General features: G+C 39.6%; 6 protein-coding genes and 6 long non-coding RNA genes across 26 annotated transcripts; 8 read left to right on the top strand and 4 right to left on the bottom strand.

Moving 5' to 3' along the window:
* Window positions 1-7,921: 7,921 nt before the first annotated feature.
* Window positions 7,922-8,186, bottom strand: LOC141754429 (uncharacterized). Its single transcript, XR_012590643.1, has 2 exons — window positions 8,124-8,186; window positions 7,922-8,050 (listed from the first exon to the last, which is right to left on the bottom strand). It is a non-coding gene; the product is annotated as an uncharacterized LOC141754429 (long non-coding RNA).
* A 9,309-nt stretch (window positions 8,187-17,495) lies between these two features.
* Window positions 17,496-19,647, top strand: LOC141754417 (proteasome subunit beta type-8-like). 2 transcript variants are annotated; one of them, XR_012590632.1, is made up of 3 exons: window positions 17,552-17,568; window positions 17,643-17,847; window positions 19,394-19,646. XR_012590632.1 is itself a non-coding variant. In XM_074613474.1 (2 exons), exons 1-2 carry the CDS (start codon window positions 17,589-17,591, stop codon window positions 19,480-19,482), a joined length of 348 nt encoding a protein of 115 aa, XP_074469575.1. In that variant the 5' UTR covers window positions 17,496-17,588; the 3' UTR covers window positions 19,483-19,647. The 2 variants fall into 2 exon arrangements, 1 of the variants encoding a protein (XP_074469575.1); XM_074613474.1 differs by having other exon boundaries at window positions 17,496-17,847; window positions 19,394-19,647.
* A 2,633-nt stretch (window positions 19,648-22,280) lies between these two features.
* LOC141754416 (proteasome subunit beta type-8-like) lies at window positions 22,281-24,603 on the top strand. The gene is made up of 2 exons (XM_074613473.1): window positions 22,281-22,578; window positions 24,085-24,603. Exons 1-2 carry the CDS (start codon window positions 22,320-22,322, stop codon window positions 24,171-24,173), a joined length of 348 nt encoding a protein of 115 aa, XP_074469574.1. The 5' UTR covers window positions 22,281-22,319; the 3' UTR covers window positions 24,174-24,603.
* A 1,302-nt stretch (window positions 24,604-25,905) lies between these two features.
* LOC141754428 (uncharacterized) lies at window positions 25,906-60,979 on the top strand. Its single transcript, XR_012590642.1, has 2 exons — window positions 25,906-26,492; window positions 60,704-60,979. It is a non-coding gene; the product is annotated as an uncharacterized LOC141754428 (long non-coding RNA).
* On the top strand, window positions 26,821-27,623 carry LOC141754422 (uncharacterized). Its single transcript, XR_012590636.1, has 2 exons — window positions 26,821-27,227; window positions 27,270-27,623. It is a non-coding gene; the product is annotated as an uncharacterized LOC141754422 (long non-coding RNA).
* LOC141754403 (class I histocompatibility antigen, F10 alpha chain-like) lies at window positions 27,184-67,949 on the bottom strand. 7 transcript variants are annotated; one of them, XR_012590625.1, is made up of 8 exons: window positions 67,812-67,939; window positions 32,009-32,275; window positions 30,115-30,393; window positions 29,251-29,541; window positions 28,947-29,054; window positions 28,571-28,588; window positions 28,296-28,434; window positions 27,184-28,097 (listed from the first exon to the last, which is right to left on the bottom strand). XR_012590625.1 is itself a non-coding variant. In XM_074613453.1 (8 exons), the coding sequence occupies exons 1-7, from the start codon at window positions 67,858-67,860 to the stop codon at window positions 28,388-28,390; spliced, it is 1,059 nt and encodes a 352-aa protein (XP_074469554.1). In that variant the 5' UTR covers window positions 67,861-67,938; the 3' UTR covers window positions 27,184-27,848; window positions 28,362-28,387. The 7 variants fall into 7 exon arrangements, 6 of the variants coding, with proteins under 6 accessions (XP_074469554.1, XP_074469557.1, XP_074469553.1 ...); XM_074613453.1 differs by having other exon boundaries at window positions 27,184-27,848; window positions 28,362-28,434; window positions 67,812-67,938; XM_074613456.1 differs by having other exon boundaries at window positions 27,184-27,848; window positions 28,362-28,434; window positions 28,947-29,048; window positions 67,812-67,938.
* Window positions 37,051-37,334, bottom strand: LOC141754427 (uncharacterized). The gene is made up of 2 exons (XR_012590641.1): window positions 37,253-37,334; window positions 37,051-37,179 (listed from the first exon to the last, which is right to left on the bottom strand). It is a non-coding gene; the product is annotated as an uncharacterized LOC141754427 (long non-coding RNA).
* A 4,309-nt stretch (window positions 67,950-72,258) lies between the features above and the next one.
* LOC141754402 (class I histocompatibility antigen, F10 alpha chain-like) lies at window positions 72,259-117,551 on the bottom strand. 7 transcript variants are annotated; one of them, XM_074613448.1, is made up of 9 exons: window positions 96,878-97,027; window positions 93,399-93,665; window positions 91,470-91,748; window positions 90,599-90,895; window positions 90,295-90,396; window positions 89,919-89,936; window positions 89,710-89,782; window positions 88,354-89,198; window positions 72,259-72,833 (listed from the first exon to the last, which is right to left on the bottom strand). In XM_074613448.1, the coding sequence occupies exons 1-7, from the start codon at window positions 96,924-96,926 to the stop codon at window positions 89,736-89,738; spliced, it is 1,059 nt and encodes a 352-aa protein (XP_074469549.1). In that variant the 5' UTR covers window positions 96,927-97,027; the 3' UTR covers window positions 72,259-72,833; window positions 88,354-89,198; window positions 89,710-89,735. The 7 variants fall into 7 exon arrangements, with proteins under 7 accessions (XP_074469549.1, XP_074469546.1, XP_074469543.1 ...); XM_074613445.1 differs by having other exon boundaries at window positions 90,295-90,402; window positions 96,878-97,023; XM_074613442.1 differs by lacking the exons at window positions 72,259-72,833; window positions 90,599-90,895; window positions 91,470-91,748; window positions 93,399-93,665; window positions 96,878-97,027 and adding exons at window positions 86,999-88,068; window positions 106,504-106,806; window positions 107,271-107,549; window positions 115,588-115,854; window positions 117,412-117,551 and having other exon boundaries at window positions 88,255-89,445; window positions 89,644-89,782; window positions 90,295-90,402.
* On the top strand, window positions 72,873-75,052 carry LOC141754420 (uncharacterized). The gene is made up of 2 exons (XR_012590634.1): window positions 72,873-73,114; window positions 74,537-75,052. It is a non-coding gene; the product is annotated as an uncharacterized LOC141754420 (long non-coding RNA).
* On the top strand, window positions 101,583-101,843 carry LOC141754423 (uncharacterized). The gene is made up of 2 exons (XR_012590637.1): window positions 101,583-101,706; window positions 101,779-101,843. It is a non-coding gene; the product is annotated as an uncharacterized LOC141754423 (long non-coding RNA).
* A 4,525-nt stretch (window positions 117,552-122,076) lies between the features above and the next one.
* Window positions 122,077-128,698, top strand: tapbp.1 (TAP binding protein (tapasin), tandem duplicate 1). Its single transcript, XM_074614460.1, has 8 exons — window positions 122,077-122,666; window positions 124,043-124,231; window positions 125,530-125,778; window positions 125,957-126,316; window positions 126,707-127,030; window positions 127,351-127,452; window positions 127,737-127,765; window positions 127,932-128,698. The coding sequence occupies exons 1-8, from the start codon at window positions 122,606-122,608 to the stop codon at window positions 127,941-127,943; spliced, it is 1,326 nt and encodes a 441-aa protein (XP_074470561.1). The 5' UTR covers window positions 122,077-122,605; the 3' UTR covers window positions 127,944-128,698.
* Window positions 128,699-129,636: 938 nt separating this feature from the next.
* Window positions 129,637-142,236, top strand: daxx (death-domain associated protein). 2 transcript variants are annotated; one of them, XM_074612843.1, is made up of 11 exons: window positions 129,637-130,013; window positions 131,958-132,215; window positions 132,814-133,272; window positions 133,724-133,855; window positions 133,983-134,099; window positions 134,396-134,627; window positions 135,408-135,577; window positions 136,121-136,274; window positions 136,560-137,124; window positions 137,896-138,031; window positions 139,418-142,236. In XM_074612843.1, the coding sequence occupies exons 2-11, from the start codon at window positions 131,976-131,978 to the stop codon at window positions 139,475-139,477; spliced, it is 2,265 nt and encodes a 754-aa protein (XP_074468944.1). In that variant the 5' UTR covers window positions 129,637-130,013; window positions 131,958-131,975; the 3' UTR covers window positions 139,478-142,236. The 2 variants fall into 2 exon arrangements, with proteins under 2 accessions (XP_074468944.1, XP_074468945.1); XM_074612844.1 differs by having other exon boundaries at window positions 129,705-129,789.
* The last annotated feature ends 348 nt before the right edge of the window (window positions 142,237-142,584 follow it).

Here is a 142,584-nt window from a genome sequence, read left to right as displayed (position 1 = left end):
TTAATGATGTGATTTAAAAATATATATTAAAAACCAAAGGCTGCACAAAATGTTGTTGTCACAGCTATTTTAATGACATAAAGTATGTATTTGGGGTATTTATTACTGTAGGTACAGTATAACCTACAGCACATTGCATCTAGTTAGAAAGATACTGAGGAGCCACAGAATTTCCTGACTGTTGTAATGTCATCAGTTGCCGGGCAGATTTCAGTGCAACAGGTTTTAACAGGGGAAAACCAGTGCAGCGTGCAGCCGGAAGAATAGCTGAGTGGAGTGGATCTGCCAAGTCTATCAATAAAAGAATATATACCGTATATATACAGTATATATACTGTATATATACAGTATATACTGTATTTATATATATACATACAAATAACATGTTAAGACCTTTCTTATTAGAGAAAGCAGAAAACCACACAAGAGAGAGAGAGAATGTAAAAGGTGGTCAAACTAAATCATCTCATTTGTTTTCTTGTCATGTGAAAAGTAAAATTCTCCCTTCAGTTAAAAAGTTTCAGTTCTGCCTTCAGTTAATGTTAAAAAGCTCGGACCAAGCCAGAACTCTTGGTGTAGTCATGGACTCTGACCTGAGTTTTAACAGCCACATTAAGACAATTACAAAGACAGCCTTCTACCACCTGAAGAATAGAGCAAGAATTAGAGGACTGATGTCTCAGCAGGATTTAGAAAAACTAGTCCATGCATTTATCTTCAGTCGACTTGACGACTGTAACGGCGTCTTTACTGGTCTTCCTAAAATATCCATCAGACAGCTGCAGCTGATTCAGAACGCTGCTGCTAGAGTCCTCACTAAGACCAAGACAGTGGATCACATCAGTCCAGTTCTGAGGTCTCTACACCGGCTCCCTGTCTCTCAGAGAACTGATCTCAAAATACTGCTGCTGGTTTACAAAGCACTAAATGGTTCAGGGCCTAAATACAAGTCTGATCTTCTGCTGTGTTCTGAACCATCCAGACCTCTCAGGTCATCTGGATCAGGTCTGCTTAGTGTCCCCAGAGTCACAACTAAACATGCAGAAGCAGCGTTCAGTTTTTATGCACCAAACATCTGGAACAAGCTCCCAGAAACCTGCAGGACCGCTTCAACTCTGAGTTCTTTTAAATCAATAATGATCTTATACTGAACTAGAGCTTTTACTCTTGTGTGTTATTCTCTATTCTCGCTTTTATTTTTAGCTTGTTTTTATTTTCTAATCTTTAACGTTTTTATAACTGTTTTAATTATGTCTTAATGTTCTTTTGCACTTTGTCACGATGTTCTTGAATGTTTGTGTAAAGCACTTTGAGTTGCCCTGTTGCTGAAATGTGCTCTACAGATAAAGCTGCCTTGCCTTCAGTTATCTGTGAAGAATCCCAGGTTTGCCCAAATAATTAGTCTCTTCCTGCTCTTTAGTTTAACATCTACAGGTCAGAGACACGTTCATTTAGTCTCTGTGACTATATAGTGAATACTCAGGCAATATTCAGACGGTTGTAGTCAGCCACTGGAATCACACAAAGACACACACATTTGTAATTTTGGCCAATTTATTGAAAAGCAAAACAGTACAAAAGGAGTAAAACAGCAGAGCAACTTCATTCACGTTCATCTAGTTCACCCAGGGGTCAGCAACCTTTACTATCAAAGGAAACACAGACTGTTAAGTCTAATGCAGTGAGGACACAAGTCCAAAAGAGACGCAGGACATTTGGCTGGAAGCTCCTGCTGGAATATATTCAGCAGATGCAGTGAGCTTCTTCTGAAAATGTCTTTCAATATTACTGTTTTATTGTTGAATCTGTCCGCGCACTATTAAATTACTCAGAGACTTTTCTTCTTTGGGATTTGGAATCGACAGCGAGCCTATTGAGCTATTAAGGTTCAGCAAAATTAGAGGATAAGGCGCCGGGCCAAAGACATACATACATAGGCTATGACGCACGTTTTAGTTGATTGAAGTGATGACATTTTGTATCCAGTGTATAGGCTACATCATTTTTTTTATACAATTAGAGAATGTAAGACACACTTTAGGTCTACAACAATGACGTTAAAAAATAACTGTTATTCATTTCCATATATATTTTGTTGTCAAAGCCACTGGAGAGGGGCTAAAGAGCCGCAGGTTGCTGACCGCTGACTTAACCCAACACAAGACGTGATTTTGAGCATCGCTGTTTATATTTACAGGAACATTTCTATCAGTGTTCTGAGAAGCTTCAAACATCCCACAACCCTTTAAGAAGCTCAGCTAACATTACAATATATTAATGTGTCAAAACAGATCAACAGATGTTATGAAACAACAACACACTCCGGATTAATTAAGAAAAACCTCAAATACATGGATTATTATTTGCTTTGGAAAAACAAGATCTTCAAAATGTATCAGTTTTTAAAGGGACTGTTTGTAACTTCTTACACGTATAAATCTTTGAGGGTCGGTGTCCCATGTGCGCTCGCGTGTGTCTACGCTGTTCAGACTCAGACTCCAACACAAACTACACAGAGTTGTATCTAGTGAAGCTCGTCTGTTAAACAGTGTTGGCCGCGGTCGGAGACCGTAGCTTTTGTCTCTTAAACTAGTTGTCTGGTAAAATAATGTAAATTAAAATGATCATTTCCCTGCAGACTATACAGATTAATGACCCAAACTGTGCTCTCCAGGGTCCTGGGCTGTACTATGTGGATAACAACGGGACGCGTCTGTCTGGCCGTATGTTCTCTACCGGCTGTGGCAACAGTTACGCCTACGGCGTGGTGGACAGCGGTTACCGGGAGGACATGACGGTGGAGGAGGCGTACGAACTGGGCCGTTGGGGCATCGCTCACGCTACGCACAGGGACGCCTACTCTGGAGGGTCAGTCAACAGTGAGTATACTCTGAGAATGCTCCTCGGATTTGTTTTTTGATTTAGCATTTAAGCATATCTTTTGTCTCTGTTTGGCCGCACCATCGGTATGGTTACAGTGGGTCAGTCCGTCCTCTTTGGTCCGGACTGACATCTTAACAACTATTGGATGGATCGCCATGAAATGTTGTACAGACATTCATGGTCCTCATCGGATGAATCCTCGAGCCCCACTGTGAGGTTCACATTTTGGTTTTCAGTTAAATATCTCAACAACTTTTAGGATGGACTACGATGACATTTGGTTCAGACATTCATGTACCGGTGATCCTCTGACTTTTCATCTGTCACCATCATCAAACCTTCAAGACTAATGACATTCCCATCATCCTCAACTGCTCTTTCACTAGCAAGGACCACACCACCAACAAGACAAGCTTAACGATTTATTAAAGAAAGACATGACTGATGTGTAAGACTTAAACTGCCTGTAGCTCATCCGCTTTGCCGAATGCGCTGTGGGGAAGCTTCGACAGGGAATCAGCCGTAGCACCCGGACACGATGAAGCATAGACTGAATGTTGTACAGTCATGAAATGTATAACGCTGGAGTATTAGGGCCACATTGAGGGAAAAAATAAATCTGAGATTTCGAGAATAAAGTCATAATATTACGAGAATAAAGTCAGAAGTTTAAGAGAATAAAGGCGTAGTATTATGAGACTAACGTCATAATATTATAAAGTCGTAGTTTTACGTGTTATTTTAGAGGGGAAATAGAGCAGCGTGAAAATGAGGAACGTGGAGCATCTTGTGAAGTTCTACTTTAGTTTAGGTTTCACAAATAACCAAATACTTCATCTTTTGGCACATCAGCAGCACATTATCATCAGGATCAGGACCTGGAAAAGATTGAGCAAGAAACTGTCCTCCAGCACGAACATGCTGGAGGAAACTGACTCTTTTGAGGAAGAGGAAATGACTTTTTTCTCTTAAAATTATGACTTTATTCTCATTAAATTACAGCTTTGTTTTTCGTAATATTATGACTTTATTCCCTCAATGTGGCCCTAATACTCCGTCGTACTGGGAGCACTTGAAAAGGGTAAATTGTCATTTTTGTCTTTATGTATTTATGTGTACATTTGTGTGAATATGTGTACTCATCTGTGTGTGTGTGTGTGTGTGTGTGTGTGTGTGTGTGTGTGTGTCTAGTGTACCACATGAAGGAGGACGGCTGGATAAAGGTGTGTAAGGATGACGTATCAGAGTTGATCCACCGCTACAGGAAGGGAATGTTCTGAGTTTGACCCCTGAACCCAGATCAACCTCAGCACTCGACCCAATAAAGCGCTTGTTTCCAAGATGATGCAACGTTTTTTCAATACATTTATTTTAAAGATATATTGAAATAGTTGATTTTAGAAATGAATGACCCCACTTTGTCTCCCAGCAGAGTGTGTGATCCATTTCTGATTTTGGATCAATGAAACATCAGAACATGAAATGCTAAAGAACCGTTTCTTTCCGGGACAGACGAACCTAAACTTTGCAGAATCAAACTGTTATTAGATGTTAACATCTTTGTCTGGTTATTGTTCTTTAATATGATGTAATGCAGGTAACTGTGTATGTTGATTCTTACATGGTTCCGTGTATTGTTTTGTGGTTTTGTTAAAATAATCTCAGCAACACAACACACAGCTCCAAATAAAGACGTTTGTTCAGCCCACTGCTCTGTCCTGTAATGATTAACCTGAACTGATGCATCATGTTGCTGTATGATATAAAGTGGACAGGATTCATGATGATGATGCAGCATGCTGTATGATATATGTAGTAAAATATGTTGACATGATGTGGGTGATGGTGTTAAATATAAATAATATTCCTTGTTTACTGTCAACCACATAGTTATTCTATATGATCGTGTCATCACATTTTCAACGTGAGGTAAATCTATGTATTTTTTTATATATCTTATTTTTCTATTTATGGGAGAAACATTCTCGATGCATCGTCTGATCGTTACAGACTTTGTTTTTATCATCGCTGGGCGTCTGGTGAAATGTGACCGCAAACATACAGGAAGTGCCAAACCTCATTTCCATGACTAAACCTGTTGGGGGAGATTTCTAAAGCTGTCGTATTTCTGATAACTGATGTTACAGTATCCTACTAACAAATCCATATTAATACTGAACTGTGTTATATCACTTCAGTATATTTAAGTATGGTTTATTATATAATTTATAGTTTACAGTATAATACAGGTAGGTAATGCAACACGAAAAAATATACATTTTGACAAAATAGCTCATCTGTTTCCGTGCAGAACTCAGACACACAAACAGGTTTTACCCGTGGAGGTATATAAGTATAAGTACTTCATCTGTTTGTGAACAGAGGGCTAGCAGTTAATGATATGACTTAAAAAAATATATATTAAAAACCAAAGGCTGCACAAAATGTTGTTGTCACAGCTATTTTAATGACATAAAGTATGTATTTGGGGTATTTCTTACTGTAGGTACAGTATAACCTACAGCACATTGCATCTAGTTAGAAAGATACTGGGGAGCCACAGTATTTCCTGACTGTTGTAATGTCATCAGTTGCCGGGCAGATTTCAGTGCAACAGGTTTTAACAGGGGAAAACCAGTGCAGCGTGCAGCCGGAAGAATAGCTGAGTGGAGTGGATCTGCCAAGTCTATCAATAAAAGAATATATACCGTATATATACAGTATACATACAAATAACATGTTAAGACCTTTCTTATTAGAGAAAGCAGAAAACCACACAAGAGAGAGAGAGAGAATGTAAAAGGTGGTCAAACTAAATCATCTCATTTGTTTTCTTGTCATGTGAAAAGTAAAATCCTCCTTCCTCTTCCTGCTCTTTAGTTTAACATCTACAGGTCAGAGACACGTTCATTTAGTCTCTGTGACTATATAGTGAATACTATTCAGATAGTTGTAGCTACAATCAGCCACTGGAATCACACAAAGACACACACATTTGGAATATTGGCCAATTTATTGAAAAGCAAAACAGTACAAAAGGAGTAAAACAGCAGAGCAACTTCATTCACGTTCATCTAGTTCACCCAGGGGTCAGCAACCTTTACTATCAAAGGAAACACAGACTGTTAAGTCTAATGCAGTGAGGACACAAGTCCAAAAGAGACGCAGGACATTTGGCTGGAAGCTCCTGCTGGAATATATTCAGCAGATGCAGTGAGCTTCTTCTGAAAATGTCTTTCAATATTACTGTTTTATTGTTGAATCTGTCCGAGCACTTTATAAAAGGTTACAGGATTTAGGTTTAATAAGAAAACTCTGATCTTTTGTTCTCACTTCTTCAGCTGAGTCAATTTTAATCAGGATTATTACAGTATTGATATATATATAATTATTACACAGACAAATCAATATGTGTCACAACTTTTATCCAGACAATGTTGTATTTATATTGTTTGTGATATAAACTCTAGTTGACAAAAACTCTTCCTGCTCACTGCTGATCAATACCTGAGTTTATCACTGCTGATCAATACCTGAGTTTATCACTGCTGATCAATACCTGAGTTTATCACTGCTGATCAATACCTGAGTTTATCACTGCTGATCAATACCTGAGTTTATCACTGAGTTTATCTTTACAGAGAAGTCAGCAGTGTGACAGCGCCCCCTGTGGACGGTTCATGTATCTGCCTTTGAACTCCTCATGAGAAACCACCTGATGATGTTACCTGACTTTCTGTTGGTGTCAAAACATCATGAAGATCCATCACTCTGATCACATGTACTCATCAAATTAATAACAATAATAATAATAACAATAATAATAATAATAATAATAACATTAATAATAATTATAATTATAATTATAATAATGATAATAAATAAATATTCATGTATGTATTCATCAAATTAATAATAATACATAATAATAATAATAATAATAATAATAATAATAATAATAATAATAATAATACAAAAATAACAATAAATAGATAAATAAATAGATACAAAAATAAATAAATAAATCAAATCCATCTAGAATGTCTTTAGTATTAATGAACAGCCTCACTGCTCCCTGAAACTTAAAAACACCTTTAACAAAACTGAATTGAGGTAAAAATCCTTTTATGTTGTGAAATTGTTCTGAATCAACCTCCAACAAACAATAAATAAACAGATAAATATGAACTGTTTTTCAGAAACACGTTATTCATGAATAAAACTCTAATCTGTACAAGTTGTAGTAAAAATGGTTGATGTTGCTCTCTATACAGTAATGGCCTCAATAATCCACCACACTCACTGATTGTAATGATAGAACATCTCAAAGTTAAACTGACTAATAAATAGGAGCCATGAATTCAAATAAACACTTTTTTACAACTCCAGATAAAACAATTATTCTCATCTTTATTATTTTATTCACACACAATGTCTGACTGGTGTCATTTTCACCACATAAAAGCAGCTTGTTGTCAATAAGAACAGCTGCACAGATTGGAGATCATCTCTACACCATTACAGAGTTTACAAGTGCTGTACATGACATGACAGCACACAGAGACACAGCAGCATCCCAGGGCGTAGTCCTAGTCTCTGGCACTAAACTAGTTTACTCTGGGTTAGCAGTGCAAACTGAGTTGAGCAGGAATATTTCAGGCAGGTTCACGCGTCCTCTACCTTTAGAAGAGTTCTGTAAGCTATGTCTGCTGTTAGCAGGCCATCGCTGAGAGCTGAGGTGAAGTGAGCTGCTTCTGCAGCTGCAGAGGTGGAGAGAAAGAGGGAGAACAAAAAACAAAAGAAAGTAAGTTTTCACACTTAGGATGTGAAACCTGAAGGACCCTGGTGACGTCACGGGGTCATGGGTTACAGTTGCCAATGGTTACTGTTAACATTGAGTCCATGGGCGGAGTTAAGGACTTCAGGACTTGAGTCCCAACAGCTGTAAAAAAAACAAAATGTAGCTACAATATTCATGTTATTGTAGCTACAGTCACAGATGTGTGAGCATATATATGGAATCACAAAAAGACAGAACTTTGGAATATTGGGGATTTTATTGAAAAGCAAAACAGTACAAAAGGAGTGAAACAGCAGAGCAACTTCATTCAACGTTCATCTACTTAACCCAACACAAGACGGGATTTTGAGCATCGCTGTTCAATTTCTTTACGTTTATAAAACTAAGAGAGAAATCGTCTCTTGTCCCAAAAATACTAGCAGGAAATATTTACAAGAACATTTCTATCAGTGTGCTGAGAAGCTTCAAACATCCCACCACCCTTTAGAAGATCAGCTAACATTACAATATATTAATGTGTCAAAACAGATCAACAGATGTTACAGTATCCTACTAACATATCCATATGTATACTGAACTGTGTTATATCACTTAATAGTACTTTAGTATATTTAAATATGGTTTATTATAGTTTAAAGTATAATACAGGTAGGTAATGCAACACGAACAAATATACATTTTGACAAAATAGCTCATCTGTTTCCGTGCAGAACTCAGACACACAGGTTTTACCCGTGGAGGTATATAAGTGTTAATGGAAAAAGGTAAATCATCTATGAGGATCTGTTTGTGAAGTTAACCTTTGGAGGTCACAGAGGGCTAGCAGTTAATGATATGACTTTAAAAATATATATATATATTAAAAACCAAAGGCTGCACAAAATGTTGTTGTCACAGCTATATTAATGACATAAAGTATGTATTTGGGGTATTTATTACTGTAGGTACAGTATAACCTACAGCACATTGCATCTAGATAGAAAGATACTGAGGAGCCACAGAATTTCCTGACTGTTGTAATGTCATCAGTTGCCGGGCAGATTTCAGTGCAACAGGTTTTAACAGGGGAAAACCAGTGCAGCGTGCAGCCGGAAGAATAGCTGAGTGGAGTGGATCTGCCAAGTCTATCAATAAAAGAATATATACCGTATATATACAGTATATACTGTATTTATATATATACATACAAATAACATGTTAAGACCTTTCTTATTAGAGAAAGCAGAAAACCACACGAGAGAGAGAGAGAATGTAAAAGGTGGTCAAACTAAATCATCTCATTTGTTTTCTTGTCATGTGAAAAGTAAAATCCTCCCTTCAGTTAAAAAGTTTCAGTTCTGCCTTCAGTTAATGTTAAAAAGCTCGGACCAAGCCAGAACTCTTTTTTTTTTTTTTTTTTTTCGCTTCTTGTGTTGCCTTTATTAAGTCCTTTCAATTTGGGAAACACTCGCTGCTTTGTTTTTTTTTCAACATATTTTTATTATTTTCAGAACAGAAGGCTCACAGCAATGTTATGTTCAACAGTTATTCTATACAGTCAGACCCCCCACCCCCCCCCAAAACCAATAAATAAAAATAAATGAATTATAAAAATGGGTGAAAAGGGACATTTTACATAAAATAACAGTGGTTAAACTGACCGTAAAATAAATATATATATATATATACATATATACACATACATACCTACATATACATACACATAAAGCGCTTTGAGTGGTCGGAAGACTAGAAAAGCGCTATATAAGTCCAAGTCCATTTACCATTTACATACACATATACCTACATACCCATACATAAAAATAAATACATAAAAAAAAAGAAAGAAAAAAAGAAGACAATAAGAATGGCAGATAGTATCTCATAGAGTAAAGTATATTGTCCTCAGACTCTCATGAATGGTAAACGGTGATCCTAGAAATATATTTTATGTTTTACGTGGCACTAGGCATAATTTGCTTCCACCCTGAAGGGTATTGGCCCTTCAACAGAGTGTGTTTGAGCTCTGATGGTATATAGTCCAGGACAGGGTTCCAGATCTTAATAAATGAGCCCTCAACACCCCTAAGGACTGCACTCATCCTTTCATGTGGCAGTACGTTGAAGATCTCCCTGTACCAGAAAGTCACTGTGGGTGGAGTGTCTTTCACCCATTTTAGCAGGATGCATTTACGAGCAAGGAGCAGAAGTTTGTCCAGCAATTTGTACTGATTTCTCGAGAGAGAAACTACTTTAGAGGGCAAACCCAGTAAAAATAACCCTGGATCCTTTCTTATTGTAGTCTTAAAGATCCCGCTCAGTTCTCGGGCTACGTGATTCCAGTATCTAGCAATCCGATTGCACCCCCAAAAGTAATGGTAATGGGACCCAAGGTCTGTGTTACACTTACCGCAAATGGGAGAGATGGTTCGAGATATTTTGTGGAGGGTAACAGGGACTATATGGAGCCTATGTAATATTTTATATTGAATCTCCGCAAGCCTGTTGCAAGTGAAGGTTGATTGCACCAGGTGCACTGCTTCCCGCCAGTCTTCCTCATTGTAGTCATTACCCAGGTCACCCTCCCATTTGCGTGATAATTTGGTCGTGTCATATTTATCCTGAGAGTAAAGTACAGAATAGAAACGGGATATTCCGTGCTTAAAACCCTTCTGCTCACGGATAAACTTTTCTGCCTCACTATAGATGGAAATGTCCTCTGTAGGCTTTACAAGTGTATTAACAAAATGCCTTAATTGTAAATATGCAAAAAAGTGATCTTTAGGGAGATTAAATTTGTCTTGAAGCTGCTGAAAGGACATCAAGGTATTAACCTCAAACATGTCCCCTATCACATGAATCCCTTTGTCACGCCATGAGTGGAATAAAGAAAGCCTCAAGCCTGGTAAAAATTCCTGATTATTACAGATGGGAGACAGCATGGATTTGACACCTCGTCTATCCATGTAATCGGAGATCTCCCGCCACACTTTAATAGAGTTGATAATTAAAGGGTTATTCTTAATGTTCATTTTAATTTTTTCCAGTCCACATGTCACCAAACTCCACAGGGACTCAGGGGAGCACGCCCAAGAGTCTACACAAGTTTCGAGCCTAAGATATGAGTGTAACCAAGTCCAAAGAGTACGAATGTGACAGGCCCAGTTGTAAAAGAGCATGTTGGGTACCGCTAAACCACCTTTTTCTTTGGGCAACTGCAGAGAACTAAACTTTTGTCTCGGCCTTTTACCGTGCCAAATACATTTTGAAAAGGATCTCTCCAAGTCTTTGTTAACTTTTTTGGAGATGCGCAGTGGCAACATTTGTAGAGGGTATAGAAGTCGAGGGAGTACGTTCATCTTTATCAGGCTAACACGACCAATAAGTGAAAGCGGAAGATCATGCCACCGAATCAGATCTTGTTTCACTGTATTAAGTACAGGGGCAAAGTTAAATTTCCATAAGTCGTGGTTATCTGGCGATATTTTTAGACCTAGGTACGTGAAACCAGCAGTGGACCACTTGAAAGGGAAATTTACTAACATGCTGGTATCACTGAAGCTGCCCAGGGGCATAGCCTCGGATTTGCTAAAGTTTATCTTGTAGCCTGAGATATAGCTAAATTCGTTTATTATTGCTAGGATGGTGGGAACAGAAGTTTCAGGAGAGGTAAGGAATAAAAGGATGTCGTCAGCATATAACGCAATTTTGTGAGTGGTACCCTCGACAGCTATACCCGTCACATCTCCATGGCATCTAATGGCTTCTGCCAACGGCTCGAGAGCGATGGCGAAGAGCAGAGGGCTTAGAGGGCAGCCCTGGCGTGTGGACCTTTCCAAAGGGAAGGAGCCCGAGCGCAGACCATTAGTTATAATACAGGCCGTGGGGGAGTGGTAAATAGTTTGGATCCACTTAAGGAAATCCCCCCCCAAACCAAACCTCTCAAGGACGTCATATAGATAGTGCCACTCAACTCTATCGAACGCCTTTTCGGCATCTAAAGAAATGGCGAGGGCCTTCTTTTTAAAATGGTTAGTAAATTGGATAATATTCAACAGCCGTCTAATGTTTGTATGTGAGTAGCGCCCGTGAACAAAACCCGTCTGGTCAGGATTAATAATACAGGGCAGAAGCAATTCTAACCTCCTAGCAAGTAGTTTGGTAAGCAACTTATTTTCTACCGGGATAAGGCTAATAGGCCTATAGGAGCCACATAGGTCGGGGGGTTTGCCCTTCTTCAGAATAAGGGAGATATTAGCTAGATTAAGAGTTGAGGGGAGGCAGCCATTTTCAAAAGAATCTCTATACATGTCTGTAAGAGGGCTTACTATGATATTCCCTAGTTTTTTATAAAATTCTGGGCAGTACCCATCAGGCCCTGCCGCCTTCCCTCCTTTAAGTACCCGAATAGTTTCCAGAACCTCCTCCTCTGTGATTGGTTTGCATAAGCCTTCCTTTTGGTCATCTGAGAGAGTTGGTAATTTTATTTTGTCAAGGAATCTTCCCCTTGTCTCCTCAGAGGTGAGACCATCTGATGAATATAATTTCTGATAAAAGACCTTCATAATTTTATTTATTTCAGTAGATTTGTGACATCTAACTCCATTGGTGTCTTGGAGCGCCGATATTGAGGTTGAACCGCTCCCCCCCTTGGCCAGACGGGCCAGCAGGCGACCTGGTTTATTACCTGATTCATAGAGCCTATGTTTTGCAAAAAATATTGAAGACTCTGCATTCTTTGTTAACAGTTGATTTAAAGCAGAACGCGTAGCATCCAACTGTTCCCCAATGGACCTGAATGGAGAACTTTTAAATTCTCCCTCCAACTCCTTAATTTTCTTCTCCAACTCTAACTGGGTTTTGAGAGCCTTTTTCTTTTGTGCTGATGTGTAGGATATGATAGCCCCACGAAGGTAAGCCTTAGCCGCCTCCCACAAAGTAGTAGAACTCACTTCAGGTGATTTATTCTCAGCAAGGAATTGTTTAAGTTCTTTACTAAGAAAATCAACAAAGGGTGGGCTGCTTAATAAGGAAGGGCTCAGGCGCCAGTGTCTACAAGAGGGGTCTTTATACGGGGGACCAATGGTTACGCTGATAGGGGCGTGGTCAGATATAGTCTGACTTCCTATAATACAGTCTTTAATTCTATCTAAGAGTGTCCTGGAAGAAAGGAAAAAATCAATTCTAGAGAAGGACTGGTGAGGCTTAGAGAAGAAGGTATAGTCCCGGCCTGTTGGGTTAAGAACTCTCCATGCATCATTCAAGTCCAAGTCAGTACAAAATTCAGTCAGTTTAAGACTTTTGCGAGAAGGAATAGGCCTAGGAGGAGATTGATCGACAGTAGAGTCAGGGGTACAATTAAAGTCACCACCTATCAAAGTAAAGGAGGTAGAAAAGTCAGACATGTCTGCCAGAAGTTTGGGAAAAAAGGTAGATTCATATATATTGGGGGCGTAAATGCAACCCAGTAAAATGTGCTCTCCATAGATGTATCCGGAAATAAGCACATAACGCCCTTCTTTATCGGTTACTGTTCTATCCAATGTAAAAGGAAGGCTGCGATGTAAGAGAATAGCCACACCTCGACTGTTGGATTTAAAGGAGGAATAAAAAACTTGCCCAACCCAATTTCTACGTAATTTAATATGTTCCAGATCGGACAGGTGGGTTTCCTGTAAGAAGGCGATGTGGCACTTCTCCTTTTTTAGTAAAGTAAGAATCTTTTGGCGCTTGACGACATGGTTTAAACCTTTAACATTTAGCGAGGTAATTTTGAGATCACTCATAAGTACAACCACTAACAAGGTAAATGGGTGGAAGCATATTTGCAAATGGGTTTACAAAACCCAAACTAAGATGAGAGGTCTGATAAGATCTAGTCTTACATGAGAGAGAGGACATCTTATTACATGAGAAAACTGAAAACAATGGAACAGGATAACAAAAAATAAAACACAAAACATTACCCTCAAAAACAAAGCCTGACAGCTGGAGCCTATCGAACACTTTCCCAAAGAAAACACAACACAAATCACAAATGGTGAACACATTTGTGTGCGTGAAGCTGAGAAGTAACATTCCACCAAACCAGGAGAGAAATCTAGATCCCATAACTTACCCCTAAAGATCCAGATCAGCTTCTGTCACCCTCCCGCCACCTACCACCTTGAAAAGTACAGTTGTCCAACAGTATAGGGCTATACTAATTATTACTCATTCCAGTGTTACACAAAAAAAAAAAAATCATTAGAGGCAACAACTTATTAGTGTGGCGATAAAAAGAAAAGATAAAGATAAAAGGTGGTGGGCGACTCAGCATTTTAAAGCTCTTAATTATGCAACTCAAAAAGAACAGGCAGTTGTCAAAAGGAGAGATTATGTATGGCAGAAACACCACATGAACTGAAGAAGACGTTATCAAGGGCCAAGATCTTAATAAACTGAGGTCAGCCTTGACTTCATCCAGTCCATTAAATTATTCACACACAAAAGAAATGCAATGACCGTTTTAAAACAAAGTATTGACCCCGTTATTTTCTCAAAACAGAATATAAATAACACGTGAGAGCTGGGTGTATTATAAAGAGTGTCTGTATCTGCCAGAGCGCGCGCTCGGCTGTAGCCTACGGGACTATTTACGTGCGTAATTGTGTGCATGTGCGTAATGCAGGGTTCTACAACCAGCTAATGTGAATGTGTGTGTGCGCTCATGGATGTATAGGAAACGTGTATAATGTTCGGGTGTATGAAGTTTAGAATATGTACCAGAGACCGCTGAGTCGCCCTAAACTAGTTCAACATATGCCTTCATGTCCCCATCCCACAGAGAGCAGGGAAAGAGACGGAGTGGTACCTGACCAAGTTTTTCATTTGTCCCAGACCTTCACAAACTCCCAAGCCTTGCGTGGACACTTGGACGTGTAGTCCTGGTTGTTGTACGAAAAGCACAGGCTGGCTGGAAAGCGCATCTGGAAGCGTATCCCTCGCATGATGAGACGCTGGCAGACATCATTGAACTCCCGTCGGGTCTGCCTCACCTGGACCGAGAGGACCTGGTGAATGTAGATTTGGTTCCCGTTGTACAGAAGCTTCTCTTTTTCCTTGACTGCAGCCATGACCCTCTGTTTGTCGCAGACATTGTGCAGCTTGATGATCACCGGTCTTGTATGCTTTTCCTTCTGAGGGCCGAGGGATCTGTGCGCTCTGTCGATTTGAATCGTCCCTCGTTTGGTTTGCAAACCCAGTAGTTTGGGGAGCCATGAAGTTGGTTGTTGTCCCTCCGTGCCTTCCTTCAGACCGATAATCCTGATGTTCTCCCTGCGGCTGCGGGTTTCGCTGTCCTCGGCTCGTTGTGAGAGAGTATCCACTTCCTTTTCTAGAGCCGTGATCTTGTTAGACAATGAAGTCAGAAGTCTTCAGCATCTGAGATACGTGACTCAGCCTCCGTTAAGCGCTTGGTGTTGCCTTCGATGCGGTTGTTAAATCCTTCCAGAGTCAGATGCAGTTCGGTAAACTTCTGATCCATTAAGGCGCTGGTTCTCTGTGTGACGTCCTGCGCGAGGAGAGTAGCCACGCCCTCCTCCTCGCAGGTGGCGGCGCCATGCTGGCTAACGTTAGCTGTAGCGTCCATGCTAGTGGTCTGGAGTTTCTTCAGCTCTGAGCGAGTTCTAGCCCCGGCATCACGTTGGACTTGGTTTGGATCAGAAGCGGACATGTTCATACATAGATAGCCACCTTTAGAAAGTCCAGCCTGGGTCAAAAAGTAACTTTAAATTGTAAATTGTATCTGGTGGTGACGGGAGGTCGGCGAAAAACGACTCCTCACGATGACCGCATCACGTGACCCCCTAAGCCAGACCTCTTGGTGTAGTCATGGACTCTGACCTGAGTTTTAACAGCCACATTAAGACAATTACAAAGACAGCCTTCTATCACCTGAAGAATAGAGCAAGAATTAGAGGACTGATGTCTCAGCAGGATTTAGAAAAACTAGTCCATGCATTTATCTTCAGTCGACTTGACGACTGTAACGGCGTCTTTACTGGTCTTCCTAAAATATCCATCAGACAGCTGCAGCTGATTCAGAACGCTGCTGCTAGAGTCCTCACTAAGACCAAGACAGTGGATCACATCAGTCCAGTTCTGAGGTCTCTACACCGGCTCCCTGTCTCTCAGAGAACTGATTTCAAAACACTGCTGCTGGTTTACAAAGCACTAAATGGTTTAGGGCCAAAATACATGTCTGATCTTCTGCTGTGTTCTGAACCATCCAGACCTCTCAGGTCATCTGGATCAGGTCTGCTTAGTGTCCCCAGAGTCACAACTAAACATGCAGAAGCAGCGTTCAGTTTTTATGCACCAAATATCTGGAACAAGCTCCCAGAAACCTGCAGGACCTTCAACTCTGAGTTCTTTTAAATCACAGCTTCAAACTCTCCTGTTTGCTGCTGCCTTTTATTAAACCAGATAATGATCTTATACTGCACTAGAGCTTTTACTCTTGTGTGTTATTCTCTATTTTAGCTTTTATCTTTAGCTTGTTTTTATTTTCTAATCTTTAACGTGTTTATGACTGTTTTAATTATGTCTTAATGTTCTTTTGCACTTTGTCACAATGTTCTTGAATGTTTGTGTAAAGCACTTTGAATTGCTCTGTTGCTGAAATGTGCTCTACAGATAAAGCTGCCTTGTCTTCAGTTATCTGTGAAGAATCCCAGGTTTGCCCAAATAATTAGTCTCTTCCTGCTCTTTAGTTTAACATCTACAGGTCAGAGACACGTTCATTTAGTCTCTGTGACTATATAGTGAATACTCAGGCAATATTCAGACGGTTGTAGTCAGCCACTGGAATCACACAAAGACACACGCATTTGTAATATTGGCCAATTTATTGAAAAGCAAAACAGTACAAAAGGAGTAAAACAGCAGAGCAACTTGATTCACGTTCATCTAGTTCACCCAGGGGTCAGCAACCTTTACTATCAAAGGAAACACAGACTGTTAAGTCTAATGCAGTGAGGACACAAGTCCAAAAGAGACGCAGGACATTTGGCTGGAAGCTCCTGCTGGAATATATTCAGCAGATGCAGTGAGCTTCTTCTGAAAATGTCTTTCAATATTACTGTTTTATTGTTGAATCTGTCCGCGCACTATTAAATTACTCAGAGACTTTTCTTCTTTGGGATTTGGAATCGACAGCGAGCCTATTGAGCTATTAAGATTCAGCAAAATTAGAGGATAAGGTGCCGGGCTGAAGACATACATACATAGACTATGACGCACGTTTTAGTTGATTGAAGTGATGACAATTTTTTTTTACAATTGGAGAATGTAAGACACATTTTAGGTCTACAACAATGATGTTAAAAAATAACTGTTATTAATTTCCATATATATTTTGTTGTCAAAGCCACTGGAGAGGGGCTAAAGAGCTGCAGGTTGCTGACCGCTGACTTAACCCAACACAAGACGTGATTTTGAGCATCGCTGTTTATATTTACAAGAACATTTCTATCAGTGTGCTGAGAAGCTTCAAACATCCCACAACCCTTTTAGAAGCTCAGCTAACATTACAATATATTAATGTGTCAAAACAGATCAACAGATATTATGAAACAACAACACACTCCTGATTAATTAAGAAAAACCTCAAATACATGGATTATTATTTGCTTTGGAAAAACAAGATCTTCAAAATGTATCAGTTTTTAAAGGGACTGTTTGTAACTTCTTACACGTATAAATCTTTGCGGGTCGGTGTCCCATGCGCGCTCGCGTGTGTCTACGCTGTTCAGACTCAGACTCCAACACAAACTACACGGAGTTGTATCTAGTGAAGCCCGTCTGTTAAACAGTGTTGGCCGCGGTCGGAGACCGTAGCTTTGGTCTCTTAATCTAGTTGTCTGGTAAAATAATGTAAATTAAAATGATCATTTCCCTGCAGACTATACTGATTAATGACCCAAACTGTGCTCTCCAGGGTCCTGGGCTGTACTATGTGGATGACAACGGGACGCGTCTGTCTGGCTGTATGTTCTCTACCGGCTGTGGCAACAGTTACGCCTACGGCGTGGTGGACAGCGGTTACCGGGAGGACATGACGGTGGAGGAGGCGTACGAACTGGGCCGTCGGGGCATCGCTCACGCCACGCACAGGGACGCCTACTCTGGAGGGTCGGTCAACAGTGAGTATACTCTGAGAATGCTCCTCGGCTTTGTTTTTTTGATTTAGCATTTAAGCATATCTTTTATCTCTGTTTGGCCGCACCATCGGTATGGTTACAGTGGGTCAGTCCGTCCTCTTTGGTCCGGACTGACATCTTAACAACTATTGGATGGATTGCCATGAAATGTTGTACAGACATTCATGGTCCCCATCGGATGAATCCTCGAGCTCCACTGTGAGGTTCACATTTTGGTTTTCAGTTAAATATCTCAACAACTTTTAGGATGGACTACGATGACATTTGGTTCAGACATTCATGTACCGGTGATCCTCTGACTTTTCATCTGTCACCATCATCAAACCTTCAAAGCTAATGACATTCCCATCATCCTCAACTGCTCTTTCACTAGCAAGGACCACACCACCAACAAGACGAGCTTAACGATTTATTAAAGAAAGACATGACTGATGTGTAAGACTTAAACTGCCTGTAGCTCATCCGCTTTACCGAATGCGTTGTGGGGAAGCTTCGACAGGGAATCAGCCGTAGCACCCGGACACGACGAATCATAGACTGAATGTTGTACAGTCATGAATGTATAACGCTGGAGTATTAGGGCCACATTGAGGGAAAAAAATAAATCTAATATTACGAGAATAAAGTCATACGTTTACGAGAAAAAAAGTTGTAAAATAATGAGAATAAAGACAGAAGTTTAAGAGAATAAAGGCGTAGTATTATGAGAATAAAGTCATAATATTATAAAGTAGTAGTTTTACGTGTTATTTTAGAGGGCAAATAGAGCAGCGTGTGTGAAAATGAGGAACGTGGAGCATCTTGTGAAGTTCTACTTTAGTTTAGGTTTCACAAATAACCAAATACTTCATCTTTTGGCACATCAGCAGCACATTATCATCAGGATCAGGACCTGGAAAAGAAACTGCATTTATTGCAAAGAAAGAACCGCACAGACCTGATGGAGGAAATATTTTTTTTCTCATAAAGTTATGACTTTATTCTCGTAATATTACGACTTTTTTTTCTTGAAATAGTATGACTTTACCTTCCATCCATCCCTCCTTCCGTACTTCCGCCCGTTCGCGTGTCACACTTTAGTTTCTGGAGCAGAAATCGGAAACTATTTAACTTTGGAACTTCAACTTTGGTCTGATGGTTGACAGTTTGGTCTAGTTGTGCCTTTTGCGGGTTAGAAGTCCAGGGTGCCCATTAGTTAATTAATTAATGCTCATTAATTCCATTAGTTCCAAAAGGGCAAAACCTTTGGCCCTACTTTAGTAGGGGTCAAGCAGTGTGCGGGGGTAAGTGAGTCATGCTCACTTTTGCCACTTTTCCCTCAATGTGGCCCTAATACTCCGTCGTACTGGGAGCACTTGAAAAGGGTAAATTGTCATTTTTGTCTTTGTGTGTTTATCTGTACATTTGTGTGAATATGTGTGAATATGTGTACTCATCTGTGTGTGTGTGTGTGTGTGTGTGTGTGTGTGTGTGTGTGTGTGTGTGTGTGTCTGTGTGTGTGTGTGTGTGTGTGTGTGTGTGTGTCTAGTGTACCACATGCAGGAGGACGGCTGGATAAAGGTGTGTAAGGATGACGTATCAGAGTTGATCCACCGCTACAGGAAGGGAATGTTCTGAGTTTGACCCCTGAACCCAGATCAACCTCAGCACTCGACCCAATAAAGCGCTTGTTTCCAAGATGATGCAACGTTTTTACAATACATTTATTTTAAAGATATATTGAAATAGTTGATTTTAGAAATGAATGACCCCACTTTGTCTCCCAGCAGAGTGTGTGGTCCATTTCTTATATTGGATCAATGAAATATCAGAACATGGAATGCTAAAGAACCGTTTCTTTCCGGGACAGACGAACCTAAACTTTGTAGAATCAAACTGTTATTAGATCGTTAACATCTTTATATGGTTATTGTTCTTTAAATATGATGTAATGCAGGTAACTGTGTATGTTGATTCTTACATTCTTACATGGTTCCGTGTATTGTTTTGTGGTTTTGTTAAAATAATCTCAGCAACACAACACACAGCTTCAAATAAAGACGTTTGTTCAGCCCACTGCTCTGTCCTGTAATGATTAACCTGAACTGATACGTCCTGTTTGATATAAAGTGGACAGGATTCATGATGATGATGCAGCATGTCACTGAAAAATCAGGAGAATTTGTAGTAAAAATATGTTGACATGATGTGGGTGATGGTGTTAAATATAAAATCCTTGTTTACTGTCAACCACATAGTTATTCAATATGATCGTGTCATCACATTTTCAATGTGAGGTAAATCTATGTGTTTTTTTATATATTTTATTTTTATATTTATGGGAGAAACATTCTCGATGCATCGTCTGATCGTTACAGACTTTGTTTTTATCATCGCTGGGCGTCTGGTGAAATGTGACTGCAAACATACAGGAAGTGCCAAACCTCATTTCCATGACTAAACCTGTTGGGGGAGATTTCTAAAGCTGTCGTATTTCTGATAACTGATGTTACAGTATCCTACTAACATATCCATATTAATACAGAACTGTGTTATATCACTTCAGTATATTTAAGTATGGTTTATTATATAATTTATAGTTTAAAGTATAATACAGGTCGGTAATGCAACACAAAAAATATAAATTTTGACAAAAATAGCTCATCTGTTTCCGTGCAGAACTCAGACACACAGGTTTTACCCGTGGAGGTATATAAGTGTTAATGAAAAAAGGTAAATCATCTATGAGGATCTGTTTGTGAAGTTAACCTTTGGAGGTCACAGAGGGCTAGCAGTTAATGATATGACTTTAGAAAAAAATATTAAAAACCAAAGGCTGCACAAAATGTTGTTATCACAGCTATATTAATGACATAAAGTATGTATTTGGGGTATTTATTACTGTAGGTACAGTATAACCTACAGCACATTGCATCTAGTTAGAAAGATACTGAGGAGCCACAGAATTTCCTGACTGTTGTAATGTCATCAGTTGCCGGGCAGATTTCAGTGCAACAGGTTTTAACAGGGGAAAACCAGTGCAGGGTGCAGCCGGAAGAATAGCTGAGTGGAGTGGATCTGCCAAGTCTATCAATAAAAGAATATATACCGTATATATACAGTATATACTGTATTTATATATACATACAAATAACATGTTAAGACCTTTCTTATTAGAGAAAGCAGAAAACCACACAAGAGAGAGAGAGAATGTAAAAGGTGGTCAAACTAAATCATCTCATTTGTTTTCTTGTCATGTGAAAAGTAAAATCCTCCTTCCTCTTCCTGCTCTTTAGTTTAACATCTACAGGTCAGAGACACGTTCATTTAGTCTCTGTGACTATATAGTGAATACTATTCAGATAGGTGTAGCTACAATCAGCCACTGGAATCACACAAAGACACACGCATTTGTAATATTGGCCAATTTATTGAAAAGCAAAACAGTACAAAAGGAGTAAAACAGCAGAGCAACTTCATTCATGTTCATCTAGTTCACCCAGGGGTCAGCAACCTTTACTATCAAAGGAAACACAGACTGTTAAGTCTAATGCAGTGAGGACACAAGTCCAAAAGAGACGCAGGACATTTGGCTGGAAGCTCCTGCTGGAATATATTCAGCAGATGCAGTGAGCTTCTTCTGAAAATGTCTTTCAATATTACTGTTTTATTGTTGAATCTGTCCGCGCACTATTAAATTACTCAGAGACTTTTCTTCTTTGGGATTTGGAATCGACAGCGAGCCTATTGAGCTATTAAGGTTCAGCAAAATTAGAGGATAAGGCGCCGGGCCGAAGACACACATACATAGGCTATGACGCACGTTTTAGTTGATCGAAGTGATGACAATTTGTATTCAGTGTATAGGCTACTTTTTTTACAATAAGAGAATGTAAGACACACTTTAGGTCTAAAACAATGACGTTAAAAAATAACTGTTATTAATTTCCATATATATATTTTTGTTGTCAAAGCCTCTGGAGAGGGGCTAAAGAGCCGCAGGTTGCTGACCGCTAGACGTGATTTTGAGCATCGCTGTTTATACTTACAAGAACATTTCTATCAGTGTGCTGAGAAGCTTCAAACATCCCACAACCCTTTTAGAAGCTCAGCTAAACATTACAATATATTAATGTGTCAAAACAGATCAACAGATATTATGAAACAACAACACACTCCTGATTAATTAAGAAAAACCTCAAATACATGGATTATTATTTGCTTTGGAAAAACAAGATCTGAAAAATTTATCAGTTTTTAAAGGGAATGTTTGTAACTTCTTACACGTATAAATCATTGCCGGTCGGTGTCCCATGTGCGCTCGCGTGTGTCTACGCTGTTCAGACTCAGACTCCAACACAAACTACACGGAGTTGTATCTAGTGAAGCCCGTCTGTTAAACAGTGTTGGCCGCGGTCGGAGACCGTAGCTTTGGTCTCTTAATCTAGTTGTCTGGTAAAATAATGTAAATTAAAATGATCATTTCCCTGCAGACTATACAGATTAATGACCCAAACTGTGCTCTCCAGGGCCCTGGGCTGTACTATGTGGATGACAACGGGACGCGTCTGTCTGGCCGTATGTTCTCTACCGGCTGTGGCAACAGTTACGCCTACGGCGTGGTGGACAGCGGTTACCGGGAGGACATGACGGTGGAGGAGGCGTACGAACTGGGCCGTCGGGGCATCGCTCACGCCACGCACAGGGACGCCTACTCTGGAGGGTCGGTCAACAGTGAGTATACTCTGAGAATGCTCCTCGGCTTTGTTTTTTTGATTTAGCATTTAAGCATATCTTTTATCTCTGTTTGGCCGCACCATCGGTATGGTTACAGAGGGTCAGTCCGTCCTCTTTGGTCCGGACTGACATCTTAACAACTATTGGATGGATCGCCATGAAATGTTGTACAGACATTCATGGTCCCCATCGGATGAATCCTCGAGCTCCACTGTGAGGTTCACATTTTGGTTTTCAGTTAAATATCTCAACAACTTTTAGGATGGACTACGATGACATTTGGTTCAGACATTCATGTACCGGTGATCCTCTGACTTTTCATCTGTCACCATCATCAAACCTTCAAAGCTAATGACATTCCCATCATCCTCAACTGCTCTTTCACTAGCAAGGACCACACCACCAACAAGACGAGCTTAACGATTTATTAAAGAAAGACATGACTGATGTGTAAGACTTAAACTGCCTGTAGCTCATCCGCTTTACCGAATGCGTTGTGGGGAAGCTTCGACAGGGAATCAGCCGTAGCACCCGGACACGACGAATCATAGACTGAATGTTGTACAGTCATGAATGTATAAAGCTGGAGTATTAGGGCCACATTGAGGGAAAAAAATAAATCTAATATTACGAGAATAAAGTCATACGTTTACGAGAAAAAAAGTTGTAAAATAATGAGAATAAAGACAGAAGTTTAAGAGAATAAAGGCGTAGTATTATGAGAATAAAGTCATAATATTATAAAGTAGTAGTTTTACGTGTTATTTTAGAGGGCAAATAGAGCAGCGTGTGTGAAAATGAGGAACGTGGAGCATCTTGTGAAGTTCTACTTTAGTTTAGGTTTCACAAATAACCAAATACTTCATCTTTTGGCACATCAGCAGCACATTATCATCAGGATCAGGACCTGGAAAAGATTCTGCGTTTATTGCAAAGAAAGAACAGCACGGACCTGATGGAGGAAATATTTTTTTTCTCATAAAGTTATGACTTTATTCTCGTAATATTACGACTTTTTTTTCTTGAAATAGTATGTCTTTACCTTCCATCCATCCCTCCTTCCGTACTTCCGCCCGTTCGCGTGTCACACTTTAGTTTCTGGAGCAGAAATCGGAAACTATTTAACTTTGGAACTTCAACTTTGGTCTGATGGTTGACAGTTTGGTCTAGTTGTGCCTTTTGCGGGTTAGAAGTCCAGGGTGCCCATTAGTTAATTAGTTAATGCTCATTAATTCCATTAGTTCCAAAAGGGCAAAACCTTTGGCCCTACTTTAGTAGGGGTCAAGCAGTGTGCGGGGGTAAGTGAGCCATGCTCACTTTTGCCACTTTTCCCTCAATGTGGCCCTAATACTCCGTCGTACTGTGAGCACTTGAAAAGGGTAAATTGTCATTTTTGTCTTTGTGTGTTTATGTGTACATTTGTGTGAATATGTGTGAATATGTGTACTCATCTGTGTGTGTGTGTGTGTGTGTGTGTGTGTGTGTGTGTGTGTGTGTGTCTAGTGTACCACATGCAGGAGGACGGCTGGATAAAGGTGTGTAAGGATGACGTATCAGAGTTGATCCACCGCTACAGGAAGGGAATGTTCTGAGTTTGACCCCTGAACCCAGATCAACCTCAGCACTCGACCCAATAAAGCGCTTGTTTCCAAGATGATGCAACGTTTTTACAATACATTTATTTTAAAGATATATTGAAATAGTTGATTTTAGAAATGAATGACCCCACTTTGTCTCCCAGCAGAGTGTGTGGTCCATTTCTTATATTGGATCAATGAAATATCAGAACATGGAATGCTAAAGAACCGTTTCTTTCCGGGACAGACGAACCTAAACTTTGTAGAATCAAACTGTTATTAGATCGTTAACATCTTTATATGGTTATTGTTCTTTAAATATGATGTAATGCAGGTAACTGTGTATGTTGATTCTTACATGGTTCCGTGTATTGTTTTGTGGTTTTGTTAAAATAATCTCAGCAACACAACACACAGCTCCAAATAAAGACGTTTGTTCAGCCCACTGCTCTGTCCTGTAATGATTAACCTGAACTGATACGTCCTGTTTGATATAAAGTGGACAGGATTCATGATGATGATGCAGCATGTCACTGAAAAATCAGGAGAATTTGTAGTAAAAATATGTTGACATGATGTGGGTGATGGTGTTAAATGTAAAATCCTTGTTTACTGTCAACCACATAGTTATTCAATATGATCGTGTCATCACATTTTCAATGTGAGGTAAATCTATGTGTTTTTTTATATATTTTATTTTTATATTTATGGGAGAAACATTCTCGATGCATCGTCTGATCGTTACAGACTTTGTTTTTATCATCGCTGGGCGTCTGGTGAAATGTGACTGCAAACATACAGGAAGTGCCAAACCTCATTTCCATGACTAAACCTGTTGGGGGAGATTTCTAAAGCTGTCGTATTTCTGATAACTGATGTTACAGTATCCTACTAACATATCCATATTAATACAGAACTGTGTTATATCACTTCAGTATATTTAAGTATGGTTTATTATATAATTTATAGTTTAAAGTATAATACAGGTAGGTAATGCAACACAAAAAAATATAAATTTTGACAAAAATAGCTCATCTGTTTCCGTGCAGAACTCAGACACACAGGTTTTACCCGTGGAGGTATATAAGTATAAGTACTTCATCTGTTTGTGAACAGAGGGCTAGCAGTTAATGATATGACTTTAGAAAAAAATATTAAAAACCAAAGGCTGCACAAAATGTTGTTATCACAGCTATATTAATGACATAAAGTATGTATTTGGGGTATTTATTACTGTAGGTACAGTATAACCTACAGCACATTGCATCTAGTTAGAAAGATACTGAGGAGCCACAGAATTTCCTGACTGTTGTAATGTCATCAGTTGCCGGGCAGATTTCAGTGCAACAGGTTTTAACAGGGGAAAACCAGTGCAGCGTGCAGCCGGAAGAATAGCTGAGTGGAGTGGATCTGCCAAGTCTATCAATAAAAGAATATATACCGTATATATACAGTATATACTGTATTTATATATACATACAAATAACATGTTAAGACCTTTCTTATTAGAGAAAGCAGAAAACCACACAAGAGAGAGAGAGAATGTAAAAGGTGGTCAAACTAAATCATCTCATTTGTTTTCTTGTCATGTGAAAAGTAAAATCCTCCTTCCTCTTCCTGCTCTTTAGTTTAACATCTACAGGTCAGAGACACGTTCATTTAGTCTCTGTGACTATATAATGAATACTATTCAGATAGGTGTAGCTACAATCAGCCACTGGAATCACACAAAGACACACACATTTGTAATATTGGCCAATTTATTGAAAAGCAAAACAGTACAAAAGGAGTAAAACAGCAGAGCAACTTCATTCATGTTCATCTAGTTCACCCAGGGGTCAGCAACCTTTACTATCAAAGGAAACACAGACTGTTAAGTCTAATGCAGTGAGGACACAAGTCCAAAAGAGACGCAGGACATTTGGCTGGAAGCTCCTGCTGGAATATATTCAGCAGATGCAGTGAGCTTCTTCTGAAAATGTCTTTCAATATTACTGTTTTATTGTTGAATCTGTCCGCGCACTATTAAATTACTCAGAGACTTTTCTTCTTTGGGATTTGGAATCGACAGCGAGCCTATTGAGCTATTAAGGTTCAGCAAAATTAGAGGATAAGGCGCCGGGCCGAAGACATACATACATAGGCTATGATGCACGTTTTAGTTGATTGAAGTGATGACAATTTGTATTCAGTGTATAGGCTACTTTTTTTACAATAAGAGAATGTAAGACACACTTTAGGTCTAAAACAATGACGTTAAAAAATAACTGTTATTAATTTCCATATATATATTTTTGTTGTCAAAGCCTCTGGAGAGGGGCTAAAGAGCCGCAGGTTGCTGACCGCTAGACGTGATTTTGAGCATCGCTGTTTATACTTACAAGAACATTTCTATCAGTGTGCTGAGAAGCTTCAAACATCCCACAACCCTTTTAGAAGCTCAGCTAACATTACAATATATTAATGTGTCAAAACAGATCAACAGATATTATGAAACAACAACACACTCCTGATTAATTAAGAAAAACCTCAAATACATGGATTATTATTTGCTTTGGAAAAACAAGATCTGAAAAATTTATCAGTTTTTAAAGGGAATGTTTGTAACTTCTTACACGTATAAATCATTGCCGGTCGGTGTCCCATGTGCGCTCGCGTGTGTCTACGCTGTTCAGACTCAGACTCCAACACAAACTACACGGAGTTGTATCTAGTGAAGCCCGTCTGTTAAACAGTGTTGGCCGCGGTCGGAGGACGCGGGGAGACCGTAGCTTTGGTCTCCAGGACCGGAGTCTCTGCTGTATTCTGCTCTTCTGCTTGCCAAAACTCCGGTGTCTCCTCACTGTTTTGAGCGATGCTCGTTCATGTCTATGTAGAGCGAGCACAAGAGCGAGCGCGGGCAACAGGGCTCGATGGCCACAGGTGTCGCTGTTAACAAGACATTTCTGATTCTTACAAACAGTCCCTTTAAAGAAATAATCAAACAAACTATTTACACAACTGGATAATAAATGTTGAACTGATGTTTCTATTGTGTGTGTGTGTGTGTGTGTGTGTGTGTGTGTGTGTGTGTGTGTGTGTGTGTGTGTGTGCGTGTGTGTGTGTGCATAGGGGATCATCACTGGATGCTGCTGATTGATTAGCAGTATTGACTATCTGTTATCTCAAGGTATATATCATCATATTGACAGACCCGAGTGTACGTGGATGTGTGTGTGTGTCTATCATAGAAATATTTCTATGGTGTCTATATCTGTAAATTAACATTTGTGTTACCACTAAGCAGAAAACCCCAACAGCAGAAGCATCAAACTGTAACTATGGTGGATTTATTGTTTAGTCTTTATTATGTATGAAGAGTTCTGTGATGCTTTCATTGTTTTACTTCTCTCCAAAAATAATCATCCTCATTTGATTTACCAACATTTAAACTAATATTTGATCAGAGGAAATTACACTTTTTTTTTTAACTAAATAATCCAAATAATTTAATGTCACCATTTATGTTTGATAATATTTGTATTTGTTTTTCTAATTTCTTTGTATTCTAATCAATGAGCATCTACAAATAAATTCCCAACCCTGATTCTACCAGTTTATGATATGAATGAAGAATAACCAATGAATTCCCAGTTGACGGAGGAGAATGTGGCACCGCTCCTTGATCCAGTGCAGAATGTATCCATAAACCTAAAGAGGCAGAAAGAAAATAGAAATATATAAAATAGAAAAAACAAAACTATTGACCATAAATGTTTGTAGAGTTCAGTTCAACAAAAGCACATATTTACAGCCTCATGTAGACCTCAGATATCCATGATTCAGTCATTGAAGTGTTAACATGTTGTTAGTATAAATCGTTTATTTTAATTTGGTTCGACACCATTTTAATAATTTGGTGTCTCTGTTTTTCTAAAGGTTAATATTTGAGTTTTTAATCTACAGACAGTTTATCTGAGCTGCTGATGTGAAGCTTTCTGAAAGCATCTCCGTCTTTCTCTTAATAATCTCACTTCACGTCATATTAAACAGTTTCACCTTTGTTGTGGAAAAACTCAAAGATGTTCTTTCCAGCTACAACGTGTCACAGAAGTTTTACAGCGGATAAAGAAACAATCACAGAAGCTCCTTCTGCACAGAGTTTAAGGCAGCTTTGTTTAACAACAGGTGTGAATGCTTCATGTCCCATATGAAGCAACTCACTGTGTGCAGGCTGGTGTGTTCATCATTTAGGATCCTGGATTCAGTTCCTCCAAGACCTCAGCGTTGTTTACAGCTGTAAGGTCAGAAACACATTGTTAGTCCTCAGCAAACACTGCAGGAAGAAGTCCTTCAGCACAAAATACACTAACTCTTTTTAATCTACAGAGATTCAGCTCAGAGGAAATAGAATAAAAACAAGTTGTACTTACGAGATGGAGGGCGTTTGGCTGAAATCAAAAGACAAGACTAATTATTGATGTTGTCACAGTTGAAGATGTCAGACTTTGTCTCCTTTAATGTTTCCAGTGATGACCCGCTCTTCTACTCACTCAAACTCATCAATAAATCCCTTCTACCTTTTGTTTGACATCATTTATCTTCCATCACCTCTCCCTTACATCATCATGCTATAGTCATATTATCATCAAACTGTGGCTCTGAGCCTTACAGCACTGACTGCTGGTTCAAACACATTTAGATGTGCTGGGAAGTGAAATTAGTTTGGATAAAAGCATCAACTTAAAAGTCTAAAATCAAAACAGAGAGGAAAAGACATGAGACGATGTTTCTGTTTGGGTTTCTCACCGTTCTTCTTTTTATAAATGACGACTCCAATCACAGCGATGAGGACGAGAGCAAGAACAACCACTGCAGCGATGATGGGGCCGGTCATGTCAGTGGGCTTCTCTTTCTCTGTTGAGCACAAAACAACAACAAATAGTCACAACCTGAACACATGAAGCAGGCGCCTCGAATCTCTGAACTGTGGCTACACATTAAAACAGTTACACAAGGCTTTATAGCATCTAAAATCTAAAATGTATTTACAAAGGTGACAGTGAACTAAATGTGTGTTTGCCATCTCCATCACTCCTGATCTCAGTCTCACCTCCGTTGCTCCTGACTTTGGCCAGTTTGGTGACGAGGTCGTCCGTCACACCAGAGAGCTGAAACACACAGTCGTACTTTGTCCGATCTTCATCTGATGAAAGTTTCAGGTCAACATTCATCTGGAAGGTTCCATCGTGGTTGGGGAGGATCTCTCCGAGGTCCACGTCCTCATGAAGCTCCTCTCCATCTTTCCTCCAAAACAGTGTGGCTCTGTCAGGGTAGAAACCTGTAGCGTGGCAGCTGACTGGAGAGGAGGGAGTCTTCTGGAGGAGAGACACTGAGGGAAGCTCTGGAGAGTAAAGACAACAGTGTTATTAGTTACTGCATATTAATATTAGCATTCCTGTTTGATGTGTTTTAAATGCCTTCGTAACACATAGGGGAGAGCGGGGTCGGTTGGGACAGGGGGACAGTAGGGACAGAGACTTTTTAAATATAAGGTGTTAATATTTAGACTGCATTTATTCAATTTAAATGATATTTGTTTAGTCCAGAACAAGATGTCCCAACCGACCCGGGGAGGCAGAATTTAGGGAAAATGCACTCCTTGTACATTTATCTAAATTGTGTCTTTCACGTTCGGGTTTAGCTCTAAAACAACTAGATATAACTTGTTAGCAGACACCTGTATCTGTTCAGGGATCAAACTATTCTCATTACTGGTCAAGTAGTCTGTGAGCAATGGGACGTTATTTGGTGTCGATACCAAAGTGTGAGAGAGGTGAGAGGAAATGAAAGAAAGAGAAATGTGTGTAAAGAGAGACGCAGTGGGTCTCTGTATGTTGGTGACATGTACTGTAATGTTACTGTTGCTTAGAAACAGAGGAGACATATGAAGATTGTTCAGGTCATGTGATTCTACCTGTTCTCAGCAGAACGCTCCTCCCATAGTTCACATACTTCTTCACCCACTCAGGACACTCCTGGGTGAAGTAGTGTTTAATCCCTGCTATCCAAGCTTTGTCATTATCCCACTTGTGTTTGGTGATGACAGCCTGTTGTTTTGGAGCGACCCATGTCTCTGTCTTCAGGTCCAATGATATGAAGTCTTCTCCATCATAACCATACTGATCATAACCTTTAACCTCATCAGTCTCATCGTCCCATTCACAGCCGTACATCCACTGGTAAATGTGGACATCTGAGAGAGAGAGACAGAGACGGCATTAAACCAGAGTGAGATCACAGCCCAGTCATCTATTATCAGTTGATATCACATCTTTACCACAGAGACACACTGATCCACAGACACCAAGACAGAGGATCTACACCTCCTGCTGTTATTGGCTCCATGAAAGACACTTACAGCCAATCATCATGTGGACAGTGTGGACGTCTTGGAGAGAGACAGAGAGGCAGAGACTGCTGGGAAACAGAGTGACATCCTAACACAGTTCAGATCCTCTTTTTACCACAGAGACACAGTGCCTCCACTGAGACCAACAGTTTCTCTCCACTGCTGAAGGTGCTGTGGCTTCATGTGAGCTGCAGGAACAGAGTCCTGACTAGCAGACTCACATTAAACCTGATCCTGGACTGAACCTTACACCCACTGAGACCCTGCAGCCAGTGGATCAGTCCAACAACATCCTCTTCCTGTGACAAACTCCAGACCAGACTGTCCTGAGGCTCTAGAAGCTTCCACTGAAGGACACTTTCAGTCCAGGATGAGTCACTAGACTCCAGCTGCTCAGCCAGGACAGCACTGTGTTACTACAACTGGTCACAATAAGGCAGAGACCATCAGGACCATTATGGAGACTGGGAGGCAGTCTGTGTGTCCTGATTGGTCCATCCATCAGTCAGTCATTCAAGACAACCAACAGCTGTTTCCACCTGCAGATGTTGTCTTGATGCTGCCTGCTGGGATGGACCAACACACTGTGGTCAGTACAGTAGAGTTAATCTAATCTAATCTGGAGTTCTACTGTATAGTTAGGGCTGAAACTCATTATTCTTTTCATCATCAATTATTATTGGATTAATAGATTAAACATTTACTTATTTTAAAATGTCAGAAAATAGTGAAGATGCCCGTCACAAGTTCTCAGAGTCTAAAGTGAAATCTTCAAATTGATTCTTTTGTCTGAACAACACTGAACAGGATTTAATATAAAATGATATTAAACTGAGAAAAGCAGCAAATTCTAATATCGAGAAATCTGAACTAGAACATGTTTGATAAATTAAAAATTAAATACTGTATCATAGACACACTGTGGTCTTATAAAGGTAATCTAATCTAATCTGTAGTTTTAACATATATTTAAGGATAAAAGTTATTATTCTTGTGATTATTGATTATGTCATGACTATGAATAAATCAATAAATTGTTTACACTATAAATTGTATTAAATTATAATTAAATTAAAATATTATTAAATGATAAAAGTATTATTAAAACCTCCTGCTCCTCCTCTCATATGAGGACCCAGCAGAAGCAGCCTGCGGCCCGTTTACAGTCCTGCTCCGTACTTTAAGAAACCAGCAGGCAGTAATGTTCCTCTATCAGCTGTGGGTTGTAAAACTGTTGTGATAAACAGGTTCCTGCAGCAGAGTTCTTATGGACCAACTCACTGTGGGCAGTTCAGTAGACTGATTCTGATCTAATCTAGTGGAGACAAAGGGTTCATCATCTCTGCTGGTTATTATGGGATGGACAGAAACACTGTGTGTGTGGTAACATCTGTTCACTAAAATACAGGATGAAAATATAAACAACATTTTATCAGTAGAAAGTGAAACATGAACAAACCTCCAGTTTGGTTGAAGCGCTGCTTTAGATTGTCAATGCTGACTTTGAAGATCTGCTGGGAACCCATACAGATCCCAGTCTGTCTCTCCCAGTACTGAGGATCCTTCTCTGTGACTTTGTTCATCCAGTCCTGTTTGGGTTCTGCTCTCCTGGTGTTACTGTCACAGTTATCTATCTGAACTTCATCAACCAACCCAACAATCACAAACTCTGGGAAGTTTGGGACTCCAGTAGACGCAGTGTAGAAATACTTCAGAGAGTGAATCACTGGAAGAGAAAGTTAACGTCATGATTTCAGTTTTTATATCATACTTTTATAAATCACTGAACAACGTTATTTCTCTGCACACAGAATCAAAAAGAACTACAAGACATCCTAATAATCTCTGTGTAGTCAATAAATATATAAATATATTTAGTTCCAGACACTCTTTAATATTTCTGATGATTTAGTCTTGAAAACTGTTTTAATTCTGAAATAAAATATAAAAGGAGTCTCATATTTAGGTCATACAGTTGTGTAGCTGACATTCATTGATAGAAAGCAGTTTGTAAAAACAGACATCATTTATTGATTTATTTGTATCTAGTGCTGGATATCTCAATGTGAAGAGAAAGTCCAGTTTAGTTTCCAGTTAGTGGAGTCATTTATTCTTCAGGATGCATCATTAGTAGTTCACACTCCTCATTATCACATTAGTTTGAAGTCTGTCTCTACTGTCCTCTACTCTGCTGTCCTCTACTGTCCTCTACTCTGCTGTCCTCTGCTGTCCTCTGCTGTCCTCTGCTCTCCTCTACTGTCCTCTGCTGTCCTCTGCTGTCCTCTACTGTCCTCTGCTGTCCTCTACTGTCCTCTGCTGTCCTCTACTGTCCTCCGCTGTCCTCCGCTGTCCTCTACTGTCCTCTACTGTCTTCTGCTGTCCTCTGCTGTCCTCTACTGTCCTCTACTGTCCTCTGCTGTCCTCTACTATCCTCTGCTGTCCTCTACTGTCCTCTGCTGTCCTCTGCTGTCCTCTGCTGTCCTCTGCTGTCCACTACTGTCCTCTGCTGTCCTCTACTGTCCTCTGCTGTCCTCTGCTGTCCTCTACTGTCCTCCGCTGTCCTCCGCTGTCCTCCACTGTCCTCTACTGTCTTCTGCTGTCCTCTGCTGTCCTCTACTGTCCTCTGCTGTCCTCTACTATCCTCTGCTGTCCTCTACTGTCCTCTGCTGTCCTCTGCTGTCCTCTACTGTCCTCTGCTGTCCTCTACTGTCCTCTGCTGTCCCCTACTGTCCTCTACTGTCCTCTGCTGTCCTCTGTTGTCCTCTACTGTCCTCTACTGTCCTCTGCTGTCCTCTTCTGTCCGCTACTGTCCTCTACTCTCCTGTCCTCTACTGTCCTCTTCTGTCCGCTACTGTCCTCTACTCTCCTGTCCTCTCCTGTCCTCTACTGTCCTCTACTGTCCTCTGCTGTCCTCTGCTGTCCTCTGCTGTCCTCTGCTGTCCTCTCCTGTCCGCTACTGTCCTCTACTCTCCTGTCCTCTACTGTCCTCTGCTGTCCTCTACTGTCCTCTGCTGTCCTCTGCTGTCCTCTACTGTCCTCTGCTGTCCTCTGCTGTCCGCTACTGTCCTCTACTCTCCTGTCCTCTCCTGTCCTCTACTGTCCTCTACTGTCCTCTGCTGTCCTCTACTGTCCTCTGCTGTCCCCTGCTGTCCCCTGCTGTCCTCTACTGTCCTCTCCTGTCCTCTACTGTCCTCTGCTGTCCTCTCCTGTCTGAATGCATCTAGCTCATATTTCTGTGTTAAGCTGAACTTTAAATATTCTGCACTGAAAGATGTTTAACAAATCTGTCCAAGAATAAATGTGATTCTGTTAATACATCAAATCCTTAAACAGCATCGCCCGACCGATGCTGGATTTTTGAGGCCGACACTGATATCAATATTCAACATATGGGCCGACAGTATTTTGAATAGAGACACAGAACATAAACAGACAAACTTGATACAGATTCCTTAGTTGTTGTTGTTTTGTGACCAGTAGAACTCAGTGGGACATTTCACAGTTTACAAATGAACTGGTGCTCTCTGGAGGACAAACTATGTGATGGAGACACTGTTTATGAATGAGCTCAAACTCAGTTTGGCATTTCTGCACTTCAGTTTCTTGTTACTTATCAGCCGATATATACACCGATACCATATATCTGCAATAAGCTGATATCAGCAAATAATATGGAGGTGTGATTTATCAGTGTAGCTCTACTAAACAGCATGATATAGTACAGTCAATGGAACTATCAGTGTGATGTAATCTGACCCAACCAACACAACTCAGTATGGAGGTACTACGTTAAAGCATTATTAGATAGAATAATATACTATATGAAATATTATATCACTGAAGACAATAAATAGATGATGATATGAATGTTCAGTAGGTTGTTATTGATTATGTGTGTTTTTCTGTGTTGTCTAATTATTCTCTAAATATCATTTATTTATATCTTTTCCTATGCAAAATGTTAAATTAATTAATCTGTATGTATGTTTTATTTTACTAATTATGTGTTTGCTGGCTTTTTTATTCTTTATTTCTTTATTTATATTTTATTTTTGTTTTATTTATTTATTTATTTTTGCTTTTGGTTATTTACATTATTTTATATATTTATTTATTTATTTTAAATCTTAATTTTGAACCATCATTCCCTGTATAGATATATTATTATACGTTATTTTATCTAGGCAGAAATGCTCTGTGTTAAATATCTGTGAATAATATTATTTTTCTTAAATAATTAATAATTAATTAAGTTTTTGAAATGGAATTTTTCAAATCTTTTTCTAATTTTTTTTTACATTAGTACCAATTCCCAGAGGACAAGAAGCAAATTTTTAAGAAAACTATGGTGACTAAAGTCCAACACTTTTAGCTGCTACTGGCTGCTAATTGGTAAATGTTGTTTAGACATACAATATGCAAAGCTCCAAAGCACCTTGTTTCATTATTACTGTGAGCTCTAACAACTTAAAAAGCGACTCTCTTACACCCCCTAGTGCCTGGAGGCATATTACACAAATACAATACCACAAAGAAATACATGGCTCCTACAAAAATATACTTCAAAATACCATAAAACACAATATAACAGACAATACAGATACACCACCCACTACAGATAATATACAATCATAAAATAAATAAACATGTAAAAAGACAATAAAATGTAAGTATCTAGAACATGGGGTTAAACAACGTGTACAATAAGATCTAGGTTAAATATATGACTACAATATATTATTATTACCTGATGAAAAATTATGAGTGAATGAATCTCAATTATTATAAATAACTGTTGTTAATGAAGCTCTTCAAAGTGACTTACAGTAAAGTTATTATAACTACTAAACGTTGTTAGTAAATCTTACCTGCGGATGCAGCGTGGCAGAGGCACAGCAGCAAAATAACTTTCCTCATTTTATTCACATAAAGAAACACCGAGAAGAGAAATTCACCACGATGTTACTCCTCTCCTTCTCCGTCTTCTTCTGGTTCCTTCCAACATGCGCAGCAGCTTCATTCTGACCATTAGAAAACTCCACATTGGCTGTGCGTCATGACTCATCATGAGTTACTAGGTGAGATTGAACAACACAGGTTTTCAGTGGGAAGTGACACTATATATTGACAGAAAAACTACAGAACAGGAGACAAACAGCAGCACATAATGTATATAGAGTCATTAATATCACTTCATAATATGACAGTTGTGGGACAGGTGTTTGAACCCATAAAATGCTTCAGACATTTTATTAAAAATTATGTAATTAATGTCATCTGAAGAAAAAAAATGTTTTATTATATATATATATGTATATATTATTTTAGAACTCAATAAATAATTTAGTTCAATCTCTTAAAACTGCAGGTGGAATACTGGTATTTTTTTTAAAAAGCACTAATTAAAACAGAAAACAATGATATGAAGGCATTAGGAAGAAACTGATTGATAAAGTCGTGAAAAATTGGAATGATGAAATGAAGCACCTGTGAGATATGACAAACAGTTTAATGTGAGGCTACAACCTTTCAGGAGTAGAATCCCGTCTGTGAGAACAGAGGTCAGATGAGGACAAGTAAAACAGAAACAATGAATGGACCAGAACACTCACACATACAGTCTACACATACAAACTGTGTTTTACCAACCATCACTCTATTTAATACAACACATCAAGGTCATGGCCCTCATATCCAGAGAGCAATACTCGGGTGTTTTTATGTGCTTTTAACATGCAACTTTTTAAAGAAAAAGATAAATACAACTCATTTCCTTTTGATATATTCACCAGATACAAGGGTTATTTTCCTTTAGGTGCAGTTTCTTGTAGATTTAAAGCCAATTGTTCACACTTTATGTATTATTCAGTCTCACATCATTGAAGTTTTACTGATGATCATGTTTGATGTTGTTTCTTCAACACCAGAGGAATGTGGCAAAACGAAGAAGACAAGAAGCTGCGATGGCCTGGCAGGGACCAAAATAACAACCATGTTACTGTGTATGCCACAATATGCAGATCATGCTGGATCTCTGTCACACAACACAGAAACGAAACCTAACAGACTCATCAGGGGATTTACGAGAAATGCTCCAGAGGGTTGTGCTGTTTGTGGCCAGTGGAGGAGCTCTAACCCCGTTACTGAGTCCTGAAAAGGCCTCATAGCCTACCAGAAATAAAAAACAGCAGGGTTCAGCAGAGAGACATTAAAAAGGAGTTAATCAAGTTGCATTGTGGGTAGGTTCATTGGGACTCACTGCTTCTGCCTGTTCCAGATCATTAGTGTTATCTGGAGAGTTTCATGTCTGTGTTTATAAAACAAATGAAAACATATTGTCATATCTTCTATTCTTGATCTATTTTACATTTCCTTTGGTTAAAATAATGATGTCTCTGTGATAGAAATCAAATATTGACGCCCACAGCTACAATATTCATATTATTGTAGCTACAGTCACAGATGTGTGAGCATATATATGGAATCACAAAAAGATAGAACTTTGGAATATTGGGGATTTTATTGAAAAGCAAAACAGTACAAAAGGAGTGAAACAGCAGAGCAACTTCATTCAACGTTCATCTACTTAACCCAACACAAGACGGGATTTTGAGCATCGCTGTTCAATTTCTTTACGTTTATAAAACTAAGAGAGAAATCGTCTCTTGTCCCAAAAATACTAGCAGGAAATATTTACAAGAACATTTCTATCAGTGTGCTGAGAAGCTTCAAACATCCCACAACCCTTTAGAAGATCAGCTAAACATTACAATATATTAATGTGTCAAAACAGATCAAAAGATGTTACAGTATCCTACTAACATATCCATATGTATACTGAACTGTGTTATATCACTTAATAGTACTTTAGTATATTTAAATATGGTTTATTATAGTTTAAAGTATAATACAGGTCGGTAATGCAACACGAACAAATATACATTTTGACAAAATAGCTCATCTGTTTCCGTGCAGAACTCAGACACACAGGTTTTACCCGTGGAGGTATATAAGTGTTAATGAAAAAAGGTAAATCATCTATGAGGATCTGTTTGTGAAGTTAACCTTTGGAGGTCACAGAGGGCTAGCAGTTAATGATATGACTTTAAAAATATATATATATTAAAAACCAAAGGCTGCACAAAATGTTGTTATCACAGCTATATTAATGACATAAAGTATGTATTTGGGTATTTATTACTGTAGGTACAGTATAACCTACAGCACATTGCATCTAGTTAGAAAGATACTGAGGAGCCACAGAATTTCCTGACTGTTATAATGTCATCAGTTGCCGGGCAGATTTCAGTGCAACAGGTTTTAACAGGGGAAAACCAGTGCAGCGTGCAGCCGGAAGAATAGCTGAGTGGAGTGGATCTGCCAAGTCTATCAATAAAAGAATATATACTGTATATATACAGTCTATACTGTATTTATATATATACATACAAATAACATGTTAAGACCTTTCTTATTAGAGAAAGCAGAAAACCACACAAGAGAGAGAGAATGTAAAAGGTGGTCAAACTAAACCATCTCATTTGTTTTCTTGTCATGTGAAAAGTAAAATCCTCCCTTCAGTTAAAAAGTTTCAGTTCTGCCTTCAGTTAATGTTAAAAAGCTCGGACCAAGCCAGAACTCTTTTTTTTTTTTTTTCCACTTCTTGTGTTGCCTTTATTAAGTCCTTTCAATTTGGGAAACACTCGCTGCTTTTTTTTTTTTTTCAACATATTTTTATTATTTTCAGAACAGAAGGCTCACAGCAATGTTATGTTCAACAGTTATTCTATACAGTCAGACCCCCCCACCCTCCCCCAAAACCAATAAATAAAAATAAATGAATTATAAAAATGGGTGAAAAGGGACATTTTACATAAATAACAGTGGTTAAACTGACCGTAAAATAAATATATATATATATATATATATATATATATATATATACACATACATACCTACATATACATATACATACACATACACATATACCTACATACCCATACATAAAAATAAATACATAAAAAAAGAAAGAAAAAAAGAAAAAGAAAAAAAGAAGACAATAAGAATGGCAGATAGTATCTCATAGAGTAAAGTATATTGTCCTCAGACTCTCATGAATGGTAAACGGTGATCCTAGAATATATTTTATGTTTTACGTGGCACTAGGCATAATTTGCTTCCACCCTGAAGGGTATTGGCCCTTCAACAGAGTGTGTTTGAGCTCTGATGGTATATAGTCCAGGACAGGGTTCCAGATCTTAATAAATGAGCCCTCAACACCCCTAAGGACTGCACTCATCCTTTCATGTGGCAGTACGTTGAAGATCTCCCTGTACCAGAAAGTTACTGTGGGTGGAGTGTCTTTCACCCATTTTAGCAGGATGCATTTACGAGCAAGGAGTAGAAGTTTGTCCAGCAATTTGTACTGATTTCTCGAGAGAGAAACTACTTTAGAGGGCAAACCCAGTAAAAATAACCCTGGATCCTTTCTTATTGTAGTCTTAAAGATCCCGCTCAGTTCTCGGGCTACGTGATTCCAGTATCTAGCAATCCGATTGCACACCAAAAATTAATGGTAATGGGACCCAAGGTCTGTGTTACACTTACCGCAAATGGGAGAGATGGTTCGAGATATTTTGTGGAGGGTAACAGGGGCTATATGGAGCCTATGTAATATTTTATATTGAATCTCCGCAAGCCTGTTGCAAGTGAAGGTTGATTGCACCAGGTGCACTGCTTCCCGCCAGTCTTCCTCATTGTAGTCATTACCCAGGTCACCCTCCCATTTGCGTGATAATTTGGTCGTGTCATATTTATCCTGAGAGTAAAGTACAGAATAGAAACGGGATATTCCGTGCTTAAAACCCTTCTGCTCACGGATAAACTTTTCTGCCTCACTATAGATGGAAATGTCCTCTGTAGGCTTTACAAGTGTATTAACAAAATGCCTTAATTGTAAATATGCAAAAAAGTGATCTTTAGGGAGATTAAATTTGTCTTGAAGCTGCTGAAAGGACATTAAGGTATTAACCTCAAACATGTCCCCTATCACATGAATCCCTTTGTCACGCCATGAGTGGAATAAAGAAAGCCTCAAGCCTGGTAAAAATTCCTGATTAGGATTTGACACCTCGTCTATCCATGTAATCGGAGATCTCCCGCCACACTTTAATAGAGTTGATAATTAAAGGGTTATTCTTAATGTTCATTTTAATTTTTTCCGGTCCACATGTCACCAAACTCCACAGGGACTCAGGGGAGCACGCCCAAGAGTCTACACAAGTTTCGAGCCTAAGATATGAGTGTAACCAAGTCCAAAGAGTACGAATGTGACAGGCCCAGTTGTAAAAGAGCATGTTGGGTACCGCTAAACCACCTTTTTCTTTGGGCAACTGCAGAGAACTAAACTTTTGTCTCGGCCTTTTACCGTGCCAAATACATTTTGAAAAGGATCTCTCCAAGTCTTTGTTAACTTTTTTGGAGATGCGCAGTGGCAACATTTGTAGAGGGTATAGAAGTCGAGGGAGTACGTTCATCTTTATCAGGCTAACACGACCAATAAGTGAAAGCGGAAGATCATGCCACCGAATCAGATCTTGTTTCACTGTATTAAGTACAGGGGCAAAGTTAAATTTCCATAAGTCGTGGTTATCTGGCGATATTTTTAGACCTAGGTACGTGAAACCAGCAGTGGACCACTTGAAAGGGAAATTTACTAACATGCTGGTATCACTGAAGCTGCCCATGGGCATAGCCTCGGATTTGCTAAAGTTTATCTTGTAGCCTGAGATATAGCTAAATTCGTTTATTATTGCTAGGATGGTGGGAACAGAAGTTTCAGGAGAGGTAAGGAATAAAAGGATGTCGTCAGCATATAACGCAATTTTGTGAGTGGTACCCTCGACAGCTATACCCGTCACATCTCCATGGCATCTAATGGCTTCTGCCAACGGCTCGAGAGCGATGGCGAAGAGCAGAGGGCTTAGAGGGCAGCCCTGGCGTGTGGACCTTTCCAAAGGGAAGGAGCCCGAGCGCAGACCATTAGTTATAATACAGGCCGTGGGGGAGTGGTAAATAGTTTGGATCCACTTAAGGAAATCCCCCCCCAAACCAAACCTCTCAAGGACGTCATATAGATAGTGCCACTCAACTCTATCGAACGCCTTTTCGGCATCTAAAGAAATGGCGAGGCCTTCTTTTTAAAATGGTTAGTAAATTGGATAATATTCAACAGCCGTCTAATGTTTGTATGTGAGTAGCGCCCATGAACAAAACCCGTCTGGTCAGGATTAATAATACAGGGCAGAAGCAATTCTAACCTCCTAGCAGGTAGTTTGGTAAGCAACGTATTTTCTACCGGGATAAGGCTAACAGGCCTATAGGAGCCACATAGGTCGGGGGGTTTGCCCTTCTTCAGAATAAGGGAGATATTAGCTAGATTAAGAGTTGAGGGGAGGCAGCCATTTTCAAAAGAATCTCTATACATGTCTGTAAGAGGGCTTACTATGATATTCCCTAGTTTTTTATAAAATTCTGGGCAGTACCCATCAGGCCCTGCCGCCTTCCCTCCTTTAAGTACCCGAATAGTTTCCAGAACCTCCTCCCCTGTGATTGGTTTGCATAAGCCTTCCTTTTGGTCATCTGAGAGAGTTGGTAATTTTATTTTGTCAAGGAATCTTCCCCTTGTCTCCTCAGAGGTGAGACCATCTGATGAATATAATTTCTGATAAAAGACCTTCATAATTTTATTTATTTCAGTAGATTTGTGACATCTAACTCCATTGGTGTCTTGGAGCGCCGATATTGAGGTTGAACCGCTCCCCCCCTTGGCCAGACGGGCCAGCAGGCGACCTGGTTTATTACCTGATTCATAGAGCCTATGTTTTGCAAAAAATATTGAAGACTCTGCATTCTTTGTTAACAGTTGATTTAAAGCAGAACGCGTAGCATCCAACTGTTCCCCAATGGACCTGAATGGAGAACTTTTAAATTCTCCCTCCAACTCCTTAATTTTCTTCTCCAACTCTAACTGGGTTTTGAGAGCCTTTTTCTTTTGTGCTGATGTGTAGGATATGATAGCCCCACGAAGGTAAGCCTTAGCCGCCTCCCACAAAGTAGTAGAACTCACTTCAGGTGATTTATTCTCAGCAAGGAATTGTTTAAGTTCTTTACTAAGGAAATCAACAAAGGGTGGGCTGCTTAATAAGGAAGGGCTCAGGCGCCAGTGTCTACAAGAGGGGTCTTTATACGGGGGACCAATGGTTACGCTGATAGGGGCGTGGTCAGATATAGTCTGACTTCCTATAATACAGTCTTTAATTCTATCTAAGAGTGTCCTGGAAGAAAGGAAAAAATCAATTCTAGAGAAGGACTGGTGAGGCTTAGAGAAGAAGGTATAGTCCCGGCCTGTTGGGTTAAGAACTCTCCATGCATCATTCAAGTCCAAGTCAGTACAAAATTCAGTCAGTTTAAGACTTTTGCGAGAAGGAATAGGCCTAGGAGGAGATTGATCGACAGTAGAGTCAGGGGTACAATTAAAGTCACCACCTATCAAAGTAAAGGAGGTAGAAAAGTCAGACATGTCTGCCAGAAGTTTGGGAAAATAGGTAGATTCATATATATTGGGGGCGTAAATGCAACCCAGTAAAATGTGCTCTCCATAGATGTATCCGGAAATAAGCACATAACGCCCTTCTTTATCGGTTACTGTTCTATCCAATGTAAAAGGAAGGCTGCGATGTAAGAGAATAGCCACACCTCGACTGTTGGATTTAAAGGAGGAATAAAAAACTTGCCCAACCCAATTTCTACGTAATTTAATATGTTCCAGATCGGACAGGTGGGTTTCCTGTAAGAAGGCGATGTGGCACTTCTCCTTTTTTAGTAAAGTAAGAATCTTTTGGCGCTTGACGACATGGTTTAAACCTTTAACATTTAGCGAGGTAATTTTGAGATCACTCATAAGTACAACCACTAACAAGGTAAATGGGTGGAAGCATATTTGCAAATGGGTTTACAAAACCCAAACTAAGATGAGAGGTCTGATAAGATCTAGTCTTACATGAGAGAGAGGACATCTTATTACATGAGAAAACTGAAAACAATGGAACAGGATAACAAAAAATAAAACACAAAACACTACCCTCAAAAACAAAGCCTGACAGCTGGAGCCTATCGAACACTTTCCCAAAGAAAACACAACCAAAATCACAAATGGTGAACACATTTGGGTGCGTGAAGCTGAGAAGTAACATTCCACCAAACCAGGAGAGAAATCTAGATCCCATAACTTACCCCTAAAGATCCAGATCAGCTTCTGTCACCCTCCCGCCACCTACCACCTTGAAAAGTACAGTTGTCCAACAGTATAGGGCTATACTAATTATTACTCATTCCAGTGTTACACAAAAAAAAAACAATCATTAGAGGCAACAACTTATTAGTGTGGCGATAAAAAGAAAAGATAAAGATAAAAGGTGGTGGGCGACTCAGCATTTTAAAGCTCTTAATTATGCAACTCAAAAAGAACAGGCAGTTGTCAAAAGGAGAGATTATGTATGGCAGAAACACCACATGAACTGAAGAAGACGTTATCAAGGGCCAAGATCTTAATAAACTGAGGTCAGCCTTGACTTCATCCAGTCCATTAGATTATTCACACAAAAAAGAAATGCAGTGACCGTTTTAAAACAAAGTATTGACCCCGTTATTTTCTCAAAACAGAATATAAATAACACGTGAGAGCTGGGTGTATTATAAAGAGTGTCTGTATCTGCCAGAGCGCGCGCTCGGCTGTAGCCTACGGGACTATTTACGTGCGTAATTGTGTGCATGTGCGTAATGCAGGGTTCTACAACCAGCTAATGTGAATGTGTGTGTGCGCTCATGGATGTATAGGAAACGTGTATAATGTTCGGGTGTATGAAGTTTAGAATATGTACCAGAGACCGCTGAGTCGCCCTAAACTAGTTCAACATATGCCTTCATGTGCCCATCCCACAGAGAGCAGGGAAAGAGACGGAGTGGTACCTGACCAAGTTTTTCATTTGTCCCAGTCCTTCACAAACTCCCAAGCCTTGCGTGGACACTTGGACGTGTAGTCCTGGTTGTTGTACGAAAAGCACAGGCTGGCTGGAAAGCGCATCTGGAAGCGTATCCCTCGCATGATGAGACGCTGGCAGACATCATTGAACTCCCGTCGGGTCTGCCTCACCTGGACCGAGAGGTCCTGGTGAATGTAGATTTGGTTCCCGTTGTACAGAAGCTTCTCTTTTTCCTTGACTGCAGCCATGACCCTCTGTTTGTCGCAGACATTGTGCAGCTTGATGATCACCGGTCTTGTATGCTTTTCCTTCTGAGGGCCGAGGGATCTGTGCGCTCTGTCGATTTGAATCGTCCCTCGTTTGGTTTGCAAACCCAGTAGTTTGGGGAGCCATGAAGTTGGTTGTTGTCCCTCCGTGCCTTCCTTCAGACCGATAATCCTGATGTTCTCCCTGCGGCTGCGGGTTTCGCTGTCCTCGGCTCGTTGTGAGAGAGTATCCACTTCCTTTTCTAGAGCCGTGATCTTGTTAGACAATGAAGTCAGAAGTCTTCAGCATCTGAGATACGTGACTCAGCCTCCGTTAAGCGCTTGGTGTTGCCTTCGATGCGGTTGTTAAATCCTTCCAGAGTCAGATGCAGTTCGGTAAACTTCTGATCCATTAAGGCGCTGGTTCTCTGTGTGACGTCCTGCGCGAGGAGAGTAGCCACGCCCTCCTCCTCGCAGGTGGCGGCGCCATGCTGGCTAACGTTAGCTGTAGCGTCCATGCTAGTGGTCTGGAGTTTCTTCAGCTCTGAGCGAGTTCTAGCCCCGGCATCACGTTGGACTTGGTTTGGATCAGAAGCGGACATGTTCATACATAGATAGCCACCTTTAGAAAGTCCAGCCTGGGTCAAAAAGTAACTTTAAATTGTAAATTGTATCTGGTGGTGACGGGAGGTCGGCGAAAAACGACTCCTCACGATGACCGCATCACGTGACCCCCTAAGCCAGACCTCTTGGGCTGCATCCCAAAACTCTAAATTGCATCCCTGTTTCCCTCACTTGCGTCTCATCCTTGCGTCTTAGTCCCTCCCACCAGGGAAGCATGGAGAGACGCAAGGAAACCATGCGAGGAGAGAGGAAACGAGGGCTGCATCCCAAAACTCTTAATTTTCATTTCCTCGCTCCTCGATCCTCGCTTGAACCGGAAGTAGTTCTGGTGCGCCATTTTGAAGACCGTCCCAAAGCCCTTATTTGTGCATCGAGGAGCGGGGATCGAGGATCGAGGAGGCTTGCCGGAGGAGCTATGAGCGAGGATACACCAGTGTATCCTGCACGGAAGTCTTTTGCCGACCGACACGCCCCCTTACTGGATATCAGTTACTGATTGGACGCTGCTGCCGATCAGACTGATCTGATAACTTTACCTCTCAACATCACTGGAGTTTCATACCGGAGTGAAAACAGATCACAGATTAAACGTTTTATAGTTTAGTTGTCTTCTGATTCACCATCTAGTTATAATGTGTGTTAATTGAAGCTCTGAGCAGCAGCAGAAGGACCTGCAGTATCTCTCCTTCACACAGCGTCAGTGAAGCAGCCTGACAGTCAGAGGGGTTTATAATACCAGATAAACTGACTGAAAATAACTTTCTGCATTTATTAGAATGATTTTTCTTTTCATGATCTGTTATTTCCCCCGTTAACTTTTATTAATGAAACTATTAAAGTCAGAGAGAAAAGGAGAGTCTGTCTGTCAGCAACAAACACCTTTTACATCATTTATCCTCATTTCCATTCAGTCACATGAGGCTGATGATTCCTGAACGTCGGGTTTGATATGAGTTACATCATTTACATTTTCCCTTTAGCCTAATAAATAATGTCCAGTGTTCAAAAAAACACCATAGTCATATTCTGGGTTATTAAATAATTAACTCACAACCAGAATATCAATAACTACAGACGCTAATAATGAATAAATAGTATAAAGAGCACTTGTCTTTATTAGTATTAGATCAGTTCAGACACAAACAGCTGTTAAAGCTGACTGACAGCTGATCCAGCTGTGATCAGCTGCTGCTGTCATCAGAAACGGACGTCGCTTCACGTGAGGCTTCAGAGGAAACGACCGTCCCATGTCGCTTAAATCGTATTTCCTCGTTTCCTCTCTCCTCGCATGGTTTCCTTGCGTCTCTCCATGCTTCCCTGGTGGGAGGGACTAAGACGCAAGGATGAGACGCAAGTGAGGGAAACAGGGATGCAATTAAGAGCTTTGGGATGCAGCCCAGGAAATACGATTTAAGCGACATGGGACGGTCTTCAAAATGGCGCACCAGAACTACTTCCGGTTCAAGCGAGGATCGAGGAGCGAGGAAATGAAAATTAAGAGTTTTGGGATGCAGCCCATGACTACACCAAGGCTGCATCCCAAAACTCTTAATTTTCATTTCCTCGCTCCTCGATCCTCGCTTGAACCGGAAGTAGTTCTGGTGCGCCATTTTGAAGACCGTCCCAAAGCCCTTATTTGTGCATCGAGGAGCGAGGATCGAGGATCGAGGATCGAGGAGGCTTGCCGGAGGAGCTATGAGCGAGGATACACCAGTGTATCCTCCCCGGAAGTCTTTTGCCGACCGACACGCCCCCTTATTGGATATCAGTTACTGATTGGACGCTGCTGATCAGACTGATCTGATAACTTTACCTCTCAACATCACTGGAGTTTCATACCGGAGTGAAAACAGATCACAGATTAAACGTTTTATAGTTTAGTTGTCTTCTGATTCACCATCTAGTTATAATGTGTGTTAACTGTAGCTCTGAGCAGCAGAAGGACCTGCAGTATCTCTCCTTCACACAGCGTCAGTGAAGCAGCCTGACAGTCAGAGGGGTTTATAAAACCTGACAAACTGACTTAAAATAACTTTCTGCATTTTTTAGAATGATTTTTCATGATCTGTTATTTCCCCCGTTAACTTTTATTAATGAAACTATTAAAGTCAGAGAGAAAAGGAGAGTCTGTCTGTCAGCAACAAACACCTTTTACATCATTTATCCTCATTTCCATTCAGTCACATGAGGCTGATGATTCCTGAACGTCGGGTTTGATATACATCATTTACATTTTCCCTTTAGCCTAATAAATAATGTACAGTGTTCAAAAAAACACCATAGTCATATTCTGGGTTATTAAATAATGAGCTCACAATCAGAATATCAATAACTACAGACGCTAATAATGAATAAATAATATAAAGTTATTGTGCCAGTAGAGATGGTTCCTGAGCCTCTAAGCAGTCCACAGTAGAAATACAGGCTGCAGCTTGCACTTGTCTTTATTAGTATTAGTACAGTTCAGACACAAACAGCTGTTAAAGCTGACTGACAGCTGATCCAGCTGTGATCAGCTGCTGCTGTCATCAGAAACGGACGTCGCTTCACGTGAGGCTTCAGAGGAAACGACCGTCCCATGTCGCTTAAATCGTATTTCCTCGTTTCCTCTCTCCTCGCATGGTTTCCTTGCGTCCCTCCATGCTTCCCTGGTGGGAGGGACTAAGACGCAAGGATGAGACGCAAGTGAGGGAAACAAGGATGCAATTTAGAGTTTTGGGATGCAGCCATGGACTCTGACCTTCTTCTTCTTCTTCTTCTTTGGTGTTTATTGGCGGTTGGCAAACCATCTTAGAGGTGCATTACCGCCACCATCTGGACTGGAGTGTGGAACAGAAGATTGTGCAGAAACAAAATAGAACTAAAAACAAAACAAAACTAAAAAAAAAAAAATTAAATAAATAAAAAAATGATAATGAAAACTCTAGATTCTTTTAACTAAATCAGTTTTTCTCAAAAACTGAATAATTTCACAGTATATATTATCTGCTTTATTCCCCAATAGACCTGACACTGAAAAGTCCTGATGTTTTGCCTTCCTTAGTGTCTGAAAAAGGTGATTCCTCTGGATAGTGTAATTACTGCAGTGTATCAGTACGTGTTCAACAGTTTCTGGCTGGTTACAGTGTGTACATTTCCCAGTTGGGTGTTTGCCTATTCGATATAATGTTTGATTAAGACCTGTATGTCCGATTCTTAGTCGAGTGATGATATTTTCTTCCCTTCTTTTCCAGCCCACCTTTCTCCCTGCTCCAACATGTTTCTGTATATTGTACATATGCCTTCCAGTTTCCTGATCATCCCAGTACTCCTGCCATACTTTTTGTGCATAGTTCTTGATGAATGGTTTAGCCTCAGCTTTACTTAATGGAATTTGTAATTCTATATTCTTAATTCTTAGTGTTTGTTTGGCCAGAATGTCTACCTGCTCATTTCCCTCCACACCAACATGAGCAGGAACCCAGAGGAATCGTGTACCTGTGCCTTTTATTTCCATCCTATACATAATGAGACATATTTCATTAATTAAATCTGTTCTGACTGATGATCTACCAGATCCTATGCTTGTGAGTGCTGAAAAACTGTCAGATGCAATAACGGTGTTTTTTATTTCCCTCTCCTCTATCCACTGCAGGGCCAATAATATTGCCAATATTTCTGTAGTATATACTGACACATAATTTGATACTCGTTTCTTGATGTAGGTCTCACTCACCGGGATATAAACTGCTGCACCTGCACACCCTGTCTCAGGATCTTTGGAACCGTCTGTAAATAAGAACACGGAGTCTGAGAAGTGCTGATCTAAATAATTCTGGACTATGCGCCATGCTGGAATTTTCTTTGACTTCTCCTTCAATTCCTGCTGTATATTGAGGTCAACATTTGGTAATGGGAATAACCAGGGAGGAATGGAGGAAACTGAAACTGTAGAGCAATATTGGAATTGACATAACCCTATGTTTTCTGCCTTTGCATCACCTACCCACCCAAAGCTTATGAAGTTTGTTTCATTATGTTCCCAGCAGTCTATCAAAACACTTTTGGTAGGGTGAGTTTCATAATGCCCCTGAAGATTAACCCAGTATGCCAGCATTAATTTTATTCTCCTAATCCGTAGGGGCATTTCTCCCACTTCCACTTGCATTGCTGATACCGGAGATGTTCTGAATGATCCACTAATGATTCTCAAAGCCTGAGCTTGCAGTACATCTAATTTCTTGAGGTTTGATTCTGCTGCTGACATGTAAGCTACACACCCATAGTCAAGGACAGATCTCATGAGAGCCCAGTATATATGTTGTAAAGATGCTCTACTTGCTCCCCACTCCTGTCCTGTCAAACAACGCAGTATATTGATGACTTTTTTACATTTGCTCCTGATTTTATCTAAATGAATGTTCCATGTGAGCTTTTCATCAAACCAAATCCCCAGAAATCGAACAGCTTTGACTTGCTCCAGAGGTTGATCATACAGTTTTAGGGAAATGGGTGCGATTTTACGCCGTTTTAAGAAACAAATAACTTGTGTTTTTGCTACTGATAACTTGAATCCCCATTTGTTTGCCCATTTCTCCACCTCAGCTATTGCAGCTTGCATTTTCTTATTAACAAATGATACATTGCGGCCTCTTATCCAAAGAGCTCCGTCATCCGCGTACATAGACTTTCCTATATTTTGCTCAACCTGAGAAAATATATCATTGATCATTATATTGAATAATAACAGACAGACACTACCTTGTGGAGTTCCATTATCTACTGTATATACATTTGAATATTCTGCATCTACTCTTACCTGTATTTTCCTGTCAGATAAAAAGTCCTTCACCCAATTATATGCTCTACCACCAATTCCCAATGAATTCAATTTAATGAGTAACCCTTCTTTCCAGAGCATATCATATGCTTTTTCCACATCAAAGAAGATAGCTAATACTACTTCTTTGTTGGTCTGTGCTTTCCTGATGTCTGACTCTAAGCATAAGACAGAGTCCATAGTATTGCGACCCCTACGGAACCCACTTTGATGTGGAGATAAAAGAGCTTTACTTTCCAGGAAATATGTTAATCTCTCTGTAACCATTCGCTCCATAATTTTACATAAATGAGAGGTTAGGGCAATAGGTCTGTAACTATATGGATCTGATGGGTCTTTCCCTGGTTTTAGAATAGGCACTATTACGGCTTGTTTCCACACTGAAGGAAGTTGTCCAGTTTCCCAAACTCTGTTATACAGTCTTAACACAGTGACCAGAGTGTTATCTGCCATGTTCTCTAACATTTTATAGCATACGCCATCTTTACCAGGTGTGGTCTGACGTGCACAAGTTATTGCTCTTCTCAATTCAAACATACTAAAAGGCAGGTCTATTGGATCTTCTGATGTCTTTTTTCTCTAATATTTTAGATTTCTCCAATAAAACTCTATTTCTACAGCGCCTGGCCTCATCTGTTAGGTTGTCGGAGCTGTGAACTTTCCTGAATGTTTGCGCCAGAAGTTCAGCCTTTTCTAGGTTGCTGACAGCCATTTGATCCCCATTATTCATCACTGGTAACTTAGAACTCCTTCTGATCCCTCCCATTCTCCTGATCATGCCCCAGACATCTGAAAGCTGTACTTCTCTTCCTATACTGCTACAATATTGCCTCCAAAATGTGCGTTTTTGGGTTCTTATTGTTTTCCTTACTATTGCCTGTGCCCTTTTATACTGGATCAAAGCATCCTGTGAATGAAGTTTTTTGAGTTCCCTAAATGCTTTATTTCTATTTTTTATGGCTTTGCTACATTCGCTATTCCACCAAGGTACATTCTTAATACGTTTAGTTCATGTACTCTTTGGGATTGTTTCCTCAGCAGACTGAATTATTTCATTAACTAGTTCACCATTAAATATGTTTACATCCATTTGATAGTCTTCTTTAATTCCCTCACATCTCGCTGCACTTATCTCTTGGTAAGCAGCCCAGTTAGCATTTTCCAACTTCCATCTAGGAATTTTCTTTCCCTTATCATAATAAATGTTTACACCAACTTTAGTCAGTACGGGGTAGTGATCGCTGCCCATTGTAGTATGCTTTATTACTTTCCATGTGCTTACACCTGCTAAAGTACTATTTACAAATGTTAGGTCAAGTGCTGCTTCTGTGTTTTGAGTGCAATTATACCGTGTTCCCTCCCCATTATTAATACACACCAAACAGTGATCATCTATAAATTCTTCTACAACTACACCATTAGCATCTGTGCTATTGCTCCCCCACAATGAATTATGTGAATTAAAATCCCCACACCATATTACATTGTTTTGCAATGATCCCCCTACATCCTCCAATATACCTTGACTTAATTTCCCGCATGGATTATAAAAGTTAATTATATCTATATCACCTCTGTCAGTCCACACCTTAACAACAATTGATTCATGCTCAGTGTTTACATGCATTATCTTGTAACTCATTTCATTCTGTATGAATGTTGCAACTCCTCCACCATTACCAGATTCCCTATCCCTTCTAACTACAGAATATCCCTTTACAACAAAATCCCACTGTGGTTTCAACCATGTCTCTTGTATACATATTACATTCGGTTTATTTTGTAATTTATCAATGTACTTCTTAAACTCCTGTCCATTTGCTATTAAGCTTCTTGCATTCCATTGTAGCAGAATTAGCACCATTAAGAGGATCCAGCCCATGTTTGTGCGGATTGTGTATCTTCATTCAGAATGTCTCTAACTGTTTCCCATTGTAACCCTTTACTTCAAGGTACTTCTCAGCTGATCTTACAATTATTTTAATCCTTTCATTGCGACTTTTTGACTGTGCTGAACAGTTGATTATTTCTGCCATAAAGAGCACAAAGTCACTTTTTCTGACTAGCAGAGTTTCCTCCTTCAACTTATCGCATCCTGCACATTTTACAACATCTTCATTCACAGTGTTATTTTGCTTTGTCACCTTTATTCCTCCTGAAACCTTCTTTGCTGCCTCTGCATAGCTGATTCCCTGATACACCTTGACTCTCTGCACCTCTGCCGCTCTTTTGCTGACCTCACATCCACCGTACGCTGAGCTATGTTCTCCGCCGCAATTGCAGCATTTCAGCTTTGCTCCCTGGGCACATTTGCCATACTCATGTTCTCCTCCACATCTTCCACACCTTTGGTGTCCTTTACACACAGCCGCCACATGTCCAAATCGTTGACACTTAAAGCATCTGAGTGGTGGGGGAATATACAGCCTGACATCATAGCACATATATCCAATGAAGATTTTCCTCCTCAAAAGTGATCAGCACTGAGAGACTGTCACTTTTAATGCCATTTCTGTTTGATTTCATGCGTTTGACTTCACTTACTTTTGCATTAGTTATGTTTGCTTTAACATCGTCATCTGTTACACTTACTGGGATCCCTGAGATGACTCCCTTGACTAGTTTTTTGTCACCAGCTAGGGAACATTGTACTTATTTGCCATTTATTTTGTTCATCCTGATTGCTCGCCCTTGTTGTCCTCCATCCTTGCACATAATTAACAGTGATCCGTTTCTTAACACTTTAGCACTTTTTATTTCTCCGATTTCCTTACATATTGATCTGGTAAGTTGTATTGGATTCCACTCTCCAAAAGAAGCCCCTTCTTGCGCCAGTTTAATGATTACCTTATAATCATCTCTCCTCCTCTCTGTTACAGCTTCTCTGCCAACTGAATCACTATCATCCGATTTATTATTTGGATTCTTTTTACGTTTCTTTTTCCGAGCAATATCCCACTCTCCGTAGCTCCCGCCACCTAATTCCATCTCGCCTAACTCGTTTCCTGATCCGTCACTTCCCTCTGCCATCTCCTGTCCAGTCACAGCCCAGTGTTGCCAACCGCCTCCCCCGTGATAAACAACGTATCCGACCGAGTTTAAAGAAATAAAGTGAGCCGGCCGGGTTTGAGGTCAGTAAACTAGTTACCGCTTGAGCAGCGCAGCGTGGCTGCAGAGCTGCGTCTCTTCTACAGATTACTGGTCTCGTCTATTGTTTTCCTTGTGCTGCCGTTCACAGCAAAGATAGACAGTCAAAATGACCGTTTGACATTTTATTGACATCATACCAGCAACATTACTACAGTTTCAATGTCTAGACATCTGTAGAATATGCCACAGACGGTGAAAGTGATCTTTTTACTGTATATTGACATACCAGCTACATGAATTAAAGCTAATATGAATGTCTTTCCAGGTGCATCAAGAGTCTTTGACTGAAATCTATCAACAGGTATGTATCACACTTATATTCAATACACAATCTGATGTGATACAATGTTTCACATACAGTACATGTTGTGTAATGTTTTGTACACCGTTTGTTTTGCAATACAAAATTTGGTTAATACTAGCTTTTTTTGTATCAACTTTTGCAGGTTAGAAAGCAGATTTGCTTCAGTTTTGATTATCAGTGATGTTCAAAAATCCCTGTAGTTCCAACCTGAATTTGAATTAAAGCAGCAGAAAATGTAAAATACTGATCACTCATTTCTCATAGACATATAATTAAGCTATGATAACACATGGTTTGTGCATACTTTTCCACACCCTAGTTACAATTTATATTACTCAAATTAATCACATGTTCTTCTTGTAATATTGTAAATAATAGTAATAATAATTTATTCTGAATTTTTTTTAGATTTCAGACAAAAACCCTATAAACTAAATTTTAATGTAATATATACAGTATCAACACATACTAAACAACAAATACTAATATTACAATTATGTTATTGATTAAATACAGAATAAGGAAATATTTGTAATTGGCAAATTTAAATATACTTTAATTACATTAACAATCTAATTAATAAATTAATTAGTTCTATTTTTTTTTCTATTCTGGTGGCACACTCCAGCCTCTTAATTACGTTACTCACTGTATGTCTTGTCTCATCTTTAAACTTCTGCTTGTGATGCTATTGAACTTTTGTCTATTCACATTCTTGTCAGGCTGGCAGAGATGTAGGCAAAGCTCCGAGTGATGATTGATGACCGAATTGAGAAGTTGGTACTTCCATCAGGAATCCCGCAGTGTACAGTCAGATGATTTAACCCAGAAGGTAAACAATCAGCAAACACGAATGTCATAAAATTGTATAATAGTAATATTTGAGGCTTTAAAGCTGGTTTTATTACTGGTCTTTCAGATCCAGGATGAGTTTCACAGAATCACAACTGTGCACCTTGAATCAAAGTGCATGTCCAAGCTGGATGAATACACTCCCAGGCTTCTGAACCTCTTCCACTCCAAGGGCGGAACCATGGGGTTGAGGCTGCAGGCTATCCTACTAAAGGTATCCTTCAATGAGTATTATGTTTGTTAATATTATTTTTTAGGAATTTTGTGATCAAACCGCTGGAAGATAATTTGGTAGATGATATCAGATTGATATCACTCACATGTCTGTACTATAAATATGAAGCTACAACCAGCAGCATAGCTTATCATAAAAAACTGGAAACAAGGGGAGACGGTCCAAAGTTAACAAAACTTGCCTACCAGCACATTGAGAGCTCACTGATTAAAATGTAATGTGTTTGTTTAATCCATACAAAAAGAAAGGTGTAAATGTTGTAGTTTTATGGGAGTTTATGTGCTATGCACTCTTTCTTTGATGGGACCAATGACCTCCTGGAGTCCCAGCTGGTTCCCTGGAAACCTCAGTAATAACGGGAAGTGTTTCAGTAGACTGGTCACTTGGACAGCACATTAAGGATGCTTGATAGGAGTTTGTTAAACAGTAATATAAGCCACTTAGTGTTAAAAATTGCATCTTCTGGCCAGTTTGAGGTCAGTGGATGATTTTTACTTGAATAGAACTTGAACTATGTTTATTTTTGTCATTCCAGGCCCCAAGCCTTCCAAGCATCAACATGACCAGAGATGTTGTCATTTAGTGTTTGATGGTGTACCTTGGGGAATCGACGGATCAACTCTTAAAAGAGTATGATGTAAGTTGAATGTTAAAATATAAAGAAACTGATCTCTCTCTCTCTCTCATTTCGCACCTTGTACAGTATGTCTTGGGAAGGTCAAATAACACAATACGATCTTAACTCTATTTCTTCAGTAATTTTTGACAAGGTTTTTATAGGTTTGTTGAGTCGTGTAAGTAATCATTGTCCTCTCTGTGTGTAAAGTCTTTGTTTTCCATTACGGAATTCGTACGTACTACTGTAGAAATAGGTGTTACTAAATGCTCACCATTTCATTCTGATTTTACCAACTGACATAATTCAATTTATCAGTAGTTGACTTCTTCTCTTTAAAATTTGGCCCTAAAAGTTCCTAGCTAAGAGTTTTTTCCCAAGAGCTATTCACAAAGCAGCTGAGAGACAGTTTTACGGAGAGACTGAGGCAACTTCTAAAATAAATTAAGGAGCAGAGTTGATCCAGTTGCTGTGGATTACTTCAAGTTTCAGGAGTGAGCGTACACTGCCATAGAGGACTGGTTGACAGGTGACCAGCCTGTGTTAGTGAATGTAGAATAATAATATAATAATATTCATCAATACACAAGTGCAAGGAAGAAATTAATTTATGGAGCACTGGATTGATTTAATTTCAAAAATTTCATTTATAAATATTTACAACTGTGAGTCAGTTCAGACCATCATCTCTGGTGTCACTGAATTGTTTTGATTTGTTGGTGATCTGATTGGATCTTTTTTAACTTACCTGGCATAAAAATATGCTTTTGCAAATACATTATTTCAGATTTTTCTAAAACACTGATGTGCAACAGCTTTGACAGCCCCAGATTTTCTTCTCCAAAGGGTTAGAAGCAATTTGGGAGATGTTCAATTAGGACCTTCTCTATCGGCTGCATACTCTGAAATACAATGTTTGTGCTATTTCAGGATGCTGATGAAGACAGTGTGTCACAGGACCTTGCTGTACAGAGGATGAAAATCTACAACATCAAGACTAATACTTCAGAGGTTCCCGGCGACATCGGTGTTGTGATCGAGGGCATGAAAGTTCTGACTGCTATGGGTAACTTTCCAAGGGCTTGCTCCTTGCTCGTTGGGTTGGCATATGCAGTGAACCTCGCCTATCCAAAGGAGCTCAGGTACACGCTTGAAGTCTTCCAGAAACTCTTCCTCGAGCTGGATTGTTTGAATTTGTCCCCAAAAGTGAACAGCGTCAAGAATAAGCTACTAGCTTAAGAAAATGGACCCTTGCAGAATGAAGGGAATTGTTAAGTAATTGTGAAAACTGTCACATTGTTACTTCCAAGGGTTAGTTATTTTTGTAAAATGCACAAGTTTCAGTGTTGCAGGTGGTTATTTAGAAAGAAACAATCATACTCATTTGAGGGGAGTGGTATTATGTTTTTGACTTAATAATGCCACAGGTAGCTGTTCTTGTACCTTGTGATTCTACTGTGTACACCAGGGATGCAAATTTAATAGGTTTTAATTGGGGAATTTTAACAAATGAATAATGTGATTGTCCAGAGTCCTATTTTAGCCAGTAGTGAAGATGTAAGGCAAATGTAAGCACTTGACCTTATCCCAAACTGTAAGTCAATTAACATGTGATATTTTATCGCTTACTTTTAGCTGTTTGAAAAACATAATGGCCCTGAGGATTTCAATTAGTGCATGTCATAAAAAAATATTTCATATTCAAATTAAAAAAAATAATTGCAGTCTGAAAACATACAATGTAATTTAAATGCAATAAACTATCAGGACTAAACCTTTAATCACATCCAAAAAAAGGAATCTGTGCCTGTAATAAAGTGATGGGCAGAGGTTATAGGTCATTGTGCAGTTTTGGTAAATTTAGCCTTTTCATCACTCCAAGTCTGTCAAGTAGTCTCAAGTATACATTTGTCAGGTAAATATTAATTGTATCCCTGTTGTACACATGCATGGTTTCTTTCTTTGTTTTATTATAGCCCCTCTCTACTTTATTGTTGTATGTTTGCACTTTGCACTTGAAAAACATTGGAGAAACTTAATAATTTATAAATGGCTCAAATAAATGTTTACCTGCTGTACTTATGCATTGTGATCTGTTGGCCCAACCGAAGTAAACTGTGGCACCAAAAAGGCATGATATTTAGTAGATTAGACATAGAAAATTTGTGGCAACAAAGTGACAATCAATATTATTGAGTAGATTAGACATAGAAAATTTGTGGCAACAAAGTGACAATATTATTGAATGGATTCAAGCAACAATGTGTTAAAATGTTAGTTGATATTATGTATTTTATATAGTGAATCCAAATCATTTTTACCCAAATAATTAGTAAATATAAATGAATTTCCCCCAAATAATTAGTAAATATAAATCAATTTTACCCTGATATTCAGTAAATATAAATCAATTTGACCCTGATATTCAGTAAATATAAATAAATTTTGCCCAGATAATTAATAAATATAAATCAATTTCACCAAGATAATTAATTGATATAAATCAATTTCAACCAAATAATTAATAAATATAAATCAATTTCACTAAGATAATTAATTAATATAAATCAATTTCACCCAGATATTCAGTAAATGTAAATCAATTTCACCAAGATAAGTAATTAATATAAATCAATTTTACCCAAATATTCTGTAAATATAAATCAGTTTTCCTTGTGAAATTAATTTGGATTTACTTAATTTATTCAATACCTTTTAATCAAATGTGTAGTAGTAAAATCTACTCAATTATATTACGTGTCACTTTGTTGCCTTAATTTTTTGAAGTAAACCATTGATCACATTTTTTAGGGTGTATTAGGGCCACATTGAGGGAAAAAAATAAATCTGAGAGAATAAAGTCAGAAGTTTACAAGAAAAAAAGTTGTAAAATAATGAGAATAAAGTCAGAATATTATAAAGTAGTAGTTTTACATGTTATTTTAGAGGGGAAATAGAGCAGCCTGTGTGAAAATGAGGAACGTGGAGCATCTTGTGAAGTTCTACTTTAGTTTAGGTTTCACAAATAACCAAATACTTCATCTTTTGGCTCATCAGCAGCACATTATCATCAGGATCAGGACCTGGAAAAGAAACTGCATTTATTGCAAAGAAAGAACCGCACAGACCTGATGGAGGAAATATTTTTTTTCTCATAAAGTTATGACTTTATTCTCGTAATATTACGACTTTTTTTTCTTGAAATTTTTTGACTTTACCTTCCATCCATCCCTCCTTCCGTACTTCTGCCCGTTCGCGTGTCACACTTTAGTTTCCGGAGCAGAACTCGGAAACTATTTAACTTTGGAACTTCAACTTTGGTCTGATGGTTGACAGTTTGGTCTAGTTGTGCCTTTTGCGGGTTAGAAGTCCAGGGTGCCCATTAGTTAATTAGTTAATGCTCATTAATTCCATTAGTTCCAAAAGGGCAGAACCTTTGGCACTACTTTAGTAGGGGTCAAGCAGTGTGCGGGGGTAAGTGAGCCATACTCACTTTGGCCACTTTTCACTCAATGTGGCCCTAATACTCCGTCGTACTGTGAGCACTTGAAAAGGGTAAATTGTCACTTTTGTCTTTATGTATTTATATGTACATTTGTGTGAATATGTGTACTCATCTCTCTGTGTGTGTGTGTGTGTGTGCGTGTGTGTGTGTGTGTGTGTGCGTGTGTGTGTGTGTGTGTGTGTGTGTGTGTGTGTGTGTGCGTGTGTGTGTGTGTGTGTGTCTAGTGTACCACATGAAGGAGGACGGCTGGATAAAGGTGTGTAAGGATGACGTATCAGAGTTGATCCACCGCTACAGGAAGGGAATGTTCTGAGTTTGACCCCTGAACCCAGATCAACCTCAGCACTCGACCCAATAAAGCGCTTGTTTCCAAGATGATGCAACTTTTTTACAATACATTTTTTTTTTTAAAGATATATTGAAATAGTTGATTTTAGAAATGAATGACCCCACTTTGTCTCCCAGCAGAGTGTGTGGTCCATTTCTGATTTTGGATCAATGAAATATCAGAACATGAAATGCTAAAGAACCGTTTCTTTCCGGGACAGACGAACCTAAACTTTGCAGAATCAAACTGTTATTAGATCGTTAACATCTTTGTTTGGTTATTGTTCTTTAATATGATGTAATGCAGGTAACTGTGTATGTTGATTCTTACATGGTTCAGTGTATTGTTTTGTGGTTTTGTTAAAATAATCTCAGCAACACAACACACAGCTCCAAATAAAGACGTTTGTTCAGCCCACTGCTCTGTCCTGTAATGATTAACCTGAACTGATACGTCCTGCTGCTGTTTGATATAAAGTGGACAGGATTCATGATAATGATGCAGCATGCTGTATGATATATGTAGTAAAAATATGTTGACATGATGTGGGTGATGGTGTTAAATATAAATAATATTCCTTGTTTACTGTCAACCACATAGTTATTCAATATGATCGTGTCATCACATTTTCAACGTGAGGTAAATCTATGTGTTTTTTTTATATGTCTTATTTTTATATTTATGGGAGAAACATTCTCGATGCATCGTCTGATCGCTACAGACTTTGTTTTTATCATCGCTGGGCGTCTGGTGAAATGTGACCGCAAACATACAGGAAGTGCCAAACCTCATTTCCATGACTAAACCTGTTGGGGGAGATTTCTAAAGCTGTCGTATTTCTGATAACTGATGTTACAGTATCCTACTAACAAATCCATATTAATACTGGACTGTTTTACATCACTTCAGTATATTTAAGTATGGTTTATTATATAATTTATAGTTTACAGTATAATACAGGTAGGTAATGCAACACAAAAAATATAAATTTTGACAAAAATAGCTCATCTGTTTCCGTGCAGAACTCAGACACACACACAGGTTTTACCCGTGGAGGTATATACTGTAGGTGTTAATGAAAAAAGGTCAATCATCTATGAGGATCTGTTTGTGAAGTTAACCTTTGGAGGTCACAGAGGGCTAGCAGTTAATGATATGACTTTAAAAAAAATATATATTAAAAACCAAAGGCTGCACAAAATGTTGTTATCACAGCTATTTTTAATGACATAAAGTATGTAATTGGGGTATTTATTACTGTAGGTACAGTATAACCTACAGCACATTGCATCTAGTTAGAAAGATACCGAGGAGCCACAGAATTTCCTGACTGTTGTAATGTCATCAGTTGCCGGGCAGATTTCAGTGCAACAGGTTTTTACAGGGGAATACCAGAGCAGCGTGCAGCCGGAAGAATAGCTGAGTGGAGTTGATCTGCCAAGTCTATCAATAAAAGAATATATACCGTATATATACAGTATATACTGTATTTATATATATATACATACAAAAAACATGTTAAGACCTTTCTTATTAGAGAAAGCAGAAAACCACACGAGAGAGAGAGAGAATGTAAAAGGTGGTCAAACTAAATCATCCCATTTGTTTTCTTGTCATGTGAAAAGTGAAATCCTCCTTCCTCTTCCTGCTCTTTAGTTTAACATCTACAGGTCAGAGACACGTTCATTTAGTCTCTGTGACTATATAGTGAATACTATTCAGATAAGTGTAGCGACAATCAGCCACTGGAATCACACAAAGACACACACATTTGTAATATTGGCCAATTTATTGAAAAGCAAAACAGCACAAAAAGGAGTAAAACAGCAGAGCAACTTCATTCATGTTCATCTAGTTCACCCAGGGGTCAGCAACCTTTACTATCAATTTTTTTTTTTTTTAAATTAAAGAACTGTCTGGAGCCGCAAAACATATTTGAGCCTCATGATGAAGGTAACACAAACTGTTAAGTCTAATGCAGTGAGGACACAAGTCTAAAAGAGACGCAGGACATTTGGCTGGAAGCTCCTGCTGGAATATATTCAGCAGATGCAGTGAGCTTCTTCTGAAGATGTCTTTCAATATTACTGTTTTATTGTTGAATCTGTCCGCGCACTATTAAATTACTCAGAGACTTTTCTTCTTTGGGATTTGGAATCGACAGCGAGCCTATTGAGCTATTAAGGTTCAGCAAAATTAGAGAATAAGGCGCCGGGCCGAAGACATACATACATAGGCTATGACGCATGTTTTAGTTGATTGAAGTGATGACAATTTTTATCCAGTGTATAGGCTACATATTTATTTATCTTTACAATTAGAGAATGTAAAACACACTTTAGGTCTACAACAACAATGTTTAAAAATAACTGTTATTCATTTCCATATATATTTTGTTGTCAAAGCCACTGGAGAGGGGCTAAAGAGACGCAGGTTGCTGACCGCTGACTTAACTCAACACAAGATGTGATTTTGAGCATCGCTGTTTATATTTACAAGAACATTTCTATCAGTGTGCTGAGAAGCTTCAAACATCCCACAACCCTTTTAGAAGCTCAGCTAACATTACAATATATTAATGTGTCAAAACAGATCAACAGATATTATGAAACAACAACACACTCCTGATTAATTAAGAAAAACCTCAAATACATGAATTATTATTTGCTTTGGAAAAACAAGATCTTCAAAATGTATCAGTTTTTAAAGGGACTGTTTGTAACTTCTTACACGTATAAATCATTGCCGGTCGGTGTCCCATGCGCGCTCGCTTGTGGCTACGCTGTTCAGACTCAGACACCAACACAAACTACACGGAAGAACAAAAACCACAAAGTTGTATCTAGTGAAGCCCGTCTGTTAAACAGTGTTGGCCGCGGTCGGAGGACACAGGGGAGACCGTAGCTTTGGTCTCCAGGACCGGAGTCTCTGCTGTACTCTGCTCCTCTGCTTGCCAAACTCCGGTGTCTCCTCACTGTTTTGAGCGATGCTCGTTCATGTCTATGTAGAGCGAGCACAAGAGCGAGCAACAGGGCGCGGACTTTCGTTGACTTAACGGCTACAGGTGTCGCTGTTAACAAGCAATTTCTGATTCTTACAAACAGTCCCTTTAAAGAAATAATCAAACAAACTATTTACAAAACTGGATAATAAATGTTGAACTGATGTTTCTATTGTGTGTGTGTGTGTGTTGTGTGTGTGTGTGTGTGTGTATGTGCTTGTGTGTGTGTGTGTGTCTGTGTGTGCGTGCATGTGTGCGTGCATGTGTGTGTGTGCATAGGGGATCATCACTGGATGCTGCTGATTGATTAGCAGTATTGACTATCTGTTATCTCAAGGTATATATCATCATATTGACAGACCTGAGTGTACGTGGATGTGTGTGTGTGTCTATCATAGAAATATTTCTATGGTGTCTATATCTGTAAATTAACGTTTGTGTTACCACTAAGCAGAAAACCCCAACAGCAGAAGCATCAAACTGTAACTATGGTGGATTTATTGTTTAGTCTTTATTATGTATGAAGAGTTCTGTGATGCTTTCATTGTTTTACTTCTCTCCAAAAATAATCATCCTCATTTGATTTACCAACATTTAAACAAATATTTTATCAGAGGAAATGACACTTTTTTTTAATTGAAACTAAATAATCCAAATAATTTAATGTCACCATTTATGTTGGATAATATTTGTAATTTTTTTCTAATTTCTTTGTATTCCAATCATCTACAAATAAATTCCCAACCCTGATTCCACCAGTTTATGATATGAATGAATAACCAATGAATTCCCAGTTTAGGGAGGAGAATGTGGCACCGCTCCTTGATCCAGTGCAGAATGTATCCATAAACCTAAAGAGGCAGAAAGAAAATAGAAATATATAAAATAGAAAAAACAAAACTATTGACCATAAATGTTTGGAGAGTTCAGTTCAACAGAAGCACATATTTACAGCCTCATGTAGACCTCAGATATCCATGATTCAGTCATTGAAGTGTTAACATGTTGTTAGTATAAATCGTTTATTTTAATTTGGTTCGACACCATTTTAATAAATTGGTGTCTCTGTTTTTCTAAAGGTTAATATTTGAGTTTTTAATCTACAGACAGTTTATCTGAGCTGCTGATGTGAAGCTTTCTGAAAGCATCTCCGTCTTTCTCTTAATAATCTCACTTCACGTCATATTAAACAGTTTCACCTTCGTTGTGGAAAAACTCAAAGATGTTCTTTCCAGCTACAACGTGTCACAGAAGTTTTACAGCGGATAAAGAAACAATCACAGAAGCTCCTTCTGCACAGAGTTTAAGGCAGCTTTGTTTAACAACAGGTGTGAATGCTTCATGTCCCATATGAAGCAACTCACTGTGTGCAGGCTGGTGTGTTCATCATTTAGGATGCTGGATTCAGTTTCTGCAAGACCGCAGCGTTGTTTACAGCTGTAAGGTCAGAAACACATTGTTAGTCCTCAGCAAACACTGCAGGAAGAAGTCCTTCAGCACAAAATACACTAACTCTTTTTAATCTACAGAGATTCAGCTCAGAGGAAATAGAATAAAAACAAGTTGTACTTACGAGATGGAGGGCGTTTGGCTGAAATAAAAAGACAAGACTAATTATTGATGTTGTCACAGTTGAAGATGTCAGACTTTGTCACCTTTAATGTTTCCAGTGATGACCCGCTCTTCTACTCACTCAAACTCATAAATAAATCCCTTCTACCTTTTGTTTGACATCATTTATCTTCCATCACCTCTCCCTTACATCATCATGCTATAGTCATATTATCATCAAACTGTGGCTCTGAGCCTTACAGCACTGACTGCTGGTTCAAACACATTTAGATGTGCTGGGAAGTGAAATTAGTTTGGATAAAAGCATCAACTTAAAAGTCTAAAATCAAAACAGAGAGGAAAAGACATGAGACGATGTTTCTGTTTGGGTTTCTCACCGTTCTTCTTTTTATAAATGACGACTCCAATCACAGCGATGAGGACGAGAGCAAGAACAACCACTGCAGCGATGATGGGGACGGTCATGTCAGTGGGCTTCTCTTTCTCTGTTGAGCACAAAACAACAACAAATAGTCACAACCTGAACACATGAAGCAGGCGCCTCTAATCTCTGAACTGTGGCTACACATTAAAACAGTTACACAAGGCTTTATAGCATCTAAAATCTAAAACTAATTTACAAAGGTGACAGTGAACTAAATGTGTGTTTGCCATCTCCATCACTCCTGATCTCAGTCTCACCTTCGTTGGTCCTGATCACTGCTTTGTCCAGTTTGGTGACGAGGTCGTCCTCCACACCAGAGAGCTGAAACACACAGTCGTACCTCTTCCAGTCTTCAGCTGTGACTGATGAAAGTTTCAGGTCAACACTCATCTGGAAGGTTCCATCGTGGTTGGGGAGGATCTCTCCGAGGTCCACGTCCTCATGAAGGTCCTCTCCATCTTTCCTCCAGAACAGTGTGGCTCTGTCAGGGTAGAAACCTGTAGCGTGGCAGCTGACTGGAGAGGAGGGAGTCTTCTGGAGGAGAGACACTGAGGGAAGCTCTGGAGAGTAAAGACAACAGTATTATTATTTACTGCATATTAATATTAGCATTCCTGTTTGATGTGTTTTAAATGCCTTCGTAACACATAGGGGAGAGCGGGGTCGGTTGGGACAGGGGGACAGTAGGGACAGAGACTTTTTAAATATAAGGTGTTAATATTTAGACTGCATTTATTCAATTTAAATGATATTTGTTTAGTCCAGAACAAGATGTCCCAACCGTCCCGGGGGGCAGAATTTTGTGAAAATGCACTCCTTGTACATTTATCTAAATTGTGTCTTTCACGTTCGGGTTTAGCTCTAAAACAAACTTGATATAAATTGTTAGCAGACACCTGTATCTGTTCAGGGATCAAACTATTCTCATTACTGGTCAAGTAGTCTGTGAGCAATGGGACGTTATTTGGTGTCGATACCAAAGTGTGAGAGAGGTGAGAGAAAATGAAAGAAAGAGAAATGTGTGTAAAGAGAGACGCAGTGGGTCTCTGTATGTTGGTGACATGTACTGTAATGTTACTGTTGCTTAGAAACAGAGGAGACATATGAAGATTGTTCAGGTCATGTGATTCTACCTGTTCTCAGCAGAACGCTCCTCCCATAGTTCACATACTTCTTCAGATATTCAGGACAAATCTGGGTGTAGTAGTGTTTGTGTCCTGCTATCGTAGCTTTCTCTTTATCCCACTTGTGTTTGGTGATGACAGCCTGTTGTTTTGGAGCGACCCATGTCTCTGTCTCCAGGTCCAATGATATGAAGTCTTCTCCATCATAACCATACTGATGAAAACCTTTAACCTCATCAGTCTCATCGTCCCATTCACAGCCGTACATCTTCTGGAAAATGTGGACATCTGAGAGAGAGAGAGAGAGACGGCATTAAACCAGAGTGAGATCACAGCCCAGTCATCTATTATCAGTTGATATCACATCTTTACCACAGAGACACACTGATCCACAGACACCAAGACAGAGGATCTACACCTCCTGCTGTTATTGGCTCCATGAAAGACACTTACAGCCAATCATCATGTGGACAGTGTGGACGTCTTGGAGAGAGACAGAGAGGCAGAGACTGCTGGGAAACAGAGTGACATCCTAACACAGTTCAGATCCTCTTTTTACCACAGAGACACAGTGCCTCCACTGAGACCAACAGTTTCTCTCCACTGCTGAAGGTGCTGTGGCTTCATGTGAGCTGCAGGAACAGAGTCCTGACTAGCAGACTCACATTAAACCTGATCCTGGACTGAACATTACACCATTCAAGTCTTGAATGATTATTTGATTATCAAAGTTTGTGTCAAATAATTTTCTGTTGATCAACTAATGGATTAATGGTTTCAGCACTATATATGTTTATTCACTGTGGTCAAGTAAAGTTAATCGAATCTAATCTGTATTATACTCCATATTTAGGATTCAAAGTAATTATTCTTGTCATTGTTGATTATGTAATGACTAGTTTTCAATTAATCAATTTCATTTACACTGTAAAATGACAAAAAATAGTGAAAATGCCCGTCAAGCTCTGAGATCTTCAGGTGAAATCTACAAATTGCTTCTTTTGTCTGAACAACACTGAACAGGATTTAATATAAAATGATAAAAAACTGAGAAAAGCAGCAAATTCTCATATTGAGAAACCTGATCTAGAACATGTTTGATAATCTGCTTGATAAATTAAAAATGAAATACTGTATCATAGACACACTGTGGTCAAGTAAAGGTAATCTAATCTAATCTGTAGTTTTAACATATATTTAAGGATAAAAGTTATTATTCTTGTGATTATTGATTATGTCATGACTATGAATAAATCAATAAATTGTTTACACTGTAAAATGTCAAGAATTATAATTAAATTAAAATATTATTAAATGATAAACGTATTATTAAAACCTCCTGCTACTCCTCTCATATGAGGACCCAGCAGAAGCAGCCTGCGGCCCGTTTACAGTCCTGCTCCGTACTTTAAGAAACCAGCAGGCAGTAATGTTCCTCTATCAGCTGTGGGTTGTAAAACTGTTGTGATAAATAGGTTCCTGCAGCAGAGTTCTTATGGACCAACTCACTGTGGGCAGTTCAGTAGACTGATTCTGATCTAATCTAGTGGAGACAAAGGGTTCATCATCTCTGCTGGTTATTATGGGATGGACAGAAACACTGTGTGTGTGGTAACATCTGTTCACTAAAATACAGGATGAAAATAGAAACAACATTTTATCAGTAGAAAGTGAAACATGAACAAACCTCCAGTTTGGTTGAAGCGCTGCTTTACAACTTCGATGTTGGCTTTGAACCACTGCTGGTTACCCTTTAAGATCTCAGTCTGTGTCTCCCAGTACTGAGGATCATCTTCTATGACTTTGCTCATCCAGTCCTGTTTGGGTTCTTCTCTCCTGGTGTTACTGTCATAGTGAACCATCACAATTTCATCAACCAACCCAACAGCCACAAACTCTGGGAAGTTTGGGACTCCAGTAGATCCAGTGTAGAAATTCTTCATAGAGTGAATCACTGGAAGAGAAAGTTAACGTCATGATTTCAGTTTTTATATCATATTTTTATAAATCACTGAACAACGTTATTTCTCTGCACACAGAATCAAAAAGAACTACAAGACATCCTAATAATCTCTGTGTAGTCAATAAATATATAAATATATTTAGTTCCAGACACTCTTTAATATTTCTGATGATTTAGTCTTGAAAACTGTTTTAATTCTGAAATAAAATATAAAGGAGTCTCATATTTAGGTCATACAGTTGTGTAGCTGACATTCATTGATAGAAAGCAGTTTGTAAAAACAGACATCATTTATTGATTTATTTGTATCTAGTGCTGGATATCTCAATGTGAAGACAAAGTCCAGTTTAGTTTCCAGTTAGTGGAGTCATTTATTCTTCAGGATGCATCATTAGTAGTTCACACTCCTCATTATCACATTAGTTTGAAGTCTGTCTCTACTGTCCTCTACTCTACTGTCCTCTCCTGTCCTCTGCTGTCCTCTACTGTCCTCTACTGTCCTCTACTCTGCTGTCCTCTCCTGTCCTCTGCTGTCCTCTACTGTCCTCTACTGTCCTCTGCTGTCCTCTGCTGTCCTCTACTGTCCTCTGCTGTCCTCTGCTGTCCTCTACTGTCCTCAGCTGCCCTCTGCTGTCCTCTGAACCATCATTCCCTGTGTAGATATATTATTATACGTTATTTTGTCTAGGCAGAAATGCTCTGTGTTAAATATCGGTGAATAATATTATTTTTCTTAAATAAACAAAATTATATATATATATATTTATATATATATAGTTAATAAAATTATATCAGTTTTTTTAAATGGAATTTTTCAAATCTTTTTCTCTTTTTTTTTACATTAGTACCAATTCCCAGAGGACAAGAAGCAAATTTTTAAGAAAACTATGGTGACTAAAGTCCAACACTTTTAGCTGCTACTGGCTGCTAATTGGTAAATGTTGTTTAGACATACAATATGCAAAGCTCCAAAGCACCTTGTTTCATTATTACTGTGAGCTCTAACAACTTAAAAAGCGACTCTCTTACACCCCCTAGAGCCTGGAGGCATATTACACAAATACAATACCACAAAGAAATACATGGCTCCTACAAAAATATACTTCACAATACCATAAAACACAATATAACAGACAATACAGATACACCACCCACTACAGATAATATACAATCATAAAATAAATAAACATGTAAAAAGACAATAAAATGTAAGTATCTAGAACATGGGGTTAAACAACGTGTAAAATAAGATCTAGGTTAAATATATGACTACAATATATTATTATTACCTGATGAAAAATTATGAATGAATGTATCTCAATTATTATAAATAAACTCGTTAATAAAAAAAGCCTGATGGTGTTTTCATTTCTGCCTTAAAGTGTTGTTAATGAAGCTCTTCAAAGTGACTTACAGTAAAGTTATTATAACTACTAAACGTTGTTAGTAAATCTTACCTGCGGATGCAGCGTGGCAGAGGCACAGCAGCAAAATAACTTTCCTCATTTTGTTCACATAAAGAAACACCGAGAAGAGAAATTCACCACGATGTTACTCCTCTCCTTCTCCGTCTTCTTCTGGTTCCTTCCAACATGCGCAGCAGCTTCATTCTGACCATTAGAAAACTCCACATTGGCTGTGCGTCATGACTCATCATGAGTTACTAGGTGAGATTGAACAACACAGGTTTTCAGTGGGAAGTGACACTATATATTGACAGAAAAACTACAGAACAGGAGACAAACAGCAGCACATAATGTATATAAAGCCATAAATATGACTTCATCAAGTTATTGTTGGTTTTCTAAAGACAATGTATAATGGTAACAATTATGTTACAATATGTTTTGTTGTTATTTAACGTCATCCTATTCAATATTTAGGTTTTTGTCATTATATATAATAATAATAACATATTGTAACAAAACCATCAATAATTTGACGCAATATCATATTATATAATATAATATCACAGTTGTGGGACAGGTGTTTGGACCCATAAAATGCTTCATACATTTTATTAAAAATTATGTAATTAATGTCATCTGAAGAAAAAAACTAACATTATTTTATATATATTGATATATTATTTTAGAACTCAATAAATAATTTAGTTCTTAAAACTGCAGGTGGAATAATGATTTTTTTTAATAAGCACTAATTAAAACAGAAAACAATGATATGAAGGCATTAGGAACAAATTGATTTATAAAGTCGTGAAAAATTGGAATGATAGAATGAAGCAACTGTGAGATATGACAAACAGTTTAATGTGAGGCTACAACCTTTCAGGAGTAGAATCCCGTCTGTGAGAACAGAGGTCAGATGAGGACAAGTAAAACAGAAACAATGAATGGACCAGAACACTCACACATACAGTCTACACATACAAACTGTGTTTTACCGACCATCACTCTATTTAATACAACACATCAAGGTCATGGCCCTCATATCCAGAGAGCAATACTTGGGTGTTTTTATGTGCTTTTAACATGCAACTTTTTAAAGAAAATGATAAATACAACTCATTTCCTTTTGATATATTCACCAGACACAAGGGTTATTTTCCTTTAGGTGCAGTTTCTTGTAGATTTAAAGCCAATTGTTCACACTTTATGTATTATTCAGTCTCACATCATTGAAGTTTTACTGATGATCATGTTTGATGTTGTTTCTTCAACACCAGAGGAATGTGGCAAAACGAAGAAGACAAGAAGCTGCGATGGCCTGGCAGGGACCAAAATAACAACCATGTTACTGTGTATGCCACAATATGCAGATCATGCTGGATCTCTGTCAAACAACACAGAAACGAAACCTAACAGACTCATCAGGGGATTTACGAGAAATGCTCCAGAGGGTTGTGCTGTTTGTGGCCAGTGGAGGAGCTCTAACCCCGTTACTGAGTCCTGAAAAGGCCTCATAGCCTACCAGAAATAAAAAACAGCAGGGTTCAGCAGAGACATAAAAAAGGAGTTAATCAAGTTGCATTGTGGGTAGGTTCATTGGGACTCACTGCTTCTGCCTGTTCCAGATCATTAGTGTTATCTGGAGAGTTTCATGTCTGTGTTTATAAAACAAATCAAAACATATTGTCATATCTTCTATTCTTGATCTATTTTACATTTCCTTTGGTTGAAATAATTATGTCTCTGTGATAGAAATCAAATGTTGACGCCCACAGCTACAATATTCATGTTATTGTAGCTACAGTCACAGATGTGTGAGCATATATATGGAATCACAAAAAGACAGAACTTTGGAATATTGGGGATTTTATTGAAAAGCAAAACAGAACAAAAGGAGTGAAACAGCAGAGCAACTTCATTCAACGTTCATCTACTTAACCCAACACAAGACGGGATTTTGAGCATCGCTGTTCAATTTCTTTACGTTTATAAAACTAAGAGAGAAATCGTCTCTTGTCCCAAAAATACTAGCAGGAAATATTTACAAGAACATTTCTATCAGTGTGCTGAGAAGCTTCAAACATCCCACAACCCTTTAGAAGATCAGCTAAACATTACAATATATTAATGTGTCAAAACAGATCAACAGATGTTACAGTATCCTACTAACATATCCATATGTATACTGAACTGTGTTATATCACTTAATAGTACTTTAGTATATTTAAATAGGGTTTATTATAGTTTAAAGTATAATACAGGTAGGTAATGCAACACGAACAAATATACATTTTGACAAAATAGCTCATCTGTTTCCGTGCAGAACTCAGACACACATGTTTTACCCGTGGAGGTATATACTGTAGGTGTTAATGGAAAAAGGTAAATCATCTATGAGGATCTGTTTGTGAAGTTAACCTTTGGAGGTCACAGAGGGCTAGCAGTTAATGATATGATTTAAAAAATAAATAAATTCAAAACCAAAGGCTGCACAAAATGTTGTTGTCACAGCTATTTTAATGACATAAAGTATGTATTTGGGTATTTATTACTGTAGGTACAGTATAACCTACAGCACATTGCATCTAGTTAGAAAGATACTGAGGAGCCACAGAATTTCCTGACTGTTGTAATGTCATCAGTTGCCGGGCAGATTTCAGTGCAACAGGTTTTAACAGGGGAAAACCAGTGCAGCGTGCAGCCGGAAGAATAGCTGAGTGGAGTGGATCTGCCAAGTCTATCAATAAAAGAATATATACCGTATATATACAGTATATACTGTATTTATATATATACATACAAATAACATGTTAAGACCTTTCTTATTAGAGAAAGCAGAAAACCACACAAGAGAGAGAGAGAATGTAAAAGGTGGTCAAACTAAATCATCTCATTTGTTTTCTTGTCATGTGAAAAGTAAAATTCTCCCTTCAGTTAAAAAGTTTCAGTTCTGCCTTCAGTTAATGTTAAAAAGCTCGGACCAAGCCAGACCTCTTGGTGTAGTCATGGACTCTGACCTGAGTTTGAACAGCCACATTAAGACAATTACAAAGACAGCCTTCTATCACCTGAAGAATAGAGCAAGAATTAGAGGACTGATGTCTCAGCAGGATTTAGAAAAACTAGTCCATGCATTTATCTTCAGTCGACTTGACGACTGTAACGGCGTCTTTACTGGTCTTCCTAAAATATTCATCAGACAGCTGCAGCTGATTCAGAACGCTGCTGCTAGAGTCCTCACTAAGACCATGATAGTGGATCACATCAGTCCAGTTCTGAGGTCTCTACACCGGCTCCCTGTCTCTCAGAGAACTGATTTAAAAATACTGCTGCTGGTTTACAAAGCACTAAATGGTTCAGGGCCAAAATACAAGTCTGATCTTCTGCTGTGTTCTGAACCATCCAGACCTCTCAGGTCATCTGGATCAGGTCTGCTTAGTGTCCCCAGAGTCACAACTAAACATGCAGAAGCAGCGTTCAGTTTTTATGCACCAAATATCTGGAACAAGCTCCCAGAAACCTGCAGGACCGCTTCAACTCTGAGTTCTTTTAAATCAAAGCTTCAAACTTTCCTGTTTGCTGCTGCCTTTTATTAAACCAGATAATGATCTTATACTGCATTATAACTTTTACTCTTGTGTGTTATTCTCTATTTTAGCTTTTATTTTTAGCTTGTTTTTATTTTCTAATCTTTAACGTGTTTATGACTGTTTTAATTATGTCTTAATGTTCTTTTGCACTTTGTCACAATGTTCTTGAATGTTTGTGTAAAGCACTTTGAATTGCTCTGTTGCTGAAATGTGCTCTACAGATAAAGCTGCCTTGTCTTCAGTTATCTGTGAAGAATCCCAGGTTTGCCCAAATAATTAGTCTCTTCCTGCTCTTTAGTTTAACATCTACAGGTCAGAGACACGTTCATTTAGTCTCTGTGACTATATAGTGAATACTCAGGCAATATTCAGACGGTTGTAGTCAGCCACTGGAATCACACAAAGACACACACATTTGTAATTTTGGCCAATTTATTGAAAAGCAAAACAGTACAAAAGGAGTAAAACAGCAGAGCATCTTCATTCACGTTCATCTAGTTCACCCAGGGGTCAGCAACCTTTACTATCAAAGGAAACACAGACTGTTAAGTCTAATGCAGTGAGGACACAAGTCCAAAAGAGACGCAGGACATTTGGCTGGAAGCTCCTGCTGGAATATATTCAGCAAATGCAGTGAGCTTCTTCTGAAAATGTCTTTCAATATAACTGTTTTATTGTTGAATCTGTCCGCGCACTATTAAATTACTCAGAGACTTTTCTTCTCTGGGATTTGGAATCGACAGCGAGCCTATTGAGCTATTAAGGTTCAGCAAAATTAGAGGATAAGGTGCCGGGCCGAAGACATACATACATAGGCTATGACGCACGTTTTAGTTGATTGAAGTGATGACAATTTGTATTCAGTGTATAGGCTACATATTATTTATTTTTTTACAATTAGAGAATGTAAGACACACTTTAGGTCTACAACAATGATGTTTAAAAATAACTGTTATTCATTTCCATATATATATTTTGTTGTCAAAGCCACTGGAGAGGGGCTAAAGAGACGCAGGTTGCTGACCGCTGACTTAACTCAACTCAAGACGTGATTTTGAGCATCGCTGTTTATATTTACAACAACATTTCTATCAGTGTGCTGAGAAGCTTCAAACATCCCACAACCCTTTAAGAAGATCAGCTAACATTAGAATATATTAATGTGTCAAAACAGATCAACAGATATTATGAAACAACAACACACTTCTGATTAAATAAGAAAAACCTCAAATACATGGATTATTATTTGCTTTGGAAAAACAAGATCTTCAAAATGTATCAGTTTTTAAAGGGACTGTTTGTAACTTCTTACACGTATAAATCATTGCGGGTCGGTGTCCCATGCGCGCTCGCGTGTGTCTACGCTGTTCAGAATCAGACTCCAACACAAACTACACGGAGTTGTATCTAGTGAAGCCCGTCTGTTAAACAGTGTTGGCCGCGGTTGGAGACCGTAGCTTTGGTCTCTTAATCTAGTGGTCTGGTAAAATAATGTAAATTAAAATGATCTTTCCCTGCAGACTATACAGATTAATGACCCAAACTGTGCTCTCCAGGGTCCTGGGCTGTACTATGTGGATGACAACGGGACGCGTCTGTCTGGCCGTATGTTCTCTACCGGCTGTGGTAACAGTTACGCCTACGGCGTGGTGGACAGCGGTTACCGGGAGGACATGACGGTGGAGGAGGCGTACGAACTGGGCCGTCGGGGCATCGCTCACGCCACGCACAGGGACGCCTACTCTGGAGGGTCGGTCAACAGTGAGTATACTCTGAGAATGCTCCTCGGCTTTGTTTTTTGATTTTGCATTTAAGCATATCTTTTGTCTCTGTTTGGCCGCAACATCTGTATGGTTACAGAGGGTCAGTCCGTCCTCTTAGGTCCAGACTGACATCTTAACAACTATTGGATGGATCGCCATGAAATGTTGTTCAGACATTCATGGTCCCCATCGGATGAATCCTCGAGCTCCACTGTGAGGTTCACATTTTGGTTTCAGTTAAATATCTCAACAACTTTTAGGATGGACTACGATGACATTTGGTTCAGACATTCATGTACCGGTGATCCTCTGACTTTTCATCTGTCACCATCATCAAACCTTCAAGACTAATGACATTCCCATCATCCTCAACTGCTCTTTCACTAGCAAGGACCACACCACCAACAAGACGAGCTTAACGATTTATTAAAGAAAGACATGACTGATGTGTAAGACTTAAACTGCCTGTAGCTCATCCGCTTTGCCAAATGCGTTGTCGGGAAGCTTCGACAGGGAATCAGCCGTAGCACCCGGACACGACGAAGCATAGACTGAATGTTATACAGTCATGAATGTATAAAGCTGGAGTATTAGGGCCACATTGAGGGAAAAAATAAATCTGAGAGAATAAAGTCATAATATTATAAAGTAGTAGTTTTACGTGTTATTTTAGAGGGGAAATAGAGCAGCGTGTGTGAAAATGAGGATCGTGGAGCATCTTGTGAAGTTCTACTTTAGTTTAGGTTTCACAAATAACCAAATACTTCACCTTTTGGCTCATCAGCAGCACATCATCATCAGGATCAGGACCTGGAAAAGATTCTGCGTTTATTGCAAAGAAAGAACAGCACGGACCTGATGGAGGAAATGTTTATTTTCTCATAAAGTTATGACTTTATTCTCGTAATATTACGACTTTTTTTCTTGAAATAGTATGACTTTACCTTCCATCCGTCCCTCCTTCCGTACTTCCGCCCGTTCGCGTGTCATAATTTAGGTCTGGAGCAGAACTCGGAAACTATTTAACTTTGGAACTTCAACTTTGGTCTGATGGTTGACAGTTTGGTCTAGTTGTGCCTTTTGCGGGTTAGAAGTCCAGGGTGCCCATTAGTTAATTAGTTAATGCTCATTAATTCCATTAGTTCCAAAAGGGCAAAACCTTTGGCACTACTTTAGTAGGGGTCAAGCAGTGTGTGGGGGTATGTGAGCCATGCTCACTTTGGCCACTTTTCCCTCAATGTGGCCCTAATACTCCGTCGTACTGTGAGCACTTGAAAAGGGTAAATTGGGACTTTTGTCTTTATGTGTTTATGTGTACATTTGTGTGAATATGTGTGAATGCGTGTACTCATCTGTGTGTGTGTGTGTGTGTGTGTGTGTGTGTGTGTGTGTGTGTGTGTGTGTGTGTGTGTGTGTCTAGTGTACCACATGCAGGAGGACGGCTGGATAAAGGTGTGTAAGGATGACGTATCAGAGTTGATCCACCGCTACAGGAAGGGAATGTTCTGAGTTTGACCCCTGAACCCAGATCAACCTCAGCACTCGACCCAATAAAGCGCTTGTTTCCAAGATGATGCAACTTTTTTACAATACAGTTTTTTTTAAAGATATATTGAAATAGTTGATTTTAGAAATGAATGACCTCACTTTGTCTCCCAGCAGAGTGTGTGGTCCATTTCTGATTTTGGATCAATGAAATATCAGAACATGAAATGCTAAAGAACCGTTTCTTTCCGGGACAGACGAACCTAAACTTTGCAGAATCAAACTGTTATTAGATCGTTAACATCTTTGTTTGGTTATTGTTCTTTAATATGATGTAATGCAGGTAACTGTGTATGTTGATTCTTACATGGTTCCGTGTATTGTTTTGTGGTTTTGTTAAAACAATCTCAGCAACACAACACACAGCTCCAAATAAAGAGGTTTGTTCAGCTCACTGCTCTGTCCTGTAATGATTAACCTGAACTGATACGTCCTGCTGCTGTTTGATATAAAGTGGACAGGATTCATGATGATGATGCAGCATGCTGTATGATATATGTAGTAAAAATATGTTGACATGATGTGGGTGATGGTGTTAAATATAAAATCCTTGTTTACTGTCAACCACATAGTTATTCTATATGATCGTGTCATCACATTTTCAACGTGAGGTAAATCTATGTGTTTTTTTAAATACTTTATTTTTATATTTATGGGAGAAACATTCTCGATGCATCGTCTGATCGTTACAGACTTTGTTTTTATCATCGCTGGGCGTCTGGTGAAATGTGACCGCAAACATACAGGAAGTGCCAAACCTCATTTCCATGACTAAACCTGTTGGGGGAGATTTCTAAAGCTGTTGATTTCTGATAACTGATGTTACAGTATCCTACGAACAAATCCATATTAATACTGAACTGTGTTATATCACTTCAGTATATTTAAGTATGGTTTATTATATAATTTATAGTTTAAAGTATAATACAGGTAGGTAATGCAACACGAAAAAATATACATTTTGACAAAAATAGCTCATCTGTTTCCGTGCAAAACTCAGCCACACACGCAGGTTTTACCCTTGGAGGTATATAAGTGTTAATGAAAAAAGGTCAATCATCTATGAGGATCTGTTTGTGAAGTTAACCTTTGGAGGTCACAGAGGGCTAGCAGTTAATATGATTTAAAAAATAAATATATGTAAAAACCAAAGGCTGCACAAAATGTTGTTATCACAGCTATTTTAATGACATAAAGTATGTAATTGGGGTATTTATTACTGTAGGTACAGTATAACCTACAGCACATTGCATCTAGTTAGAAAGATACTGAGGAGCCACAGTATTTCCTGACTGTTGTAATGTCATCAGTTGCCGGGCAGATTTCAGTGCAACAGGTTTTTACAGGGGAATACCAGAGCAGCGTGCAGCCGGAAGAATAGCTGAGTGGAGTGGATCTGCCAAGTCTATCAATAAAAGAATATATACCGTATATATACAGTATATATACTGTATTTATATATATACATACAAATAACATGTTAAGACCTTTCTTATTAGAGAAAGCAGAAAACCACAAGAGAGAGAGAGAGAATGTAAAAGGTGGTCAAACTAAATCATTTCATTTGTTTTCTTGTCATGTGAAAAGTAAAATCCTCCTTCCTCTTCCTGCTCTTTAGTTTAACATCTACAGGTCAGAGACACGTTCATTTAGTCTCTGTGACTATATAGTGAATACTCAGGCAATATTCAGACGGTTGTAGTCAGCCACTGGAATCACACAAAGACACACACATTTGTAATATTGGCCAATTTATTGAAAAGCAAAACAGTACAAAAGGAGTAAAACAGCAGAGCAACTTCATTCATGTTCATCTAGTTCACCCAGGGGTCAGCAACCTTTACTATCATTTATTTTTTTTTTTAAATTAAAGAACTCTGTCTGGAGCCGCAAAACATATTTGAGCCTCATGATGAAGGTAACACAGACTGTTAAGTCTAATGCAGTGAGGACACAAGTCCAAAAGAGACGCAGGCCATTTGGCTGGAAGCTCCTGCTGGAATATATTCAGCAGATGCAGTGAGCTTCTTCTGAAGATGTCTTTCAATATTACTGTTTTATTGTTGAATCTGTCCGAGCACTTTATAAAAGGTTACAGGATTTAGGTTTAATAAGAAAACTCTGATCTTTTGTTCTCACTTCTTCAACTGAGTCAATTTTAATCAGGATTATTACAGTATTGATATATATATAATTATTACACAGACAAATCAATATGTGTCACATCTTTTATCCAGACAATGTTGTATTTATATTGTTTGTGATATAAACTCTGGTTGACAAAAACTCTTCCTGCTCACTGCTGATCAATACCTGAGTTTATCACTGAGTTCACCTTTACAGAGAAGTCAGCAGTGTGACAGCGCCCCCTGTGGATGGTTTATGTATCTGCCTTTGAACTCCTCATGAGAAACCACCTGATGATGTCACCTGACTTTCTGTTGGTGTCAAAACATCATGAAGATCCATCACTCTGATCACATGTACTCATCAAATTAATAACAATAATAATAATAACAATAATAATAATAATAATAATAACATTAATAATAATTATAATTATAATTATAATAATAATAATGATAATAAATAAATATTCATGTATGTATTCATCAAATTAATAATAATACATAATAATAATAATAATAATAATAATAACATTAATAATAATTATAATTATAATTATAATAATAATAATGATAATAAATAAATATTCATGTATGTATTCATCAAATTAATAATAATACATAATAATAATAATAATAATAATAATAATAATACAAAAATAACAATAAATAGATAAATAAATAGATAAAAAAATAAATAAATAAATCAAATCCATCTAGAATGTCTTTAGTATTAATGAACAGCCTCACTGCTCCCTGAAACTTAAAAACACCTTTAACAAAACTGAAATGAGGTAAAAATCCTTTTATGTTGTGAAACTGAACTGAATCAACCTCGAACAAACAATAAATAAACAGATAAATCTGAACTGTTTTTCAGAAACACTTTATTCATGAATAAAACTCTAATCTGTACAAGTTGTAGTAAAAATGGTTGATGTTGCTCTCTATACAGTAATGGCCTCAATAATCCACCACACTCACTGATTGTAATGATAGAACATCTCAACGTTAAACTGACTAATAAACAGGAGCCATGAATTCAAATAAAAACATTTTTACAACTCCAGATAAAACAATTATTCTCATCTTTATTATTTTATTCACACACAATGTCTGACTGGTGTCATTTTCACCACATAAAAGCAGCTTGTTGTCAATAAGAACAGCTGCACAGATTGGAGATCATCTCTACACCATTACAGAGTTTACAAGTGCTGTACATGACATGACAGCAGACAGAGACACAGCAGCATCCCAGGGCGTAGTCCTAGTCTCTGGCACTAAACTAGTTTACTCTGGGTTAGCAGTGCAAACTGAGCTGAGCAGGAATATTTCAGGCAGGTTCACGCGTCCTCTACCTTTAGAAGAGTTCTGTAAGCTATGTCTGCTGTTAGCAGGCCATCGCTGAGAGCTGAGGTGAAGTGAGCTGCTTCTGCAGCTGCAGAGGTGGAGAGAAAGAGGGAGAACAAAAAACAAAAGAAAGTAAGTTTTCACACTTAGGATGTGAAACCTGAAGGACCCTGGTGACGTCACGGGGTCATGGGTTACAGTTGCCAATGGTTACTGTTAACATTGAGTCCATGGGCGGAGTTAAGGACAGCTGTAAAAAAACAAAATGTAGCTACAATATTCATGTTATTGTATCTACAGTCACAGATGTGTGAGCATATATATGGAATCACAAAAACACAGAACTTTGGAATATTGGGGATTTTATTGAAAAGCAAAACAGAACAAAAGGAGTGAAACAGCAGAGCAACTTCATTCAACGTTCATCTACTTAACCCAACACAAGACGGGATTTTGAGCATCGCTGTTCAATTTCTTTACGTTTATAAAACTAAGAGAGAAATCGTCTCTTGTCCCAAAAATACTAGCAGGAAATATTAACAAGAACATTTCTATCAGTGTGCTGAGAAGCTTCAAACATCCCACAACCCTTTAGAAGATCAGCTAAACATTACAATATATCAATGTGTCAAAACAGATCAACAGATGTTACAGTATCCTACTAACATATCCATATGTATACTGAACTGTGTTATATCACTTAATAGTACTTTAGTATATTTAAATATGGTTTATTATAGTTTAAAGTATAATACAGGTAGGTAATGCAACACGAACAAATATACATTTTGACAAAATAGCTCATCTGTTTCCGTGCAGAACTCAGCCACACAGGTTTTACCCGGGGAGGTATATAAGTGTTAATGAAAAAAGGTAAATCATCTATGAGGATCTGTTTGTGAAGTTAACCTTTGGAGGTCACAGAGGGCTAGCAGTTAATGATATGACTTAAAAAATATATATATATTAAAAACCAAAGGCTGCACAAAATGTTGTTATCACAGCTATATTAATGACATAAAGTATGTAATTGGGGTATTTATTACTGTAGGTACAGTATAACCTACAGCACATTGCATCTAGTTAGAAAGATACTGAGGAGCCACAGAATTTCCTGACTGTTGTAATGTCATCAGTTGCCAGGCAGATTTCAGTGCAACAGGTTTTAACAGGGGAATACCAGTGCAGCGTGCAGCCGGAAGAATAGCTGAGTGGAGTTGATCTGCCAAGTCTATCAATAAAAGAATATATACCGTATATATACAGTCTATACTGTATTTATATATATACATACAAATAACATGTTAAGACCTTTCTTATTAGAGAAAGCAGAAAACCACACAAGAGAGAGAGAGAGAATGTAAAAGGTGGTCAAACTAAATCATCCCATTTGTTTTCTTGTCATGTGAAAAGTAAAATCATCCCTTCAGTTAAAAAGTTTCAGTTCTGCCTTCAGTTAATGTTAAAAAGCTCGGACCAAGCCAGAACTCTTTTTTTTTTTTTTTCCCACTTCTTGTGTTGCCTTTATTAAGTCCTTTCAATTTGGGAAACACTCGCTGCTTTTTTTTTTTTTTTCAACATATTTTTATTATTTTCAGAACAGAAGGCTCACAGCAATGTTATGTTCAACAGTTATTCTATACAGTCAGACCCCCCCACCCTCCCCCAAAACCAATAAATAAAAATAAATGAATTATAAAAATGGGTGAAAAGGGACATTTTACATAAAATAACAGTGGTTAAACTGACCGTAAAATAAATATATATATATATATATACATATATACACATACACATATACCTACATACCCATACATAAAAATAAATACATAAAAAAAAAAAAAAGAAGACAATAAGAATAGCAGATAGTATCTCATAGAGTAAAGTATATTGTCCTCAGACTCATGAATGGTAAACGGTGATCCTAGAAATATATTTTATGTTTTACGTGGCACTAGGCATATTCTGCTTCCACCCTGAAGGGTATTGGCCCTTCAACAGAGTGTGTTTGAGCTCTGATGGTATATAGTCCAGGACAGGGTTCCAGATCTTAATAAATGAGCCCTCAACACCCCTAAGGACTGCACTCATCCTTTCATGTGGCAGTACGTTGAAGATCTCCCTGTACCAGAAAGTCACTGTGGGTGGAGTGTCTTTCACCCATTTTAGCAGGATGCATTTACGAGCAAGGAGTAGAAGTTTGTCCAGCAATTTGTACTGATTTCTCGAGAGAGAAACTACTTTAGAGGGCAAACCCAGTAAAAATAACCCTGGATCCTTTCTTATTGTAGTCTTAAAGATCCCGCTCAGTTCTCGGGCTACGTGATTCCAGTATCTAGCAATCCGATTGCACCCCCAAAAGTAATGGTAATGGGACCCAAGGTCTGTGTTACACTTACCGCAAATGGGAGAGATGGTTCGAGATATTTTGTGGAGGGTAACAGGGGCTATATGGAGCCTATGTAATATTTTATATTGAATCTCCGCAAGCCTGTTGCAAGTGAAGGTTGATTGCACCAGGTGCACTGCTTCCCGCCAGTCTTCCTCATTGTAGTCATTACCCAGGTCACCCTCCCATTTGCGTGATAATTTGGTCGTGTCATATTTATCCTGAGAGTAAAGTACAGAATAGAAACGGGATATTCCGTGCTTAAAACCCTTCTGCTCACGGATAAACTTTTCTGCCTCACTATAGATGGAAATGTCCTCTGTAGGCTTTACAAGTGTATTAACAAAATGCCTTAATTGTAGATATGCAAAAAAGTGATCTTTAGGGAGATTAAATTTGTCTTGAAGCTGCTGAAAGGACATCAAGGTATTAACCTCAAACATGTCCCCTATCACATGAATCCCTTTGTCACGCCATGAGTGGAATAAAGAAAGCCTCAAGCCTGGTAAAAATTCCTGATTATTACAGATGGGAGACAGCATGGATTTGACACCTCGTCTATCCATGTAATCGGAGATCTCCCGCCACACTTTAATAGAGTTGATAATTAAAGGGTTATTCTTAATGTTCATTTTAATTTTTTCCGGTCCACATGTCACCAAACTCCACAGGGACTCAGGGGAGCACGCCCAAGAGTCTACACAAGTTTCGAGCCTAAGATATGAGTGTAACCAAGTCCAAAGAGTACGAATGTGACAGGCCCAGTTGTAAAAGAGCATGTTGGGTACCGCTAAACCACCTTTTTCTTTGGGCAACTGCAGAGAACTAAACTTTTGTCTCGGCCTTTTACCGTGCCAAATACATTTTGAAAAGGATCTCTCCAAGTCTTTGTTAACTTTTTTGGAGATGCGCAGTGGCAACATTTGTAGAGGGTATAGAAGTCGAGGGAGTACGTTCATCTTTATCAGGCTAACACGACCAATAAGTGAAAGCGGAAGATCATGCCACCGAATCAGATCTTGTTTCACTGTATTAAGTACAGGGGCAAAGTTAAATTTCCATAAGTCGTGGTTATCTGGCGATATTTTTAGACCTAGGTACGTGAAACCAGCAGTGGACCACTTGAAAGGGAAATTTACTAACATGCTGGTATCACTGAAGCTGCCCAGGGGCATAGCCTCGGATTTGCTAAAGTTTATCTTGTAGCCTGCGATATAGCTAAATTCGTTTATTATTGCTAGGATGGTGGGAACAGAAGTTTCAGGAGAGGTAAGGAATAAAAGGATGTCGTCAGCATATAACGCAATTTTGTGAGTGGTACCCTCGACAGCTATACCCGTCACATCTCCATGGCATCTAATGGCTTCTGCCAACGGCTCGAGAGCGATGGCGAAGAGCAGAGGGCTTAGAGGGCAGCCCTGGCGTGTGGACCTTTCCAAAGGGAAGGAGCCCGAGCGCAGACCATTAGTTATAATACAGGCCGTGGGGGAGTGGTAAATAGTTTGGATCCACTTAAGGAAATCCCCCCCCAAACCAAACCTCTCAAGGACGTCATATAGATAGTGCCACTCAACTCTATCGAACGCCTTTTCGGCATCTAAAGAAATGGCGAGGGCCTTCTTTTTAAAATGGTTAGTAAATTGGATAATATTCAACAGCCGTCTAATGTTTGTATGTGAGTAGCGCCCATGAACAAAACCCGTCTGGTCAGGATTAATAATACAGGGCAGAAGCAATTCTAACCTCCTAGCAGGTAGTTTGGTAAGCAACTTATTTTCTACCGGGATAAGGCTAATAGGCCTATAGGAGCCACATAGGTCGGGGGGTTTGCCCTTCTTCAGAATAAGGGAGATATTAGCTAGATTAAGAGTTGAGGGGAGGCAGCCATTTTCAAAAGAATCTCTATACATGTCTGTAAGAGGGCTTACTATGATATTCCCTAGTTTTTTATAAAATTCTGGGCAGTACCCATCAGGCCCTGCCGCCTTCCCTCCTTTAAGTACCCGAATAGTTTCCAGAACCTCCTCCTCTGTGATTGGTTTGCATAAGCCTTCCTTTTGGTCATCTGAGAGAGTTGGTAATTTTATTTTGTCAAGGAATCTTCCCCTTGTCTCCTCAGAGGTGAGACCATCTGATGAATATAATTTCTGATAAAAGACCTTCATAATTTTATTTATTTCAGTAGATTTGTGACATCTAACTCCATTGGTGTCTTGGAGCGCCGATATTGAGGTTGAACCGCTCCCCCCCTTGGCCAGACGGGCCAGCAGGCGACCTGGTTTATTACCTGATTCATAGAGCCTATGTTTTGCAAAAAATATTGAAGACTCTGCATTCTTTGTTAACAGTTGATTTAAAGCAGAACGCGTAGCATCCAACTGTTCCCCAATGGACCTGAATGGAGAACTTTTAAATTCTCCCTCCAACTCCTTAATTTTCTTCTCCAACTCTAACTGGGTTTTGAGAGCCTTTTTCTTTTGTGCTGATGTGTAGGATATGATAGCCCCACGAAGGTAAGCCTTAGCCGCCTCCCACAAAGTAGTAGAACTCACTTCAGGTGATTTATTCTCAGCAAGGAATTGTTTAAGTTCTTTACTAAGAAAATCAACAAAGGGTGGGCTGCTTAATAAGGAAGGGCTCAGGCGCCAGTGTCTACAAGAGGGGTCTTTATACGGGGGACCAATGGTTACGCTGATAGGGGCGTGGTCAGATATAGTCTGACTTCCTATAATACAGTCTTTAATTCTATCTAAGAGTGTCCTGGAAGAAAGGAAAAAATCAATTCTAGAGAAGGACTGGTGAGGCTTAGAGAAGAAGGTATAGTCCCGGCCTGTTGGGTTAAGAACTCTCCATGCATCATTCAAGTCCAAGTCAGTACAAAATTCAGTCAGTTTAAGACTTTTGCGAGAAGGAATAGGCCTAGGAGGAGATTGATCGACAGTAGAGTCAGGGGTACAATTAAAGTCACCACCTATCAAAGTAAAGGAGGTAGAAAAGTCAGACATGTCTGCCAGAAGTTTGGGGGAAAAGGTAGATTCATATATATTGGGGGCGTAAATGCAACCCAGTAAAATGTGCTCTCCATAGATGTATCCGGAAATAAGCACGTAACGCCCTTCTTTATCGGTTACTGTTCTATCCAATGTAAAAGGAAGGCTGCGATGTAAGAGAATAGCCACACCTCGACTGTTGGATTTAAAGGAGGAATAAAAAACTTGCCCAACCCAATTTCTACGTAATTTAATATGTTCCAGATCGGACAGGTGGGTTTCCTGTAAGAAGGCGATGTGGCACTTCTCCTTTTTTAGTAAAGTAAGAATCTTTTGGCGCTTGACGACATGGTTCAAACCTTTAACATTTAGCGAGGTAATTTTGAGATCACTCATAAGTACAACCACTAACAAGGTAAATGGGTGGAAGCATATTTGCAAATGGGTTTACAAAACCCAAACTAAGATGAGAGGTCTGATAAGATCTAGTCTTACATGAGAGAGAGGACATCTTATTACATGAGAAAACTGAAAACAATGGAACAGGATAACAAAAAATAAAACACAAAACATTACCCTCAAAAACAAAGCCTGAGAGCTGGAGCCTATCGAACACTTTCCCAAAGAAAACACAACACAAATCACAAATGGTGAACACATGTGTGTGCGTGAAGCTGAGAAGTAACATTCCACCAAACCAGGAGAGAAATCTAGATCCCATAACTTACCCCTAAAGATCCAGATCAGCTTCTGTCACCCTCCCGCCACCTACCACCTTGAAAAGTACAGTTGTCCAACAGTATAGGGCTATACTAATTATTACTCATTCCAGTGTTACACAAAAAAAAAAAAATCATTAGAGGCAACAACTTATTAGTGTGGCGATAAAAAGAAAAGATAAAGATAAAAGGTGGTGGGCGACTCAGCATTTTAAAGCTCTTAATTATGCAACTCAAAAAGAACAGGCAGTTGTCAAAAGGAGAGATTATGTATGGCAGAAACACCACATGAACTGAAAAAGACGTTATCAAGGGCCAAGATCTTAATAAACTGAGGTCAGCCTTGACTTCATCCAGTCCATTAGATTATTCACACACAAAAAAGAAATGCAATGACCGTTTTAAAACAAAGTATTGACCCCGTTATTTTCTCAAAACAGAATATAAATAACACGTGAGAGCTGGGTGTATTATAAAGAGTGTCTGTATCTGCCAGAGCGCGCGCTCGGCTGTAGCCTACGGGACTATTTACGTGCGTAATTGTGTGCATGTGCGTAATGCAGGGTTCTACAACCAGCTAATGTGAATGTGTGTGTGCGCTCATGGATGTATAGGAAACGTGTATAATGTTCGGGTGTATGAAGTTTAGAATATGTACCAGAGACCGCTGAGTCGCCCTAAACTAGTTCAACATATGCCTTCATGTGCCCATCCCACAGAGAGCAGGGAAAGAGACGGAGTGGTACCTGACCAAGTTTTTCATTTGTCCCAGTCCTTCACAAACTCCCAAGCCTTGCGTGGACACTTGGACGTGTAGTCCTGGTTGTTGTACGAAAAGCACAGGCTGGCTGGAAAGCGCATCTGGAAGCGTATCCCTCGCATGATGAGACGCTGGCAGACATCATTGAACTCCCGTCGGGTCTGCCTCACCTGGACCGAGAGGTCCTGGTGAATGTAGATTTGGTTCCCGTTGTACAGAAGCTTCTCTTTTTCCTTGACTGCAGCCATGACCCTCTGTTTGTCGCAGACATTGTGCAGCTTGATGATCACCGGTCTTGTATGCTTTTCCTTCTGAGGGCCGAGGGATCTGTGCGCTCTGTCGATTTGAATCGTCCCTCGTTTGGTTTGCAAACCCAGTAGTTTGGGGAGCCATGAAGTTGGTTGTTGTCCCTCCGTGCCTTCCTTCAGACCGATAATCCTGATGTTCTCCCTGCGGCTGCGGGTTTCGCTGTCCTCGGCTCGTTGTGAGAGAGTATCCACTTCCTTTTCTAGAGCCGTGATCTTGTTAGACAATGAAGTCAGAAGTCTTCAGCATCTGAGATACGTGACTCAGCCTCCGTTAAGCGCTTGGTGTTGCCTTCGATGCGGTTGTTAAATCCTTCCAGAGTCAGATGCAGTTCGGTAAACTTCTGATCCATTAAGGCGCTGGTTCTCTGTGTGACGTCCTGCGCGAGGAGAGTAGCCACGCCCTCCTCCTCGCAGGTGGCGGCGCCATGCTGGCTAACGTTAGCTGTAGCGTCCATGCTAGTGGTCTGGAGTTTCTTCAGCTCTGAGCGAGTTCTAGCCCCGGCATCACGTTGGACTTGGTTTGGATCAGAAGCGGACATGTTCATACATAGATAGCCACCTTTAGAAAGTCCAGCCTGGGTCAAAAAGTAACTTTAAATTGTAAATTGTATCTGGTGGTGACGGGAGGTCGGCGAAAAACGACTCCTCACGATGACCGCATCACGTGACCCCCTAAGCCAGACCTCTTGGTGTAGTCATGGACTCTGACCTGAGTTTTAACAGCCACATTAAGACAATAACAAAGACAGCCTTCTATCACCTGAAGAATAGAGCAAGAATTAGAGGACTGATGTCTCAGCAGGATTTAGAAAAACTAGTCCATGCATTTATCTTCAGTCGACTTGACGACTGTAACGGAGTCTTTACTGGTCTTCCTAAAATATCCATCAGACAGCTGCAGCTGATTCAGAACGCTGCTGCTAGAGTCCTCATTAAGACCTAGACAGTGGATCACATCAGTCCAGTTCTGAGGTCTCTACACCGGCTCCCTGTCTCTCAGAGAACTGATCTCTAAATACTGCTGCTGGTTTACAAAGCACTAAATGGTTTAGGACCAAAATACAAGTCTGATCTTCTGCTGTGTTCTGAACCATCCAGACCTCTCAGGTCATCTGGATCAGGTCTGCTTAGTGTCCCCAGAGTCACAACTAAACATGCAGAAGCAGCGTTCAGGTTTTATGCATCAAACATCTGGAACAAGCTCCCAGAAACCTGCAGGACCTTCAACTCTGAGTTCTTTTAAATCAAAGCTTAAAGCTTTCCTGTTTGCTGCTACCTTTAATTAAACCAGATAATGATCTTTTACTGCACTAGAGCTTTTACTCTTGTGTGTTATTCTCTATTTTAGCTTTTATCTTTAGCTTGTTTTTATTTTCTAATCTTTAATGTTTTTATGACTGTTTTAATTATGTCTTAATGTTCTTTTGCACTTTGTCACAATGCTCTTGAATGTTTGTGTAAAGCACTTTGAGTTGCTTTGTTGCTGAAATGTGCTCTACAGATAAAGCTGCCTTGCCTTCAGTTATCTGTGAAGAATCCCAGGTTTGCCCAAATAATTAGTCTCTTCCTGCTCTTTAGTTTAACATCTACAGGTCAGAGACACGTTCATTTAGTCTCTGTGACTATATAGTGAATACTATTCAGATAGTTGTAGCTACAGTCAGCCACTGGAATCACACAAAGACACACACATTTGTAATTTTGGCCAATTTATTGAAAAGCAAAACAGTACAAAAGGAGTAAAACAGCAGAGCAACTTCATTCACGTTCATCTAGTTCAGCCAGGGGTCAGCAACCTTTACTATCAAAGGAAACACAGACTGTTAAGTCTAATGCAGTGAGGACACAAGTCCAAAAGAGACGCAGGACATTTGGCTGGAAGCTCCTGCTGGAATATATTCAGCAGATGCAGTGAGCTTCTTCTGAAAATGTCTTTCAATATTACTGTTTTATTGTTGAATCTGTCCGCGAAGTATTAAATTACTCAGAGACTTTTCTTCTTTGGGATTTGGAATCGACAGCGAGCCTATTGAGCTATTAAGGTTCAGCAAAATTAGAGGATAAGGCGCCGGGCCGAAGACACACATACATAGACTATGACGCACGTTTTAGTAGATTGAAGTGATGACATTTTGTATTCAGTGTATAGGCTACATATTTTTTTTTTTTTACAATTAGAGAATGTAAAACACACTTTAGGTCTACAACAATGATGTTAAAAAATATTCATTTCCATATATATTTTTGTTGTCAAAGCCACTGGAGAGGGGCTAAAGAGACGCAGGTTGCTGACCGCTGACTTAACCCAACACAAGACGTGATTTTGAGCATCGCTGTTTATATTTACAAGAACATTTCTATCAGTGTGCTGAGAAGCTCCAAACATCCCACAACCCTTTTAGAAGCTCAGCTAACATTACAATATATTAATGTGTCAAAACAGATCAACAGATATTATGAAACAACAACACACTCCTGATTAATTAAGAAAAACCTCAAATACATGGATTATTATTTGCTTTGGAAAAACAAGATCTTCAAAATGTATCAGTTTTTAAAGGGACTGTTTGTAACTTCTTACACGTATAAATCATTGCGGGTCGGTGTCCCATGCACGCTCGCGTGTGTCTACGCTGTTCAGACTCAGACTCCAACACAAACTACACGGAGTTGTATCTAGTGAAGCCCGTCTGTTAAACAGTGTTGGCCGCGGTCGGAGGACGCGGGGGAGACCGTAGCTTTGGTCTCCAGGACCGGAGTCTCTGCTGTACTCTGCTCCTCTGCTTGTCTTCACTCACACACCGCGCTCCTTCTCTCTCTCTCTCCACCTCTCACGTGCATGCTGCTCACTCCACACTGCAGAAGAGTTAGTTTAGCTCTGAGAATATCTAGTGAATGTTCAGTGGACGTTTGTGCAGAAATAACTGCTGCAGCTCCTCCAGACCAACAGAGGTTTCCCGTGTCTTGTGAAGTGACGGGGCTCCGCAGAGAGAAACGTTATCGTCTCCGACCAAAACTCCGGCGTCTCCCCTGTTCCCTCCGGCCGCGGAGTTGTTAGCTGACGTGTGTCGCGTCACTGTTTTGAGCGATGCTCGTTCATGTCTATGTAGCGCGAGCAACAGGGCGCGGACTTTCGTTGACTTAACGGCCACAGGTGTCGCTGTTAACAAGCAATTCTGATTCTTACAAACAGTCCCTTTAAAGAAATAATCAAACAAACTATTTACACAACTGGATAATAAATGTTGAACTGATGTTTCTATTGTGTGTGTGTGTGTGTGTGTTGTGTGTGTGTGTGTGTGTGTGTGTGTGTGTGCATAGGGGATCATCACTGGATGCTGCTGATTGATTAGCAGTATTGACTATCTGTTATCTCAAGGTATATATCATCATATTGACAGACCCGAGTGTACGTGGATGTGTGTGTGTGTCTATCATAGAAATATTTCTATGGTGTCTATATCTGTAAATTAACGTTTGTGTTACCACTAAGCAGAAAACCCCAACAGCAGAAGCATCAAACTGTAACTATGGTGGATTTATTGTTTAGTCTTTATTATGTATGAAGAGTTCTGTGATGCTTTCATTGTTTTACTTCTCTCCAAAAATAATCATCCTCATTTGATTTACCAACATTTAAACTAATATTTTATCAGAGCAAATGACACTTTTTTTTTAACTAAATGATCCAAATAATTTAATGTCACCATTTATGTTTGATAATATTTGTAATTATTTTTCTAATTTCTTTGTATTCCAATCAACTACAAATAAATTCCCAACCCTGATTCCCCCAGTTTATGATATGAATGAAGAATAACCAATGAATTCCCAGTTGACGGAGGAGAATGTGGCACCGCTCCTTGATCCAGTGCAGAATGTATCCATAAACCTAAAGAGGCAAAAAGAAAATAAAAATACATAAAATAGAAAACAAAACTATTTATCATAAATGTTTGGAGAGTTCAGTTCAACAAAAGCACATATTTACAGCCTCATGTAGACCTCAGATATCCATGATTCAGTCATTGAAGTGTTAACATGTTGTTAGTATAAATCGTTTATTTTAATTTGGTTCGACACCATTTTAATAAATTGGTGTCTCTGTTTTTCTAAAGGTTAATATTTGAGTTTTTAATCTACAGACAGTTTATCTGAGCTGCTGATGTGAAGCTTTCTGAAAGCATCTCCGTCTTTCTCTTAATAATCTCACTTCACGTCATATTAAACAGTTTCACCTTCGTTGTGGAAAAACTCAAAGATGTTCTTTCCAGCTACAACGTGTCACAGAAGTTTTACAGCGGATAAAGAAACAATCACAGAAGCTCCTTCTGCACAGAGTTTAAGGCAGCTTTGTTTAACAACAGGTGTGAATGCTTCATGTCCCATATGAAGCAACTCACTGTGTGCAGGCTGGTGTGTTCATCATTTAGGATCCTGGATTCAGTTCCTCCAAGACCTCAGCGTTGTTTACAGCTGTAAGGTCAGAAACACATTGTTAGTCCTCAGCAAACACTGCAGGAAGAAGTCCTTCAGCACAAAATACACTAACTCTTTTTAATCTACAGAGATTCAGCTCAGAGGAAATAGAATAAAAACAAGTTGTACTTACGAGATGGAGGGCGTTTGGCTGAAATAAAAAGACAAGACTAGTTATTGATGTTGTCACAGTTGAAGATGTCAGACTTTGTCTCCTTTAATGTTTCCAGTGATGACCTGCTCTTCTACTCACTCAAACTCATCAATAAATCCCTTCTACCTTTTGTTTGACATCATTTATCTTCCATCACCTCTCCCTTACATCATCATGCTATAGTCATATTATCATCAAACTGTGGCTCTGAGCCTTACAGCACTGACTGCTGGTTCAAACACATTTAGATGTGCTGGGAAGTGAAATTAGTTTGGATAAAAGCATCAACTTAAAAGTCTCAAATCAAAACAGAGAGGAAAAGACATGAGACGATGTTTCTGTTTGGGTTTCTCACCGTTCTTCTTTTTATAAATGACGACTCCAATCACAGCGATGAGGACGAGAGCAAGAACAACCACTGCAGCGATGATGGGGACGGTCATGTCAGTGGGCTTCTCTTTCTCTGTTGAGCACAAAACAACAACAAATAGTCACAACCTGAACACATGAAGCAGGCGCCTCTAATCTCTGAACTGTGGCTACACATTAAAACAGTTACACAAGGCTTTTTAGCATCTAAAATCTAAAACTAATTTATAAAGGTGACAGTGAACTAAATGTGTGTTTGCCATCTCCATCACTCCTGATCTCAGTCTCACCTCCGTTGGTCCTGATCACTGCTTTGTCCAGTCTGGTGACGAGGTCGTCCTCCACACCAGAGAGCTGAAACACACAGTCGTACCTCCTCCAGTCTTCAGCTGATGAAAGTTTCAGGTCAACATTCATCTGGAAGGTTCCATCGTGGTTGGGGAGGATCTCTCCGAGGTCCACGTCCTCATGAAGGTCCTCTCCATCTTTCCTCCAGAACAGTGTGGCTCTGTCAGGGTAGAAACCTGTAGCGTGGCAGCTGACTGGAGAGGAGGGAGTCTTCTGGAGGAGAGACACTGAGGGAAGCTCTGGAGAGTAAAGACAACAGTATTATTATTTACTGCATATTAATATTAGCATTCCTGTTTGATGTGTTTTAAATGCCTTCGTAACACATAGGGGAGAGCGGGGTCTGTTGGGACAGGGGGACAGTAGGGACAGAGACTTTTTAAATATACGGTGTTAATATTTAGACTGCATTTATTCAGTTTAAATGATATTTGTTTAGTCCAGAACAAGATGTCCCAACCGTCCCAGGGAGGAAGAATTTTGTGAAAATGCACTCCTTGTACATTTATCTAAATTGTGTCTTTCACGTTCGGGTTTAGATCTAATAAAAACTAGATATAAATTGTTAGCAGACACCTGTATCTGTTCAGGGATCAAACTATTCTCATTACTGGTCAAGTAGTCTGTGAGCAATGGGACGTTATTTGGTGTCGATACCAAAGTGTGAGAGAGGTGAGAGGAAATGAAAGAAAGAGAAATGTGTGTAAAGAGAGACGCAGTGGGTCTCTGTATGTTGGTGACATGTACTGTAATGTTACTGTTGCTTAGAAACAGAGGAGACATATGAAGATTGTTCAGGTCATGTGATTCTACCTGTTCTCAGCAGAACGCTCCTCCCATAGTTCACATACTTCTTCACCCACTCAGGACACTCCTGGGTGAGGTAGTGTTTAGTCTGTGCTATCCAAGCTTTGTTATTATCCCAGCTGTGTTTGGTGAAGACAGCCTGTGGTTTTGGAGCGACCCATGTCTCTGTCTCCAGGTCAAATGATATGAAGTCTTCTCCATCATAACCATACTGACGAAAACCTTTAACGTCACCAGTCACATCGTCCCATTCACAGCCGTACATCTCCTGGACAATGTGGACATCTGAGAGAGAGAGAGAGAGAGAGAGAGAGAGAGAGAGAGAGAGAGAGAGAGAGAGAGAGAGAGAGACGGCATTAATCCAGAGTGAGATCACAGCCCAGTCATCTATTATCAGTTGATATCACATCTTTACCACAGAGACACACTGATCCACAGACACCAAGACAGAGGATCTACACCTCCTGCTGTTATTGGCTCCATGAAAGACACTTACAGCCAATCATCATGTGGACAGTGTGGACGTCTTGGAGAGAGACAGAGAGGCAGAGACTGCTGGGAAACAGAGTGACATCCTAACACAGTTCAGATCTTCTTTTTACCACAGAGACACAGTGCCTCCACTGAGACCAACAGTTTCTCTCCACTGCTGAAGGTGCTGTGGCTTCATGTGAGCTGCAGGAACAGAGTCCTGACTAGCAGACTCACATTAAACCTGATCCTGGACTGAACCTTACACCCACTGAGACCCTGCAGCCAGTGGATCAGTCCAACAACATCCTCTTCCTGTGACAAACTCCAGACCAGACTGTCCTGAGGCTGCTCTAGAAGCTTCCACTGAAGGACACTTTCAGTCCAGGATGAGTCACTAGACTCCAGCTGCTCAGCCAGGACAGCACTGTGTTACTACAACTGGTCACAATAAGGCAGAGACCATCAGGACCATTATGGAGACTGGGAGGCAGTCTGTGTGTCCTGATTGGTCCATCCATCAGTCAGTCATTCAAGACAACCAACAGCTGTTTCCAGCTGCAGATGTTGTCTTGATGCTGCCTGCTGGGATGGACCAACACACTGTGGTCAGTACAGTAGAGTTAATCTAATCTAATCTGGAGTTCTACTGTATAGTTAGGGCTGAAACTCATTATTCTTTTCATCATCAATTATTATTGGATTAATAGATTAAACATTTACTTATTTTAAAATGTCAGAAAATAGAGAAGATGCCCGTCACAAGTTCTCAGAGTCTAAAGTGAAATCTATAAATTGCTTCTTTTGTCTGAACAACACTGAACAGGATTTAATATAAAATGATATTAAACAGAGAAAAGGTGCAAATTCTAATATCGAGACACCTGATCTAGAACATGTTTGATAAATTAAAAATGAAATACTGTATCATAGACACACTGTGGTCATGTAAAGGTAATCTAATCTAATCTGTAGTTTTAACATATATTTAAGGATAAAAGTTATTATTCTTGTGAATATTGATTACGTCACAACAATGAATTACTAATGTAAAATGTCAAGAATTATAATTAAATTAAAAATATTATTAAATGATAAAAGTATTATTAAAACCTCCTGCTACTCCTCTCATATGAGGACCCAGCAGAAGCAGCCTGCGGCCCGTTTACAGTCCTGCTCCGTACTTTAAGAAACCAGCAGGCAGTAATGTTCCTCTATCAGCTGTGGGTTGTAAAACTGTTGTGATAAACAGGTTCCTGCAGCAGAGTTCTTATGGACCAACTCACTGTGGGCAGTTCAGTAGACTGATTCTGATCTAATCTAGTGGAGACAAAGGGTTCATCATCTCTGCTGGTTATTATGGGATGGACAGAAACACTGTGTGTGTGGTAACATCTGTTCACTAAAATACAGGATGAAAATAGAAACAACATTTTATCAGTAGAAAGTGAAACATGAACAAACCTCCAGTTTGGTTGAAGCGCTGCTTTGCAACTTCAAGGTTGGATTTGTAGACCTGCTGGTCACCCTTACAGACCTCAGTGTTCCTGTCCCAGTACTGAGGATCATCTTTTATGACTTTGCTCATCCAGTCCTGTTTGGGTTCTGCTCTCTTGGTGTTACTGTCATAGTGAACCATCTCAACTTCATCAACCAACCCAACAGCCACAAACTCTGGGAAGTTTGGGACTCCAGTAGATCCAGTGTAGAAATTCTTCATAGAGTGAATCACTGGAAGAGAAAGTTAACGTCATGATTTCAGTTTTTATATCATATTTTTATAAATCACTGAACAACGTTATTTCTCTGCACACAGAATCAAAAAGAACTACAAGACATCCTAATAATCTCTGTGTAGTCAATAAATATATAAATATATTTAGTTCCAGACACTCTTTAATATTTCTGATGATTTAGTCTTGAAAACTGTTTTAATTCTGAAATAAAATATAAAGGAGTCTCATATTTAGGTCATACAGTTGTGTAGCTGACATTCATTGATAGAAAGCAGTTTGTAAAAACAGACATCATTTATTGATTTATTTGTATCTAGTGCTGGATATCTCAATGTGAAGACAAAGTCCAGTTTAGTTTCCAGTTAGTGGAGTCATTTATTCTTCAGGATGCATCATTAGTAGTTCACACTCCTCATTATCACATTAGTTTGAAGTCTGAAATCACAAACCTCTGACCAAAACAGAAACGCTGCATGTGATTCATATTTCATCTTCTATATTCAACACATTCAATGTCCTCTACTGTCCTCTACTGTCCTCCGCCGTCCTCTACTGTCCTCTGCTGTACTTTGCTGTCCTCTACTGTCCTCTACTGTCCTCCGCCGTCCTCTACTGTCCTCTACTGTCCTCTGCTGTCCTCTACTGTCCTCAACTGTCCTCTACTGTCCTCTACTGTCCACTACTGTCCTCCGCTTTCCTCTGCTGTCCTCCGCTGTCCTCTATTGTCCTCCACTGTCCTCTACTGTTCTCTACTACTGTCCTCTGCTGTCCTTCACTGTCCTCTACTGTCCTCTGCTGTCCTCTACTCTGCTGTCCACCACTGATCTCTACTGTCCTCTACTGTCCTCTGCTGCCCTCTACTGTCCTCTACTGTCCACTACTGTCCTCCGCTTTCCTCTGCTGTCCTCCGCTGTCCTCTATTGTCCTCCACTGTCCTCTACTGTTCTCTACTACTGTCCTCTGCTGTCCTTCACTGTCCTCTACTGTCCTCTGCTGTCCACCACTGATCTCTACTGTCCCCTGCTGTCCTCTACTGTCCTCTACTGTCCTCTGCTGTCCTCTGCTGTCCTCTACTATCCTCTACTGTCCTCTGCTGTCCTCTGCTGTCCTCTACTGTCCTCTGCTGTCCTCTACTGTCCTCCACTGTCCTCTTCTGTCCTCTACTGTCCTCGGCTGTCCTCTACTGTCCTCCGCTGTCCTCCAATGTCCTCCGCTGTCATCTGCTTTCCTCTACTATCCTCTGCTGTCCTCCACTGTCTTCTACTGTCCTCTACTGTCCTCTGCTGTCCTCTGCTGTCCTCTGCTGTCCTCTGCTGTCCTCTGCTGTCCTCTACTGTCCTCTGCTGTCCTCTACTGTCCTCTACTGTCCTCTACTGTCCTCTGCTGTCCTCTACTGTCCTCTGCTGTCCTCTACTGTCCTCTCCTGTCCTCTGCTGTCCTCTGCTGTCCTCTGCTGTCCTCTACTGTCCTCTCCTGTCTGAATGCATCTAGCTCATATTTCTGTGTTAAGCTGAACTTTAAATATTCTGCACTGAAAGATGTTTAACAAATCTGTCCAAGAATAAATGTGATTCTGTTAATACATCAAATCCTTAAACAGCATCGCCCGACCGATGCTGGATTTTTGAGGCGGACACTGATATCAATATTCAACATATGGGCCGACAGTATTTTGAATAGAGACACAGAACATAAACAGACAAACTTGATACAGATTCCTTCGTTGTTGTTGTTTTGTGACCAGTAGAACTCAGTGGGACATTTCACAGTTTACAAATGAACTGGTGCTCTCTGGAGGACAAACTATGTGATGGAGACACTGTTTATGAATGAGCTCAAACTCAGTTTGGCATTTCTGCACTTCAGTTTCTTGTTACTTATCAGCCGATATATACACCGATACCATATATCTGCAATAAGCTGATATCAGCAAATAATATGGAGGTGTGATTTATCAGTGTAGCTCTACTAAACAGCATGATATAGTACAGTCAATGGAACTATCAGTGTGATGTCATCTGACCCAACCAACACAACTCAGTATGGAGGTACTACGTTAAAGCATTATTAGATAGAATAATATACTATATGAAATATTATATCACTGAAGAAAATAAATAGATGATGATATGAATGTTCAGTAGGTTGTTATTGATTATGTGTGTTTTTCTGTGTTGTCTAATTATTCTCTAAATATCATTTATTTATATATTTTCCTATGCAAAATGTTAAATTAATTAATCTGTATGTATGTTTTATTTTATTAATTATGTGTTTGCTGGCTTTTTTTATTCTTTATTTATTTATTTATATTTTATTTTTGTTTTGTTTATTTATTTATTTTTGCTTTTGGTTATTTACATTATTTTATGTATTTATTTATTTAAAATCTTAATTTTGAACCATCATTCCCTGTGTAGATATATTATTATACGTTATTTTGTCTAAGCAGTGGGGGGGTGAAGAAAAGTGAAAATGCTCTGTGGTAAATATCTGTGAATAATATTATTTTTCTTAAATTAAAAAAAATAAATTATATCAGGTTTTTGAAATGGAATTTTTCAAATCTTTTTCTTATTTATTTTTTTACATTAGTACCAATTCCCAGAGGACAAGAAGATACTTTTTAAGAAAACTATGGTGACTAAAGTCCAACACTTTTAGCTGCTACTGGCTGCTAATTGGTAAATGTTGTTTAGACATACAATATGCAAAGCTCCAAAGCACCTTGTTTCATTATTACTGTGAGCTCTAACAACTTAAAAAGCGACTCTCTTACACCCCCTAGTGCCTGGAGGCATATTACACAAATACAATACCACAAAGAAATACATGGCTCCTACAAAAATATACTTCAAAATACCATAAAACACAATATAACAGACAATACAGATACACCACCCACTACAGATAATATACAATCATAAAATAAATAAACATGGAAAAAGACAATAAAATGTAAGTATCTAGAACATGGGGTTAAACAACGTGTAAAATAAGATCTAGGTTAAATATATGACTACAATATATTATTATTACCTGATGAAAAATTATGAATGAATGTATCTCAATTATTATAAATAAACTCGTTAATAAAAAAAGCCTGATGGTGTTTTCATTTCTGCCTTAAAGTGTTGTTAATGAAGCTCTTCAAAGTGACTTACAGTAAAGTTATTATAACTACTAAACGTTGTTAGTAAATCTTACCTGCGGATGCAGCGTGGCAGAGGCACAGCAGCAAAATAACTTTACTCATTTTGTTCACATAAAGAAACACCGAGAAGAGAAATTCACCACGATGTTACTCCTCTCCTTCTCCGTCTTCTTCTGGTTCCTTCCAACATGCGCAGCAGCTTCATTCTGACCATTAGAAAACTCCACATTGGCTGTGCGTCATGACTCATCATGAGTTACTAGGTGAGATTGAACAACACAGGTTTTCAGTGGGAAGTGACACTATATATTGACAGAAAAACTACAGAACAGGAGACAAACAGCAGCACATAATGTATATAAAGCCATAAATATGACTTCATCAAGTTATTGTTGGTTTTCTAAAGACAATGTATAATGGTAACAATTATGTTACAATATTTTTTGTTGTTATTTAACGTCATCCTATTTAATATTTAGGTTATTGTCATTATATATAATAATAATAACATATTGTAACACAATTGTGTTACAATTATTCATTGTCTTTAGAAAACCATCAATAATTTGACGTAATATCATATCATATAATATAATATGACAGTTGTGGGAGAGGTGTTTGGACCCATAAAAAGCTTCATACATTTTATTAAAAATTATGTAATTAATGTCATCTGAAGAAAAAAAACATTATTTTTTTTATATATATATATCGATATATCGATATATATATCGATATATATATCGATATATATATTGATATATTATTTTAGAACTCAATAAATAATTTAATTTAGTTCAATCTCTTAAAACTGCAGGTGTAATAATGGTATATTTTTTTAATAAGCACTAATTAAAACAGAAAACAATGATATGAAGGCATTGGGAACAAATTGATTTATAAAGTCGTGAAAAATTGGAATGATAAAATGAAGCACCTGTGAGATATGACAAACAGTTTAATGTGAGGCTACAACCTTTCAGGAGTAGAATCCCGTCTGTGAGAACAGAGGTCAGATGAGGACAAGTAAAACAGAAACAATGAATGGACCAGAACACTCACACATACAGTCTACACATACAAACTGTGTTTTTACCATCACTCTATTTAATACAACACATCAAGGTCATGGCCCTCATATCCAGAGAGCAATACTTGGGTGTTTTTATGTGCTTTTAACATGCAACTTTTTAAAGAAAAAGATAAATACAACTCATTTCCTTTTGATATATTCACCAGATACAAGGGTTATTTTCCTTTAGGTGCAGTTTCTTGTAGATTTAAAGCCAATTGCTCACACTTTATGTATGACTTTTCAGTCTCACATCATTGAAGTTTTACTGATGATCATGTTTGATGTTGTTTCTTCAACACCAGAGGAATGTGGCAAAACGAAGAAGACAAGAAGCTGCGATGGCCTGGCAGGGACCAAAATAACAACCATGTTACTGTGTATGCCACAATATGCAGATCATGCTGGATCTCTGTCAAACAACACAGAAACAAAACCTAACAGACTCATCAGGGGATTTACGAGAAATGCTCCAGAGGGTTGTGCTGTTTCTGGCCAGTGGAGGAACTCTAACCCCGTTACTGAGTCCTGAAAAGGCCTCATAGCCTACCAGAAATAAAAACAGCAGGGTTCAGCAGAGAGACATTATGGCCCAATTCCAATCCGGCACCTCCACCCTCCAACCTCCCACTCCGTGGTGGAGTGAACTCTGTTTGTAATCCCACTCACAGCTGAATGAAGCTCCTTCTTTAAGGTGGAGGGTATCAATACAGCAGCTACTTTGGGACAAACTTCCCTCTCTCCTGCAAGGAAATAAATATCAGAATCAGAAATACTTTATTGATCCCCGGGGGGAATTGAGTTACGTTTTGCTCCCGTTCTAAAATATAAATATAAATATAAATATAAATATAAATATAAATATATAAAAATAGGGAAATTATAACAAAATATAAATAAGAAATATATATAACAACAGTGCAAATAATATTGCTGAAAAATAGGATCTATGCAAATAATAAAAATGCATGAATAGTGTAAAATAAGAATATTAGTTTAAATGTTCTGTATAAATAAATGCAGTGTTAATGCCACAGTAAACCAGATTATTGCACAGCTGAATTACTGCACCAGATTATTGCAATGTTAAGTCAGTATTGCATAGTGGAAGATATAATAAATGATGGGGTTATAACTCCTGATAGGGGTAAAAATAATAAATATATGTTGTGTGTATATATATATATATATATACTGTATATGTTTGATCCTAAATACAATCTATTTACTTTATGTCGTCTGTATGACAATAAAGTAGAATAAATTAAATGTCTCTTAATTAGTTTGAGCAGTTTACAGTAAATGTTTGTACTTGTAGTCGCACAGTACTGACATTGGAGCGTGTTCCATGACGAACTCAAAACAGCGTTGCACGTCGTCAGGGCGGCCGGTTAAGTCGGTATCGATGCAGACTCGCTGTTGGAGGGTTTCATAACCCACTTCTATTCCCCACTAATTGGTTTAGAATGGCACTTAATATGGCGGACCCTCCACGCGAACGCGCAAACGGAGTGGAAGTAGGAAGGGAGAGGGTGTAGGGGGTGATTTGGAATTGGGCCAAAAAAGGAGTTAATCAAGTTGCATTGTGGGTAGGTTCATTGGGACTCACTGCTTCTGCCTGTTCCAGATCATTAGTGTTATCTGGAGAGTTTCATATCTGTGTTTATAAAACAAATCAAAACATATTGTCATATCTTCAAATCAAATCAAATCAAATCAATTTATTTTTGTATAGCGTCAAATCACAACAGAAGTTATCTCAAGACGCTTTATATATAGAGCAGGTCTATGACCGTACACCATAGTTTAGAGACCCAACAGGATCCACCAAGTGCACTGTGGCCAGGAAAAACACCCCGATTACTGGGAAGAAACCTGGAGCAGAACCGGGCGCAGGGCGGGCGGCCATCTGCCGAGACCGGCTGGGGGGATGGAGAGAGAGAGAGAGAGTGAGAGAGAGAGAGAGAGAGAGAGAGAGAGAGAGAGAGAGAGAGAGAGAGAGAGAGAAGCAGCCACAATAGCAGTCTAGCAGCTGTAATAGCTAATACAAGTAGGACTGATAACACAAAACCAATAGTGGTGGATGGAAAGAGTGATAATACAACTATCGGAAAGCCAGCACTGTCCAGCATCTCTCCTCAGTACGTCCATGTGTGTTGGTGTGGGACGTCCCTGCGATCGATGCCCGTGCGTTGGTTCCTGCAGCATCAGCATGCTTGCTGGGAGCTCTTGATGTCTTTGGCAGTGATTGAGAAGTGTTATTCTCCAGGCTGCCACATTGTCACTAGGTGTTGGAAATCCCTCGTTAGCATTGGTAGTCCCTCGTACAGACGTAGTTAATTAGGGATGGTAGCAGTTGGTGTCAAGCAGGCACCGACGCGGCAGCAGATGCAGCCACAATACCGGAGACCACCAAGATCCAGGTGAAACCCTGCTCCAAGTGTACCCATGCTCCAGGTATAACCTCGCTCCCTGGTGTGATCCCGCTCCAGGTATGACCTCACTCCAGGTGTGACCCCGCTCCACGGTTAGCTGCGAGACAAGGAGGCACAAGGACTCCCGGGAAGGAATGAAGTTAGTAACAACATGGACATGGGACATGAGTTTATACATAAGGAGAGGGGAGCTCAGTGTGTCATAGGAAGTTCCTTATGACAGTGTGTCATAGGAAGTCCCCCGGCAGTCTAGGCCTATAGCAGCTTAAGTATAAGCGTTATCAAAGAGGAAAGTCTTTAGCCTACTCTTAAATGTAGAGACGGTGTCTGCCTCCCGGACTGAAACTGGAAGCTGGTTCCAGAGAAGAGGAGCTTGATAGCTGAAGGCTCTTGCTCCCATTCTACTTTTGGAGACTCTAGGAACCTCAAGTAACCCTGCATTCTGTGAGCGCAGTGCTCTAGTGGGGTAGTAGGGTACTATGAGCTCTTTAAGATATGATGGGGCCTGACCGTTTAGCGCTTTGTAGGTGAGGAGGACGATTTTAAAATCTATTCTGGATTTTACAGGCAGCCAGTGCAGAGAAGCTAATACAGGTGTAATATGATCTCTTTTTCTAGTTCTAGTCAGTACACGTGGCTAGAACTAGCCACGTGTATATCTAGATAGATCAAGATAGATCAAGAATATCTTCTATTCTTGATCTATTTTATATTTCCTTTGATTAAAATAATTATGTCTCTGTGATAGAAATCAAATATTGACGTCCACAGCTACAATATTCATATTATTGTATCTACAGTCACAGATGTGTGAGCATATATATGGAATCACAAAAAGACAGAACTTTGGAATATTGGGGATTTTATTGAAAAGCAAAACAGAACAAAAGGAGTGAAACAGCAGAGCAACTTCATTCAACGTTCATCTACTTAACCCAACACAAGACGGGATTTTGAGCATCGCTGTTCAATTTCTTTACGTTTATAAAACTAAGAGAGAAATCGTCTCTTGTCCCAAAAATACTAGCAGGAAATATTTACAAGAACATTTCTATCAGTGTGCTGAGAAGCTTCAAACATCCCACAACCCTTTAGAAGATCAGCTAAACATTACAATATATTAATGTGTCAAAACAGATCAACAGATTTTATGAAACAACAACATACTCCTGATTAATTAAGAAAAAAACTCAAAGACATCAATTATTATTTGCTTTGGAAAAACAAGATCTTCAAAATTGATCAGTTTTAAAAGAAATATTCAAACAAACTATTTACACAACTGGAAAATAAATGTTGAACTGATGTTTCTATTGTGTGTGTGTGTGTGTGTGTGTGTGTGTGTGTGTGTGTGTGTGTGTGTGTGTGTGCGTGTGTGTGCGTGTGTGTGTGTGTGTGTGTGTGTGTGTGTGTGTGTGTGTGTGTGCGTGTGTGTGTGTGTGCATAGGGGATCATCACTGGATGCTGCTGATTGATTAGCAGTATTGACTATCTGTTATCTCAAGGTATATATCATCATATTGACAGACCCGAGTGTACGTGGATGTGTGTGTGTTTCTATCATAGAAATATTTCTATGGTGTCTATATCTGTAAATTAACGTTTGTGTTACCACTAAGCAGAAAACCCCAACAGCAGAAGCATCAAACTGTAACTATGGTGGATTTATTGTTTAGTCTTTATTATGTATGAAGAGTTCTGTGATGCTTTCATTGTTTTACTTCTCTCCAAAAATAATCATCCTCATTTGATTTACCAACATTTAAACAAATATTTTATCAGAGGAAATTACACTTTTTTTCTGATTCTGAATTCAGTTTCCTCCAAGACCTCAGCGTTGTTTACAGCTGTAAGGTCAGAAACACATTGTTAGTCCTCAGCAAACACTGCAGGAAGAAGTCCTTCAGCACAAAATCAGTCAGATGATCAGATCAGTCTCAATATTAACAAATGCGTACAGAAGGATTCACAAATGTATTTTGTGATTTATATATAAATGACTCTCTCCACAAAAATATTTTTCACTGCACACAAACATTTATCGTTGTATGTCTATATATCTATATATGTCTTGTTTCAAATAAATGTAATAGAAATCTACAAATATATGTATTTAAAAGTATTTACATGTTTTCCTCAGAAACACATTTGGATGTTGTTACATTTATATACAAACTGTTGAACCTGCATTTACAAACTGCTGGTCATGTGTGAACTTCACTGCATCTGTGTGTGGGTTTTTTGAGACTCCCCTGATGCAAACCAGGAAGAGCGTCGGTCGTTGATGCAAATTATCGTGGCCAAACGGTGTTACTACAACTTCCAACAAAAATACTTTTACCCAAAGACTTACATTGACTTACATGATTTTGCACAATGAGAGCTTCTGACAATCTTATTCAAACTACTTGTTGACGGTCAGCATAGTTGGCCAATAGACTTTATTCTGACTGATTTACTGATAGACACATACATTCATCCAGTTACTAAATAATTCTGTCTACTCATCTTCTAAAACTGTCCGGTAGTTCAGTCAATACAGCACCTATAATCTCTGAACTGTGGCTACACATTAAAATAGTTTTTGAAAACCTTTTTTACGATTTAAAATCTGAAATTAATTTACAAAGGTGGTAGAAAAAAACTCAAAATAGAAACCAAAGACAATGAAATTGTGTTTTGTCTATTTGATTATTGATATGTTTCTATATTAATCAAAGCTAAGTAAACAGTGGACAGGCAGCACAACAGAAATGGTGGTAATAACTCCGGGTCCAGAGGAGCATGTGCATAAGTTTAATACTAGGGATGTCACGGTACCAGAAATCTAGTAGTCGATACCAAAACCAGTGAATTTCAACAATTCTCGATACCAAATTCGATACCACGGTAAAAAAAACAAAAACAACAATAATAAATCCCTGAACTGTAATTCAACACGTACTCTTTTATTAAAAACATTTCAACATTACAAAAAACAGAGGCATGTTGCCTTTAAGTAATATATAAAAAGAATTGACCCATTTTAATTCATTTTGGCGTATCAGCGGCATGCTATCAATCGATAGACAGACGACGGACACTACATACTGACCGTGAATGCATCTGGTCCATCGGCTCAGAGTAGCAGGAGTAGGACTATTTGGCAATATTTAACGTTAATGAGGTAATCGCCATGAGGTGGATGGAGCCGTCACAGTCGGTGTGCACGGAGCAGCGGCGCCAGGTAGACCCCCGCAGCCGAGCCCCGCAGAAAAAGCTCTACCGGAGAGGCCAGACACACCGCCACCCGACGGTAAAGATCAGAGTCAGCGCTCTGCACATGTTGACCGTCATCTTTTCTTGTAAAATGTCCGGTGTTATCGGTCACACCGGTGTTGTCACAAGTTTATTAACCGGTGGGTAAATTTTCCTCACCGTCACATCCCTACCAACGACCATTACAGGCATCGTACGGTATCTTCGGTACGGTAGAAAAAGAGTACCGTCACTTTTTTTTAATTTTGGCATCGACTTGGTACCAAAGTATCGGTTCTCGTGACATCCCTATTTAATACTGATCTAAACCTTAAAATTATATATAAAAAACTAGGTAATAGAAACTGACAACACAACTTCCCATCCACATAAAACTACATGAACTGCAGGACAGTGACAGTCCACCTCTGTTGGTCATGATCACTGCTTTGTCCAGTCTGGTGACGAGGTCGTGCTTCACACCAGAGAGCTGAAACACACAGTCGTACCTCCTCCAGTCTTCAGGTGGGACTGATGAAAGTTTCAGGTCAACACTCATCTTGAAGGTTCCATCATGGTTGGGGAGGATCTCTCCACGGTCCACGTCCTCATGAAGCCTCTCTCCATCTTTCCTCCAGAACAGTGCGGCTCTGTCAGGGTAGAAACCTGTAGCGTGGCAGCTGACTGGAGAGGAGGGAGTCTTCTGGAGGAGAGACACTGAGGGAAGCTCTGGAGAGTAAAGACAACAGTATTATTATTTACTGCATATTAATATTAGCATTCCTGTTTGACTTTATACATTTTAAATGCCTTCGTAACACATACACTATATACGACTTGGACCTTTTATATATATATATATATATATATATAAAAAAACAATCCCTCCCAAAAATCCGGGGATTTTTTGCCAGAGGACCAAATCCAAGATGGCCGCTGGCAGGATTTTAAAATATTATCTTTTGAACCAGAGCAGCTAGAATCATGACTGAAGACACTTTTTCGTGTAAGTCGATGAAGAGGATTCTGATTCTGACATCAGTTTGAGGTTATGACATCATTTTGACCCAGAAATCCAATATGGCCGCCATCCAGTAGAGTGAAAATGTAACTTTTGAACGGACAGATGTTTTTCAATGAAAATCAAATAAAAGACACATTCTGAAGTACATTTTACTTTTAAAACTATATTTGATCATTTATTCAGGTAGATGATGACATTACATGAGTAGAAGATGACCAGATCTAGATAGAACAAGTGTGTGTCTGGATGACTGTTTATGTTCAACCCTGTATCACACCAAAGCGTGTAATAGACCCGCCTGTCCACCAGAGGATTGCGAGTCAATGTCCAGTTTTGCCTCACTTAGGCGTGAATATTGCATGTGTGTATTAAGGTGTAGAACCAGCAGGGGGCAACAAAAACAATCACTTAGGTTTAGGAAAAACATCATGGCTGGCGTTAAAATAAGTACATAAACTAAGTACAATATATACGGAAACAATGTAACATAAGTACGGAAAACACGTCACCAATGTCACCAACGTCACCAACGTCACCAACGTCACCAATGTCACCAACGTCACCAATGTCACCAACGTCACCAATGTCACCAACGTCACCAACGTAACTTACAAAACAAAACACCGGTCTCCAGGATGGAAGTCCTGTGTTTGTTGGACCCATCGACCTGCCATAAACAGTCTTCCTCACTTTTTATTTTACGTAACTAGCTCTGAGCGTAGCATATTTACGCGGATGCATTTACTTTGCAGTCCGTACAGACTACATGGCGTACAAATGACACGCCCAAAGAAAGAAACCCGTTCTTATTTCACGCTTTTGCCTTGCGTATTATCGTGTCATTCACACACTTCTTTGTGCAACTGGGGCCCCTCTACCACGTGTCATCCACAATCAGGGACGGAGTCTTCGTCTCACTATCAGGGACTACTTTGCACCTGCATGGTGGATTTTTTTCAGGACAATAAAGTTCACGTCCTGAAAACCTGTTTTGAGTGTGAACCTATTGACTTAGAAATACTAAAGTGTCAGGACTACGTGAAACATGGACTGTGGATTATATCCAAACCAAATAAGTGTTTTGTTTCTGTCACATAATTAACACTGGATCTCATCCAAACTGGCACATTAGAGAACTCCTTGCACCTGAGGAGTTGAATGAGGTGTGTCTCCTGTCTGAATTATAAGCTGCAGTAAATGTTGTCCTCACACAAACAAAAACACTCCAATAGAACTCTGCTAGTTCTGTCGGAATAGTCCGGAAATGCGTCCTTCCTGCCTATTCAGGACTCTATAGTGTGTCTCTGACGCTAATGAATCTGTTAATGCATCATTCATCTCCAATCTCTCTCATTCTCATTAAAGTTCAATGTAGAAAACATTCAGGTAGCAGCTTCTCATATCGGGCACGGACTGTCACTTTCACCAGTTGAAATGACAAACGTCGCCAGCAGCAGGTAACATCGGCAACACCGCTGTAGCCAGCAGGCGATCTGAGGGGGGATGAAGCTCCTCTACGATAACACCCGGGCCACACGGCCTTCCTGAGCAACAAAAATCTTCTTGCTTGTCCTTTAGACGCCAGGTGTGACGGTTACATGGATTCATCAATACACAGCACAGTGAGAACCGCTTCTGGGACACTTCTGAAACGCACTGCGGCACGATTGGTGGAATCACAAAGCATTGTCCAGACTGGCCGCGATCATCTCCAGCGGACGCATCGCAGCCCGGAATGAGGCGCAGCTGCGCCCGCTGGAGGCTACTGATATTTCAGAGCCATGGTCGGGGTCATAGATTCTAACTTACATAAACCCCAGTCAGACAAAGGATCAACGAGTCGGCACAGTTTTTTATAAACCACAGAAAAAAATTGTTTGCCATCTCCATCACTCCTGATCTCAGTCTCACCTCTGTTGGTCCTGATCACTGCTTCGTCCAGTTTGGTGACGAGGTCGTCCTTCACACCAGAGAGCTGAAACATACAGTCGTACCTCCTCCAGTCTTCAGGTGGGACTGATGAAAGTTTCAGGTCAACACTCATCTGGAAGGTTCCATCGTGGTTGGGGAGGATCTCTCCGAGGTCCACGTCCTCATGAAGCCTCTCTCCATCTTTCCTCCAGAACATTGCGGCTCTGTCAGGGTAGAAACCTGTAGCGTGGCAGCTGACTGGAGAGGAGGGAGTCTTCTGGAGGAGAGACACTGAGGGAAGCTCTGGAGAGTAAAGGGAGAGAGATTTGTTGTGTTTTTTATTTGTTACTATCATTCCAGTAAACAGTACTGGTACTTTAAAAGATCTCCTGTAGTAACACAAAAATGATGATGTGCGAAGATTCTGTCTACTGGATATTATTAACGTACCACAGACGTAGCTACTGACCAAAAGTGAAGTCAGAACCCATAATTCTTTTTCCCAGCTAAGTCAGGGTTTCTTCAACCAGTAGAAAAGGTATGTCAATATGAACTGGTTTTCTTAAAATAATATGTTTTAGTCAACTGTCAAAAACTGAAAGTGTGACCCTGAGGTTTTTGGAGGGGAGAGCGGCAGAAAGAGAGAGAGAAGGAAAACAACAAACGTGACAGAGATCAACAGATAGCCCATGTGTCATTTGAGAAACAAAACTGTTTTTATCAACATTGTTGTGTCTATGAAACTACATCAGGTCATGTGATTCTACCTGTTCTCAGCAGAACGCTCCTCCCATAGTTCACATACTTCTTCAGATACTCAGGACAGATCTGGGTGAAGTAGAGTTTGTCCTGTGCTATCATAGCTTTGTTATTATCCCACTTGTGTTTGGTGATGACAGCCTGTTGTTTTGGAGCGATCCATGTCTCAGTCTGCAGGTCAAATGCTATGAAGTCTTCTCCATCATAACCCCACTGATTATAACCTTTAACCTCCGCAGTCTCATCGTCCCATTCACAGCCAACCATCCACTGGACAATGTGGACACCTGAGAGAGAGAGACAGAGACGGCATTAAACCAGAGTGAGATCACAGCCCAGTCATCTATTATCAGTTGATATCACATCAGTGGCGCCATATGACCCCGAGCACCAATAGGAAGCGTCACACTGCAGCGTCTAGAGTATTTTTACACTGCATTAGCTACTAATGCAGGCCGACTTAAACTTGATTTCTCATCTGAAAAGGCAGAGTAGGTTAGGTCACACCTTCACCATGGTAGGAAAAAGAAATTGGTACTGGGGAAGGTCCGATGTCATTTTGCATAATAATTAGCCATGTGCTTCTGTTCGGGATATATATCGGGACATTTTTCAGACTGTAGCTCCGGATATTTCTCGACCTCAACAACTAGTCTCACCTCATCCATTCATCGACACACACGAGAGACAGCGACACCAAGAGGTGAGTGAGGAGACTGGAGGTCGAGCTGCCATGGGAGCACAGAAGAGGAGCTGCTACGGGAGCCGGGATGTAGCAAGCAGGGAGCAACGTTAGCCAGCTCTTATCTGATGTTACGGAAGCAAACGTTTCGTAAAGATGTAACAGTTGATAATGTGAAAAATACTTCAAGGAAAATGTGATAATGTGATGATACTAGTTTTTAATAATGACCTAATAATTGATTGAATCCAGCAGATCGAAGGACAGACTGCTGATCCATGAACCGGAAGCAGTGACGTTAACGTATTTAACAGTTTTTCACCAAAATCTTTGGGAAAAGAAAATAAATGGTAACTTTACGTTACTCCTCGTAGATAATACATATAACATAAACTTTTGAATATAAAACGACTCGTTGAGATCCGTTGAGAAATGTAGACGTTATAGTTATTTTTATCCAGAAAAAACAACACAGTTTAAACTAACAAATGCAGGAAGGACAGCTGGATTTATGCTGTGGGTGTTTACCGCTTTGAATTATATTTTCATACTCATTCTTTAACTTCCTCTTGAGTCCGTTTCACACCGCCTGAGAGGGGGGAAAGAAGGTTTAAATAGTCATACACGCCACATTGTTAATACTGGTGTAGGGGTTCTACTTAAGTAGGTTTTGGTTATTAGCAAATTAATTAATAAATAATAATATAATTATTAATATTAATAAAGATTATCAATAAACATTAATAATAAACGGGGCACCACCCTGGAATCAGGGACCAATGACCAAAACGTTAATATAGTCTCATTATATATGCTAAACTATCAATTTGGAACGTTGATTAATAATTAAATTAATAACTATAACCAAAATAGATAGTAAAGGTTGAAGGATATCGGAGTTCTTGACATAGCAGAGGTTGGCATTATTCAATCTTGTGCAACATTAAAGAGACCAGCATGTATATTCCACAAACATTTATTTACAAGTTAATAAAGGTTCAAAACACAATATTAATCTAACTAAATAACTAAACTAAACAAACCAAACACAGTGTGTAAGCATGTGTGTGTGTGTGTGTGTGTGTGTGTGTGTGTGTGAGAGAGAGAGAGGGGGGGGGGAAACAAGATGGGTTCTTGTCTCAAAATGTCTGTATGGCCTACAAACAAGATGGCTGAATCAAAGATGGCGGAATCAAAGATGGCGGAATCAAAGATGGCCGTCAGCATGTCACCACATGACCTCTTTGTTCTTCTGAGAAGAAGGACAGAGAGGGGGGGGTGATGTGGGGTTAAGATTATCTGAAGCTGTATGTTTATGTTTAACTAATTCACAGTTTCTGTATGTGATCTTAATGTGTGTTAGATATGCAATGGGTTAGAAAAGATGGTTAGTTGCATGCAAGACCTTGTCTATGTGAAGCATAAACTAAACACATCAGATGTGGCGAAGCCAGATACCCAAAAATCAAATACAGATAAATCAACACAGTCAAACTCAATGAATAACATTAAACCAAATCAATACAAGTACTTTCTAGAAATCAAAGTTGAACAGTCTTGCTCAGCCCTGTGCGATTGCTAATGCTAAGGCCCAGTACGTTACCAATCCATGGAAGAAAAGGGTTTGTGATTCCATGTGTTGAAGTTGTGGTTCCAAGTCAAAGAGGTCGTCTTTGCTGTTAGTTTGGTGCTAACTTCTTTGCTTGATAGCTTGAAGTTAGCTGGTGGAAACGGCAGAGCACTCGCGTCGTCTGCCGTTTGGTTCCTTGGTTGCAATGGCTGTTTCCTAACAGGCCATTGATCAGAACCAGAACTGGTTTGCAAGTTCTGGACTTGAGAGCCGTTCACCTCAACCAGGTCAGCCTGGGTTGAGGAGATGAAGAGCAGAGAGAGCGCAGCAGCTCACCTCTCACACGTCAGGAGAGATGAGCAGATGAGAAGAAAGAGACGAAAGAGAAGGAACAAAGAACATTCCTCTGGTTTTGTTCTGTGTGAATTTCACACCTAGGTGTGAAATGTTACTGTAGCCAATGAGGACTGAGATGAGTCCTGTGGTCAAGGATCAGGTTACTGAGGTCATGAGGTCACTTGAAACCAGCCAGATGCTGGGTCCCTACATCCCCCCATTTGGTCTTTAAGATGTGTAACATCCTTCAAGAGCAAATCAGAAGGTTGAACAGTTCACAGATCCTTGGAAACAACCTGGAGGTTGTACAGTCCAATCCCTGGGGACAACTGAAAAGTTGTTAAATCCATGATTGAAAAAGTTCATTCAACAGTTCATTCCATTTTGTAACGTCTGGGCAGTTCATTAACCAATTGGGCATTGGTTAAGACTATCTATCCTGGCTAAGCAAGAACAGTCCCTAAGTTACAAATAAAACCAGATAAACAAAAACAATAGCATTGTATAAAATACCTAACTATGTTTCTCTGTTATTTATAAGGTTAGTGAAGAACAGGAATGTTAGAGGTGTTAAGTTGTTAAGGTGAGATGCGGAGAGTGTCACCTAAAACAATGCGGACAGGTGTATGACTGTTTTTGTACAGTCATAATGTGGTGTCCTAAGCTAGTGTGTGCACTAGTGATCTCTAAACAAGATACTACTAAGGAGTTGGTCCAAGTGTACTTGTAAAGTTGGACAGTGGTGTCTGAGTTGAGTTTTTTTTTTTTTTTGCTGTTGCTAACAAACTCAAGTTTTCCCTAATATCTGCAAAAGAGGAAAGGAAAATTAAGGCACCGGGATCTAGCGTCAGTCTCACTGTTAGCTAGGTGTTAGCTAGTACCGTGGGAAGGTAGCTCTGGATCTCTCGTGCTGAACTCGTGGCTCAGGGCTGTAACGCTCCAGGTAGCCAGAGGCAGAGAGGCACTCAGAGTAGCTATCACTGTCTGCTAGATTATGTCCATGTTCTGAACCTTGTTCAGAGTCTGAAATGTGGTCAGAGATGCTGTGGTCATCGTCAGACCGGTCACGCCAATTCTGGGACAGAATTTCAGAGTATGGCTTTCTAACACTTCTGTTGTGTGAATGCCTATCTCTATGCAAATGGGGGACATGGCGGTTACGCTCAGTGTCCCTATGCAACCTCTTCTGACCCCCCTTCGACCTGTTGTGAAGGTGGTCTTTTGAGGTGGCAGATCTGCTTGACACGTCAGTGTTTGAGCTGGTGGGCTCAGTTAATTTACCCCCCCTTTTGGAAATGACCAGAGTTTCCCAAGCTATCTGTGTCATCTTCCTTATCTCACACAGTGAGGGGTTACCCTCATGCGTCCTTAGTACCACCTGAGTGCGTACACAGGGATGCAGATTCTGCAGAAATAAGGACTTGAAGAAAGAGTTTTCTTCTAAGCCTGGCGCATTCTTACCTTGGAAGTATGCATGCCTTAAACGTTTATAGTAATCTCTAGGATTCTCACTACGTGAATGTTTAATCTGAAGGGCTGCAAACATCGCTGAGGTCTCATCAGCTGTGGAAAAGAATTCTTCTATCAGTGCACGACGAAGCTTACTATAGTCATTTCTGACACTGGGAGGTTGTGACTGTATAAACTTGTGCACAGCTTTAGAGCTGGTTTTCCACACAAGTTTAACCTTCTCCCTTTGGGTGGCGTGTTTTAAGTCAATTAGATTGTGATCTAATTCCTTAAAATAGTCATCAATGTGATGATCACAGTTGCCTGGATCAAAACATTCAATGTCCTTAGCTATGAATTCCAGCACTTCATGGCGTGGACCCTGTGGGGTCCTTTCTGCTGAAGACAAGACTAAATTAGCATTACAATGCACTGGTGCATCACATGCTAATGTCCTCTCTGGCTGAGAGGTAGAGGCTGGACAGCTGTCATCACCCTTGTGACAGAGTGGAAAGCAGGCTGAACCTTTGGAGGGAGGAGCACAGAGGAAGGTGTCATTTCTCTGTGGCTGAGAAGAACATGAGGCAGGATATCTTCTTGAAGATAAACTACATGTGTCTTCACTGTCAGTTTCAGAACAATAAGTAGTCAGGTAGCTGTTCACTCTTTCTCTCAGCGGAGGTTGAGGATCTGACTTCATTCCCAAAGATTTTAAGTCGGTTGGAAATCTTTCACTTCTGAGTGGAGAGGGAGTTAACCTCTCATCGAGTGAGGAGAGCGAATCTGAGTAACCAGAATCACAGTGACTGACAGACTGTGGTGGGGAAAGACATTCTAGTCTAAGCCCTAACAATTTCTCTTTGTATTGAAAAAGAGCTAACTCTGCTGAATGCAGGTCTTCTAAGTAACGCATGGCTTTCTTATCAGCTGTCTGAACTTCATGGAGGAGAGCAGCACTTTGCGTTCTTAGGCTATCTACCTCTTTTTCCAGGGCTGCTTTACTCTGAATGGCAAGACTGGTCTGCCTGTGGAAAATCAGAAGCAAGCATTTTAACAATGAGTCTTTGGATGCGGTCTGCGCATCAAACCTGTCTGTGAGGAGCGATTCCATTTCTTTCCTGCACTCACTGAAACTCAACCTGCTGATGAGTTCAGGGCATCCAGGGTTTAGGCTCTGTGCTAGGGAAGAAATAAAAAGCTCAACACAGGGGTTCTCCATTGTTAAACCTGGAATGGAGGGTGAAACTAAACAGGATGTCTAGTAGAAAACAAAACAATGTTGTTGGCTATGGTGTTGCGCTGGCAGACACCTTGTGGTGTAGTTTGGGAGGTACACTAGCAAAACGACAATACACTGGCCTACACTATGGGGGGGTAGCTCCCTGTGGAGTAGCTCCTGTGGAGGAGGGGACCAACTAGTGACTCTAGTGGGCATCAACAAAAGGCCAGTAAAGTAAACAAAGGTTTATAAAATAAGTTTGCTTACACACAACATGCACTAACTGAGATGCAGGGCAGTAACAGTTGTGATGATGTTTCTTAAAGGTGACTCAAGCTGGAACATGTGGAAGTAACAGCTAGGTTGCAAACTTATATCACAGGGCTGGTAGCACACTGTGGCTCTTATCTTAACTCAGGCTGTGGAATGCTTGGCAGTTACACAGCAGGGTACAAGCTCTCTATGTTACACAGGGCCGGTGGCACGCTGTGTCATTAAAGGAACACTTAGATTTACAGCAAAATATGACGACTAGACTAGATTGCATTGAATACGTGGTATTCAAATGCTGAACCAAAATTCTTTCAAGTTCTACAGCGTAGGTCAACTTGAATTAGCAGCAAAAGCAAATTATTAAAATTAACACCATAAAGGCTTAAAGTGTTAATACTCAAAATCTCTCAAATAAACAATTCTAACCACAATGTACTTGTTTAAAAGTACAGCTGGACTTCTACTCCTGTGGAAGACTAGTGGTGTAGAATGTAAACACTTTTGGTTTGTTTAGAAGTGGAATATGACATTTTTGTTTTTGACCAAAAATTATGCTGAAAATTAATATTGCACAATTATGAACATTTGCCAACAAGAATACTATGCCTCACACGGGGCACCATTATGTAGGGGTTCTACTTAAGTAGGTTTTGGTTATTAGCAAATTAATTAATAAATAATAATATAATTATTAATATTAATAAAGATTATCAATAAACATTAATAATAAACGGGGCACCACCCTGGAATCAGGGACCAATGACCAAAACGTTAATATAGTCTCATTATATATGCTAAACTATCAATTTGGAACGTTGATTAATAATTAAATTAATAACTATAACCAAAATAGATAGTAAAGGTTGAAGGATATCGGAGTTCTTGACATAGCAGAGGTTGGCATTATTCAATCTTGTGCAACATTAAAGAGACCAGCATGTATATTCCACAAACATTTATTTACAAGTTAATAAAGGTTCAAAACACAATATTAATCTAACTAAATAACTAAACTAAACAAACCAAACACAGTGTGTAAGCATGTGTGTGTGTGTGTGTGTGTGTGTGTGTGTGAGAGAGAGAGAGAGGGGGGGGGGAAACAAGATGGGTTCTTGTCTCAAAATGTCTGTATGGCCTACAAACAAGATGGCTGAATCAAAGATGGCGGAATCAAAGATGGCGGAATCAAAGATGGCCATCAGCATGTCATCACATGACCTCTTTGTTCTTCTGAGAAGAAGGACAGAGAGGGGGGGGGGTGATGTGGGGTTAAGATTATCTGAAGCTGTATGTTTATGTTTAACTAATTCACAGTTTCTGTATGTGATCTTAATGTGTGTTAGATATGCAGTGGGTTAGAAAAGATGGTTAGTTTGCATGCAAGACCTTGTCTATGTGAAGCATAAACTAAACACATCAGATGTGGCGAAGCCAGATACCCAAAAATCAAATACAGATAAATCAACACAGTCAAACTCAATGAATAACATTAAACCAAATCAATACAAGTACTTTCTAGAAATCAAAGTTGGACAGTCTTGCTCAGCCCTGTGCGATTGCTAATGCTAAGGCCCAGTACGTTACCAATCCATGGAAGAAAAGGGTTTGTGATTCCATGTGTTGAAGTTGTGGTTCCAAGTCAAAGAGGTCGTCTTTGCTGTTAGTTTGGTGCTAACTTCTTTGCTTGATAGCTTGAAGTTAGCTGGTGGAAACGGCAGAGCACTCGCGTCGTCTGCCGTTTGGTTCCTTGGTTGCAATGGCTGTTTCCTAACAGGCCATTGATCAGAACCAGAACTGGTTTGCAAGTTCTGGACTTGAGAGCCGTTCACCTCAACCAGGTCAGCCTGGGTTGAGGAGATGAAGAGCAGAGAGAGCACAGCAGCTCACCTCTCACACGTCAGGAGAGATGAGCAGATGAGAAGAAAGAGGTCGAAAGAGAAGGAACAAAGAACATTCCTCTGGTTTTGTTCTGTGTGAATTTCACACCTAGGTGTGAAATGTTACTGTAGCCAATGAGGACTGAGATGAGTCCTGTGGTCAAGGATCAGGTTACTGAGGTCATGAGGTCACTTGAAACCAGCCAGATGCTGGGTCCCTACACTGGGCATGATTAGGTGTAATCCAGTCATCTGTTATACATTTAAAGCTATTTATATCTAGGCAAGTATGTCTTACTTTTGAGTGTTCCGTTAAATTAATAACTCTGTTAATTTACGCATTCACACATCGGGAGATTTTTCCTTCGCCAGCTGATCTTCCTGCTTTTGGAAGCTTCAACTGTGTTACTTTTAGTCTGGATGTTTTATGTGTTTAATTTCTTCGTATTTGTCTAATATAGTTTATATACTTTGTAAAATGTGCGGCTCTGTCTGTCTGTCTGCTGACAGTAGACTGGTCCATGTCTGTGATTGGTCAGATGCTGCAAACACTGCCCCGTTCATGTGAACACGCTCACAGCCAGACTGAGAAACTCTGGGTTGATTTACAGAGTTGATAACCGGCTTCGTAGGACCGCTTAGTGTGATCTCGTTTGTTAGGGTTAGTTAAATCAGATAACGAGAAGATACCCTGAGTATGTTGAACTCGCTTCGTAGTACAGGCCTCAGGAGTCAATGCGGCATCTATGTATATATGTCTATGTTTTTACCGCTGTGTGTGTGTGTGTGTGTGTGTGTGTGTGTGTGTGTGTGTGTGTGTGTGTGTGTGTGTGTGTGTGTGTGTGTGTGTGTTGCAACTTAATAACAAGAAAAAAACATTGATAAAACTTTTTGAGTAGAAAGTGAAACATGAACAAACCTCCAGTTCGGTTGAAGCGCTGCTTTGCAATTTCAAGGTTGACTTTGAAGATCTGCTGTTGACCCTTACAGTTCTCAGTCTCCCTCTCCCAGTACTGAGGATCAACTTCTGTGATCATGGTCATCCAGTCCTGTTTGGGTTCTACCATCCTGGTGTTACTGTCATAGTGATCTATCTGAACTTCATCAACCAACCCAACAACCACAAACTCTGGGAAGTTTGGGACTCCAGATGACGCAGTGTAGAAATACTTCAGAGAGTGAGTCACTGGAAGAGAAAGTTTGCAGCATTAGCCCATGGTTTCCCAATCTACCGCCAAGAACAGGACTAGATGTTATTTTGCAAACTCCTGCACAGCTTAAGGGTCTCATCTCAAATATTTATAGTACTATTGTGCCACTCAATAATGTTGCACCTGATAAGGTCCGAGCAGACTGGGTGGAAGAGCTTGGAACTAATAAATGTGATGAAGTATGGAGTGGTGCATTGGGGAGGGTAAACGGGTCAACCTCATGTACCCTCTTTCGCTTAATTCAGTTCAAGGTTCTTCATCGAATCCATTATAGTAAAGCCAAACAGTCAATGATCTACTCTAATGGAAATGAGACGTGTGATCGATGTCACATAGAAAAGGCAAACCTCACCATATGTTCTGGTCTTGTAATAAATTATTTACAGTACCTTCTCATTTTATTCGTCATGATTAGCCCAACCCAGGAACCGCTCATTGAGCGCTCTACATACCAGAATGTAGTTAATAAATCTGTTTATATTTCAAAGCATGTATATGTATCTATTCCTATGCAAAATGTTAAACTAATTAATCTGTATGTATGTTTTATTTTATTAATGATGTGTTTGCTGGCTTTTTTTTATTCTTTATCTATGTATTTATATTTTATTTATCTAATTTATTTTGCTTTTGGTTATTTACATTATTTTATGTATTTATTTATTTATTTTAAATCTTAATTTTGAACCATTATTCCCTGTGTAGATATATTATTATACGTTATTTTGTCTAGGCAGTGGGGAGTGGGAGGAAAGTGAAAATGCTCTGTGTTAAATATCTGTGAATAATATTATTTTTCTTAAATAAAAATATTATATATACATATATATATACATATATATATATATATATGTATATATATATATATATATATATACATATATATATACATATATACGATTTATATACTCTTACTTTGTAAATGGCAACTTCCGGGCGCAGAAGATGAATAAAAACTGGCCTTTAGAATTAGAATTAGAATTAGAAATAGAAAATGAAAATCAACCTGTTTTAGTTTAGTTCATCCCTTTTTGACCCCAATAAAGAAAAACGTCTTGTATTTCAATATTCATTTTTTGTATTTTAAAATGAAAATCAAATAACCACATTTTTTTTTTGTTTTTATATTCGTTTGTGAAAGGAAAATCAAATGACCAAAAGATACACTGACCCATAAAACACACTATAAAAAACAATACAAATACACCACCCACTACAGATAATATACAATCATAAAATAAATAAACATGTAAAAAGACACAATCAAATGTAAGTATCTAGAACATGGGGTTAAACAATGTGTAGCCTATCAGTCAAATAAGATCTAAGTTAAATATATGACTACAATATATTATTATGACCTGATGAAAAATTATGAATGAATGTATCTCAATTATTATAAATAAACTTGTTGAAAAAAAAAAAAAAAAGACTGATGGTGTTCAGTTCCGCGTTAAGGAAGCAGCCTAAATCTCTTCAAAGTGTGACTTACAGTAAAGTTATAACTACAAAACGTTTTTAGTAAATCTTACCTGCGGATGCAGCGTGGAAGAGTAACAGCAGCAAAATAACCTTCCTCATTTTATTCACATAAAGAAACACCGAGAAGAGAAATGTTGCACGTTCTCCTTCTTGCTCCTTCCACACAGCTTCGATGGGTGCAACATGCACAGCAGCTTGATTCTGACTGTAAAAAAGGCCATGCCTCCTCTGTGCATGCCTCCTCCTACTATCTCCTGTTCTTGATCATGCACTGTGTATGTGCCACCAGTGTGCCTTCACTGAGTAGGCCCACAAATACAGCACTGAGGGAGAAATACAGATGAGAAGAGGACGGCTGGACTTTACCTGCTACGATTGATGCCTAATGGACATTTCTTTTCATGTGTGTGTCCATGGAAAAAGGGAGTTTATGTTATGTTTAAAGGGACTGTTTGTAACTTTCAGAAATGCTTGTTAACAGCAACACCTGTGGCCGTTAAGTCAACGAAAGTCAGCGTCCTGTTGCTCGCGCTTGCTCGCTCTAAATAGACATGAAGGAGCATCGCTCAACACAGTGAGGAGACACACGTCAGCTAAAAGCACAATATCACTCTATATTTCAGCTGCTTGGCAGTAATGTTAGCTGACCAGACGAAGGTCTCTCCATGAATCACTGCTGATCCTAGTGTTGGCTTGGCTGAAGCAGGAAAAGAAATGTTATTGTCTCCGACTGGGTGCCGGAGGGAGACACCGGCACCCGGTCAGAGACGATAACGTTTCTCGTTGCGGAGCCCCGTCATTTCACAAGACACGGGAAACCTCTGTTGGTCTGGAGGAGCTGCAGCAGTTATTTCTGCACAAACGTCCACTGTACATTCACTAGATATTCTCAGAGCTAAACTAACTCTTCTGCTGTGTGTAGTGAGCGCGCATGAACGTGAGAGGTGGAGCGAGGACGAGCGCGGTGTGTGAGTGAAGGCAAGCAGAGGAACAGAGGAGCAGAGGAGCAGAGACTCCGGCCCTGGAGACCAAAGCTACGGTCTCCCCCGCGTCCTCCGACCGCGACCAACACTGTTTAACAGACGGGCTTCACTAGATACAACCAAGAGGTTTTGGTGCTTCCGTGTAGTTTGTGTTGGAGTCTGAGTCTGAACAGCGTAGACACACACGAGCGCGCATGGGACACCGACCCGGTAGGTTTATACGTGTAAAAAGTTACAAACAGTCCCTTTAATGTGTTTATATTAGACTGCCATTAATAATTAGTAACTCTGTATTTAAGCTGTTTTCTATGTAGATGCCTGTGTTATCTGAGACTCACTTTTTGTTGCTAATGTTGATTCAGTTTTAATTCTAATCACTCTGTACTGTTGTGTGCAACTACCCACAGATACAGAAACTGTGATGGACCTTGCATTAAACACTTTAATTTCCCATCAGGCTCATTTCACACTCTATTATTTTGCATGCTTTGATCTGCATCAAGATAAACAGCCTTAACTCTACACTTGGACTCTGCATCTCTCTTTTTCTACACTCTCTGAGGTTATCGTGAGGCTACAACCTTTCAGGAGTAGAATCCCGTCTGTGAGAACAGAGGTCAGATGAGGACAAGTAAAACAGAAACAATGAATGGACCAGAACACTCACACATACAGTCTACACATACAAACTGTGTTTTACCGACCATCACTCTATTTAATATGCCACAATATGCAGATCATGCTGGATCTCTGTCACAACAACACAGAAACGAAACCTAACAGACTCATCATGTGATTTACGAGAAATGCTCCAGAGGGTTGTGCTGTTTCTGGCCAGTGGAGGAGCTCTAACCCCGTTACTGAGTCCTGAAAAGGCCTCATAGCCTACCAGAAATAAAAAACAGCAGGGTTCAGCAGAGAGACATTATGGCCCAATTCCAATCCGGCACCTCCACCCTCCAACCTCCCACTCCGTGGTGGAGTGAACTCTGTTTGTAGTCCCACTCACAGCTGAATGAAGCTCCTTCTTTAAGGTGGAGGGTATCTATACAGCAGCTACTTCGGGACAAACTTCCCTCTCTCCTGCAAGGAAATAAATATCAGAATCAGAAATACTTTATTGATCCCGGGGGGAATCGAGTTACGTTTTGCTCCCGTTCTAAAATATAAATATAAATATAAATATATAAAAATAGAGACATCATAAGAAAATATAAATAAGAAATTTATATAACAACAGTGCAAATAATATTGCTGAAAAATAGGATCTATGCAAATAATATAAATGCATGCATTTATAAAAATGCAAGAATAGTGTAAAATAAGAATATTAGTTTAAATGTTCTGTATAAATACATGCAGTGGTAATGCCACAGTAAACCAGATTATTGCAATGTTAAGTCAGTATTGCATAGTTGAAGATATAATAAATGATGGGGTTATAACTCCTGATAGGGGTAAAAATAATAAATATATGTTGTGTGTATATATATATATATATATATATATATATATATATGTTTGATCCTAAATACAATCTATTTACTTTATGTCGTTGACGTCTGTATGACAATAAAGTAGAATAAATTAAATGCCTCTTAGTTTGAGCAGTTTACAGTAAATGTTTGTACTTGTAGTCGCACGGTACTGACATTGGAGCGTGTTCCATGACGAACTCAAAACAGCGTTGCATGTCGTCAGGGCGGCCGGTTAAGTCGGTATCGATGCAGGCTCGCTGTTGGAGGGTTTCATAACCCACTTCCACTCCCCACTAATTGGTTTGGAATGGCACTTAATATGGCGGACCCTCCACGCGAACGCGCGAACGGAGTGGAAGTAGGAAGGGAGAGGGTGTAGGGGGTGATTTGGAATTGGGCCAAAAAAGGAGTTAATCAAGTTGCATTGTGGGTAGGTTCATTGGGACTCACTGCTTCTGCCTGTTCCAGATCATTAGTGTTATCTGGAGAGTTTCATGTCTGTGTTTATAAAACAAATCAAAACATATTGTCATATCTTCTATTCTTGATCTATTTTACATTTCCTTTGGGTGAAATAATGATGTCTCTGTGATAGAACTCAAATATTGCCGCCCAGATTGCCCTGCAGTGACTGCCAGGTCAGAGCGAGGGAGTGTTTGTGTGTCTTCCATTTCAAAACAACAAGAGAAAGACACAAAATGGCAGCTTACAGGTGTTCTCACTGTGACAACGTGCACTAGTGTGTGTTTGCATGAATGTGACACTGTGTGCATCTCTCAGCTTAGGAACTTTACAAAACCACGCAGCGCTGTGTGGTTTTGCACTTCCCGGAAATCACCTGATGAGCCTGTTAGGTTCCGTTTCTGTGTGGTTTGACAGAGATCCAGCATGATCTGCATATTGTGGCATACACAGTAACATGGTTGTTATTTTGGTCCCTGCCAGGCCATCGCAGCTTCTTGTCTTCTTCGTTTTGCCACATTCCTCTGGTGTTGAAGAAACAACATCAAACATGATCATCAGTAAAACTTCAATGATGTGAGACTGAAAAGTCATACATAAAGTGTGAACAATTGGCTTTAAATCTACAAGAAACTGCACCTAAAGGAAAATAACCCTTGTATCTGGTGAATATATCAAAAGGAAATGAGTTGTATTTATCTTTTTCTTTAAAAAGTTGCATGTTAAAAGCACATAAAAACACCCAAGTATTGCTCTCTGGATATGAGGGCCATGACCTTGAATGTTAGGTTAAATACTTGTATGTTATGTCATGTTAAATACGTTGGTAGGAGGGTTCGTCTGTGAGAGCCGGCTGTCAATCACTCGCCAACTCCAACCAAATGGTCAAACTAGGCAGCTGTGATGCCTATTTCTAGGGATGCACCGATACCACTTTTTTTTTCAGACCGAGTACAAGTACTTACATTTGGGTACTCGCCGATACCGAGTACCGATACGAGTACTTCTCTGTGCCAAAAGACCCTCGTTAACAGCCAGCTGGAGGGTATCAGCGACACACGGCAGGCTGGGGAGTCCCGCATACGAGGCGGTGCGCCGCGACCGGCTCTAGGTCGGCTTGGAAAGGCTCGGGGCGAAGGTGGCTCGCGGCCGCAGCTTTACAGCGCTCCCCGCCCGGACCTCGCCGCACCGTGGACAAAGGGCTCGCTGCACCCTCTCTCCCCGCTGGGGACGGCCCCCTGATCCCGGTGCGACTGTCGACCCTGTCGTGCCGCCAGATCGGGGCTCGGTCCACGTAAAAGGCGCCAGGGGTCTGCAGCGATGTCGGCAACTCACCCGACCCGTCTTGAAACACGGACCAAGGAGTCTACGCACGAGCGAGTCAGAGGTTGCAAGCAAAACCCCGTGGCGCAATGAAAGTGCGGGCCGGTGCGCGCCAGCTGAGGTGGGATTTCGGCCCAGCGGGATCGGGCGCACCACCATAAAGTGGTATCAGTACCGTTGTATCGGATCCGTTTTGCGAGTACGAGTACATGAGCACAGTATCGGACCCGATACCCGATACTGGTATTGGTATCGGTGCATCCCTAAGCTGTACAATGAGAAAGTTTGCAGCCATGTTGAGATCAGTTGAGGAAATACCAAGCCCCGCCCACCAGCCGGAGCACAGCCAATAGGAACGCTCTCTCTCTCTCTCTCAAATGACCTGTGATTGGTTAAAGTCTTCCGTCGCTGGCTAGATTATTTTAAAGCCTGACAACAGAGCCATGAGGAGGAGCAGAAGTCTAGTTTTCACTTAAATTACAACATGCTGAAAGGTTATCATGTATTTTTTGCCCAATAATGCCAAACATATACTGCCTACTGCAGCTTTAACGGACCAAGGAGGGACACATAATGGTAGTGGAACCCTTCCAGATTATAGACTGTATGGTCCAGACCAAATCCTGGTGGATTATTGTGTGGCAAAGGCTGCCATCTACTGTAGAGCAGAGGAACTTCTCAAGGTACAGTTTGACCTATTTCAGGCAATGTTTGCTTTCAAATTCTGATAAAGAGTTTGTCTTTGAGTTTCCAGTCAGTTTTATTATCACATATGCTATAACTTCTATCTTTTGATGGCACTAAAGCGATGATTATTGCAGCTTTATTTTGAAATTATGACCGGAATTTGTTTTTTGTTTTTTTTTCTGGCTAACTGTGTCCGCAAAAGTGAAAGTAAAATGAAGCTGTTGTTGAAGGGGAAAACCAACGATCGCACCTCCATTTGGTTGGTTACACAGCAGCAGCAGAGAGGCTGAGAGCGAAGAGGAGACGCAACAATGACTAACTTCTCTACAATCTACAAACTGTCCCTGGTTGCAGCGATCTGCTTCATCGAAGGTAACATTACACTAAAAGGACATTTAACGATATGTTTGCTCTGCTGCCTGCCACATACACGAAATACAGCCTATACTACCAGGACTTGCATGCATTTACAGTGTAACCTGGAGTCCGGATGCGTGTTTCCTCCTGTAATTAACATATATGTACTGATAGGCCAGTTAATGTTAATGTGCACATTGTTAATTGCAACAAATTTTTAGAATGTCAATCAAGACATTTTGTAAAAATCCAAGTATGAAAACAGCTGTCTGCTATATTATACTATATTCTGACAATGGAGGAGTGCGTAAAACAACTCCAACTTTACATCTCAGGCTATTAAAATATAATAATATGTGACTATTCGTGAAAACATATATGCCGAATTAAGCATAAATGCAGTAACGTAATGATAACGTGTAAAATTATTTCCTATACATCGTATACTTTTAACTTTAACGCAGATTATGTTAAATGGTGTATTTTATAAAGGGAGTTTGGTGTGACGCACTCTGGTGGCCGAAACTGTTACACCCAGCATCAACACCTCAGCTTATTAATACAGTTGAGACAACTATTAAAACACATAAACATAATGATACAGAGATAAATAACAAAAAAAAAGGAAAACATAAGCTGAACTTTCTACTGAATATTGCACATTTTGTCAGAATTCTTGTTAAAAGTTCAAACATTGACATGAAAAAGCAGGAGAATAAAAGTGAAAGCAACTTATTTGGCTCCCTGAGGAGAGTCACAGTTTTACTTTTATTATTGTCTGTTTAATCCCTACAATGCCTTAATGCTTGTTATAATTGATTCTATATTTTGTATTTCCTATGACATTAACTACTGCAGCATGCCTTATTTAACATTAGTAGATTAATTCCATAATAAGTTTCAGAAGGATAATAGACACTAGGGGTGCACAGTTAATTAAAATTTTATATCAAAATCGCAATATGGCCTTCTGCAATTTTCAAATCACAGGAGGTGTAATATCTGTTTAAGGCAAAATGTGTCGAAATACCATTTTAAATTAAATGGCCAGAGATTCATATTCATATTCTACAGACTTAGGAAAACACATTTGTTTGGTTCAGATCCCTGCAAAAATCACACCATAATCATTTTAATATGTTTTTCAGTGAAAATGAGAGTGATCATTCCCTCAAATATCACAAATCATATTGCAGTTGCATCAGTCAACATAATCGCAATTAGAAAATATTATTGGTAAATATTAAGGGAACGTTGGAGTGTCGCCACTGAAGAATACAAAATGCTATGCACTATAATATCAGATTATAGTGTAATCTGACTATTATGCTCTTGTTTCACTGTGTTTTTTTTTAATATTGTTAATTTCTTGTTAAATCTATTGTCCGAAGCCTGCACCAGCAGATGTCCAGTGTTGGAGTGCTGGTTTGTGCAGGAGAAAGTGGGTCGAGGAGGTTTAACTGGATCTACAAACCAGGATAAATCCCTGTTTTACATCAGAACCGACGCACACAGCCACGCTGCAGAGACCCAGCAGGCTCCATCCGACATCAAGCCCGACAGAATCTTCCATATTACCGGTTAGTACACACATCATGCAGGATGTGTGACCGCACATTTATCCAGATGTGTGTGAGAGTGAGTGTGCTTTGTGCTTCCTTTATAATTTAGCATGTGGGTCCATGCTCTCTGTTTAGTGTAGCAAATGTTCTACATTTCAGAGTCAGCAGTCTTGGTTTAAGGTAAATTATAAGACTCCACGGATATGTAAGTGCTATTAAAGTGTGTATACTGCACTATTTTGCACTATTTAAAGTACTTTACTAGTATTATTACTATATTAGTATCATTATTTTTAATTTTCAAGATGTTTAAAAAATTCCTGTATTGTGTTGTTAATTGTACTACTCTACGAGCCTCTACAATTGCCCCTCAGGGACAAATAAAGTGATTTGAATTGAATTGAATTGAATTGAATTGAGTTGAGTTAAATTGAATTGAATTGCATGCATTGACACCTGGTTGAGCCCCAGTATGACTTCTGGGGCTGATCCCAGTATAAAAATACCCTTAAAATAGTTTTTAAACAGAGAGAGAATGTTCTTTATTCAGTTCCCCCCCCCTGGAAATGACTTTATCCAAATTTCAGGCTAGTGTTTTAGTGTTTTCTGACAAGGACTATCAGTGTGAAGAAAGGCCAAAGAAAAAAAAGTAGAGCATTAAATAGATACTCTACACAAATGCAGCATCTTCTATTTATGTTTTCTCTAAATCCTCTATAAATTGTTTTTTTTACTGATAAAACTTGTCTCTTTTTAGGATTCTTTGTTTATATTACATTAAAATATAGATATATGGGTTCAGTGTTGCTTATGAAATTATTCATTTATGTTTTTTCCAGACTTAAACCCGCAGTAGTTAGAATATTTTTGGCACCATTGGACAAAAATTCCATAATAACCTTTCAGCATTATTGTAATTCAAGTGTCCTCAGGGAAAAGTGTACGATTTAGCTGTAAAATGACAAAGTTCGCTCCGCTCATGTGAGCGGTGCTTCTTTCGTATTTCTTCAACAGATCTCATGGTCACAAACTTTCTCATTTTACAGCTAAACAGTACACTACAAGATGTTTCTGAAAACAGCTGAGGAGAGAAATAGTCATCACAGTAACAGAATATTGACTGAGAAAAGAAAAAAGAGGATTGTGATTTTAAATCTTTTTAAGCAGGCCTAAATTTATCTCTGCATCATGTTCCTCTTTCGATCAAACTACCATTCTCTTGTCAAATTCCATTTCTCTTACGAATAAGCAAAGCGAGCACCTGTGATCTACTAACAACGTTAACAATGTCACCCTTCTGACTCGTCTTTCCTCAGACCCAGCTGCCACTCTCTGCCACCACTCTCTGAACCCTCCCAGAGGCTCTGTCCAGAAGCCCCAGTGTGAGATCAACCCCTTCCTGCCGCAGCCCTCCAGCCTCAAATGGGTTTCTCCGCTCACAGACTCCGCCCTGAGCCCCATACACCTGCAAGCTGATTGGTTTTCAACTTCCATTCAGGGCCTCAACGATCAGCTGGCCCTTTCCACCGTCACGCGTGCTCCCACAGCAGCCAAAGAGCACAATGGTAATGATATATGACACAGAAGATCAGTCAAAATGATGATCGTCACCATGGTCACCTACAACATGCTGCTTCAATTTAGAGACACTCACAAATCTATAATTAAGATGGTCAAAAAGTGAATCTTATCTCAATCATATGTGGTAGTTTGACTCTCTCTCCTCATTGTCTGTCTCCTCAGTCATCCTGAGCGTGACCACTAAAACCGTCTCAGTGCAGTCCAGACTCGGGGAACCAGTGCTCCTGGATTGCGGCTTCTGGGCCGATCCCTCCTCGCCTCTATCCGGGTTGGGTTTTGCCGTAGAGTGGCGCTACCAGTTCAGAGGCGACGGACGAGTGGTTCTGGCCTACGACGGCAAAACGGACCGCTTGTCTGATATACAAGAGGAAGGGGCCACGCTGGACTTCAAGGGTTTGCACGAGAAAGGCAACGCGTCCCTGATCCTGCAGGAGGCTAAAGTGCGTCACTCCGGGATGTACATTTGTACGGTGTATCTGCCATACCTTGTTGCTCAGGTGGCGATGGAGCTTGAGATTGTAGGTGAGGGATAAGATTGTACTTTTTGTTTTGTGTTTTAAGACAAAGCTGCATGCTTTAAAACGGTAATTGTGAAATTCTTTTTCTAACCCTGGACCTCTGCTCTCAGAGAACGTTCACTCAACATCAGCATCACTCAAGTCTGGAGATGACAGGAAATGTGCTCAAATGCACCATTAATCAGTCTCTGTTGGCATTCACACACTGTCACATATAGTCTGTTATTGTCTAGTATCTGCTGTCAAACAACACTGAACTAAACTAATGATTCTGTTTGAACATTAAGAGCACATAGTAAGCTCCTGAATAACCCAGATTGGTATTATTCACTTTCTCTTATTGTCTTTCCTTTTTTTTATCTTTGCTTCCCCACTCTTTTCTCCTTCTACCCAGAACCTCCATCCCTCTCCATCCACCCGTCCCCTCTTCCCCTCACCGTTCCCGGCAAGACTCTGACCGTCCAGTGTGAGGCGTCCGGCTTTGCCCCCCTCTCCCTGGAACTGAGCTGGGAGTATAAAGGCGCCGATGGGAAGTCCAGGGCTCTGGGATCAGACAGTGTAACGGGCCACAGGCAGGCTTGGGATGGAACCTACAGCCAGAGCAGCCGGCTGGAGCTTGACACAACTAAGCTGGACCTGGGCAGCGGAGGGGAGGTTACGTGTGTGGCAGTCCATCCTGGGGGCACACGGCGGGCCAGCGTGACCCTCAACGTCATTGGTAATGTGGAAGTATTATGTAGTTCAAGACATTTATCAAGCTCTTTTGGCAAACAATGGTTTTGAATTTTTTTTTCCTTAACAAAGTAGAGGCCAGTTAGTGATTTTTCTGCACATTGCCAAGCTATTAAAAGCGTTAAATGCAAGATTGTGTTAGTCTGATAGTCTGTAGATATGTAGCCTATAGATAAAATATATTTTAATATATTTTTCTATAGCCTATAAAGAAAATACCGTTGTACCGACAGCTTGACAACAAAGATGCAAGTCAGATAAACGGGAATCAATTAAGGCTTGAACTGTATTCTTTTGTCTTTTCAGGGTTCAGTACTCCCTCCATTGAGGACTCAATGGCAATGGTCGGTGTCGCGCTAGTGCTCTACGGTCTCATCAAGTTTGTCTCTTGGACCGTCACCAGCTCAGGTAAGAAATAATCCAGAAAAAATGACGATGTAATAATTGATTGTCTGCATAATCATTTAAAACAGCAAAAAGGATTGATACTATCGCACCATTTCGATATAATAAGATAAAAAAACATACTCAGATACATTTGAAAACATTTAAATGAAGTTGTTTTATGGGATGGATGTTGTGCCTTGAACACTGAATACTATTTAAAGAAAATACATTAAGATATTTCATTTATTTTTATTATTTTATTATTTTATTTTGATCTTGTTTTTTTGTCTTGTCACTGCACACAGGCTCAGATGAGGCTGGTCAACAAGACAAGGTAATGATGCTTTTTCAAATACTAATACACAACATGCACACTTCTGAATGTCTTCACATTAATGTACCACTTGTCCACTTCTATTTTCTTATAACCCCGGAGATGAACCTGGGTGTGTTTTGCATGTCTCCTCTCAATAATAACTTTCCACTTCTTCCTCTTATAGAAAGACAAATAAAGAAGAATGAAGTCAACTGTTGTGGGAGTGTGATACTGAACCAACAGACCTGTCTGACCTGTTTTCATATCTTGGTTGTTGTTTCAGGAGTGATTATCCTGTTCAAACAGACAGTTCTGTCTTTTATTTTAAAGATAGCACAATGGTGAATCTCTTTAAACTTTTAGACATTTTAGAGATGGTTTCTTTTTCCCGCAGATCATGTTCTGCTGGGGTATCAGTGAGGGTTTTCTGAAAAGGGCTTCTGCTCAGTCTAAACATGTTTGTTGTGATATTTCTTTCACTTTAAAGCGGCATAGCTTCTATGAATAGCATTGGCTTCCCACCGTATCTTGTCATGAACACTGGAAAAGGGCCAGAAACTTAGGGGAATTTTGAAATGGTAATGTTTTGAAATATCAGCTTCAATTTGGAGATGTCACTTCTTCCATATGATGCTCCTCTATGTTTATAAGCCAAAAAACTATCTTGTGTGTGTGTGTTTAAAAAACGAAATCCTGTTTTTTTTAAATACAGAAAATATAATGTATGTATTTTCTACCATTTTTGTTACGTGTGCTTGTGCGTCATGATATTACTTTTGTTATGTTATTATTGGTAAGAATGATGCTCTAGCAGCCTAGGCTAATGCACTATTAAACTTATATAGAAATGTGAAGGAAAAGGTACAAACAGAGCGCGTAGTTCTACCACAGGGGAATTCTTAATTTGTGTCAGAATTTAAAATTCATAAATAAAGTCTTCATTTCTTAAAACATGCTGCTTCCAGTTCCCTGTTTATAAATGATCATCAAGCCTGCTGCATTCTTTGAAAATAACCTGAAAAAGCTGTGTACATTAATGATGGGTATCTTCTTAGAATAATGTATACGTAAGTATCTTTACAGACTGTAATGGCTGTAGTGTTTTATTTCGTGCTGTCAAGTCAGCAGGGATGAGACATGTTTCTACATAAAAAGCCTTCCTAATGACCATACTGCAAAGTGTTGAGATTAATAAAATACAAAGTGACTACTGGTATAAACATTTGAGTAGCATCTGATTATCAAACTCAACTCAGTTAAAACTCAAGCTAGAATTAATGAGAAAGGGTGACTTCCGTTGTGCTTTTCAGAATAAAGTTACATGGTGAATGTTTTGTTTTGGAGTGGTATTACTTAACTAAAAATATGTTAGACAGACCGACATAATACAATGAATGGTTAATGTATTAATAATTATTAAGTAATTATTAGATACTTATACTGGAAAAAAAATAAAAATAGATTTTATATATATATATATATATATATATATATAAACATACAGTATATATGTATATACATATTTATATATACATATATATATGCATATATCATTATTATTACTTAATTAAAATATGTTATACAGACAGACATAATACAATGAATGGTTAATGTTAATAATTATTAAGTAATTATTAATTACTTACTTGAATAAAAATAAATTGTATATATATATATATATATATATATATATATGTATATATACACACATATATATAAATAAATATATATACATATAGTTTATGTGATTTTAAGTTTTAATTCATTCCGGATGTTGACAAATCAATGTGTGTTTTTAAAAAAAAGTATCAAAAGAAAATACAGCAACGGTAGTCAACGGGAGCGCGTCAGCCAATGGCTAACGACTTTACTGGACGTAAACGTTCCATGGACCAATCAGAGGCGTTGGTGCTGGTGTGACTTTAGCGGGTAGCCTTCCTCTCTGTGAGTCCAGAGCAGAGCGGAGCTAACGAGGCTAACCAGTTAGCATCGCTGAGTGTTAGTAAACACAAAGTCTGAAGGATTCAACACGAACACGTCCAGTAAGGTTACACTAAACGCGGGGTTTGGCTTTCTGGCTTCTTATTTTATTACTCCGTTCACTTATATAACTGTTACAATGCTAACAGCGAGCTAATGCTAACCAGCTAGCTAATGCTAACCAGCTAGCTAATGCTAACCAGCTAGCCGATGCTAACAGCTATTTAAAGGCGCATCGTGGAATAGCATCGTCCTCTTCTGTCTTCAGACTGATCATAAACAACAGGTCTGTATGTGTGAGTGTGTCATAATGTGTGATTGTGTAAACAGCTGATTGTTAATCATAACAAGCTTTGTGTCTAGTCTGTCTTCTGTCTGTGTTAGTGGAGCTAACAGGTACTGTGTCATGAAGCCTGCACCCTGGTGCTGCTCACTTCATTTATTAAACCATAAACAACATCATGTTCAGGCTAAATGGCTTATGTTCTTCCCCCATGAATAAAGATGCAGTATCAGAGCTATCAGGCATGTTTCAGTGTCTCTTCAGAGCCTCCATACATCTGGGATATTCTCCCTCCCTTTGTTGATTTTTGTCTCCAAATATTAAACACAATATGAAACACTGCTTGCCTGTGAAGCCATGAAGCTCAAGCTTTGTGTCTAGTTTGTCTGTGTGTTACTGTAGCTAACAGTTACTGTGTCATCAAGCCTCCACCCTGGTGCTGCTCACTTTCACTTCTTGTTGTCTGACTGTTCCTTTCATTTATTAAACCATAAACAACATAATGTTCATGCTAAATGGCTTATTTGCTTCCCCCATGAATGGAGGTGCAGTATCAGAGCTTCATGGCTTCACAAGCATGTTTCAGTGTCTCATATTGTGTTTAATATTTGGAGAACAAAATCGACAAAGGGAGGGAGAATATCCAAGATGTATGGAGGCTCTGAAGAGACACTGAAACATGCTTGTGAAGCCATGAAGCTCTGATACTGCACCTTTATTCATGGGGGAAGCAAATAAGCCATTTAGCATGAACATTATGTTGTTTATGGTTTAATAAATTAAAGGAACAGTCAGACAACAAAAAGTGAAAGTAAGCATATTCTAGTTTGCCTTCTGTCTGTGTGTTAATGTAACTCAGTTACTTTGTCATGAAGCCTTGATCCCGGTGCTGCTCACTTTCACTTCTTGTTGTCTGACTGTTCGTTTAATTTATTAAATCATAAAATCTGAAAAGTCGCTAAATCGATCGAGAAAGTTGCCAAGTTGCCAAGTTGGCAACACTGAGTACTTAAGTACAATATTGAGGTACTTGTATTGAGTGTTTCCATTTTGTGTTACTTTACACTTCTACTCCATTACTTTTTGGAAGCCAATATTGTTCTTTTTACTCCACTACATTTTTTGACAGCTTAAAGCGGCAGTAGTCAGTATATATATTTGGCAACATTGGGGCAAAAAAAATTCCATAATAACCTTTCAGCATAATGTAATTCAAGTGTTCTGAGAGATAACTAGACTTCTGCTCCTCCTCATGGCTGTTTTCAGGCTTTAAGAAATCTAGCCCGTGACGGGAGACTTTGACCAATCACGGGTCATTTCAGAGAGAGAGAGCGTTCCTATTGGCGGTTCATTCAACGGCGGCAGCTGTACATCACTCGCAAACTAGGCAGTGTTGATCAAATATGAATCAATATTCTGTTACTGTAATGCCTTTTTTCTTGCCTCTAATGTTTTCAGAAACATCTTGTAGTGCACTGACCTTGAATATTGATTAATATTTGATCAGCGCTGCCTAGTTTGACCGTTTGATCGGCGTTTGCGAGTGATTGACAGCTGCTCAGAGACGGCAAGGCTCCAGCTCGGCTCTGATTGGTTGTTTTCCTCCGGTCTGTGAATTCTTGAAGATGCCGTTAAAAGCACCGGAGGACACCGGAGGCACATGATTTTTTTCAGTCTCATGCACTACTGTCAGGATATAGCGACCGTTTTCTACAAATATTTTGTTTTAATCATATTTGCTCCATTTCTACCCACTGCTGCTTTAAGTTAGCAGATTAGATTATTCATTGGTCTTCAGTACTGTTATTAAACCCACCACATGATGTTCCACCAGAACACTGCACATTTGATATTGTTTCATCTTGAACTTCCTACTGCTTCTTTGACATGTTGTGCTCTCCGCTGCCCTGATCAACATTCTCCCTGTTTGTATTTTTTTTAAAGCAGAAATAGCCAACATTTTGGATGGCGGTGGCTCCTGCCTCGATGGCGGATAAGATCATCGTCCTTGATGATGATGAAGAGGAGGAGAGTCCACAACCCTCCCACTCTGCCTCCACCTTGTCTTCTCAGCTTCAAGCCAAACGTGTGGCGCGACTCAAAGCTCAGCAGCCTGCCCCTACCCACATTACCCAGTCACCTTTTGCCTCAGCGAAGAAGGACGCACATGTTCTGCAGGCAGAGAATCAGAGGTTGTTCACTGAGGTGAGCTCATTTTAAAGTGGCATAAACTGAGTGTTTTATCCAAAGTGGCTGGTCATTTCTAACAGTGTTTTTTGTGCTGTTCCGCAAACTGTCTAGATTATTTAGAAATATGACAGAATGATTGTTGGGTTTCTGCTTAAATAACAGAGGTAAGACTCTAGACAAATGTACATGTCCAGTCTACAGTATATTAGCCTTCGGCTGGTTGCTGTGTTAATATCTCACCCTGACGACATTAGTGATATTGTATGAAATGGAAAATGAATATACACGCAGGAATTTAAAGCTCCCTTTTGAAGAAGTCATGAAGCCTATTCCAGTGTGCTAATACCTTTCGCTTTTCATTGCATTGATCTTTGTACCAAGCACCTGACCCCATGAAGTTTTTGTAGATGTGCACACGTCCATCTTAACTATTAATAATAGTCGTTAATACCAGAGAGTTGTAATGATATTGACTATACATTAAAACTGGATGTGAACTGGACCTGAAACACAATGTGCTGCTGTTGTATGTGTTATTATTATTTCTCTCCCCGCGTCCCTCCTGTCACCTTGCCTTCTCATCCTTCATGTTTTCTTTCCTCCTTCCTCTTAGTTTGTGGAGCACTGCTCATCTCTAACCAAGGACTGCCCCGAGGTCTTGACCTTCCTCCAAACCAAGCATGCCAAGGCCTGCCCCGATTATCTGTCATCCGTGGAGTTCAGGAACACCTTGGGACGATGTTTGACTCATGCTCAGGCCAACCGTTCCAAAGCCTTTGTCTACATCAATGAACTGTGCACTGCGCTCAGGCAGAACGCAGCCAAGAGGAGGCTGACCCTCACCCAGGTTGAACCCGGGCCTTCTACCTCAACATCAACTTCTGTCCAGTTTACCTCTGATGTGTTTAAAAGGAAAGACAAGAGTGAAGATAACATGGATGAGGAAGGGGAAGGGGAAGGGGTGAAACCGGCAGCGGAGGATAAGCAACCTTCCACCTCAGGGCTGCAGGAGGGCAATAATGTGGGGGACCAGGAAGCACAGAAAAAGGAAAAGAGGGCATCCAGGAAACAGGTTAGTGTTGAACACTACTATACGTGATTAGTAGTGTTGTTTTGTTTGTTTTATGAATGAAAGCATTAATAAAGGGAAGGAATAACCACTGTATGTATCAGTAAAATTGTAATCAGGTAGATAATAAAGGATAAAGCAAAGGTTAAATGATCTCTAAACTAGGGTAGTAGTTTGTAAGTATCAGTATTCTCCCATTTGATTCAGTTCACTGCAGTAAATGGGCATGTGATGGATTTTTTAAATGTATCTTGGTTTTTAAATGGTCACTGAATATATATATTTCAGTTTTGTTTCATTTTATTCAATGCTGTAATGCTGTTAGTACCTCACTAATGTGTGATTGTCACCTGCTTTTACTTGGTAGCCTATAAACCAGATGTTATACGCCTCACCTTGATAATGTGTAGGTAAACACGCCTGACCCTTCATGTCTTTTATCAATTCCTCTCAGATAGCGTACCTGGAGAACCTTCTGAAGGCGTACAACGACGAGATCTCCCGCCTGCAGCAGGCCGAGCTGAGTTTAGACGACCTGGGAACTGAGGACTCTTTATACATCCAGGAACACAAGCTCAAACGCAAGGTCAGGCTGGAGTTTGGTGCAGCTTGGGGCTCCACTGGTTATAAACACTGCAGAAAGCTGTAAAATAGCACCTTTGCGCCACGTTGTGTGACAGCTAGTCACACCTCTTCTTCTTCTTCTCTTCCAGATGATGAAGATTTATGAAAAGCTGTGTGAACTAAAGAAGTGCGGCACACTAACAGGACGAGTCATTGAGCAGAGGATCCACTACAGAAGCACTCGTTATCCTGAGATCAACAGGAAGGTGAGCTGGTTGTTATTGGTTCAAACAGGTTAAGTGTCCTGAAAAGTAACAAGCAAGGGTCAAACTTTGTGTTTACTATTTGTGTGATTGGGTTGTTTTATCTGGGTCCTGCTCCCAACCAGGACTACATGCAGGTCTGACTCTGAACGTTAACACAGATAGCAATAATTCACTTTTTCCACACGGAGTGCTGGCGTTCCGCACTGTGGGCTGTTTCGTTTGGTATTACTGCATTTTTATGTGGGTGAATTTGATATGTTCTCGATCCCTTACCCTACGTTCCTTCCTCCTGTCAGATCGAGCGTTTCATCAACAGTCCCGAGGCGCAGCGGAACCCTCCGGATTACCAAGACATCCTCCAGCAGGTGCTGCGCACCAATGAGCGCCACAAACTGTGCCTGAGCCGAAAACAACTGAACCAGATGGCCCAGGAGGCTTTCAGAGAGACCGGGAGCTGCATGCAGGAGAGACGTCACCTGGACCTGGTGTACAACTTCGGCTCGCGCCTCACTGATGCTTACAAGCCTGGTAAGGCCTTCGAGCGGACACTGTCTGCTGGTTGCTGTGGCAGACTTGACTGTTAGAACGCATTGTTCTGACATTACAGAATGGCAGATTATCAACACAAATACATAGTTAATACTCCACACAGAATCCTTTATTTTCTGGTTTGGACAAAAGAGAACGAGCCTTAAAGGGCAGTCAGACTTCAGCATTCATTCAGTGTCCCATGCAGCATGCAAAGTATGGAAAGAAATGTTAAAGAGGAACTCTTGTGCTTTTTTTAGGTGCATACTTATATATATATATATATATATATATATATATATATATATATATTTTGGGTTTCTACAACCCACATCATTTTTCTCATGTCGCCATCTGACTTCCGTTGCTCCTGTAGTAGTTTTATTATGGTAAGGACGGCCTCTGAGTGCAGCAACGGCGTTACCACGGTTTTGCACTTGCGGCTCACATTACTGCAGTCTTGGAAAGGGAGAACTTAGCAGAGGGATGTTCAGTTGGTTGAAAAACAAAAGACGCATGTCCTGTGACCAAGCATGAACTGTATGTGGGTTCTAATTCCTAATTTAATTGTCTGTCCCCCCACCCCCTCCAATGTTAGAGTATAAATTGACCTCATGGTTTTTCACTAGATGCCATCAAATCCTACACACTGGACCTTTAAGATCTACAATAGATCTCTACATTTTAGAACCTATAATAAAAGTGGCTCTAAAAGTGATTATCTGACTCTTTTATTGTCTTTAAAGACTGTTCCTCTCTTTTCTCCACCACCCTCTAAAGCCACAGACCCGGCTCTCAAGGACCCCTCACTGCTGCGGAAGCTTCGGTCGAACAGAGAAGTGGCGCTATCCCGTCTCGACGAGGTCATCACCAAGTACGCCGTCAAACAAGAGGACACTGAGGAGGTGGAGAGGGCCAAACGACTGGAGAAAGACAGCAAGGAGAAAGAGGTATGAGAGCATCTGGGGAATCACAGGCGCCTTCTGCTTCCAGTGTTTCACATACTTTTGGTTTCATATTTATTAGGGCTGTCAAAGTTAACGCGATACAACTTGTTTAAACGCCACTAATTTCTTTAACACATTAACGCAGCTTTTCCGATTTTTAGGTTGTAGCGGGCTCAGTTTCATAGCAAGAGTGAAGATACTGGTGTCATATGAAATATGGAAATCATATGAAAAGCATATGTCATATTGTCAAGAAAGAGGCTAATAACGCTCCAAACTCAAACAAAGTCTAGTCTCCCCTTTACAGACATGCCCACTTTATGATAATCACATGCAGTTTGGGGTCATAGTCAAGTCAGAACACTGACACACTGACAGCTGTTGTTGCCTGTTGGACTGCAGTGTGCCATGTTATGGTTTGAGCATATTTCTTATGCTAAATGCAGTACCTGTGACAGTGTTTGATTTATTCTTTTTCATTCCCATTTCATTTTTGCACTCTCTTCCCGTCTCCTCCTGTTTGACCCTCACACATCTTATTTTCAGGTCCAAAAATCAGAAAATGGAGAAGGAAATAAAGAGGTGAACGGAGTGGCAGAGGAGGAAGAAGAGGTGGAGGAGGATGACGATGAAGAAGATGAATCATCAGACACAGACATAGAGGAAGAGATCCAGGCCAGCACTCAGCAGGAGGGACCAGGTTAGAGCAGAGATATTAATCCAAACGTTCCTTTTTTAAAATGAAAACAAGTTTTGACGGTAAATCTAAACCATGTCAACATATTCCTAAAACATTATTTAGTTTTCAATCAACTCTCTCAGATTGTATTAGGTTATTAAGAGTGTCTTATTTAGTGATGAATATCTCCTGCATATTTTCATTATGAGGTTGCAGTTTCTCTCACTTGATCGGTAAAACCCTCATGGCAGGGTGGCACAGACGGAGGAAAGATTTCATTGCATTCATTTTTCCCTCCTTCTATAGACAATGATGATAACGAGGACGACGGCAGTAACGAGGAGGAAGCAGCAGGTGATGATACCAAGCAGGAGGATGAGACGGATCAGTTGGCAGGAAGTGTTTCTGCAGGGGAAGAAGGAAGCGTCAAAGATGAGGACGAGGAGCCAGCAGGTGGACTCTGTCCTCTTTCTAATGACAGCAAGTCCCAAACTTCTCGGCCGTCTGACCTCCCCTCCCCTAGACAGACCCCCAGCCAATCGGTGACAATGCAGACTGATGACCAGACGCCGTTGTCTAACGGTACCCATGCAGGATTAGAGCAGCCCGTGGATTCCTCCAATCATGTTTCAGTCGTGCTGGTAAGCACCAGCAAAGTCACTAAGGACCCTGCGGACGTCTCCCCCGCGGCAGCCAACGGGGTGTCTTTGCCCCTTTCGCCAGCAGTCATTGTAGAAAATTGTGACACACAGACTACCAACGGCACGTCGCCGCCGCCAAGTCTCAGAGCCACGAGGAGCCAGAAGAGGAAGAGGGAGGAAGTTACATCAGGGAACTCCCGAAATACGAAGCACATACTCATCCATGACAGGTACTGTAAGGCTTTGTTTGTGATAGATTAGACATGGAGAAAATATGTGACATAAAAGAATTATATATGTAAGCGGTAATAACTTGCGGCAACCTGGTGCTGCCGTTTTACGTCCAATAACAGAGCTTGATTTTGCCACTGACAGGCTCAGATTGTTATTATCAGTGTCTGACAACATTATGGAGCGGACCCGACAGAGAAAAGAAACCTTTTTCTTACCTTTCACTTTCTGCTTGTTATTGTGTCATGTGACTTATTGGAAAGAGGAGTGCCGGTGTGGTCAGAGTTTGTTGTGTTGGACTATAGAAAGCGTAGCTTAGTGTTATCTTAAAGATGTTCAATGTCATGGCTGAATATTTAGCTGATTTCCACAATGTGGATGTAGACGTAGAAAAGGTAAAAAAAAAAAAAAAGTTTAATTTTTCTGTAGGTTCCTTTCCATAATGTTGTCAGACACTAATAATAACAATCTGAGCCTTTTAGTGGACAAATTTCACCAAAAGTGTTGTCTCCATTAGTCACTTAGACACAATATGTATGACACAATAGAGTCCAGGTTCGAAAGATAATATCCTGTAAGCTAGTGCTGTGCCACTTTTAAAGCGTCTAACTGATCTAGATGAAGACTCATATAAGATGTTAGTTGTAGCCCTAGTACACTTGCTCTGGATTAGTTAAGGTTGTTTAACCATTGTTGATTTTCTCTCATATTCTCTCCCCAATTCTCTGTCCCCCCATCCGACTCTACATCTGTCCTTGTTCCCTCCTCAGTGAGGTGGACATCCCTCTGGATATGGGTGTTTTCAGCTGCAAGTCTCCGCAGCAGACAGAGTCAACCCGAGCGGACACTCCAACCCGTGAAACGGTCAGCAGCTCACAGTCGACGCCGCCTCCCAAGAAAAACAAGGTGGGGGCACATAGAGAGATGGGAATATAGGGAATGAACGGCCTATTGTGTGTTCAAAACCTGGATCACCGTTTAGTTCATGTGTGCAGATCATGACTTTACGTTTGTGACATTTGTAAAATTGTACCTCTTAATTGGGTAGACTTAATAGTTAATAACTTAGAGATATATAGACGTGATTTAACCTGATTACATTTACACTGGGTATTAATATGTGTCTCCAGTGTCCCCGTTGAGATCCGAGCACTCTGTCTGAAAGGGCTGAGGGAGAGCCTCAATACGCTACACGTCTGAATGGGAGAGAGTCAATGTTACTCTGGACAGACCAAGCATTAGTATTCACCTCTACGTAGTTGTTGTATGTGGATTGAAAACACAATTGCATTTCCACCCGTATTCAATGTGGTCACAATGCGCCCCTGACCGCCTCTGGAGGTGGTTTGGCCAATCGGATCACAATCCATCCTCAATGTGTTTTGGGTGAATTTAGGGCTGTCGCAGTGAAGGACTTTCCTCTGCGGGGATGATTGGCTCAACATCGCGGTATTATTGCAATTTTTGTTTCTGATTTTAGTGCTACATAAATAAGCTTTATTGTTAGGCTATTATTAGGTATATTGTTGCTTTTTAAATGACAGATGACAGTTTTTAAAACTATTAAAATGCTTGTTTATTGTTAAATGCAGACCACAGAAGGGCATCGAGGCGCAGCGTTTTTTCTCAGCTGAGACGCTTTGGTTGCATCGGGTTGCTATGATACAGAATATCTGCAGGAGTAAAAAATGTCGGCACAAGGTAGAGTAGTTGCTCTGGATGAAAGGAAGGTCGAAGTACGTAGGGAGGGAGGACGGACCCGCTGGTCTGTGTGATATCCTTTGTGATCGGACGGCAGTGACATGTACAGAGTTTTACTAAAGGGGAACGTTGTTCAACTCTCCAGAAAAAAAACACCAGACGCACAGAAGAGACGCACAAAAGAGACGCACAGAAGAGACGCACAAAAGAGACGCTCAAGGCCTCGTCACGCCGCTGCCGTTTGTTGTAGTGTGTACAGTGTTCAAAATGCGGCGCTCCCATTTAAAAAACGTGAACATAGCGGTCGTGGCGGTTCCTTGTCATCCCCTGCGGTTGGCTTGTGAAAAGTACGGTGTTGCGGTTATTGCAACAGCCCTAGGTGCATTTACACCTGTACTTTCATGGGATAAAATGAAATAACAGTAATGGTATCTTTTTACATATATATTTCATTTTCATAAATATTAAAATTTAAATAACTTTTTTCTTCGAGGATTTTATTCAGCCATTTTCGCCTGTTTAATATTCAAATTATACGGTTATGAATTCAGATTTTCACAATGTACTAACTGTGTGTGCTCGTGTTTCCAGGTCAACGTGGCCACCCAGTGTGACCCAGATGAGGTCATCGTCCTGTCAGACTCAGAATGACCTTTCACCCTTTGACCTCTCACTGTACTGCAAGATTCTTCCACAGCTCACCTGTATTCTGGGACAGATTTCCTGAAAGGATGAACTTCTAAGGCCGCCCCTCGCTGCTGGCTTGTAAGAAGAGGAAAAAGTTCTTCTTTTTTTTCCCAAATCCAAATTGTGTGAAATGTCTGTTATGAATATGATCCAAACAGGTTTTACAAAATACACAGCAGCCATTCGTGGCTGTGATGGACGGGGACAACTTTGAATTTAGTACCTCGTGTCACCAAACAAAAGCCAAGACGCGTGTTTTTGTAGAAGATTTAAATAAAATAATTGTAACCTAAAATTTGAAAGAAAACAGGACAGGACATGTTTTTTTTGTTTTTTTTGGGAAACTCAAGGAGTCCTCTTCTTCTGCTGTGCACCAGAGAATACAGCTGTCATTTTCTCCGAGCAGGGAAACATTAGCTGACGCCGACCTCGGCCGTCTTCGCTCCCTTCTGGGTGCAGTAGAGACGACCTCATCCGGATCTGTTGGGTGATCCAAACAACCAAACTGCCGCCGTGTTTCCTGCCTTCCAGTGCAACACTTGATAATGCGTCAGTCGGTAGTAGCATTGAAATGAGCTTTTTCTGCTGCTCTGAACACTGAGCCAAAAATACTTCTCTTGGGAGCTTTTGTTAGTGTGGTTGAGGTGAGAAACCAGTGCCTGAAAACATGAACTGTGCAGCCGGACACACGGCATGGACGGGGAGTTTTGTTTTCACAGACACTCGACTGGCGAAGAGCTTCGTCAGCTCACTGCCAGTTTGTTTACATTTTTATATTTCAATGCTATTATTTTTCTTTTTCATAAAGGAGAGGGGGGTGGGGGAGTAATGGTCTGTATAAAAGGAACATTGTTTTACTTGCTATTTATGATGTGCATTGAATCAGTGAGGTGTTTGGTTTGATAATGGAGAACATTTTAAAGTTTTTAATGTTTCCCCTCCAAACATATTTCTATTTTTAGGTTTGTAATAAAGTAAGTAAGTATTTTTTATTCAGACCTATGTCTGCTGCAGGATAGCTGAATAGTCTCCAGATAGCTTATTGGTTTGTATGACGAAGGGTGACGCGGCTAAATACACAAACGATTTAAGGATAAGGTTAAGCAATATTCTATATTTTTCTTATTGTCAAGAAATCCCATTAAAAGCCTAAAACTATCGTTTAATTGTTGACCTAACTGTGTATCCAAAGCCTGATATCCTGTCTTCCTCTGTGTCATAGAGCTCCATTGTTCACAAACTATTTAAGACGCATAAATGAGACACTGCTGGTTGACCTGTTCCTTCATTATAAAGAACATGTAGCTTATTTTGGGTCAATCCTACGTACATGTCCTGCTGCTGCTGCTGGAAATACTCAACTAGAGCACCAAATGTGTATTAATCCGCAGCTGAAAATAGTCCCAAACAAATGCACTATTTACTCCTTGAGTAAGGTTTGCTAAAAACTACAGGATCCAGCTGTTTTATGAATTGATCGAGGAACCAATGGGCTCAGAGCGGGGAGCGGGGCAAGGCTGTCGGAAACTAGTGAGAGATGGACTTGTTGGTTTTTGGTCTTCACATGGGATTTGTTGACATTAAGCCTTGTCCTTTAAGAGGCTATAGCACAAACATATGTCTCCTTATGATTCTGACACATCTCAAAGTAAAAGAGGGAGAAGTTCAGATTGAAGAATCTCCTTTTGATGCATCTGAAACAGCTGAAACAGGCCAGCCCCGATGACTACATTTATTCACCTGGTCCACACAGTTTGAGCCCAAAACAAACCTCCCCACAGTAGTATGTGTCTGAATCCAAACATCGGTCACACCATAAATGTTTTTGATTTTATTTGAGACAAACCTCCAGCCAGCTAAGGATCCTAAACCCCTGAGTCTAACGACTGGAAGGACATTTTATTCTGACACATGCAATGATTCACTTTCATACAAATAATCAATATTTTTCAGAGTTGTTGGTGCAGCTTTACATTTCCCCCTCCTGTCGATCACACTGGGTTATTCAGATACATTTAGCATTAAACTTGTACATCCTTTGCCGAATTTAGAATAAAGTTGGTTTCTTTTATTTTTGTTTAGTTCTTAAAGTTACAATCTCGAAGAGCTCCGTTTCGTTCTCTTTGGCGATGAGTGGTAATTGCAGGTGTGTTTTTAGATCCAAACAGTGTAGCCGCTTGTGATTTTTTTTTTCTTCCTGGGAATGTCGCCACAAATGCAAGGGCTGTCATCAGTGGGCCACCGGCTCTACCACCAATGTGTTTCCTCATTCAGCAATTACTAAATGAAAATCTTCGAGATTATGACTTTAAATACATCGTTGTACTTAAACTCTCCAGTACTTCATTAATGAGATTTCTTTGTGACGAGTATGTATTGCATCTATTCTAACTGGCTAGTCGTGTTGTAATAGAGCACTAGCATGTTGACACAACGCTGGGTCCCTTTGGTGAAGGAAACCTTTTTTTATCCTCCTGACAACAATCCCCGTTTTTTTTTTTTGTCTTTTCCTTCAGGAATCCTATTTTTATTCAATTCTTCCCAAACAGGTGAAATAATATTTTGGGGTAAATTCAGACTTACTAGAATGTAGACCTGGAATGTAGTTATCTCAGCTACGATCCATCAGGCCTCATTAATGCAGAGGAGTGATCCATAGTTCACTGTGAATTATTTTCTTTTTCATTTTTGATAAATAAATGATACTTTTTTATATATAAAAAGCCTCTGTGTATGTTGCTGATTTTGTATTTTGTACTTGCTCTTGAATATAAATATATTTAATGCAATTTCTACATTATGAAAAAAGCATCTATTCTGCAAAGGCTATACTATAGAATGACTTTCTCACAATTTTTGACATACCATACTATGACTTCTTTTATGACATTTTTTTACATTACTATAGTATCACTTTTTCATGAAATTGTCGACATACTATAGAATGACTTTTTTTTTTTATTTCGACATACTATACTGTGACTTTTTTCAAAAAGTAGATGAGTGAGTGAGTAGAAGTGAGTGAAAATATATGTATGTGAAAGGAGAATGTATGTGTGTGCAAGAATGAA

The sequence above is a fragment of the Sebastes fasciatus genome, chromosome 17 (genome assembly GCF_043250625.1).
Source record: "Sebastes fasciatus isolate fSebFas1 chromosome 17, fSebFas1.pri, whole genome shotgun sequence".
Taxonomy (NCBI): domain Eukaryota; kingdom Metazoa; phylum Chordata; class Actinopteri; order Perciformes; family Sebastidae; genus Sebastes; species Sebastes fasciatus.
This window is presented reverse-complemented; position numbering and strand designations above follow the sequence as displayed.

What these genes read in the sequence shown, in the direction of transcription:
- LOC141754417 (XM_074613474.1), top strand. Translation starts at nt 17,589, where the DNA reads ATGATCATTTCCCTGCAGACTATACTGATTAATGACCCAAACTGTGCT. An exon ending in CTCTGGAGGGTCGGTCAACA is followed by an intron (nt 17,848 to 19,393) that starts GTGAGTATACTC and finishes GTGTGTGTCTAG; the next exon opens with TGTACCACATGCAGGAGGAC.
- LOC141754416 (XM_074613473.1), top strand. Translation starts at nt 22,320, where the DNA reads ATGATCATTTCCCTGCAGACTATACAGATTAATGACCCAAACTGTGCT. An exon ending in CTCTGGAGGGTCGGTCAACA is followed by an intron (nt 22,579 to 24,084) that starts GTGAGTATACTC and finishes GTGTGTGTCTAG; the next exon opens with TGTACCACATGCAGGAGGAC.
- LOC141754403 (XM_074613450.1), bottom strand. Translation starts at nt 67,860, where the DNA reads ATGAGGAAAGTTATTTTGCTGCTGTGCCTCTGCCACGCTGCATCCGCA. An exon ending in GAGCGTTCTGCTGAGAACAG is followed by an intron (nt 63,828 to 64,400) that starts GTAGAATCACAT and finishes TTTACTCTCCAG; the next exon opens with AGCTTCCCTCAGTGTCTCTC. An exon ending in AGTGATCAGGACCAACGAAG is followed by an intron (nt 63,329 to 63,524) that starts GTGAGACTGAGA and finishes TGTGCTCAACAG; the next exon opens with AGAAAGAGAAGCCCACTGAC.
- LOC141754402 (XM_074613442.1), bottom strand. Translation starts at nt 117,460, where the DNA reads ATGAGGAAGGTTATTTTGCTGCTGTTACTCTTCCACGCTGCATCCGCA. An exon ending in GCGCTTCAACCGAACTGGAG is followed by an intron (nt 107,550 to 115,587) that starts GTTTGTTCATGT and finishes TCTCTCTCTCAG; the next exon opens with GTGTCCACATTGTCCAGTGG. An exon ending in GAGCGTTCTGCTGAGAACAG is followed by an intron (nt 106,807 to 107,270) that starts GTAGAATCACAT and finishes TTTACTCTCCAG; the next exon opens with AGCTTCCCTCAGTGTCTCTC.
- tapbp.1 (XM_074614460.1), top strand. Translation starts at nt 122,606, where the DNA reads ATGACTAACTTCTCTACAATCTACAAACTGTCCCTGGTTGCAGCGATC. An exon ending in AGCGATCTGCTTCATCGAAG is followed by an intron (nt 122,667 to 124,042) that starts GTAACATTACAC and finishes TATTGTCCGAAG; the next exon opens with CCTGCACCAGCAGATGTCCA. An exon ending in CAGAATCTTCCATATTACCG is followed by an intron (nt 124,232 to 125,529) that starts GTTAGTACACAC and finishes GTCTTTCCTCAG; the next exon opens with ACCCAGCTGCCACTCTCTGC.
- daxx (XM_074612843.1), top strand. Translation starts at nt 131,976, where the DNA reads ATGGCGGTGGCTCCTGCCTCGATGGCGGATAAGATCATCGTCCTTGAT. An exon ending in AACACAAGCTCAAACGCAAG is followed by an intron (nt 133,856 to 133,982) that starts GTCAGGCTGGAG and finishes CTTCTCTTCCAG; the next exon opens with ATGATGAAGATTTATGAAAA. An exon ending in ATCCTGAGATCAACAGGAAG is followed by an intron (nt 134,100 to 134,395) that starts GTGAGCTGGTTG and finishes TCCTCCTGTCAG; the next exon opens with ATCGAGCGTTTCATCAACAG.